At 59.1% G+C, this 102,682-nt stretch overlaps 3 protein-coding genes across 7 annotated transcripts; 1 reads left to right on the forward strand and 2 right to left on the reverse strand.

Moving 5' to 3' along the window:
* Positions 1 to 10,067: 10,067 nt before the first annotated feature.
* On the reverse strand, positions 10,068 to 46,868 carry LOC116870223 (probable palmitoyltransferase ZDHHC11). The gene is made up of 10 exons (XM_032861822.1): positions 46,643 to 46,868; positions 42,773 to 42,951; positions 42,259 to 42,360; positions 39,962 to 40,086; positions 37,397 to 37,552; positions 34,758 to 34,867; positions 26,017 to 26,132; positions 23,810 to 23,894; positions 13,293 to 13,389; positions 10,068 to 10,105 (listed from the first exon to the last, which is right to left on the reverse strand). The coding sequence occupies exons 1-10, from the start codon at positions 46,853 to 46,855 to the stop codon at positions 10,068 to 10,070; spliced, it is 1,221 nt and encodes a 406-aa protein (XP_032717713.1). The 5' UTR covers positions 46,856 to 46,868.
* A 5,942-nt stretch (positions 46,869 to 52,810) lies between these two features.
* On the reverse strand, positions 52,811 to 73,865 carry BRD9 (bromodomain containing 9). 4 transcript variants are annotated; one of them, XM_032861825.1, is made up of 16 exons: positions 73,732 to 73,865; positions 72,852 to 73,066; positions 72,450 to 72,582; positions 70,967 to 71,027; positions 70,447 to 70,591; positions 68,672 to 68,782; positions 67,838 to 67,950; positions 66,648 to 66,780; positions 65,071 to 65,146; positions 64,113 to 64,208; positions 63,233 to 63,362; positions 60,918 to 61,029; positions 58,067 to 58,105; positions 55,283 to 55,382; positions 54,326 to 54,499; positions 52,811 to 53,531 (listed from the first exon to the last, which is right to left on the reverse strand). In XM_032861825.1, the coding sequence occupies exons 1-16, from the start codon at positions 73,781 to 73,783 to the stop codon at positions 53,431 to 53,433; spliced, it is 1,791 nt and encodes a 596-aa protein (XP_032717716.1). In that variant the 5' UTR covers positions 73,784 to 73,865; the 3' UTR covers positions 52,811 to 53,430. The 4 variants fall into 4 exon arrangements, with proteins under 4 accessions (XP_032717716.1, XP_032717715.1, XP_032717714.1 ...); XM_032861824.1 differs by having other exon boundaries at positions 67,838 to 67,953; positions 73,732 to 73,783; XM_032861823.1 differs by having other exon boundaries at positions 67,838 to 68,013; positions 73,732 to 73,783.
* A 180-nt stretch (positions 73,866 to 74,045) lies between these two features.
* Positions 74,046 to 89,152, forward strand: TRIP13 (thyroid hormone receptor interactor 13). 2 transcript variants are annotated; one of them, XM_032861827.1, is made up of 14 exons: positions 74,046 to 74,062; positions 74,119 to 74,232; positions 74,787 to 74,952; positions 76,362 to 76,491; positions 77,732 to 77,787; positions 78,510 to 78,600; positions 79,653 to 79,725; positions 82,185 to 82,248; positions 83,014 to 83,100; positions 83,321 to 83,427; positions 85,305 to 85,458; positions 87,408 to 87,520; positions 88,581 to 88,650; positions 89,021 to 89,152. In XM_032861827.1, the coding sequence occupies exons 2-14, from the start codon at positions 74,141 to 74,143 to the stop codon at positions 89,114 to 89,116; spliced, it is 1,299 nt and encodes a 432-aa protein (XP_032717718.1). In that variant the 5' UTR covers positions 74,046 to 74,062; positions 74,119 to 74,140; the 3' UTR covers positions 89,117 to 89,152. The 2 variants fall into 2 exon arrangements, with proteins under 2 accessions (XP_032717718.1, XP_032717719.1); XM_032861828.1 differs by lacking the exon at positions 89,021 to 89,152 and having other exon boundaries at positions 87,408 to 87,522.
* The last annotated feature ends 13,530 nt before the right edge of the window (positions 89,153 to 102,682 follow it).

The following is a 102,682-nucleotide window of genomic DNA, read 5'->3' on the forward strand; positions in this document are numbered from 1 at the left end:
CACTGACAGGAGTGGCAGAGAAGGTCTTCGCAAGCTGGGAGCTCCCCACCGCATAGAATTGCACCCTGGTCCAGGGGCCACCAGGCCCCTCCTCCAGCCGTGGCTGCTGGGCCAGTGCGCCCTTTCTCGGGGATGCTGCTGCCCTGGGCTCCGGCCCACCAGTGACTCGGGCGGCCTCCGTCTGCCCTCCAGTTGTTAAAACCCGACTCTCAGCAGGAAAGTGTTCACACACCTGTGTGGTGGCCGCAAAGGCATAGTCCACAGCCCGGAGTCATATGCATTCGTGGGGTACTGTGCTTGTCCCCGGGGCTGCTGGAACAAAGAGCCACACACTGGCAGCCAAAATCCTCTCCATTCTGGGGCCAGAAGTCCAAAGTCCAGGTGTGGGCAGAGCTGTACCGCCTGCGGAAGGGGGCAAGGCCGTCCTGCTTCCTGCAGGGGCTGGGGCTCCTGGCCTCCAGTCTCGGCCTCTGTCTTCGCGCGGCCTTCTCCTTCATGGCTCACTGGCTTGGGGCCCACCTGGATAACCCCGCGTGCTCTCTAAATGTATCCGCACAGGCCCTTCCTCTCTCTGGGGGAGATGTGAGTTTCAAGGGGCCGTGATTTGCAGGGGCGGCCTCCCCCCCAGCACAGGGGCTCTTCCTAGCTCTCCTAGGGGTGGCCCAGCAGCCACAGCAGGTCATTGGGAGACCAGCTGTCCTGGATCCCCAGGGAAGTTTCACGGCATGCAGTCGGGAGAACGAAGGACGGGACTGCTGCCCCCACGTGGGCAGGCTGGGCTGGCGTGGGTTCTGCTGGGCTGGTGTCTCCTCGCCTCAGCCACCACAGTCCCATCTGGCTGTCATGGGCTCTGGGTCCTGGGTCTCTGCCCCTGAAGGAGGTCGAGGGCCACTGTGTGCAGGGAGAGGGACATCACAGTGTCCTTATTTCTGGAAGCCGAGCACATCCTCTTGATGAAAATGTGTCCTCGACCGCAGGCTGTCCGAGTCCCATCCCCACGGTCTCCCTGCTGTGGGAAGTCCGTGCGTGGAGTGAAGGCTGCACTCAGGTAGCAATGGGGGGAACTCATGGACCCCAAACCACGACTGGGATGCCGTGCGTCTCCCCCGCCCCGCAGGCCACCGAGCGCTGTGGGAGCTCTCCCTCACCGCCGGCTCCCTGGCCCCGCTCAGAGCACGTGCGGTCTCCCCGCAGACGAGCTTTGCCGGGCCTTCCCGTTCACGCCGCTCAACCGTGGGGAATGGCCCTTAACCCAAATGAGACCCAATGGAGCCTGCATGGCTGAGGCAGCTGGCACCCAGGGGCTGGGGGATGACCCCTGGCCAGTTCTGGGCATCTCGGGGCTGCCCAATGGGCCCCGCTTGGGCGGGGAGTCTTCCTCAGATGGGCGGCCCCTCCAGTCTCAGCTGCATCAGGCTCTGCTCACATGCTGGGGGCAGGCGTCCCGGTCAGGGCTGGCTGCACGTATGGGACCCTGTCAAAATTCAAATTCGGGCCCTCGTACAAAAATTAGTAAGGCTCTCAGGAGGGCAACAGTGCAGTGTCCAGCAGGGCTCGGGGCCTTCCGGCAGCCCCAAGTGCACACAGTCCAGACAGCTGTCCCGCTGTCAGCCGCTCTTGGGACGGAGGAGCTCACCCAGGGGTGCCCAGTGACATTGGGCAGGTACCCACAGCCGGTGTGTGAAGCTTACCTCAGAAACTTGTTTTGGCTTGGGAATTTATCCTTACGATCGTAAAACTGGGGATAAAGTCTTATTTATTCCCTAATTTTTATTCAAATGAGATTTTATTCAAATAAGATTTTTAGGACTTGAGGTCTGTCACTGATTTTGCTTGTAAGAAAACTCCAGAGGCACCAGCCCGCCAAGCAGGGGTGAAGACACGCCACGTCACCTTGGGCTGGGGTTCCTTGAGTCTGAACTCCCCACCCCCCACCCCTGCACTAGCCTACAGAGCTAACCCAGCGATGGGCCACATGGGCGGTGACAGATGCTGGGGTCTTCCTGGGGGCATGTAGTCACTGAAACTAGCTACCTGTGGCCGCGTGCTGTGCTCTGTATGTCCACCTGTGCCTGCCTTCTCTTCTTTCTCCCAGTCCTGCGGGCAGACATTCCGGCACCGAATGCGCCCAGCTCAAATGAGGGCAGGTCCCCGCAGGACAATCCCGCCCCCCAAGTCACCGTGAGAGGCAGCTATAATGGGTGCACCGAGGTGCCTGTGTGAAGGAGGCAGCTTTCTGTCAGGTCCCTCTGGGAGGTCATAGGGTTGCACGAGCAAGTGAAGGAAACAGCCCGTTCGCCACCGTGGAGGTCAGAGCCTGTTGGGGAGCTCCTTCCCTGCGCGTGTGAAAACCTGCGAGAAGACGCTGGTGGCAGCAGCTGTGGCTTCAGAGATTCCAGGACCAAGAGGGGCCGCAGGATCCCAGGACGCTGGCATCAGGGGCAGCTCCTACTTGGTCATAAAACCATCCCCTAGTACAGTCCAGATCTTCCCCAAATTAATCTAAGCGAGTGTTCCGTGGACACAGCGATCCCCGTGCAGGTTCCACAGTCTGCGCAAGACTGTGGCTGCTGTGCCCTCAGTTCTGAACACAGCTGTCCCCTCAAGAATGGTCATCACCTCCCCGCCACTCGCAGGGCGGGGTTCCTCACGTGCTTCTCCACCATCTGGTGACTCAGCGGCTGAGCCTTCGCAGGTCCATCCACTCTGCTCCCGCAACTGCATTTCCAACTCTGGGCAGCAGCATCAAACACGTCAGATTGTCACAGAACACATTTTTGTGTTGAGGTGAAGCGACAGGAATTAGGTGTGCTTTCACGTGGAGCAAGGCTTGCAAAACGCTGGGCATCAGGCAGCAGAGCCCAGGACCCTGAGGGGCGGGATCCCCACCAATCGCCTGGGTAGTGACCGAGCGCTGTGCGGGGAGGGGACCCAGGCAGAGCCTGGCGGTCGCCCCGGGCGAGCAAACAGAGTTGAGAGACTCTCTTTGCCTCTCCGGGAGAGAGAAATCACAGAACAGAGTCCAAAAGAGGACAGGACCCAGAGATCTGCAGAAGCCCCACAGCCCCGCGAGCATACAGCGGGGTCCAGTCAGTGCGCAGGTGGGGAGAACCGTGAGGCTGGACGGGAGCCACAACCCTGCCCGGGGATGTGCCCACGGTTACAGGGTATGCCTGTGGCCGCTGAGCAGAAGGCTCCGCCTCCGGGGGCACTGGGTGAGGCCACAGGGGAAGGAGGTGGGCTCAAGGCTGGTCATGAGCCCCAGCCAAGGCGCAGAGATCAAACTTCTAAAATAATTGCATCTCTGAATACATTTCAAGAACATTGAAGAATAGAGAAAAATTCAGCATCCCCAAAGGTAAATGTAAGGATTCCTGGCATCCACCGAGAACTATCAGGGTGCCAAGACACAGGAAAGTAAGACGCGTGTGACAAGCGGTCGGTCGTCTGGAACTGAGCCAGTCCTGCCCCAGGGCATGAGCACAACCTCATAACTGCCTCCCATGGGGTCTGAAAGTTACACGGAGACGGGAGTCACAGCAGCACCCCAGGTGGAGTCTGTAAGGTTGTGAACTCCAGCGTGTGAGATGGAAAATGCGCCAAGCGGGTCAACGGCAGACGAGACATGAATGGGGGGAAACAGCAGAAATTGTCCGGAGAGAAACAGGGAACAGAGACTGAACAATCAACCATCAGTGTCTGTGGGAAGAGCCCACCGTATGTTTAATGGGAGCCCCCCAAAAGAGGAGGAGATACTGGGGGCAGGGGTTCAGAAGAAGTGTTAGAAAAATAATGGCTAAGGCGTTCCCAAATTTGATGTAAACTCTAAGCCACAGAGGCAGGAGGCTCGAGGAGACTCAAGCACCAGGATCCCCGTGCAGACGGCGGCGGTAACAAGCGGGAACACGGCCGCAGCTGGGGGCCAGGCGCCGTGTGCGAGGGATGCGGGCCGGGCGCAGTGGCAGGCCGTGGGTGGCCCGAGGGTGACCGAGAGGTGGGATCTGCTGAGGCAGCATGGGATGGCACACACGGTGTTACGGGAATAGGTCCGCGTAACCAAGGACACCATGCGTGTCCTAGAAAGTGAGCCCAGGGCCCTGCAGACGTCCCACGAATCAGGCTTATCACTCGTCCAAATCTGTTTTCCCTCTGTGTAACCCAGCGGCCTACTAGGAAGCTGGGGAGGCGAGGGTGCGTTTTGCATTTCTCCCCACGGCTTCTGACCAGACGCTTCACACGCTGCGCTCCTTTCTTGTCCGACGTCGTGGTGCTGCAGGCTTGTCATCGAGAAACGTGGTTCTTGCTCTTTTTCCTACATACAGCATTGCGGGGCGTGTAAGTCTAGGAGGACAGCTGTTTATTTCCCGCCCTTCTGTCCTTAGCGCTGGGGAGTCTGCCCGAGTCCGCTGTCCCCGCCGGTTGTCTTTCATTCTGGTTGTATTTAAGGGCAAAGGCCGCAGGGGCGCTGCCTCCCCTGCAGGACGGCGAGTGTGGGTCTCCTCCTCTGAGCTTCTGCTCCCTTGCATCCACGTCTTTGTGCGTCCTGGGCGATCCTGGTACCAGAGTGTGTCCCTTCTCACATTCCTCGTCCCCCGAGCCCCAGCTGGACGCATCTGAGGTCTGTCTGTCGTGATGGGGACATGGGAGCAGAGGCAGGGGGGTTCCCGTAGGTCAGCTACTCGGCACGTGGCTGCCTGGAGACACGTCCCAGGTGGGCGGTCCTGGGGAGCAGGTTGAGTTAGCACGGGGCGCCTGTTGGAGGAAGCTGTTAGGGTCCGTGATCAAAGGAACGAGACTTATATAAAGCGAAAATCAAACAAAGCTTTATTTCACGCCAAGCATCAAAAATCAAACTGACTGGTAGGGGCCATCTCTTACGAAGAGACGACGACGATGACCCCGACCAGGTCACTCCCAGGCGGCCGCTCCGGACGAGGCCGCTCCGCAGATGAGGCCGCTGCTGATGAGGCCGCTCCCCGGACAAGGCTGCTCCCGACGACGAGGCGGCGATGACGACAGCGACGGTGACAAGGAGGACAACAACCCCGATGACACAGACTCTGCTCCCCATGACGCCACTCTGACAAGGCTGCTCCCCAGAGGCGGCCGCCGCTCCGGACGAGGCCACTCGACGACGAGGCCGCTCCCCGGAATGACGCCGCTCTGGCGAGGCCCCTCGCGGTGGGGCCGCGATTCCGGGTGGCGAGGCCGCTCAGGGCGGGGCCGAGGCTCAGGGCGGCAAGGCCGCTGGGGCCGCTGTGGCTGTTCGCGGCGGGGCCACTCCTCTGTGGTGGCGAAGCTGCTGGCGCGGGGCTGCCGGCGGCTCTCACGGCTCTGTCAGCTCTGACAACTCTCCTTCTTCTGCCTCCAACGGCCTCACAGACCAACCTTTATAGGGGTGGTTTAGCCCCGCCCACACACGGGTGGCCAATCGAATTTCAATTCACCCTAGTGGATATACACGCGCCCCACTGATTGGACGTCTTCATCCGGCCTGGCCTGCCCCTACATCGGGGGTTTACAAGTAAGTTCCTCTGGGAGGGGCAGGCCCTTACAGAACCAGGTGTGGAAGGTAAAGGAGCCTGCATGGGAGCAGGCCTCCTCCAGGAAGCCTGCCCGTCGTGGTGTGGCATGGGGCCCGCAGGTTCAGACTGGAGCCACAGCAAACTGCTCAGCAAAACAGGTGGCCGCCACGGGACCCACAGAGGGTCACCGCCCATGGCAGGCCTGACTCAGGCGAGCACCGCCCCCCCAGGGGGCGGGGATGGGCTTGGGAGCCGGTTCTGCAGCCCCAGACCCAGGCCTCATGCACACGGGCCTCGAGGGGCCAGCACCAGACTGCTCAGATTGGGGTGGGGGTGGGGGTTGGCCACAAATCCTCCCCATCCCCCCAAAAAGCCACCGGAAGCCCAAGAATGTAAAATTTACCAGGACTGACTTAAAGTTGATTGCCAATAAAATTAATTTCTATTATTTCCTATAATATAATTCCTAAATTCTGAAGAGTATCCTTAAAACCTGTTTAAGTTCCTGACAGTTAACTTTGCTCGTCATCCCAAGAGAAAACAGCACCCCAGGCCTGTTTCGAGTCCCAGCACAACCCGGGGGGCTTGTTGGGGAAACCATCACAGCCCTTGGACGTGGCTGCCCCGCCCAGCCAGATACAGGTCTCTGGGAAAGCTGCCCGTGTGGCTCTGCTTCCCCTCCCTGCCCTGACTCCCTTCCCGCCCTCTGCGGGAAGCCGGGCCACAGGCTCCCCTGGGGTCTGCGTGGACAGGGGGATACTCTGGCACCTTTGGGACCTCAGAGGATGTGCCGCTCTCTGAGTGCAGCAGTGAGTCCCTGCCGGGCTGTCAGGTGTCATGATCTCGGGCTTCCCCAGGAGGATGCAGGGAGACCCCAGCCTCTCCCTGAGCCACGGACAGGCCCTCAACCGGGCTGGATGGCGCCGTGCTGGCCTCTGCCACCTCCGGTGTCCCCTCCAGAGACTGGCAATCCTGGAGATGGTATGGGCCCGCTCCCAGCTCATCGGTGGACATGGCAGCCATTCCACCCTGGGCCTGGGGGCTCCCTGGGTGGGCGTCCCCCCAGGACAGCAGATTTTGGCCTCCGCACAGCAGTGAGTACGAGAGTATGAGGTTCTGCAGGTCTGACTCCCAGGCTGGGGTCTCCAACAAGGGGGGCTACTGGGTAGAGCCATCGGCCAGTGTGTGCTCCTGCGTGGGCTCCTGCGTGGGCTCCGGGGTTCCTGCAGAGCAAAGGAAGCCAAGCGAATGCCAGGGGCAGGTGCGTGGAGGGCCCGCCCAGCCGGTGCAGCAGGGAGCAGGCAGCCCTTCGCCAGGACAGCCGAGGTGGGGTAGCCAGTGCAGCGAGTCCTGACCGTCGCCGGGCAGCGGTGGGGGTGGGCTGCACAGGACACCTGCACACAGAGCTCATGAGTGCCCTCCTCCACAGCGAGGCTCCCTCCTGCTCACCCCCGCCGCACGAAGAGGGGCTGCCAGGGCTGGGCAGGACCGCAGACGCCCACACAGGGCATGTTCCGTGAGAAACATCCCGCCTGTGGGACCGTGTGGAGCGCACAGGTGCACATCCACAAGAATCCCAGACGAGGACCTCATAGGCCAGGGGCCCCTGTGTGTCCCACAGACAGACATGCGGGCGGCTTTCCCTCCATTCCCGCGGGAGCCGGGTGCTCCCCTCCCCCAAGCCTGCCCTCTCCAGTCGCTGCCTCGTGGGGGCGTCCCCAGAGGGCCTCCCGTGGGGGACATCTCAGCGGTGTGCACCAGCACCATCCTGGGCCCGGCCTTGCATTCCTGGCAGGACCGACTCCTGCGCCCCTGACGGGACATCAGGCCACCACGCGCGTTGCAGCCAAAGCTCCCCGACAACCGGACAGCTGTGCTCTCTTCCTGTTTGCGGCTTCCGGGCCCCCTTCCGTGCGCTGCCCCTTCAGCGTTGGTCATTTGTTTTTCTCATGGGGTCATTCTGGACGTTAGTCCTGTGTCAGTTATGGACACGACTTACAAACATGTCTCCGGCTTTGGGTGCGACCCTTCACTTTTCGATGGCTCCTGACTACCAGAAGTCCCTCATTTCCACGTGAACTTACGTCTTCCTGTGGGGTTGCTGCCTTCCAGAATATCTCACGTAACAAACCCTCAGACACCAGGAGAACATCGAGCTACTCCCCAATATCATCTTCCAGTGTTCACAGCTGTCCCTTCCCGCACACGTCTTCAGGCCACGTGAGATCCATTTGTGTAAACAGTAAGAGGAGGGGCTGGAACGCCCACCGTGCTCTCCCCACGTGGCACCAAACCTTCCAGCAGCATCTATGAGCGCCCCGCCCCCGCTCCTCCAGCCGCCTCTGCCAGGAGCTGAGCGTCTGCGCGGATGAGCTCGAGGCTTGGAGGCCTCCACGCTGACCCGGTGGGGACCCCAGGACGGCGGTCAGGCTGGCTTTCATCAACAAGCTTCCCAGAAGCGGCGCAGCTCGCCGACCTGAACGGCCCTTCTTCTCAGGGCTCTTGGCAATTCCCGACCCCTGGCAATTCCGTACACATTTCGGCAGCAGCATCTCAAGCGGGCGCCCGGCCCCACCGCGTCCACTCCGTGAGTGGGTCCGCGTCCGCCTGCCTTGGGGCTCCCCCGAGGGTCCTAAGTCGGGCCCGTCTCTCTGCAAGTCTTGCGTGTCTCCCGCTCGGTCTCTTCCTGGGGACCTCACTTCTGAAACACCGTTGAAAATGGCCCGTTCTCAGTCCCTAGCACTCCTTCCTGATGTAGAAACGCCTACTCCCCCTTCGCCGAAGATGCGCACCAGCGGGAGGACAGCCCCCCATGCGGAGGCTTCCTCGGGATGAGTGAGGTTGACGATCCCCCCTGGAAGGGGCTCTGTCTTGAGTCACCGGATGTTGGAAAACCCGCCTTCTCTTTGCCTCTGGTGTTTGCTGGTTGACTGACGACCTATCTAGAAGATGACCTGCCGCCCCGGGGCTCCCAGACTCTAAGAGCCGCACCTCCGTAAACACCCCCCCCCCCGCCCCAGGACCCCAGTCCCCGCGTGGACCCCAGCTCCGCCTTGCTCACGGTCGTCCACGTTCTGCTCCTGCCTTCGTGTGCCGGGTGACCCCCTGCTGTGGGCTGAAGGTCACAGGACCCAGCTGACGACCGACGGGCGGCGGACCCTCGGCCAACGGGTGAGCCTCAGTGGCCCTCAGTTTTCTTCCACTCGTTCTCAGATACGCTCGTCACTTAGACGACAGTTTTCTCTTCACGTGTTTCACTTTGCCTTTTGTCCCCAAAACTGACCACAGTTACTTTGCGATTGGCCCGCGAGCCGGGCACCCTCGTGTGTCTGGCTCTGCTGCGGCCTTGGCTTTCCCGAGGGCACCACCGTGTGTCGGGAGAAGGGCTCCTTTCTTCCTCGCTCCCGGCACCGGTGATGACAGGTCCAGAATCGCCCCAAGTGAACCCACAGCCTGAGGAGTTTGGGGGAGTCTGTCCTTCTAAGCCATTGGCAGAGGATTTTCTCAGCTCCTCTCACCCCGAGGTTTGAGATGGCTGATTACTCTGGCATCCCACGGGGACGGAGAACGGGGTTCCTTCTGGCTCACCACCATGATGCGGCTATAGCCATCATTACGGCTAAGTTCTAGGCCTCCCATTCTGGCTGTGCTCTGGGCTTGATCATCTCTGTCCCTCCTGGAAAGCTGTGAAAATCAAGCCCCCCAGGGAAGCGGTGCCCATGGGGTCTCCTCTGGGTTTCTCTTTGCCTCTGTCCCTGGCCTGAGGACCCCTGGCCTCTCCACTATCCCCGAGCCCCCACACCCCACTGTGCGGTGTGCGCACCCCCTACAGTATAGTCCGACCAGGTGTGGGACCTGAGGCCCAGGGAACCCGTCACACACAAAACCTGTTTGTAATTCATGATCCTTAAGTCCAACTTGAGTCCTTCTGGAATCACGTCGCGATCAAGCCATCCTCTCAGCCTCCTGTTCTGGAAACAGGAGCCGCTGACTCGCTGCCATGGGCGTGGTGAAGGGCGGACGGTCTCAGGCGAGGGGCTCTGAAGGGAGGCGTTGCCTGGGCGAGGGTTTCTTGGACGAGTAGACGCCATTTCGGGAGCACCATGCAAGGATCCCACATGCGAACGACGACACCCCCGGCAGACAGCGCGGGCGGCTGGGCTGGAGCCTCCACAGGTCGCGCAGGGCCTTCGGCTTCGACTGCCCATGAGCCTCGCTCTGCGTGCCTGTTAGCAGACGGGCGGCCGCTGCTCCTCCGGGCCACGGCTCAGACTGGTGGCCACGCGTCCACTGGGGCTCCGGCCCCACCGTGTGGCCTGCATCCTTGCGGCACGCGGGGCAGGTGGCGGGCGAGCGTGGGACCCTGTCTGCAGACCCTCTCCGTGAGCTCAAGCTTGTCCTCTGTGTCACTGACAACAGTGTCCCAGCTCCCCCACCGCTGATTTCTCCCTTTTTTTCTCCCCGTGGGAAATCTTTAACTCTAGAGCATGAACTGCGTAGACCCCCACACCCAGGCTGTGAGGTGTCTCACCTTCCTCCCACTCAGGCAGCCTTGGGTCTCGCTGCAGACCCTCTGAGACCTGCGGAGAGAGGAGTGACAGGGAATAAGGATGCAGCTCTTGTCACGCTGCCAGAGCTCTGCCCCACAGACAAAGAAATAGGAAAATATGGCCCATTCAAAGGAGAAAAAGAATTTGACAGAATTTGCCAGAAAAAGCCCAGACATTTAATAGTCAAGAATATTATATCAGCTGTCTTAAACATGCTCAATGAGCCAAGGCAAAGAATGAAAGGAAATCGGGAAAATATTGAATAAATAAAAAGTATATCAATAAAGAGATAGGAACTACAAAAAGGAACCAAACAGAAATTCTACCACTGATAAGTGTGAAATTAAAAATTCACTAGTGGAGATCACCACATTTGAGCAGAAGAAAGGATCAGTGAGCTTGAAGAGAACTGAAATTATCCAGTCTGGGGACCAGGGAGAGAATGGAATGAAGGAATATGAACAGTGCCTGGTTATTTAAGGTCCTGAAGGAGAAGAGAGGGGGCAGAGGGAAAAATATCTGAAGAAACGCTTGCTACACGCTTCCCAAATGTGATGGAAGGTATGGATCTACACATCCAAGATGCTCAACTAAGTCCAAGCAAGAAAAATTCAGAAGGGTTTGTCCAGAGGAGGTGCAGCACTGCTGGACTCTCAGAAACCCAAGAGAGAACTCTGGAAGCAGAGAGAGAGAAATGGTTTGTCTTGTAGAAGGAACCTCGATAAGATCAATGACTGTGTTCCCATCAGAAATCAGGGAAGCCAGAAGGCACATTTAAAGTCTTGTAAGGAAAACAAAATATGCCAACCAAGAATTCTAAATATAACAAAATGATCTTTTGAGGATAAAGGAGAAATTAAAACATTCTTAGATAAACAAAAGCGGAGAGAATTCAGGACCCACAGACCTTCCCTATTAGAAATACTAAAGGGAGCTTTTGGGGCTAAAATGGAGGCTTTAAATAGTAGAAGAGATAAAGAACTGGTAAAGACAACCACACAGGTTAATAAATGAGCCAGGATTGTTGTACTGGGAGTTTATAGCTCCTCCTCTTCTCTATGTGATTTAAAAGACATATGCATAGGACAATAATTATAAATCTCTCCTAATAGGCACACAATGTGTAAAGATGTAATCTGTGACATTAGCGATATGGAGGGAAAGGGATGGAGATGTATAGGACTGGAGTATTTGTATGGTATTGAAATTGAGTTGGTATGATTCAACCTGGACTCATAAATTTAAGATATTAATTATAATCCCCAAGATAACCAGTAAGAAGACAACTAAAAAATATAAGAAGGAAAGAAGACAGGTATAAAAATGAAACAGTATGCAAATTCAACTAAATACAACAAAGGCAGTAGTGAAAGCACTGTGGAATAAAAAAAAATGAGACATACAGAAAACAGATCACGGGGGAAAAGAGGGTCCACTCAATGTTTAGTGAATGGAGCTGGGATAACAGAAACCCACATGGAAGAGAGGAAGCTGGATCCCTACCTCACACCAACCATACCAGTGAACCATAGAGAACACACGTCTCAAAATTCAATGCTGAAAACTTGTAGTAGAAAGTACAGATGACTCTCTTAGATGCTTGGGTTAAAGGTCAATCAAGACCAGAAAGCGTTATCATAATGCATAATGTTACGCATAACGCATAACTCACATATACGTGTGAGTATATTGAAAGCTATGGCTCTGGCTCATCAAACGTCTGGTTAAACTAAGCATGGAGTCAAGTTGCTCTGTAACACTCTATCTGTAATGCAACCAGCTAATGAGGGGTTTGTATTAAGAATATATAAAGAATTCAAACAAATCTATAAGAAAAGCAAAAAGGGTTGGACAGAAAACTGGGCCAAGGACAAGAGCAAGCACTTCCCATGGGGGGGAACCTACATGGGAAACGCACATTCAGCACCGTCAGTCATGGGGGAAAGTCTGGGATGGACTGGAAGCCACTGGCCGGCACCACTGGATTTGTGGCCCCAGCTGTTGAGGAGGATATGGACCAACTGGGTTTCATATATGCTTCTGTGGGAGTGCAGACTGTGCACCCTGTTTAGGAAAGGCCCTGGCCTTATCACGCAGACTTGCTGCTGGTTACAGACCCAAGCAGGGGCATCCGTCCTGCATGCCCACAGCAGAGGGGATGAGCGAGTGTGGGGCGAGAAGCATCACAGAAGGAAGGCAAGTGGACCCAGCAGCACAGACACAGAACAACCATCTAGACTACTAAGCAGTGAATGAAAAGATGATTCCCCCAAATTCCAAACATCACAGACACACTGTGTCCCTTCTGTGAAAGAAAGAGCAGCCAATGAATTGCATGTGTGTATTTTCTAGGAACAGGAATGATCTTGAAACGCAGAAGTAAGCGGAAACACAAGAACAAAGAGCGTGGCTGCAGATACAGACCTGGTTGGTGCTTCATCTGACACCAAAGATAGAATACGGAGTAAATTTAGAAAGCAGGTCATGCAGAGATCAGCGATGAGTCTGTGTCCCAGACGAGATCGTGATTCATATGCACCAAGGTCTAAAGCAAGGCATTGGGGTGGGCTAGTGTTTACTGAGCACCAGGCCAGGCTGAGCACCGAGCAGCAGTGCTCCCTGCCCCTCACCGAGTCCTTGCACGTCTCGCTCTGGGAAGTGACAGCCATACGTCCTAACCTCCTGGAGACCCAGGGACTCGGGGTGGGAGGGTAAGAAACTTACTCTGGGGTGCGGAACCAGTAATGTCTCCACACCAGAAGGGCCCAAAGTCCAAGCTCACCTTAGGGGGCCCATTCCTTTGTAAGCACTCTGCTGAGAGCTACAGGACTGGGGTCACCCACAGAGAGGTAGGCCTGGCGTGAAGCAGGGCACACAGGGTGTCGGATCAGATGTGAGTTCTGGACCAAGCCTGACGTGAGGAGAAGGTCCCAGGCTGGACTGAGGTGTGGACTCATTGACCATGCATGGCCGTCTGAGGCCAGGGTCTGAGTTCCCTTGGTTGGGAGCGAGCTCTCTGAGCTCAAAGGCAAGGGTTCAAGAGCATTGTCCTGACCCTTGGGCCTCCCTGGCTGGGGGGCAACACCCTTGGTGCCTTGGAGCACGAGTGCAACCAGTCTTCAGAATACAATGCGGACCCCAGCTGTGGGGGACCCAAGCCCTGCGGCGGGCTCTCACCCCTATGTCTGAGCTGGGTCATCAGCAGCCCTGGGCTCACCTTCAGTGACAGGGCGCTCCCGGGGCCGGCGGTGGTGGTGGCGGAGCTCACACCTGAGGATCTGGACAGCGACAGGAGCACCTTCCGCCTGGGTCTGCTAGGGCGGGACAGGAAGGAGAAACACGTCACCAAGGAGGCCTTCACCCTGTGGGTGAGCGCACGGGGTGAGCAGGACGTCCCCCTGCTACGGTCCCCTGTTGTCTGTGGTCTCAAGAACAGGCAGAGCCTGGGAGGCTGCTGGAGGGCCTGAGGGAGTCAGGCCGGAGGCTCCTGTGGGGAGCACCCTACGCTTCCACCGCCAGCAGAAAAGGAAAACCGAGTCCCTGCGTGAAAAGCCTTTAACACCGGACAGAAGGAGCTTTGTCCGTGGGACAGGTACTCCTGACTCATGTTCATTCTGTCTGGCCGGTTTCCACACAGTCCAAGAACTGAGTATCCCCGACAGAGAAACAAACCCGCAGGTCCGTCAGACCATCAGGAGACTCTGCACGACCTTCTACCAACACGTGGCCACGATGGGTGCCCCCCAAGGCCCTGGGTGAGCGTGTTCTCCACCGGCCTGGCCTCTAGCCCCGAGACCACCCCGGCTATGGCCGATGAGGCCCAAGGAGCAGGGGTGGGGGTGGGGGGGGTCTCCAGTGCCGACTGGTCTCCTGGATCCAAACCATTAAGTCACCACAGAAACATTCGGCACAACAAGAAAGGACTAATAGTGTTCTAGTTGCCCCCGGAGTCAGGGCTGCCAGGTCGGGACACAGGAAGCCAGCTGGGTACAGGACGACGCCGGGCACCCTGACCATCCCGGGGGTCTCAGGGGCCCCCAGGGAACCTGGACCAGTTCCCATGGGCACCATGTGTGGGTCTGTCTTCCGAGCAAGAGGGCAGCCTCCCTCATGTCCCCTCCAGGATCCTGTCCTCATCCCTGTCCATGTCCCCAACATGGCCTGCTGACTCCATCAGCACCATGCCCCTCATGGTCCCAGCAAGGCCCCCCCACAGGAGGCAGGGCCAGGACCATAGCAGCAGGGGTGTGGGAGAGCAGGGGGCAGTGCAGGGGGAGGGGCGGGTGCTTCCCTGGGGGCTGCCTCTCCCACACCCTGCTCCGCAGGTGGGGGCCGGGCCAGGGTCAAGGGGGCCCAGAGCGAGGCCAGTGTGTCTCTGTGTTTGGTGGGTGAGAGTCAAGGAAATGCCTTGTCCTTTTTTATTTTATTTTAAATTGCATTCGATGGCGCTGGAGGAAGGACGCGAGATCTCCAGACCAGCCAGGATGGTGTTTCCCAGCGCTGTCCCCTCAAGGACAAAGGGAGCCCGTGCTCGAGGTGGGCTCGGGTGAGTGGTGTAGAGAGACCCAGCCCTCACTAACAGTCGCAGCGCGACCCTCTCCTGTTGCTCAGTATTGCAGGGGAGGGTGACCTGTCCTGCTGCAGTTGGTCAAGGGGACAGAAGTCCCCTGATCTCACCCTTTAAAACATGTGCTGGAAACCAGGCCACAATCTGTCCAGGGCCACTTTCCGCGCCTGCAGCACAGAAGGTCGAAAGGCCATGTGCCCCCGGGGGCCTGTGTGCGCAGCTGCGGGTGCCGACTTCGCAGCCCCGCAAAGACCAAGGGGCCAAAGGACAAGCCCTAACTCGGCCCAGCGCCGTGGCAACACGGCAAGGGCCTGCGCCCTCCACCCGCTGCCCCCGCTCACTCGGGAAGAACAGCGGACCCCACTGGGGCTTGCCACCAGCTCCCATCGCAGGGGACGACACCAAGGAGCGCCGCCCTAACTCTCCATGTGAAGCCAGTGCGATGAGTGGCCCGAGAGGCTGTCCACGCCCATGACCTCGGGGACACAGTGTTGTCCCCCAGTCCATGACCACGGCACCATGAGGTCTTCCACCAGAGCCTGTTGCCCTCAGGAACGGCGGGTCGGACGGGCACGCGGCTGTTTTTCAGTCAGAAGAAACCATCCGGGACGCTCGCACACTTACCCAAGGGCAGGGGACGTCAGCTTGCTGTCCGAGTCCTGTGAGGGTGTAAATGATAATTTGCGACATGAGAAACAGAGGAGTGCTTGGCGCAGAGCTCACTCTCAAAACCCAAGTCATCAGAAGCTCATTTTGGGTCCAGGGAAGGGGTCAGCCTCTCTCCCCGCCCTGGGCCCCCGCCTCACTCTGAGCCCTCCTGCTTCTCGCCCGGCGCCCCGACACCCGGGCACCCTGAGTGCGCCCACGTTGGCGATGGGGTTCGTACGGAGGGAACATGTTAAGTGAGGTCACCAGGCGGCCCTGGTGATGGGTCTGCGTGTGAGGCGACAGCGGCAGGGACGGAGGTGCACAGAGAAAGGGCTCTTCGGGGACGCGGGCGGGGCATGGAGGACAGAGGCATCAGAAGGACCCAACCTTCACAACACCTGGGTCTCTGGCTTCCAGCCTCCAGACTGGGAGATCTGCGCTTTGTCACTTAAGGCACCATCTGTGTCTGCGGCGACGGACACGACTCTGTTGGTCAGCGCTGACGGGCTCTGACAGCCTTGGGCCACCGTCACTCTAGTGGGGACAGGGCCCTCCTGCGGTGGCTGCCACCTGCTTTCCCGCACCTGCCATGATGCTGAACATCGTTTCACCTGGTTTGTTTAACTCTGAGCCAGGCTTTTGATGAAGTCCAATGCACCATGTTTCCTTTTCCTTCTTTTTAAATTGTAAAACAATTTTAAATATTATTTCACATATTTTCACTCTAAGAATCGGTGAATATACTTAACCCTTGGCAAAATAGAGAAAACTAAAACTTACCCAGAGTTCCATCATCTGAATGCATTTCTCAGCATTTCCTGTCAATCTTTATTTCCCCATTTGTAGGATTTGTTTTCGTTTTATACAATTGTAAATTTGCCATAAATGTAATTTCATACTGCTTTTCCCCACTTATTATATCATAAGCATTAAACAGTGTTATTAAAGAGGCGCCTGGGGGGCTCCATCGGTGGAACCTCTGCCTTCGGCTCAGGTCATGATCTCCTGCCCAGCGGCGAGTCGGCTTGGCCCTCTTCCCCTCCCCCCTTGCGAGCTCTCTCCCTCTCCCTCTCAAGTCAGCAATAAAATCTTTTTTATTTTATTTTTGGAGAACTCATTACATAGTTTCCACAGCCGGACTCTCCAGCGGCTGCAAGTCAGACATTTCCAAGTCAAACATTCAGCCTGTGCTGCTTAATGACTCACTTGATTTTGTATTTTTTGATTGTTACAGATTTTTTGTTATTATAAACAATGTGATAGTAAACACCTCTGCATAAAGCTTTGCCCACATTTATTTTTTTTTATTAACATATAATGTGTCATTTGTCCCAGGGGTACAGGTCTGTGATTCACCAGTCTTACACTTGCTATAGCACATACCCTCCTCAATGTCCATCACCCAGCCACCCCATCCCTAACCCCAGCCTCCAGCAACTCTCCGTTTGTTTCCTGAGATTAAGAGTCTCTTATGGTTTGTCTCTCTCTCTAGTTTCATCTTGTTTCATTTTCCTCTCCCTTCCCCTATGATCCTCTGTCTTCTCAAATTCCTCATATCAGTGACACTTGTCTTTCTCTGATTGACTTATTTCACTCAGCCTAATACCCTCTAGTTCTATCCACGTTGTTGCAAATGGCAAGATTTCATTCCTTTTGATGGCTGCATAGTATTCCACTGTGTATATACACCACATCTTTATCCATTCATCTGTGGATGGACATCTAGGTACTTTCCATAGTTTGGCGATTATGGACATTGCTGCTATAAACATTTGGGTGCACGTGCCCCTTCGGATCACTATGTTTGTATCTTTAGGGTAAATACCCAGTAGTGCGATTGCTGGGTCATAGGGCAGCTCTATTTTCAGCTTTTTGAGGAACCTCCATGCTGTTTTCCAGAGTGGCTGCACCAGCTTGCATTCCCACCAACAGTGTAGGAGGGTTCCCCTTTCTCCTCATCCTCGCCAGCATCTGTCATTTCCTGACTTGTTAATTTTAGCCATTCTGACTGGTGTGAGGTGGGATCTCATTGTGGTTTTGATTTGTATTTCCCTGATGCCGAGTGATGTGGAGCACTTTTTCATGTGTCTGTTGGCCATCTGGATGTCTTCTCTGTAGAAATGTCTGTTCATGTCCTCTGCCCATTTCTTGATTGGATTATTTGCTCTTTGGGTGTTGAGTTTGAGAAGTTCTTTATAGATTTTGGATATGAGCCCTTTATCTGATATGTCGTTTGCAAATATCTTCTTCCATTCTGTCAGTTGTCTTTTGGTTTTGTTAACTGTTTCCTTTGCTGTGCAAAACCTTTTGATCTTGATGAAGTCCCAATACTTCATTTTTGCGCTTGCTTCCCTTGCCTTTGGTGATGTTCCTAGGAAGATGTTGCTGCGGGTGAGGTCGAAGAGGTTGCTGCCTGTGTTCTCCTCAAGGATTTTAATGGATCCCTTTCTCACATTGAGGTCCTTCATCCATTTTGAGTTTATTTTTGTGTGTGGTATAAGGAAATGGCCCGGTTTCATTCTTCTTTGCATGTGGTCTTCCAATTTTCCCAACACCATTTGCTGAAGAGACTGTCTTTTTTCCATTAGACATTCTTTCCTGCTTTGTCGAAGATTAGTTGACCATAGAGTTGACGGTCCATTTCTGGGCTCTCTAATTCTGTTCCATTGATCTATGTGTCTGTTTTTGTGCCAGGACCACACTGTCTTGATGATGACAGCTTTGTAATAGAGCTTGAAGTCCGGAATTGTGATGCCACCAACTTTGCTTTTCTTTTTCAACATTTTTCTGGCTATTCAGGTCTTTTCTGGTTCCATACAAATTTTAGGATTATTTGTTCCATTTCTGTGACAAAAGTTGATTGTACTTTGATAGGGATTGCATTAAATGTGTAGATCTCTCTAGGTAGCATAGACATTTTCCCAATATATGTTCTTCCAATCCATAAGCATGGAATGTTTTTTCCATTTCTTTGTGTCTTCCTCGATTTCTTTCATAAGAGCATTATAGTTTTCTGAGTACAGATTCTTTGCCTTGTTGATTAGGTTTATTCCTAGGTATCTTATAGTTTTGGGTGTAATTGTAAATGGGATCGACTCCTTAATTTCTCTTTCTTCTGTCTTGTTGTTGGTGTATAGAAATGCAACCGATTTCTGTGCACTGATTTTATATCCTGACACTTTACTGAATTCCTGTATGAGTTCTAGCAGATTTGGAGTGGAGTCTTTTGGGTTTTCCACAGAAAGTATCATATCATCTGCAAAGAGTGAGGGTTTGACTTCTTCTTTGCCAATTTGGATGCCTATTATTTCTTTTTGTTGTCTGATTGCTGAGGCTAGGACTTCTAGTACTATGTTGAATAGCAGTGGTGATAATGGACATCCTTGCCATGTTCCTGACCTTAGGGGAAAAGCTCTCAGTTTTTCCCCATTGAGAATGATGTTCACAGTGGGTTTTTCATAGATGGCTTTGATAATATTGAGGTATGGTCCCTCTATCCCTACACTGTGAAGAGTTTTGATCAAGAAAGGAGGCTGTACTTTGTCAGGTGCTTTTCTGCATCTATTGAGAGTATCACATGGTTCTTGTTCTTTCTTTTATTAATGTGTTGTATCTCATTGATTTGTGGATGTTGAACCAAGCTTTCAGCCCTGGAATAAATCCCACTTGGTCGTGGTGAATAATCCTTTTAATGTACTGTTGGATCCTATTGGCTAGTGTTTTGGTGAGGATGTTTGCATCCATGTTCATCAGGGATATTGGTCTGTAATTCTTGTTTTTGATGGGATCTTTGTCTGCTTTTGGGATCAAGGTAATGCTGGACTCATAAAATGAGTTTGGAAGTTTTCCTCCCATTTCTATTTTTTGGAACAATTTCAGAAGAATAGGTATTAATTCTTCTTTAAATGTTTGGTAGAATTCCCCTGGGAAGCCATCTGGCCTGGGTTCTTGTTTTTTGGGAGATTTTTCATTACTGCTTCAATTTCCTTGCTGGATCTGTTCAGTTTTCTATTTCTTCCTGGTTCAGTTTATACGTTTCTAGGAATGTATCCATTTCTTCCAAATTGTCTAGTTTGTTGGCATATAGTTTCTTTTATGTTCTTATAATTGTTTGTAATTCTTTGATGTTGGTTCAATCTCTCCTCTTTCATTCATGATTTTATTAATTTGGATCCTTTCTCTTTTCTTTTGGATAAGTCTGGCCAGGGGTTTATCAACCTTATTAATTCTTTCAAAGAACCAGCTCCTAGTTTCATTGATTTGTTCTACTGTTTTTTTGGTTTCTATTTCATTGATTTCTGCTCTCATCTTTATGATTTCTCTTCTCTTACTGGGTTTAGGCTTTCTTTGGTGTCCTTTCTCCAGCTCCTTTAGGTGTAGGGTTAGGTTGTGTACTTGAGACCTTTCTTGTTTCTTGAGAAAGGCTTGTATCACTATATACTTTCCTCTCATGACCGCCTTTACTGTGTCCCAAAGATTTTGAACCATTGTGTTTTCATTAACATTTGTTCTCATGAATTTTTTCAATTCTTCTTTAATTTCCTGGTTGACCCATTCATTCCTTAGTAGGAGGCTCTTTAGCCTCCATGTATTTGGGTTCTTTCCAATTTTCCTCTTGTGATTAAGTTCAAGTTTCAAAGCATTGTGGTCCAAAAATATTCAGGGAATGATTCCAGTCTTTTGGTACCAGTTGAGACTTGATTTGTGACCCAAGATGTGACCTGTTCTGGAGAATGTTCCATGTGTGCTAGAGAAGAAGGTGTGTTCTGTTGCTTTGGGATGGAATGTTCTGAATATATCTGTGATGTCCGTCTGGTCTGCTTTGCCCACATTTATAATTGACTCCTTCAGGTAATAATATTAAACAACTGAGTGGTTCCTAAATTATCTTCATTTAATCCTTACAAAATCCTTATAGGGAGATAATTTTGTTGTCTCCTTTAGAGGAGGAAACCAGCACAGACAAATTAGGTTCCCTGCTTAAGGTTACAGGCAGAGCCAGGTTGAATCCAGGAAGGCTGCATTATCAGGAACACAATTCCTGGGTCAAAGCTCATTAACAGATTTACCCAAAGGAAGACTTTTAAAAATAAACCTATCATCATGTACATCATGGCAACTGCACATCAAATTTGCTAAGAGAGTAGATCTTAAGCATTCTCACACATACCTACAGGAAAGGTAACTATGTGAGACGATGATGTGTTAATTTGACATTTCACAATAATTACATATACCATATTTTTCTTTAGTAGATAGTGCTTTTTGTATCATATCAAAGAAAACTTTGCCTAACATAAAATCACAATTTATCATTTCTTCTAGAAGTTTTAAAGTTTTACCTCCTAAATTCAAGTGTATGATCAGTTTTGAGTTACTTATGTAGTTGAAGTATGGTATTAAGTTATTTTTATTTCAAGATGGCTATCCAGTTGTTTCAATACCATCTGTTGAAAGTATCATTTCTCCCTAATGAATTGTCTTGGCACCTTTGTTTAAAATCAATTGACCATAAACGTAAAGGCTTATTTCTAGAATTTTTATTCTATTCCACTGACTTGTCTATCCTTATGCTAGTACTACACTGTCCTGATTCCTGTAGGTTTTTAGTAATTTTGAAGTCAGTGTTGTACAATTCTTGTAATTTTGTTCTCTTTTCAACATTGTTCTGGCTACTGCAGGTCCTCTGAATTTCCATACACATTTCATGATCAACATGTTGGTTTCCTTTTTAAAAAATAGACCCTCTTGGATTTTTTACTCCAGTTTTGTTAAATTTATTATTTTTAATGTCACTGTTAATGGAATACTTAATATTGCCTTCAATTTAATTTTTGCCAAATATAGAACTATCATTGAACTTGCTATTTTTTTTTAATAAGACAAAGTCAAAAGAGATTTTTTGGAGCGGGAGAGAGAGAACGAGAGAGAGGAGGGCAAAGGGAGAGGGAGAGAGAGAATCTTAATCAGGCTGCACACCCAGTGAGGAGCCTGATTCAGGGCTAAATCTGACAACGCTGAGATCATGACCTGAGCCGAAATTGAGGGCAGATGCTTAACAGACTGACCCACCCAGGCACCCCAAAAGAGATTTATTTTTTAACAACTGTTTCCATTCCAGAAAACGGTAAATTACATACAACATTTCTAGGTCAACCAACGCAAGTGAAAAATTTCGACTTTGACCGCAGCTGAAACGATTTGCTGTAGAGGTGGCTGGAGGCACATGGAGGTTCCTAGAGCCAGGTGGGGACAGTAACGGATTTCAGATGTGTTCTGAATAACACTGAAGATAAACGTCCCAGAGCTTACTGGAGAGCTCTTCAACTGCTTCTTACAAAGCTATTTTATTACCAGTAGTTTCTTGCTTTGTTTTGTTTTAGAACCACGTTGTCTGTGATTAACACAGTTTAAGTTTCTATTCTTTATTCCTTTTTTCATTTTATTTCACTGGTTGGAACTTTAGTACGATGTTAGATAAAAGTAGTGAGTGTGGACATCCTTGCCTTGTTCCCAGCCATAAGACGGATAGTATTCAGTCTTTCTCTAGGAAGTGCATTGTATTTCAGAGCTGTTCATTGTCAGAATGAAAATCTTTTCACTTCATTCCTAATTTGCTGAGAATATTTTTTTTACCATGAACGAGAGTTTCTTTCTTTCTTTTTTTTTTTTTTTTTAGATTTTTATTTGTTTATTTGACAGAGAAGACACAGAGAGAGGGAACATAAGCAGGGAGAGTAGGAGAGGGAGAATCAGACTTCCCACCAAGCAGGGAGCCTGATGCAGGGCCGATCCTAAGACCCTGGGATCATGACCTGAGCCAAAGGCAGACACCTAATGACTGAGCCACCCAGGTGCTCCCGAACGAGAGTTTCTTACTGGCAACTCCTTTTTCTGAATTGACATCATTATATTATTGTTGTCCTTCACTGTTAATATTTTGTTTAAGATCTACTGGTCTTCACATAGTCATGGTACTTAACCGTGTTGCTAGATCTGGTTTGCTAATATTTACTCAATGGTTTCTGTCTATATTTTCTTGAAGGATCTTGCTTCATTGTATTCTTTTGTGAAGACATTGTCTTGTTTTGGTATCAGGTTGAAACTGGCCTCACAGAACGGGTTTCCCTTCCTCTGTTTTTGAGAGAGCTTGTGTACAACTGTTGTTATTTTTTAATTAGAATAAAAATTTAGAATTCAACAGTGTAGCCACCAGGGCTGGGGATTCTCTATTTTTATTTGTTTAGGTTTGCTAATCTGTACAAACTGACTGGAAAGGGAACTACCTTTCTTAAGTGAGAATGCATTTTTCAACTTTGGAAGATTTAGAATTAAGTGTACAAATGTTTAAGAAACTCAAGCCCATGCTGTCACTACTGTTGTATTAGAAAGCCCTATATGCATATTTGGTATTTAACTTCTTGGATGACAAAGAGAAAGTGTCCTCCTGGGTGTGAGGGGGTAGGGTTTAAGCTATTGAGGTCTCAAAGCTCTGCCCACAGTTAGGAGGTGAGCCCAGCCTTATCCAATCTTTGACATCAAAGTGGGAATGACGGTCTGTCTCAGATAATCCGCAAAGGGGTTAAATGTGATGAGGGATGACAAGTGTCCAGCAGGGTGGCCGTGAATGGTCAGGGCTGACCTGGATACCTGAGACAGGATGGGGATAAGATGTCCCTGAGACTGCTCTACCATGCATTCTGGAGGGGAGCTCGAGAGCCAGAATTAGGAGAAGAGGGCTTGAGCACATTCATCTGGACACACACTACAGCTAGGTGGGCCATGCTATCAGTACCTGCCTGGTCATCGTGACTTTGCTTCTTGAACACTGTCCTTCCTGCCACTCAGAAGAAGCTGTGTGGCACCCACCACCCAAGAAGGGATGGTAGGGTGGGGTGCCAATGGAATGGAACGGAGTGCCACCATGGTCTCCAGGTATGGCAGGAGGCTGGATGGGAGTGAGTGGCGGGGAGGGTTCGTGCCACATTGTGTTGGCCATGGTTTAAGCTGAGACTTGGCCAGTCACACCCAGTCCCCACTGAAGACCGGCCTCCAGCATCTCCCACATGGAACTCTGAGTCCCGGCTACTAACGAACAGAGCGGGCTGCGTATATTGACCTGGGAAAGCAGCAGGGGAGCCCTCGCTGTGGGAGTAAGTGGATTGCTGGGATCCTCGGGGACAGGCCAGAAGTCTGCCAGGAGCTGGCTGAAATGCTGGTTGGAGATGTCCACACTCATCATAGCACACGTGATGCTTCTGTTCCAGTCACACCCACGTTTCGATCATGTTTCTCTACTCAAACACGTGCCCCACAATTTAGAACTTTTATGTCTTCACCTTACTTCCCTTATACTCCCCTCCCACCACTGTCCCTGTCGGAGCTGCATCCCTAAGAACGCTGTAAATACTTTAAACCAGCCAACCCTGCCCTCCCCTCAGTTCTTGTGCGGAGGCTTAGACCCACCGTTGGCTCTCCCCCCTGTATTTGAGGCTCATGCATGGCCGCCCCTCACCTACCGTTGGCCACAAGTTCTCTGGGAACACGGTACTGGACAGCTGATGGGAGAGCGTATCCGACAGCAGGAGCTCCTTGGACGTCACTCTGGTGGGATGGGGCAGGAGAAAGGGGAGACACACGTCAGCAAGAAAGGGAAGGCAGACAGCTGCTGACAGCCGCAGGCCACAGCATGCCGCGGGCCCCTTACTGTGGTTTCCCCTTCTTCCACAGCCCGCAGGCCTGCTGTGCGCTGGGAGACCCCCGCCCCCTGAGAGGAGGGGCTGCACCAGCAGCAGGGACTCTGTACGAGGACGGGCAGGTGGTGCTGTGTGTCCTGGACCTCCACCACCACGCCAGGAGGATGCGGAACTACATAGGAGGGCCCGCTGAGGGGCCCCCGAGACACGAGGAAGAATGATTTGGAGACATCCAGCCCGGCACCATGACTTGCAGGCTGAAGGGGACAGTGTGACTTCTCACAAATTCTGTCAGTGTCCCAAAGGAGCCTACAAGTGCATTCCTCTCCAGCACCTCCCGGCATGAACGCAACCGCGGCCACACATTGACTGTTGTCCCACGAGACTCAGGGCCCCAGTGTCACTGTCCTGGGCCTATGATGTGGAACAGGCGTCTGGAGCCCCTACTCGGGCTCACTGGCTGGGCGGCTACAGGACAGGCCCCAGCGAGGGCCGGTGGGATGGAGGTCCCGCACAGTTCTGGAAGCTTAGCTTCAAATGTGTGGCCCCCTCCCCTCTCTATTTCTCCGTCTGGTCAGTCTGTGGGGCCGCCTGTGGAATGTGCTCTGGCAGGCCCGTGGCCCAGAAGGAATTGTGCGAATGAGACAGGCCGATGGCTACCCCCAGAGAGTGAAGCTTCGGCAAGCCCGACCCCGAGCCTGCGATTAACGTCGGTTATGGAGTTATGACTCCATCAGCACCCACAGCTGCTTACACACAGCTCTGAGCATCAAGAGGTGTAGACAGCCGGGGTCTGCAGGCGCGGGCTCTGGTCTGCGCAGTGGGCGTGACCCGAAGGCTGCGGGGACACCCAGACCCCCACCGGCCCCGCCCAGCACGAAGTCCCAGTTACCCCAGAAATGCTTCGGCTGCCCAGGTGTTAGCACTTGCCACCTCCAGGGGTGTGTAAGGCCACCTGTGCTCCCTGACACGTTAGTGCTCCCCTCCCCCAAGTTGCCCAGCTTTCGGGGCAGAGAGGCCAAACTGTGTCCAAACAAGAAGATCCCAGTGGTGAGAAGCAGGGTACACCTTCCAGATGGGACAGTGAATTCGGGGTGCTTTCTTTTAACACGACAAACCTCACAATACACAGAATTTTAAAGCAGGCCCCTAAGGAGGTAAACAACAGGTTTATAATTTTTTAAAAGAAAAAGTTATGTGTGTGATGCACACGGAGACACTCTATGTGGGAGACTCGAAATACACCAGTCAAAATGCCAGCAGCACACACTGGCGGGCAGAGGGAAGAAAGACTTCCATCTGTACACTGGGCATATTTATAAGTTCCAAATATTCTAAAATAAATACTCAATAATGTGGCAATCTGAAAAAATTTTAAGGTGGAAATTTATGATCCTGGTGCACTAATTTTCAATTATTCTTGCTGGAAAGGGACAAAATAGGAAATGTGGAGAGACAGAAGAAAATCGCCATCCGCAAGCCAAGGAGAGAGCCCGACAGGCCCCGGACCCTGTCCACCCCGTGATTTCAGGCTCCGGCCCCCAGAACAGTGAGACCACACAGTCTGGTGGCTTATGCCCCTGACTTTGTGGCCCTTTGGGGCAACAGCCCTGTGAACTAAGACACTCACTGGAATGGGAGCACATTTCCTGTGTCTCAGTGACTTTTCATAGCAGCACAGTCCCGTGTGCAGACAGTGCGTGTTCTACAATGAGTAGTAGCCTCGACTGTGACCTTCACCATGGGCCACTTTCTGCCTCTGCGATTTCATGTGTGCATGTGTGCATGCGTGCGGCGCTCCAGGGCTCTCGGGAGCAACGTGAAACCAGGTATTACGCCGTCCTAAGGAGGCTCGGACTCAACTCCCCACGTGTCCTCTCACCCACACAATCAGTGAGCTCTGACTTCCTCCTGTCGGTTCAGAAGTTAACGGTGTGGACGGACTGGAGAACACGGGGGTAAATCCGGGTTAGTGTTGAGTGCGACGATGTTACACATTATTTAAAAATATCCCATCAGAGATGAATTACCTTCCAAAGTCATTTGAGTTACGAAGAGCAGGCAGCCCACATTCACACACATCAAACGACTCTGGCGAGTGTACAACGTACCTCTGTGCGGACGGGCTCTGGCCGCCGTCTGTGCGCTGCGTGAATGAAAACGAACAAAAGGGGGATGTTGTTGATACTCACGTTCTTTCAGAAAATCCAGTCCGTTTTTAGTCAGTGTGGAGTGACCCTGTGTCAGAGACTAGGACGGGGTCCCCCAGAGGTACAGCACCCCTCCTCCCACACCCACCCCGTGAGCACAGGCAGCCGCGGTCCTCTTCAGTGAGAGCCTGGGAGCGGGACCGCTGGTCAAACGGTAAGAGCAGAGTCCAAGTCTTAAGAAACGGCCAAGCTGCTCTCTGAAGTGGCATCACTTTCCGGTTCCCTTGTGTCTTCCAACTGCTGCCCCTCGGCTTCTGCTTCTCAGCGTCCCACCGGCGCTCAGCGCCGTCAGCCTTTCCCACCGGGTCCTGCTAACTGGCAGGGCTGTGGTGTGGATTCGCATTTTCCGAATGGTAAACGACGTGGAACTCCTTTTCGGGTGTTTATTTGCCTCCCATATATCCTGTTTGGTGGAGTGTATTAAAATCTCTTCCCCATTTTAAAAGTGGGGCTGTTTTAAGGAAGACATCCAGTTGGCCAACAGACACATGAGAAAGTGCTCCACATCACTGGGCATCAGGAAGTACAAATCAAAACCACCATGAGGTCCCACCTCACGCCAGACAGAATGGCTAAAATTAACAAGTCAGGAAATGACAGATGCTGGTGAGGATGCAGAGAAAGGGGAACCCTCCTACCCTGTTGGTGGGAATGCAAGCTGGTGCTGCCACTCTGGAAAACAGCATGGAGGTTCCTCAAAAAGTTGAAAATAGGGGTACCTGGTGGTTAAGCATCAGCCTTCAGCACAGGTCATGATCCCAGGGTCCCAGGATGGAGCCCCTCAATGGGCTCCCTGATCAGCAGAGAGCCTGCTTCTCCCTCTCCCACTCCCCCTGCTTGTGTCCCCTCTCTCAGTGTGTCTCTCTCTGTCAAATAAATAAATAAAATCTTTTTTTTTTTAGTTGAAAATAGGGTGCCTCGGTGGCTCAGTGGGTTAAAACCTCTGCCTTCGGTTCAGGTCATGATCTCAGGGTCCTGGGATCAAGCCCTGTATTGGGCTCTCTGCTCAGTGGGGAGCCTGCTTCCCCCTCTCTCTCTGCCTGCCTCTCTGCCTACTTGTGATCTCTGTCCTTCAAATAAATAAATAAAATATTTTTTTAAGTTGAAAATAGAGCTATCTTATGACCCAGCAATTGTACTACTGGGTACTTACCCCAAAGATACAAACGTAGTGATCCCAAGGGACCCATGCACCTCAATGTTTTTAGCAGCAGTGTCCACAATAGCCAAACTATGGAAAGAGCCAAGATGTCCATCCACAGTGAATGGATAAAGAAGATGTGGTGTATATATATACAATGGAATACTGTGCAGCCATCAAAAGAAATGGAATCTTGCCATTTGCGACAACATGGATGGAACTAGAGGGTATTAGACTGAGTGAAATAAGTCAATCAGAGAAAGACAATTATCATATGATCTCTCTGACATGAGGAATTTGAGAGGCAGGGCAGAAGGTTTGGGGGCAAGGGAGGGAAAAAATAAAACAAGATGGGATGGGGAGGAGACAAACCATAAGATACTCTTAATCGCAGGAAACAAACTGAGGGTTACTGAGGGGGTTAGGGACAAGGTGGCTGGGTGATGGACATGGGGGAAGTTATGTGCTATGGTGAGTGCTGTGAATTGTGTAAGCCTGACGATTCACAGACCTGTACCCCTGGGGCAAATAATGCATTAGATGTCAATTTTAAAAATGGGGCTGTTTTCCTTACTCAGTTTTGAGAGTTCTTTATATATATTCTGGATGTAAGTACGTGGCTGGCAAATATTTATTCCGCCTGTGACTTACGTTTTCTGTTTTTGTATTGGTGACTTTCAAAGAGCAAATGCTTTATTTTTTATGAAGTCCAATTTTTCATTTTTTTGCTGAGTAGTGTTTTGGTATCCTATTAAAGAAAACTTTGCCTCACTCAAGGTCACAAAGAGCTTACTCTGTTTTCTTCCTAAAGTGTTAAAGTTTACCTCTTAAATTCAGGTCTATGACTGATTTTGAGTTGTGTGTGTGTGTGTTATGAAATAGGGTATTGTGCTCTTTTTTTGCATCTGGTTATCCAGTTGTTCCAGCACTGTTTATCAAAAATACTCTCATTTCTCCCTCCATTGAATTGCCCTTCTCCCTCTGTTCAACATCTGCTGCTCAGGTTTTATTTTGGGAGTTTCTACTCTGTTCCACTGGTTAATACATCTATCTTCATGCCAGTCCCACACTGTCCTGATTCCTGTAGCTTGGTCATAGATTTTTTTTTAATAAAATGTTCTGGTTTTTTTTTAAGATTTTATTTATTTATTTGACAGACAGAGATCACAAGTAGGCAGAGAGGCAGGCAGAGAGAGAAGGGGAAGCAGGCTCCCGGCTGAGCAGAGAGCCCGATGCAGGGTTTGATCCCAGGACCCTGGGATCATGACCTGAGCTGAAGGCAGAGGCTTTAACCCACTGAGCCACTTGGGCATCCCCGGTCATAAATTTTTAAGGCAAGTTGTGTGAGTCCTCCGATTTGCTGCTTCTTTTTCCAAATTATCTTGGCCACTCTAAGTCCTCTGAATTTCGATATATATTTTAGGATTGGCTTGATATTTCCTTAAAAAAAGCTTGCTAGAAATTCAGTAGGGATCACAGTAAATCTGTAGGTCAGTTTAGGGGAAATTTGCTCTCATGATAATGTTCTGTTCTCCAGTCCATGAGTATTCTAAATCTTTCCATTTATGTAGATTGTGTTCGATCTCCCTCAATAGTTTGTAGCTCTAAGTATACAGATTTGGCTCTTGTTTTATTACCTTATTTTTATTATTTTCAATGTTATTTCACATGGAATGGTTTTCTTATTATCATTTTCAGATTCTTCATTGCTAGTTTACAGAAATATAATTGAGATTTTTGTATCTATTTTGTATCCTACCACCTTACGGAGCGATCTTATTTCTTTTTTTCTCATCATCTTATTTCCACCAGACTTTTTTTTACAGATTTGCTAGAAGCATGTTCCATGCAAATAAATATGTTTCATTTTGAAATCTATGTCTTTCATTTATATTTCTTGCTGTGTTGTATTGGCTGGAACTTCAGTGAAACGTCAAATAGAAGTTTGAAGTGGACATTCTTGCTTTTGTCCCAATCTTAAGGGGAAAATATTCAGAATGAATGAAGTGTGAATTAGTTACAAGATTCATTAGGCGCTCTTTACCAGATTACAGGCATTTCCCACGCCCCCGGGTGTGGAATCGTTTTTGTCAAATATAGATGTGTTATCACGTCAAATAGATTTTTCTGGTTGACCAATATGCTCACATGTTTAAAGTTCTTTGTTTTATTAATATGCTTATTACATTCATTTATTTTCAGATGTTAAACCAGCCTTGCATTCCTGGAATAAACTTCGATTAGTAATGGTATACAATCCTGTTTCTCTGTAACTACATTTGGTTTGATAATACTTCATTAAAGATATTTGCCTCTATATTCACGAATGCTTCCATCTCATGCTATTCCTCCTCTCTGGGAATGACACTGTCTGACACTGGTGTCACTCACTGACACCACAGAGAACTGGGAAGTGCTGCTTCCTTCTCTGGTCCTGGTCCTGAGGGTCCGTGCATGACTGCTGTTATTTTCTTCTTAAAATATCAGGTAGAATTTATCAATTTATTAGGACCTGGGATCTTCATGAGAAACTTAAATTAACGGTTGTCTTTGTTATATGTCTATTCAAAATTTTCTATTTCTTTTTGAATGTCAACTAAGCAGAATGATAACTCCCTTTCTTAAGAAGGCATGTTTCAACCTTGGGATGTTTTAAGTATAGAAAAATTTAAGAGACCCAAGCCTATTATGTTACCGTTTGTGTAGTAAAAAGTCATTGTGCATATTTGATATTCTATGTTCTTGAATGCTGACAAGAAATTGTCCTGCTAGGAGTGGGACAGAACAAGATATCGGCTCTCCGAGTCTTAAATGTCTATGTGCATCTGGGAGGTGAGGTTGGCCTGATTCTATCTTGTTGGATGCCAAATAGAAATAAGGAAGCTGTGTCTGGGAGAATCTTTTGTGGGATTTAACATAATGATCAATGGCAAGTGGCTGTCACCATGGCAGCCACATGGTCAGGGCTGGAAGCCAGTGTTACATGGGACAGTCCCAGGCAAATTGGGACAGAGGGTCATCCTGGTTTTAATGGCAGCAAAGAAAAGTCTATAGCCATCTGCTCATGGCTTGGAGTGAGGGTCGCCTCTTAGTGGCTGAGTCCAGGGTGGGAGAGAGGCTGGGCACGTGATAGTTTCCACTAAATGTGTTTCCAAACTTCCAGCAGATGAGCAACAAGGAAAATGACTTCATTGACAATATCACTGTTACTAAAGGTGGGTTTCAACACCTTCCTACTTCGAAATTATTACAAGGAGCCCTCCCTCTGATGCCCTGCAGGGACTGTGGTGAGACGGAACTCCTCCCACAGAGAATGTAAAGTCACCTGTGACCTACAAAAGTCAGCATAGTCACAAATCCTGTTTTTAAAAAACCCACCAGAAACTCCCAGACAGCTGTAGAAAGTGGATCCAAAAGGAGGTGGCCCTGCTGCCCTGATCCTGTGAAGAGCAGATGCTCCCCCACCCCTTACTCCATGTCTCTTTCCTACAGTGACTCCCTAACATTTTTCAATGAAAAATTTCAAAGATCTATAAAAGTTGAAAGGATTGTGCAAGAATGCCCAAATACTCAACACGAGGTTCTACCACTGTTAAAGTTTTGCTGTATATTTTTTTTACCCTATGATTATCCATCCATCAATGTACATCCCGTGTGCTCCAAAGCCTGTCAGATGCAGACAGCAGCACCTTCATTAAAGCGCAGTAGATGGCACAGTTTTAGCAAACCCATTTTTGTACTGCGTTTCTCTCTCTCTCTCTCTCTCTCTCACACACACAAACACACACACACACACACACACACAATACAAGCCCCACACTTAAGAACATTTTCTGTCCTTGGCTTTTTCTTCTCCTCCCCTCCCCACCTTTGCTCCCATGCGAGCTGCACCCCTGGGGACCAAGCAAATGCTTCAAATCAGTCGAACAAGCCATTCCAAGCACTTTCTGTCCGCATTCCCGGGGAAGCCAGAGACCCTCCTTTTGGCTCTCCTCCTTGATTCAGACCCCTGCCCTGTGGCTCTGAGCTCAACTTTAGCATCAGGGAGCCCTCTGGGTGGATGGCAGTGGTGAACAGGGACTCGGGCACTTTTGGAGTAGCTGGGGATCCTTGTGTTCTTCTCTGCAGGGATGAGGCAAAAGGAAGGAGAGACTCCTCTCAGCAAAGAAGGGCCCTGCATTGGGCAGTGAGCTCAGAGAGCGCCCCTGAGGCTGCCCAATGCCATTCACTCGCCATCATTGTGACACCCTCATCTGCAAAGCCTCTGAGCCAGCAGCTCTTGGGAGGTTGTCTGTGTGCTCTGGGGTCGACTACACAATGTGAGGAACCCTGCAGCAGCTCCACCGGTAGAGGTCTATAAGCACTTGCCAGCGAGAGGCCACAGAGTCACTCCTCTTGTTGTGGTGCCCCACCCTGGACCCCTGCGTTCATGAGCCTGGGGGGGCAGCAGGGCTGAGTTATGAGTGGACAAAGGATGGGCCTTGGAGCCCACAGCATTCCAGGCTCCTTTGTTGCAGCAGCTCTAGAAAACGAATGCAGGAGATGGTCCTTGGTTATCCAAGTATGTCCAGTGTAATCTCATGAACCCTTACAAGTAGAGAAATGAGGAAAAGGAGGAAGTCCAAGAGATCTGAAGTGTGAGAAGAGCAGACCCCTGTTACCAACTAGAGACCGAGGGGCAATGTGGAAACTGTGGGAAAACAACAAATCTGCATTTAGAATCAGCCTAGAAGAAATTCTTCCCCATTCCCTCCAGAAAGGAAAGCTGACCTGGTGAACCTTGACGGCGCCTCGAGAGGCACCAGGCATGGACCCCACTACACTTGCCCAGGCACGTGATCCATGCACACATGGAGATAATGAGTCTTGCTTCAAGCCACTGGATTTGTAGATATTCGTCATGCAGCAACAGAACATTGATACAAACCACTTGATGGACATTAGCTGAGTGGAACACCCGAGAAATTAGGCAAGAGAGGTCTTTATGCATACGATCCTACCTCCATAGCAGATAAACAATCCAGAAGAAATACTCCCAATAAATTGATCTGATAAGGACTATTAGAGAAAAGCACTTGAGAAAGTCCTTCACAAAGTTCTAGAAGCCCCCAAATATACCAGCGATCAACATCATGTCACGCCGCTAGCGTTCTCTGAGTGAAGGTTTCATTTTGGATTGGCATCAGGTCAAGGGATTTAAACACACTCCTTGATCTCCAGGAACTGACTCCCTGACACACGACAGCAGGCTTTGTCCGGAAGATAAGGCCAGTGGGGTCCGGGCAGGGAATCCTCGAGGTCAGGTTCCCCTAGGGACACTTCTTCGGTAGAGAAAGGCCGCTGCTCCACGCGGCCCGGCGCCCAGAAGTCCGCCCGGCACTTCTGCAGCAAGGGGCCGCGCAGCAGGAACGTTGGCTCCTTCTCCAGCGGGAGAGGACGACACTGGCTGGGAAGTAAATGTTCCGGAAACGAGGAATATGGTTCCTCCCAATGACAGAAGAACTTCTATTCCTAAAACCCGTTTCTTTTCCTCTTAAGCGTGTGGATGGTACATGGAATTTCTTTAACGGGCTTTTGAAGAGTTGCGCAATACGGTTACGACTTATAAAGGCAAATCAGCGTGTGCGGGACTCACGAGAATGCCACCCGGAAGACCCTGCGCAGGGCGCCAGCAGCGGCTGCAGCGCGAGGCGCGGCGAGAAACTGCAGGTCCCCAGCCCCTGCCTGGCTCGCCGCACCCCGACTTCTGCGGGTCCCCGGCCGCCGCCCCTCCGGGACGCGAGCGCCTCTCCGCACCGGCTTCCGCGCGCACCTCGGAGCGCGCGGCGGCACTTCCGGCCCGCTCCCCCGGGGGAGACCGACTTCCGGCTCGGGGCGCCGCGCTGGGACCCCGAGACCCCGGGGCCTCGTGCCTGCTCCCGTCCGGGGAACGCCTCGGGTTGCCCCACTTCGACCTCCGCGTGTCTCGGAAGCGCACGAAGCGGTTCTAGGGTTCGTGCGGGAAAGTAAAGCGGGAACGAGTCGTCCAGAGCCACGGAGAGCGAACGGCAGGGGGCGGGGGCGCGGCGGGCGGGGGTCGCGGAGCGGCCGGAAGCGGGTCTCCCCGGGGAGCGGCCGGAAGCGGGTCTCCCCGGGGAGCGGCCGGAAGCGGGTCTCCCCGGGGAGCTGGGCCGCCGCGCCCTCGCTCGGTGGTGAACCCGCAGCGCCCCGCCCTCGGGAGCACGGACGCGCAGCGAGGGTCGCGGGAGCTCAGCCGAGGGCGCGGCTCAGCACGGCGGAGACTCCGCCAGCGCGCGGAGGGCGTCCGTGGAGCTCCGAGGAAGGTAGTTTTCCAGCCGGTGGGTCGGCCCCGGCGCCTGCGGGCTCACCTGCGTGCGGACCGACGCCTCTGCTCGCTGCGGGCGACAAACCACAGAGTGAACAAAACGGCAGAGGAGCGGACGCTCGTACAGAATTCGAGTCGGTTACTAGTTAATTCTGAGCGGTGGGACCTCGGAGGCTCCTGGTCCCGGGAAGTGTCGCACTGGGGACGGCACTGTCGTTACTCGAGGACCGTGTTTTCCCTTCTGTTAGGTCAGAAACTGGGGGTGGGGCGGCTGACGTCGATGGTAAGTGTGGGTTTTACTTTTTCAGAGAGATTTTATTTGACACCGAGAATGAGCAAAAGCAGGGGAGCAGCAGAGACAGAGCAGCAGACTCCCCACTGAGCAGGGAGCACCATGGGGGACTCGATCCCAGGACCCCTAGATCATGACGTGAGCCGAGGCTGCTGCTTAATGGACGGAGCCACCCAGACACCCCTAGATTCTACTTTTTAAGAAAATGATAAGCTGCTTCTCAGAGCGACCTAATTGGACTCCCCACCAGCGATGTGTGATCTCGGCAGCCTCCCCGCCCTGGCTCCCGTTCGTCCTGGGCACAGCCGGTCTAGTGTTGTAATGGTCCCTGCGCACCATCTTTTCGTGGGCTTATTTGCCACCCATCGGCCCTCCTCAGTGAAGAGTTGGTTCAAATCTTTTGCCCATTTAAAAAATTAAAGCACTAGATCGTTATCAAAAGTTCTTTATATATTCTGGACACAGTTACATGATTTATAAGTATTTCATTTATGTCTGTGGCTTATATTTTCATTTTCTGAATGGTGACCTTTAGAAAAGCAAATGTTTTTAACTTTTATGAGAAGCAGGTGCAGAAATATGTGGGCCTCAAAGAAGTCAGCCCTGCTGGCTTGATTCTATAGATAGTGAATGTGGAGATGATAGGACACACACACGCACACTGCATCGCACACCATGCAGACTCACATATACAGACACACACACAGAGGACTGTGCTTGAGAAGTCCCAGCTACAAGGTGACCCTGGGCATTCTCCCAGGCCTGCATAATAGGAGTGGTGAAGAAGAGGGGCACCTCGGTACCTGTGGGAGTCTCCTTTGGACGGACAGCTCTTCCTTCTCTGCTGCAGCTCTTGGAGTCTGTTGCTGGCGGCCCTGTGTCATGTAGTCAAACGTGCTCAGCTTCTTGGCCACTAGAGAGGAGTGTGAAGGAAACACACAGTTATGACGACACAAGCAAGCAGAGTGGCCCATGTGCCACAACCTGGCCTTCCAGGGCTCCCCCAGGGTGCTGGGAGCTGCTGCTTAACCTGGAACACTGGGAGGTGGGGGGGCTGCTGGATGGCCACTCCAGAGCTCATCTCGCCTGTGGGCAGCAGACAGCAGTTCCTTATACCCCCAAGGCCTGGGCCCCCCCACCCTGGGAGCAGCTGCCCTGCCTCCCTCCCAGGCCTCCGAAGTCCATGTGGACTGACGCTGAGGGCTATGCCCAGCACAGCTGGGCCGGGCCACTGGCTCCAGTATCGTGGCAGTGGCACCCGAGGTTGCTGAAAGAACATCTGGTTCGTGAATGGGCCCTGTGCCCTTCAGCCACTCACCTCAGGGGAGGTGCCCAACTCCCCATTACCCTTTTCCTGAAACCAACAAGCATGAGGACAGATGGTTTCTATTTATTTCCGGAAAGTGAGAAAGGCCACCCACAGAAGCCTATTTGCAGCTCGAGGAGCAGACGGAGGGCGGGCCGCTCCCCACGCCCTGTGGAGCCCCCAGAGGCTGCTTCCCAGGTGGGGTGAGTGCGGGCAGAGCACAGCCCATCCCCTTCCCTGGTGGTTTGTGCAAGCACTTCTGCTTTTGTTTGCTTTGGCTTCTCTTTCTCAATTAACTCCTCCTGGCTCTCACTGCACTCTTCACATCCCTCAGAACCTGTGTGGGTTTGAGGGTACAGAGCTGCACCTGGTTACATGCTAATGAAAACTCCCATCCCTTACCCAGATTTGCCCGGCCACCATCACCGTCGGAGGGTAAGCACACGCTGCGTGTCTCCCAGAGCTCACACTCCTGAGTTTTGTGGCACACTTCCATCTGACAGTAACGAGAGGAGAGGCAGTCGAGGAAGCGAGGCCAGAGCACAGTGTGCACCGAGTGTCCCCCGTGTTCGCTCTGGCCTTAGTAGGCTCTAGCATGGGAGCTCAGAGCCACTGTCCTTCGGGAGGCTATCCCCCACCTGTGTGAAGGTGGCTTTCCCTAACCCCTGCCGCTGGCACTCCCGCATCTGCGCCTCTTTCCGGGACAGCTTGCCCTCACCAGCATTCCCACTCCTCCTCCTGTGCTGCAGACTCATCTGGGTGTCCTTTTCCCAAGCTCCAGAGTGGAGCATCTAGCTGCCAGCCCCCAGTCCCCCCACCTCAGGGCATTCACGTGGTCCCACCCTCTGGCGAGCAGGCTGACCCCAGTGCCTTGCAGAAGAGGTGATGGGGTGTCACTCCCATGACTGCGCTACAAAAGACTGGCTCTGCCTTGCTCCCTCTTGCCTGCTCCGGTGAAGCCCACTGCCCTGTCGGACGCTCTGTCGAGCTGGAGCGTCCGCACAACAAGGAATGGCAGGAGGCACTGGCTACCAACTCACAAGGAGCCAAGGTCAGGATCTGACCTGCCACTGCCCTGGTGATGACCCTAGAAGTGGATCGTCCCCTGTCAGATGAGACCACAGCCCCTCCTGGCACATGATGGGACAAGGGACCCACAGAAACTGCCAGGCACTAAGACTGTTGTCTCAAGTGCCTACATTTTGGGGTAATTTTACTGTGACTAACAAGAGCTAATATCCCCACTTTGTTCTGGAGGTCTCTTCTCTGATGTCCAAATCCCCTATCCGCAACACCTTGAGCCCTAAGCTCAGTGTGCTTCTCCCTTCCGGGGGTCTCCTGTGCACGCCCATAGTGAGTATGGCACCACCACACTCCGGGTGCCTGAGCTAGAGCCTGTTGCTCCCTGTCCCCAGATTGCAGGTGACCAGGAGCCCTGTGGACTTGTCCTTCAGTCTTGCATCTGTCCATCCTGATTGGCTGCAGCAGGCTTCTGGACCTGCCCAACTAGCCACCTGCTGGCTATCACGTATGCTGTGACTGTGTCCCCAAATGCACCCCGTCCCCTTGGCCAGTGTGTGGATGCTTTAAGAAGGGCCTGGGTCGATCTGGCCCTGGCTCCACAGAGGACACAAGGATATTCCCTGCACTAGACTGGCTCCAGCAGCTGCACAGGGCCCACCGGTGCTGGCCTCTCCCACATCCAGACCACAGAGCGTCATCTACGTTCAAGGAAGGGCTTCATGGGGTGCAGATGTCCTGTCCCTGTGCCAGGGAGCGGTGGAGCCACAGCATGCAGTGCCATGTGGACACCAGAAAACCACCCGTCTCCCTGCGGCGAGGTTGGCCAGCAGAGACTCCGGCCCTGGTTGGCGGTTTCTCATTGTTAGGATTTGGTGCTTTTCTAAATCCCCTGTTCTTTTTTCAAAGTGCCCTGTTCCTGCCTCAGATTCCACTCCTTTATCTCTGAACCTTCTAACTCGAGGTCTCTGCAGGTCTCAGGACACAACCAGCCCTGCTGTCCCTCGAGGGGTGTCTCTTCTCATCTTGACTTGTCTTTTGTGCTCCTCTCTGGCAGCGGCCAGCTGAGCCATCATCTGCCTTGGCACAGGCAGACATACAGGCTGGGACACGTACTTAGATACAGATGGAAGACAAGCAGGTGCCCCAGCAGCAGGAGGCCGATGACGTCCAACAGCAGCACCAACACCCCAATGCCCAGGACCACGGGGGTCTTCACCTTTACAGGGAAAAGGGGGAGGAACAGCAGCCAGGTGTTCTTGTTGGAGACCTCTGTGGAGGCAAGGGAGACACGCACGATGTCTGGCACCCATGGCATGGCTGCGCCTCTCCTCAGGAGACAGAGCGCGGCGGCAGGAGGAGGAAACCAGCCCCAGGGAGCCCCTCTTCCTCACCCGGGTGTGTGCCCTGCCTTACCTAAGTGCCATTGCAGCTCTCTTCCATCCCACTTTCTGGGGCTGGAGGAGGGGGACCAAGTGTCCAGGTCCCAGAGCCTGGCCCCATGCCCGGCCCCCACACCCAACCTGCCCATCAGCCAGATCCTCGTCGGTCCTTGCCAGACTGTCCCCACCCTCAACCAGCCAGGCTCACTCTCCCAGAGACCCTGAAGGCCGTGGCCAGCACCTCGGGGCATTTCCAGAGCGTGGCCGCCTGCACTGCAAAATTAAGTGTAAGGAAAGCGCTGAGGAACGTGCAGGCCCGAGACGGAATTCTGGCTGAAATGCCCCGACCCCAGGCCCTTGTGTGGAGCCCCAAAATGTGGCAGCCAGGCCCGCTGTGCTGCGTCACTGCAGGCCTCGGGGGCTGCAGAGCCATGTGCGTGGAGCTGGCCGACCCCACGCTTGTCCCCTCAGCTGGTGAGGTTTCGATGACTTCCCACCAATGACAGCAAAGTGTCGCAGGAAACTGGCGGTTATGCAGCCCCCTGGAATCTTCCGGAACAGCACACCCAGATCATCGCCTCGTTCCTCAGGCATTCTCACATGTAGCTGGTCCCATTGTGGTTCCAGAGCCAGCAGGTCCCAGAGAAAAGCCAAGGTCACTTGGCCTCTGTGCACCTGCTGCGGCCAGAGGCTGCTGGGCTCCAGCAGTCACCCCACCGTCTGTCCCCACAGCTCACTGCAGCACGGCCCGGCTGATGCCCAGGACGGGAGGCCATAAGGAAACGCGCCAAGGTGCTAATGGGGGCACTTGGCTGCACAGAGGTCACCGCTCTCCAGGTGCGAGCCACGTTTTGGAGCAGGGAGGGGCACTGAGAGACCCCGTGGTGGGGAGGGCCTTCACGTGGAACCCCCGTGCCCAGCCCTGACTGCTCTGGAGGCTGTGCGTGGAGACTATTGGGAAGGATGGCAGGCGGGGGGCTCCCGCCGGCTGCGCACAGAGCCTGAGCAGCCGGTCCGCTGAGTGGGGACCAGCCTCGCCGAGGCCCCACTGCTCCGCTGTTCCACAGAAAGGACCCAGACGCGTTTCCAGGCAGGGGCAGATCAGACAGTCCATGCCGCAAGGGCTCGGCTCTGCCAGGGGCTGTGTGGGCCTCGGGGCGAGGGTGCACGGGGCACAGCGCCCCCAGGAAGAGGCGCAGGGCAGCCGGGCTCTGGGCTGGACGGCAGCGGGAGCCCTCCAACAGCACAGGCTCTGGAGAAGGGGGATGTGGGGTCATCACTGGCCCCGTGGGCCGGCTGGCCGCTCACTTCCCCGGGAGGAGGGCGCTGTCCAGACCTGCTCCGGAACCCGAGGCTGGGCCTTGCAGAGATGTTAGAGCCTGGGCAGAGTGGGGGGTCCTGGAATGTTCTGAGCTGAGCGACAAGGTCCTCTGTTCTGCTCTACGTGCTGGGCCATGATGCGCTCTGGAGAGGGGCCTGGGCTGAGACAGGCGGCCTTGGTCTGCGCCCTAAAGGCTTAGGTCCCCCAACACTCCAGACAGATGCAGGTGGTCCACTGGGGGACCTTCATCAGTATCCGGGCCGCTGTGGCCCATGGCCACACACTGGCCATTTAAGAACTGAGATGCTGTGTGGAGGTCAGGGTGTGGTGGGTCCCAGCTCCCTCCAAGGCTGTGGGGGACAATCTGTCCTGAATCCTCCAGCTGCTGGGGCTCCAGCCACCCCTGGGCTGTGGCTGTGTCCCTCCAGTCTCATAAAGATGTTCTCAACGGACCCAGTGCCCCTCCACACACACTCCTGGGTACTCAGTGATCATTTCAAGATCCTTTCCCCAAGTAAGGTCACAGTCATGGGTCCGGGGGTGAGATCATGGACGTATCTTTGAGGCCACATCCAACCTCACATCTGTTCCTAAGGCTGGGCTCCTGCCCCCACTTAGCAGAGACCTGCAGCCATATATCACCCAGAACCCATCCCTGGGCAGCCCTGCCCTCCCCAACCCTACCCTGCTCCCCACCCAGACCAACTGCAGGGCACCGGGGAAGAGGGCTCCCCTCCAATGCCTGGGGCGACCTGGGAGCACAGCCCCCAAGCAGCCGGCACCCACGGGTCCCGCACCTCCTCCTGGTGTCGGGGGCCGCTGCCCTCCTACCCGGCCACGCCGCTCACCCAGCTGGGGGCAGGCCAGGCTGGCGTCCCCCCGGAAGGAAGGCTTTTACCCCAAAGATGGCTGGAGGTACAAGCTAACACTTGCGAGTGACCCAAGAGGGAGCAACGTCACAGAGGAGATGCTGTGTACTTTTGTAGCAGGGGTGCGTGCGGAGCTCTGCCGGGTTGATGAAGAACTGGATGGAGACGTAGAGCAGGACGGCCATGAGGCAGAGCAGCCCGGCCAAGGCGGAGGCCACGGAGAGGAAGAAGTACCTGCGGGAGAGGCAGGGTCAGTGCCGGGCTCAGGGCCGGAAGACCCGCAGCCAGGAAGCGCAGCAAGCGGTACGGGGTGGCCTGGCCCTGAACCCAGGACCCTGCCTTCTCCCGTCTCCTGCCCCTGAGCCTCATGGGAGCTCTCTGGGGGACACCGCCACTTTGCGGCCGTCCTGACGGCACCTCCATTTCCTGTGCCTTGGGATCCTCACACGTGCCCCCTTGAGCCCCTGCAAGGCGGAGAGGAGGGGCCGCCTGGCTCACAGCAGGGACACAGAGGCTCTGGGCCCGGTGGGGCGGGCACCGGATCCCACCACAGCACGGCCACCACTCCCGGCAGTCACAGAACTGCGTAAAGTGAGCCTCGTGGCCTCAGCCTGGAGTTGGGGTAGTGACGGCTGCTGCTGAACGGAACTGGGTATGGACACACGGTGGGGTCCTAGCACTGTCCTCCATCAAGGCCATCCGTTGGTTCAGGAGGCCGGGGGGGTGCACAAGACAGGTGCCTGGCCGGGTCTGGTTCGTGGTGGCTGAGCTCCACGCGCCCTCCCTGGGCCTGGCTTTGTGCTTTGCCATCAGACTGAAATCACTCCTGCCCCCCTTGCCTGTGCTCAAAAGACCCCGAGAATGGTCCGTCCGTCCAGAACATAAACTGTGGTGGGCATTCTTGGAATTTGCTCCCACAGTCTTCCCGAGGGCTTTCTGCTCTCGTGACCTTAGAGGAAACCACTCCTTTAACGTTTTCTTCAGCTGAAATTCTGTTGATCCCATGAAGCTTTTCCAGAACTTCTGGAGGGCTTTTTACACACATCTTTAGGTGGAGAGCTAAAACGTGGGCACTCCCACAGGGTCGGCTAGATGTGGAGCACGGCCCAGGGGTCCAGGGGAGATGCCGTCACATTGTGGCCCCTCACTCAGTTCCCTGAGGGGCGTCTCCTGTGCGATCCCACGCAGGCCCAGCCTCCTGGGTGTCCCTAAGCTGCAGGGGACACAGGCCTGGCCCCACACCTGGTTCTGGTCTCCAGGGAGTCCCGGCAGGCGGTGGGTTTGCCCCACACAGGAAGCCCCTGGGCCGTCCTATCGAGCCGTCAGCTGGCAAGCTGCAGCCCTCCCACCCGGCTGGGGGCCAGAGCCCGTCCCGCCAATGTTCAGGACACGAAACATGGCTTCCTCGCCTGACTCCCGCGTCTGCAGAGCCCCGGCCCCCAACCCAGCACTTTCTCTGTGAGGACCTGCCGGGTTGGCTTCCACGGCTCCCCCATGGTCAAGAGGCTTCTCGGCCCACAGGGAACCCCCTCAGCCTGTTGTGCCCGGGCCCCGTCAGGACCCCTGAGCTCCAGCCTGTGTGCTGTGGGGCCTGGCCCCCTCGGTCCTCCTCCGTGGCAGGGCCTCCCTCTCCCAACGGCTGAACCTCAGGGGGACCAGCTCACGGCCGCAAGGCCTTAAGGATGTGTGTCCAGGGCGAGAAGAGAGCCCTGCTAGTGTGAACAGGGCGCCTGCCCTACCCTGGAGGGCCAGGGGCTCCTCTTCTGCAGGGAGGCGGCGGGACGGGGGCTCCCAGGCACCCCTAGTCACCGGATGCTGATTGGGCGTCTCTAATTAGGAGAGCTTTCCAGTTCCTTCTGCTCAAAGCTGCAGTGCTCCTCTGGCCTGAGCCAGCCGCGCACTTCTCACGTGGTCCTCCCGCTCGGCGACGGGTGCACACGGCTCATCGGCAGGGGGTGGTGGGTACGCAGGGGACCCCCTTGGCAGCTGCATCACCAGCCAGCGGAGGCCAGTGTGAACGAGCATGGGGAGCGCCGCTCCTCTCCTGGCCACGCAGAGCCCAGGCTCCAGCCGCGGGCTCCTGCTGACGCTCACAGGCCCTGGCCCTGAGCCCGACCGGGCCTGGACGCTTGCTCCCAGGGCAGCCCAGTCCCGTGCTCTGTGCTCGGATGGCATCCCTGGGAGGAGGTGGCCGTGCCCAGGCCAGCACCTCAAAACCCTGCAGCTCCGCCCCTGCCCCTCTGCAGGGCTGGGACCTCTCACGGCCCCCAGTGGGGGACAGAGGGGCAGCGCGTGAGCCCCTGCAGCCAGCCTGCGGCCCGCGTGCTCATCCTGTGAGGCCCCCCCAGCCTGCAGGAGGGCCCTCCTGGGGCCCTGCCCACCCCACAAGCCCCCGCGGCCGCTCACCAATAGTTCCTGCCCCCGACACAGTTGTTGAGCCACTTGCAGTGGTGGTCGAAGCCCGAGACGCACTTGTTGCACGCGCTGCAGTGCTTGGCCTTTGGGCTCCTGAGAGGGGGAACGTGGGAGCATCAGCCTGCCGGCAGCACCTACGGGAAGAAGGTGCGGTCCGCGCCCCCATCCGCCTGCAGGGGAGAGGCAGGGAGCACGGAGGACGGGACTCCAGAGGGGTGGCGTCCCCTCACCACGCCCACTACAGGTGCCAGGGCTCCAGCTTGGAGGCTGGGTTCGGACCCCACCCTGAGCCACGGGCCTCCCGCCCAGGCTGCCCACAGAAGCCACGACTAGCCCGGGCAGAGATCTGCTGGGCGAGGGGCCCGGCGCATCTGAGAGCCACTGCTTCTCGTTCAAGGACAGCGCGCCAGCCAGCAGCCTGGGAACAGGCGTGTCCTCCGCAGGCCAGCCACCACGCTGGGCAGGGGACCGTTGGCCCCGCCCACGCCCACACCCGGGCACGCACACGGTGACCTCACACAGGTGGCAGTACTGGTCGTGGATCACATGTGCATGTTTGGACCGGTCGAAGGTCGGCACAGGCTCCGAGTAGTTCTTCTTGCGCCGGACGTTGGGCTCGGCCGGGTCGATCGAAACTGCAAGCAGGTGGACGGAGAAGTGCAGAAAGAAGAGTCCGCCGGTCACCTGGGGCAGGAGCGTCAAGGAACTCGCGGCTGGGCCTGGTCCCCACCCAGGGCGGCTGCTGGCCAGCGCCATGGGAGCAGAGTGCCGGGCTGAGAGCCGGGTTCCAGCACTGGCCCAACTCACAGCCGCCGCGGTCAACGGAGTGCGCCCTGTTCCTTCCTCCACGACGGACACTCGCACTGGAGAGGGGATTTCCGGCAGAAGCGGGCCCTGGGGGCACCTGCCGGTGACCTGAACGTGCAACGCGGGGGGGGGTGCCCATGCTGGGTGCTAAAGGAGGCGTGGGGGCTTTTCAGGCAGCTGGGAGAGCACGTGTGGGGTCATCCAGAAACAAGGGTGGGGAGGGAGGGCTCCCACACCCAGTGCCCGTGGGACGCGGGGTTGCCCTGTCTGCCTCCGTCTGCTCTCGGCTTCCCCGCCCCAGCCCCTCGGGCTCTCCAGCACCCACTCCCTCCATGGCGCCCAGGGTGAAACCAGGCCCTGGGATCTCATCCTCTCCTCCTCCTCCACCTCGGGACCAACACACTGTCCCCATGGAAACCAAACAGAAGCGGGGGAGGCCGCCTCCCTGTCCGCCCTGCCCTGCTTCCCTGGCCGGCTCTTGGCTCAGGGCTCCAGGCCGGGATCCAGGGTGTGGTGCGGGAAATGGCCGGCCGTGGGCACCCGGCTCTGCCATGATTTGGAGGGGAGGAGCGGGGGCTCTGAGCAGGGGGCTGAGGTCATAACTCTGTCCTGCAAAGCCCCCGTGGGATCCTTCTCAGGCTCTGCCCCTCTTGTGATCTGGGGTCAGCCACCCAGCTGGCAGCGGTTCCGACCTGCGCGTGGGCCTGTGGCCGCAAAGGCTGCTGCACCACAACCCCGGGCAGGAGGCTGCTTCTGGCCAGACCTGCTCATTGCCCCTTTTCCTCTAGCCTCAGTGCCAGTGTAGACACGGGACTCTGGTGCCCGCTGTGGGCACGGAGGCGAAGGGGAGCCAGGCCTGCTGGGCGAGCATCGCTGTCAGGGGGATGGGTAAGGATGAGCGGAGGGCGGGCAGTCAGACCAGGAAGCTGGTTCCCAGGCCGGGGGCAGGTGGAGGGGCGGCTGAGAACTTTCCCTAGTGGGGAAGGGACTGACCAGATCCCTCAGGGACGTGGAGAGGAGGCAGTGACACTGGGACACTTCATGTAGCCACCGACCCTGCAGGGCTGGCTAGGGCGTGGGCCTCCCCTGCTCCAAGTCTGAGCCGACCACGGCCTGTTCCATGCAGGGCGTGAATCAGCGAGGGCGGGGTAGGGGGGGCAGTGGCGGGGCCGGACTTCATGGTCACAGTTGGAGACAACTGCTGGCGTGCCTGCCCCCTGCACCTGCTCCCTGAAGCCCGAGGCGCTGGCCAGACCCTAGGCATGTTCGTGTGGTTACCGGGGCAACAGGAGGCTGCAGGAGCAGCGGGCGCAGGACAGTCTGACGCTGCAGGGGGTCCAGCTGCTGGCCCAGGTGCGGGCCCCTTCCTCCGCCTGCCTCAGAAACGGGCGGGCAAGGTGCCGGGGAGGGAGCACAGGAGGGCAGCAGGCAAGGCCAGGGCTGGGATGTGTGCTTGAAGTCCTTTGCCCCCACAGCTACACAGGGCTTGCACGAGACCACCACCGGGGACACAGTGTGGGGACAGCACGACTCATACTCTGACCCTCAAAGTGCAGGTGCCTGAGGCCCCTGACCCGAGCCACTGGGCCAGCCACATGGAGCCGCCTGCCGCTGATTCCCCCAGATGTCCCAACCCCGCAGGTGCTCCCAGAACCTGCCCATCAGGAGCCAAGGGGTGCGGCTTCCAGCCCCCCCATGCGGTAGGCTAAGTCCCCCCACAGCCCCCTAAACACGAGGCTTTCCAAGCAAAAACACAGCCCACCAGCTTGTCTGACCTACTGCCTCCCAGTGCTCAAGCCGGTGACCCCAGGTAAATCATGGGAATGACACGGACCAGCAGAAGGCGACAGCAGTCTGCCTGGCCACTCGCTGGGTCAGCTCCTCACTCCCGGTGTCAGCGAGCACGGGCTGAGCACCGAGAGTGTCATGGGCGGTGCCACGCCAAGCTGCCACGCTCACTTTCAAGTGCCATCGCCTGAGTGTCTGGGGCTCCCGTGAGTGACAAGTCATAAGAGCGGGGTAGGAGGTCCCACTGTTGGCGAGCGGGAGGCCCTGGCCCGGAGGCCTCAGTCCCCTAGCAACAGCCTGTGTTTGGTAAAGTGGCGGCGGCGCCAGCCCGGACACACGCCCTCCCGTCCTTCCGGTTCTGCTGCAGGAAGTGAGGCGCACCCCTGAGCCCCCGCTGCCCCAGGCACGTCCGCCTCACGCCGGCACTGGACTCAGAGCAGGATGTCACCGCACGGTCCCAGCCACAACACAGGCCCCTGGACCGCGTGGAGTGCCGTCCGACGCCCGGCCCTCTGCACAGCGGACCCTATGGGTGGCGCTGCTTCCCTCTGCGGTATGGGGGGAGCTCAGACCCCCAGGGTCAGCCAAGGCCTGCTAGGGCTGGGCTGTCTTCCGGAAGCTGCGACCCCACCCAGCCTCCTCCATGGGGCCAGGCCCGTCCCTGCAGACACGAAGGACCGCGGCGCCCCCCAGTGGCCAGAGCACAGGCCCCTACCGCAGGCCTGGGGCGGGGCCCGTGTTGCCGGCTCCACTCCTGTGGACCAGACACGCTGGGGGCCCCGCAGGCGGAGGTCAGCCCGGTCAGGGCCCCCGACACGGAGACATGGGTGGCACTGGGATCCGCAACCCACAGAGTAAGGTGTGAGGAGGGATCAAGGCCGGTGTTGCTGGTGGCTGGGGGTAGGGCGAGCACAGCACTGGCAGCTCCCGGACCCTCCCCGTCTGTGTGACAGCCCCGTGTGCATCCACGTCCCCAGTGTCTGCCCACCCAGCCTGGAGCTGCTCTGGTGACACACTGGCAGCCTCCTCTCAGGGCCACCATGGGACTGCCGGCCTCCACCATGGCCTGTGTGGTGGGTCCTAGTGGCCAGCAGCCTCCCTATCTGCAGGTCCAGCCACTGCCCACCGGCAGGTTTTTAGGCCACAAGAAGGGGCCAAACAAGAAAGCAGGGGGACGAGCAGCTGAAAACGGGCCACTGTCACCATGAGTGTCCCCTGAAAACACCCCTTGGGTCCCTGGCGTGCCTCTCCCACCCAGCCACCGGGATCCAGCCCACAGCGGACATGCGGACGTCCCCGGGAGACAGGCTGCGGTCCCTGAGCTGGGTGGGCTGCTCAAATGCGAGCCAGAAAGCCTTCTTCCCAAGCATCTGCTTGCGCGACCCCATGCGTGGCTGATGCGGGACCGTGCCCGTTTGTGTTAGCACGTCTGTCCTGGCCGTGTGACTCCTTCATGTCCTCAGGGCTCTCCGCCCCACTCCAGGGTCCCTCTGCACCTCGCCACCAGGAGCGTTCTCCCTGAACAGACGGAGGGCAAGTCTTGCTTTTAGCTGGGACCCCGCTCCCGTGAGCCACACGGGAACACACGTAGGGATCCATCGGTGCTGTGGCCACAGGGCCTATCTGGGGTGAAGGGGGGCGGGGTCAGAGGGCAAGATGCCGCACCCGTGGGCGACTGGGTGCACAGGATGGAGTGGCAGGGGGCCCAGAGGGCACGTGTGGCCTGAGCCAGCTCTAGTGGAGGCCCCTGGGAGCCCCCCTTGGACACATTAAAGGATACACCGTAGGCGACGTCCTTCCAGTCCCGTGGCAGGAAGGGGATGAAGATGCCAAAGTTGGCGACGGCCAGGATGAGGACCGTGACCCAGGCCACCGCCTGGAAGGAATGCAGGGGCCTCGACCAGCCATTCACTCGGGACCTGTTGGGGGGCGAGGGCCGCTTGCCCCCTGCTTCTGGGACGACCCGTCTCCAGCTCCTGCCACACAAATCCATCTACAAGACGGGAGGAGGGCCAGACAGGCGAGCATGGACGCCTCCCGCAGCTGTATGGCAAGGGGGCCCCGGGTGGTCCACCTCTGGGGGCAGGTGGGGGCTGGAGGGCCCTCCAGGGTCCCAGGGGATCCTGTGTCTGTCCGGCCCACAGCAGAGAGACAACTGCACTAACACGCTTGAGCGTGCGTGGCCCACACGGCAGAGGACCCAGGAGAGGCATCCGCCCCCACCCCAGTGTGGCTGTGGCCGTGGTCGCCTCCAGGGATGGGCACGGGCTTTGTTTACAGAGAGACTCGGACTCAGGAGGAGACCCATCACAGGCAGGAAGGAGACCCCCATCAGGAGGCCCTCGTCACCAGGGAAACACAGGAAAAGTCTGCAGGAAAAGCAGACCTTTGCTTCGGTGACCAGGTGACGCTTCTATGTGCCTGAAATCCTCCGAGAATCTTTCTACGATTTTCCCTTAAGGACAGAACAAGATCCCACATTCCCAGAGAACCGCGCTGCTCTCACTGCAGGGTGAAGACCTACGGGCCAGCGGGATTCCGGGGCCTCCAGGCGCTCCAGGCCACCAGGGTTGAGGGGAGGGGCTGGGAGGGAGTGGCGGCCACTTCTGGCCAGGCGGAAGGCGGAGGGAATGGGCGAGAGACCCATCACAGCCACGGGAGGCGGAGCCCTGAGGGTCCTGGGGGCATCGCCGCATGAGGGCAGATTTCGGCTGCTCTCCACAGGCTGGCCACTCCTTTCTCAGGATGTGAGGCCAGGAGGGGCTTCCCTAGTCAGTGAGACCCCCGGGGGCCCACAGAGAGCATCCCCCATGGACAGCAAGACCAGCACACTGGGACTGGGGCAGGGACCTGCTCTGCCACGTGATTCCCATATCGTCCCCAAAGCAACACTTAGATGCGAGGGAGAACCAACAGAAAGGGAGGGGGAGTCAGATCCAGGGCACACGTGGACCTTGGGAGGGGGAGGCAAACCAGTGACACCAAGGAAGGAATCCTAAGTGATGGGACAACAGAGATGGGGAACTTATCTTGGGGAAGGAGCAAGACATGAGGACGGAGGTCAGTCCCAGGGCCACCTGCACTGGCCAGGATGAGCACAGCCCCCCATCCTGCAGGGGGTCCCAGGACGGAAATGTCACCATGACCTCGTGGGGAAGCCCCAAATTCAACAGCCACAGGAATTTGTGAAATTTAAACAAGCGGCTCCTGAGGTTCTGAGAAGTCTCAAGCGAGACAGCTCCAGCCAAGGGTCTCGAGAGCGCGGGGGCCAGGCGTGAGGCCTCCCGGGACATGGGTCCCCGCTCCTCAGAGGGCTCCGAGAAGCTCCCCGCATCACACCCGCAAGTGCCCCAGAGAAGCCGGGAGGTGCCGAGGGCCAAACCCCACGGCAGACACACGCATCCGGGTTATGGCACAGGCGTGAGGACGGCGCGCGTGGAGCATCACCCCCGGGCCCTGCGCGGGGCACCCACTTCCTCACAGTCACAGAGCCGCAGGCCAGGCGGGGCGGATGGGGGTCCTGGGGAGAGACCACGTCGGGGCCACGGGGCAGCTTCACCCTGGCCCCTCCCATGGCAGGCCTTGGCTCACACACCCCCCTTCACGGACACCGCGTGGTCCCTCACCCGCTCTGCAGTGCGAACCTTCTTAGCTCCTGGGGGTCACGTCAGTTCTAACCCACAACCAAACCCCGGCTCCCGACAAACGTGACGCTTCCGGTCTCCTGGGGCGGAACGGGCATGGTTCACACGGGCTCCGCGTATGCAGACACCACCGTGCCGACACGCACACGCCACACGTGTGACAGCACACGTGACACCACCGCACGCACAGAAGCGTGCACAGCACAGCGCAGCCTGCAGGCACACGGGGGTTCTGGACTTCACCTCCTTGGCCTTCCCTGGGCTCTTCCCTGGGCTCTTCCCTGGGCTTGGAGCTGCGTCCCCTACGCCCGCTCGCAGCCCTTTCTTGCCTTCTGCACCTGTCCCAGTGTCACCCTCTGGGTGACCTCCCTAACGCCCCCGTCCAGTCTGAGCCGGGCCCTCACCGACTCCTTCTGTAAATGCCATTAACGAGCCCCTCGCCCTGCTCTGCAGGAAGCGAACGCCGTCCTCCCCTACTGTGCAGACGTGGCCGTGGGCTCGGGCAGGCCTGGGTCCCCTTTCAGCCCCAGCGGGGGCCCTGGCGTTTGTTTTGGGTCATGCCTAAGGGTTCTAGCAAGACGTGTGGGTGCCTCGATGCTCCTGGACAGCACGGCCACCGCTACATGTCCAGCGCAAGCAGGGCCAACCTGTAGGAGCTACATGCGGGCGCCGCTATCCCCAACGATGGAGGCAGGAGGCAGGGGCTGGAACCACCACCCCTCCACATCCTGCCTGTCCCCCTGCGCTCCCTAGAACACAGAGTCCTGGGTGCCCCCACCTGGGCACACGTGACCCCCTGAACCCCGTCACCCGACACAGGTCCTCACAGCTCCCCAGTCACTGTTTTGCTCTCCCATTTGGGATGCGCCGAGGTTATGCCTGCAGGTTCCCTGGTCACGGCACAAGCAGGAGGCACCTACCTCCCTGGTTGCCACGGCAGCAATGGAACCCACGAAGGTGCCTCACAAAGCTAGGGCTGGCCTCCCAGAGCCCCGCTGCCTGCTGGGGGGAGGGGAGGGGGTGCAGAGAAGGCACGGGGGCCCCCGACAGGCCAGGCCACCAGCCAGGAGTCCGTCTACACGGTCCCAAGCTCTGACTACACTGCCACCCACGGCAGGCCCTCGGTAGCCAGCGGAAGGCTCCTGGCCCCCCAACCTCCTACTTCAGCGGCCGGGCCATCGATCTCACAGGTCCTCATGACACCTGACCTGTTGGCCTGTCTGCTCTGGGGACCCAGGCTGGCACGCTCCATCCAGGTCAGGAGGGATGGCAGCATCCGGAGTCTGCCCCTCAGTGGCCAGAGGACCAGAGTGGGAGATGAGGAGGGGGTGAGGGGCATGTGGACAGGGTGCCGGAGGGGGTCTCTCCCGAGGATGGCTCAGCAACCCCCTTCCCTGCCTCTCCCTCGGTCTCAACGGTCCAGCGCAGGAGATCTCCAGGCCCATTTAGGTCCAAGGACCCCCCACGTGGCCTTCTCAGATCCCGATACCCTCCTTGGGTGGGGGAACAGCAGGGCTCCCCTGTCCCCAGAATCACACGCCTCCCTGGGGAAGCCAGCCCAGCCGGATGGGCTGAGCCACCTCCCAGGCGCACCGTGTGTGGCACCTGTGGTGGCCGGGGATGTGCCTCTCATGGGGCAGCTGGGCCAGGCCCAAGAGAAACCAGTGGGCGGGAGTTCGGGGCCGGTTTGGAGGGAAGCTTGACCACGTAACACGCAGCCAGGAGAGCCCTCCCAGGGAGCCTGAGGACCTCTGTGCGGGGCAGGGAGCTGGGCCACGAGGCTGGCGCCAAGGCTACTTCTGGTCTGGGTCTGCTCACCGGTTCCTCCTGCCCAACACGTCCCAGGAGACCTCAAGAAGCAAAGCCTCCATTGGGGGTGACAGGGACCCTTGTCCTGGCAGCCTTGTCTGACCACAGGAGCACCGGAGGAGATGGGGCCCGACATGGGGGCCCCGCGGAGCGAGGGGGCCAGAGGCCGGGAGCCAGCAGTGGGAAGTGTGTCGGCAACGAGGCCGCAGGTCCTGCTCCTGGTGCACCGCTCAAGCCGCGAGGTACGGTCTTACACCCCGGAGAGCTTTTCGGGAAACGATGATGAGCGACCTGACTCCCGCCCAGAACTCGCTTCTCCAGACACCCCTGCGCACAGGCTGCCCCATGGGGGGGCCTGTGTGCCCCCCAGCTCAGCAGACCCTGAACCAGGCCGCTGTGGGGCGGGGCTAGGAGGTGCTAGCCCAGGGCACCCCGAGACTACAGGCAGCGGGGGCCTCCTGTTCAACCCAGGGCCGTGACCACCGCAGCCACTCACATCTCTGAGAAACGACCTTCCCTCAGAGACCCTCTGCTCCGTGAAAATAACTTCAGAACCTGCAAACGTCGGCACCTGTTTGCCACAAAAACACTGAGAAGACAAAACCAGAGCCTGCAGAGCCGCAGCCCCCTGCCCGGGGCAACCAGGACCTGCCCCGCGCACAGTGGTGTGTCCAGAAAGTCAGGACACGTGTGCCACGGGGCTTCCTGAAGCCCGTGATCCCACGTGCACACGCCAGAGACGCCGCCTCCTGGAAGGCCAAGCCTGCGAGCGAGGCAGAGTGCAGGACAGGTGGGCGCAGGCACTCACACGCACTGATACGTGCACACACGCTCACACGCGCACACACACGCACGGACATAAAACGTGCCTGCTCGTGCTCACAGGAGGACCCGCGTGCATGAACAAAGGCACCTATGCGCCCGCACGAGCACACACCCCCACACGTGTGTAAACTCCCCCCGTCGCTGGTCTTGCTTTGTGTGTAGCTTTCAGCGGAGAAAGAGCAGGACAGCAAGCCCCAGCATATGGCGCCAACCCCACAGACTGCCTCCCCCCGGCGCGGCAACAGTGTGGGTGAGGGGCTGGGGTCCTGCTGTGCGATCTGTGGCTAATGCCTGGCCAGTGTGGCTCTCGGGGACGCTCCTGCTACCCTGGGCATCTGCTCAGTATTCTGACCTCCGTGCGCATCCGTGGTTCTGACTGCGATCCCGCCGGCTTCCTGGAGCAGAGAGCTCAGTGACAGGACCCAAGCCCCAGGACCCCTTTCATGGCTCTGACATAGCCAGCAGCAGCCTGAGCCCAGGCGGGGTCCATGGCAAGGGCAGGGGTCCCTGGGCCCATAACGACACACTCCGCATATAAGAACTTCAAAACCGCTGTGCTGCGGGGAGGAGGCCGCGGAGCGGGAGAGCCTACCACGAGGGGTTCCGGGCAGGAAGTTCACGGGAAACAGAAATGCAGCGTTTACTGGGGGCTGCTGGGGGCTGCTCTCGGGGACAGGCTTTGCTTTCGGGCCGACAGAAATACTCCCCAGTTAACAGAAGTGCCGGCTGCGCAACACTGCCAGGGCACCAAACCACTCGGGTGCGCACCTGAAGGCGGCTGGTGGCTAATTTTACGTCTCGTGAAGTTTCCTGAGATCCTCAGCCAGAGGGTCCTCCTGTCCTGAGACGCCGCCCTGGTCCTCCCTTCCGCGGGCTCGTGTCTTCTGAGCGGCAGCCGCTGGCTCTCCGGAGGCCGTGCCCAGGGTGCAAGCGTCCCCAGCCTCCCAGGCCCAACTGCCCGTCTGCGGCTCCGGCCTATGGGCAGGAGGCAGCGGCGTCTCCGGCTGCGGACACAACTGCTGAGGCCCTCGAGGCAGAGAGCACTCCCTTCGGGTGGGTCTGGGGCTCTGGGCCTCCTCCTGTCTCAGCAGGTCCCGCAAACAGGTGCTGTGCCCACGTCGGAGGCATGGTCGGGAACCGCAGCAGAGGACCACGGAGAGGCAGGGGTTCAGCAGGGCAAGTCCAGCCCCAGAAATCGGGGCCATGCCCTGCCCACAACCTCACCTTAGAGAAGTCCACGCCAAGGTGGGGAAGAGAGAACCCCCCTCCTAACGTCCTGGCAGCCGGGGTGCTGAGGGCAGGCCTGCAGCCTGCCGGGGTGTAGGCTCCGTCCCCCCTCGTTCCTCGGCCAGCCCTGCCACGGCTGCTGCCCGACACTCGCTTGTGCGATGCTGCACTCCCTCCCACCGACGGCCACGAGGGGCCCTGCTCACCCAGCAGGCAGCGGTGCCGTGGGCTGGGGCACGTCTCAGGCACACACACGCCCTCTCTCCCAGGACGGACTCCGCCCCAGGACGGAACAGAGCCCCCAGTCTGGTTTTCAAAAAAGGGACACAAGCAGAAGTAATGCGGGGTGGGTGAGGTCAGACGTTGTGGGGGCAGGCCCAGGCCAGACGCAGAGGAAAGGGGGGATGTCAGCATCACAAACGGACATGGTCGGACTCTTGTGACAAAGGCTTCGCTACAAGGCCACCCAGAGACGATACTCAGGGCGCTACTGGCAATTACACGCAAACCCTCGGTCCTTTATTGAGTTCTCTGTGTTCTGCAAATGTGAACACGCATCCAGTAAACACAACCGGAATAAAACGGTCTCCGACACAGCCCGTGGCCGTGTGGCCTTCCAGCAGAAGGCAGCCCTTGCCCAGCACAGGAACCAGCAGCGCGGGGCCTGTCCCAGGCCAGGAGGGCGCTGCCCTCCATGACCTCCTTCGGAGACGCAGCGGTGTGGGGGGCAGGGCAGAGAACACGCAGGAACCCTGCCACAGGCGCATCTGTTTCCCAAGGGGCTTCTGGGAAGGGCGCTGGGGCAGACGTGCCCCATGGGCGGGCCAACAGCTCAAAGCTCGGACACACACGGGCTCGGCCCCACCGGGCCGCGCACTGTGTGACCTCCACTGTTCAGGACTCCCGGGGCGATGCAGACACACTGGGTCCGTGCGCGGCCGACATGATACCGGAGATGACCCCCCACACGCCAAAAGGGACAAAATCAAAGTCTTTGTCTCAAGACAAAAACTCAGTTACATGCAAATAAAAGAATTTAAAAAACGGAAGACTATCTACAAGGCTAGCTCTTCGCGGAAGCCGCAGCTTCTGGAGACTGAAGGAATTCGTACGGGTCGTGGGTCACCTCCGGCTGCTCCCCGACACTGAGGCGAGAAGGACTTCCTGCAAGTGTGGGAAAGACGGGGCTCACGAGGGGTCCGCACGCATGCTTCAGACACGGCTGAAAACGTGTCCTCGCTACTGCGGTCAGCCCGAGCCGCCTCCTCCCAGGGTCCGGGCCACCCCCTCACCTCCCCGACCTGTCAGCTACGTCTGTAGCTGATAAGCACCCCTTAACCGCCCAAAGTCAAGAGGGGCTCTGCACAGTCAGTGCCAGAATCAGAAAACCGGAACCGTAGCACAGGCTGCTCACTGAGCAAATTCAAAATGTCAGGGAGCAACACCTGGTCCCCTTCCTGGAGGGGCCGAAATCCCGCAGGGTCCGTGCACCGACCACCCTGTCACTCATGGAAGAGAGAGAGCCCCAGGCCAGGGAAGGTCACCTGCTCTCCCCAAATCAGGGTCCTAGAACAAAACACTTCTCAACATCCTATTTTAGGACTAAAAACGGGAACAGCAGGAAAAAACATCTCCAAACTTGAATTCAAGCATCTGGGGCCTAGTTCTGCCCCAAGGGCCTTGGGATGTGGCCAGCTGGGGCGGCTCCTGACACGGGGATGGCCAGCATCTTATGGCTAAGACCGGCAACGCCTAACAGAGTAATCCCCATGCAGCCGCCTGGCGAGGGAGACGTTATTTCAGAACCCCAGGGACCAGGGGGCGTCCTGGAGAAGAAGCAGGGCCCAGAGTCCTGGGGGCTGGACACGCAGCCCGCGTCAGCTCTGAAGTGCCAGGATTGCTGGCGGCCTGCCCTTCTCCCAGGTGCCACCGGATGCTGGGGCCTGGGGCCACCTTACCCAGGTGGTGCTGGTCCCTGTCGGAGGGGGAGGTGTTGGACAGGGAGCTGAGGTTGGAGGACGGCCGGGAGCCCCCACGCTCTGCCTGTGCCTCGTGCAGATCCTGCAGAAGCTTTGCTGTCTCGTCCAAGTTCAGATGGCCGTCATCGGCGTCCAGCTCCTTCTTCACCTTCCCTGCGCAAACAGGCAAACGGACATCAGGCACCCAGTGGCCTGGCCAGCGCTGCATGCCGGCCCGGTCTCTCTCTCACGGCTCTGCACACACAGGAGCACAGACGACATGCGCAAAGATGGGGAATACAAGGAAGCTCGGAGGACGGGGCAAGACGCCCGGAGTGGACAAGAATCCAGAGAGCTGTTTCACAGAGCTGTCGTCCCACCATGTAAACAAGCAGGGAGCAGGACAGTGTGTGCTCGAGGCCAGGACAGGGCACAGGCCAGAGCCAGCGGGGACCAGGCTGTGGCAGGCTGAGTGAAGATGGTGAAGATGGGCTGCCTGGCGAGCTCCCAGGTCCAGGCCGAGACGGACCTGTGTGTAGATGGTGGGGCACAACCTGGCCCAGGAGTTCACACGTGTCTGCAACAATCCACAGGCTAAGTCTGCAGGAAGCTGCGGCCCAGTGGGGAGACTACGTCCCCCCGCACTGAATGTGGCTCGGGACCACCTTAAGAACACTCAAGCAAAACACGGACAAGGTCCGACGGCTCCATGCTGCAGACGGGCTGTCAGACGAGACCCAGCACACTCCAAGGCGTGCGAGCCAACACCGTGCTGACAGCTGAGCTCTGGTCTGGGGGGAGGGGGACGTCCCGAGGATGGCAGCCAGGCTCCTGGAAGCAAGGGCATCAGCCCCGTGCCCCCGGGGACCGCCCTGCAGACCAGGGTAGCACCAAGGACAAGAACACAGGATGCGCTTCCTCCCGCCCGACGACGTGAGCACACCCAACGCAACGTACCCAGGGAGCCGAGCGCGGAGATGTCCAGAGAGGCGTCCGAGTAGGACTTCATCGACATGAAGTCCAGGACGGAGCCGCCGTCACCCAGCGAGTCCCCAGCCTGCGGGAGACAGGTGAACCAAGCAGAAGAGCAGAAACGTCACCGAGCAGGAGTTAACAGCAGCCACGGAGCCACGGGAGCGCCTGGAGCTCCTGTGTCTGCAGCCGAGTGTGGGACAGGTCTGCTCTGCCATATCCACGCCAGGAGGCCAGCCAGACCACGCTGTCCAGTCCACACTGCAGCCCACGACCACTGGGGGTGAGCTCAGGACTGGGTGCCACTGAGGGACCGTGTGGCAGGCCCCTACGACAGGGAGGTGCCCGCGGCTACTTCTTGGGACCACACCTGACGGCATGGCGGCCGCCCAGCCAGCATGTCCTTTGTCCTCCTGCGGCCACCCTAGGCCCTCCCGACCCTGTCCTGTGTCGAGTCCCTGCTCTGCACCATCACAGAAACAGCACGTGCTGCCTGAGACCTACTCCCCAGCACGCGCAGACCGTCCGTGCCCATCTGCTGCTCAAGGTACTGGGACGTGACAGCCACCCTACGGCTGCTTTTAAAATGAACACATTTCATTGGCATCTGCCAAGTCACACTCTGACCTTGGTGCCGGACCCTGTCATTGCTGGAGTTACTGTGCAGCGACAGCATGCTCCCCACCACAGCCCAGGGGACAGTTTTTTCACCACACGGTTACACAGCAGGAAGCCCGCATCACGGCAGAGGCAGACATCTGTAGGCCTGGCTCGTGCAGGCCCGTTTCCCACGCCCCCCACTCACCCTCCACTCCCTAGAACTTGAAGGCTCACACGGGGTCCCCACAAGCCTGGACAGCAGGGACAGGTGTCCACCTCCACCCAGCACCTCACAGGGACACGGGGAAGGAGGAAGCTGCGGTTCCTGCTACTGAGCAAGGAAGGGGTCACCAGACCTGAGAGCCCTCTCCCGTCAGACTGTCTGGGGCTGATGTGAGCCCTCTCCCGTCAGACTGCCTTCTCTGGGCATGAGCCCCCTCTTCTGCTGGGCTGTCTTGTCCAGGTGACCCAGTAATTCGCTGCTTTCTCCTGACTTTCACAAGAGCCACTCCCTCTGTGCTCTGACACTAACTTCTCTCACCAGCAAGCGTTACAGTGACGACCCGGCACCAACACAGAGCATGGCGGCGGCCAGACACTAGCGGTGAGCACTACCATCCCGCCACCGTCCCACCGATGCCACCCCGCTCGGCAAGCACACACGGGGGCTTGGCGCTGTTTGCCCTCCTGCTCAGGGCCCGGCACACGGCCCTTGTTCCATGGCAAGGACAACCACCCCACGGCTACGACTTTCAAGGTTATCACGGGTTGACCTGATGACCCTAAAACACAAGGCAACTTAGAACTTTAAAAACAACCTGAAAAAAGCTGGTTTGCTCACAACTTATTTCTCTAGAAACCACACAAAGCCACAGCCCCCCACACAGCCCAAGAGGCATGCTGGAGGCCAGAGGCCAGAGGCCCGTGGCTGCCCCACAGGAAATACCCGGGGCCCAGCTCCCCATCAGCTGGCTCTGCGTCCTTGCTACGTGCGGAGGTCTGCGCTCCGAGGTGGCGTCGGAAAGGACGAGGGCGCCGGAATTGGTCTCCGTGTAGAGGTGTAAGCAGGGAGAGCAGCACACATGTGCGCTTGCAGAGCCGGCCGGGGCCCCGCGGGGACGGCAGCGCCGCCACAGGTGCCGTGAGGGCTGCGGGTGCCGGGGGAGTGCAGGGAGAGGAGGTGGAGGCCGCCCACCACCGGGAGAGCCGCCCAGCAGCAGGCTGCTACCTGAGGCTTGGCGGTGGGGGGGGACCGGGGCTTGGAGCTCCCGGCACAAGGGACAGCCTCGGGGGCGGGAGGCCCCTGCTGAATGCTCCCGGGGTGGCGTGCGGAGGCGCCGCTGGGACGACAGAGGGAGGGAGTGCTGGGCTCCCGGCTCCAGATGGCCTAGAGCACAGACACCACACGGGACCCGGGCTCCCAGCTGCAGCACATCCGCCTGACCCACAGACCCTGAGCGGGGAGCTCTGCTGCCCTCAGGTAAGGCCACACTGAGGGATGCGCCTGCAGGGGAGACAGCATGCCGCCCTCACCACCCTGTCACTCAGTGAGCCCTGCCTGCTAAGCACCTGCCGCACCTCCCGAGAGCAGGCCCTCCGTCCCCCAGGCCAGAGAGCCTCTGTGACCCAGGCCCCACAGCCCGTCCAGAGGCCCGGCGCGCCAGCTCTGACACAGGGGCTGCGTTCAGAGCCCACTGTCAACGGGCTCGCTCCCAGTCCCTCCCAAAGGAAAGGCAAAATGGGGAAACCGAGGCCGGAGCACAATGAAGTTCCCTCAGATCCTCGAGTCCTGGGGGTGCCCTGAGGACGCGCATCCGCCAGGCTGGCCTCACTGCTGCGTGTGCGGAGCACAGGCACGCGGCTGACAGCCCCCAGGACGCGCCGCACTGGAAACGAAGCCTGCTGCCCGCGCGACAGGCCCCGGTGGAGACAGAGCCCCCAGCGCAGCCACAGCTCCGTGGCGACTGTGTGGCCTGGAGAAGTGCCGCGGCTTTCCACCTGTCACCCGAGCCACTAAGAACCGAGGGCAGAGCAGACTACCACCTAATGAGTTTCTTAGGAAACGCCACACACTCTCTTCTCAGCTGCCCCCCGTGTCAGGGGCTGACCGTGACCGCTGACCAGAGACACTCACGCTTGGGTTCTCACTCACCTGTCCGTACAACCCACCTTCACGTCGTCTAGAGGCTTCGCCGGAACATTCCGCCTCTGTAAGTCAAAACAGGTTAGCAGTCAGTTTTTCCAAAACGTCTTATAAAGAACAATTCATCTGTGTCAGGTACACACACGTGAACTACAGTTTATTTGCTGCTGCTGCCGGGGCTGTCCCTGTGGCGCTCCCGCCGTGCCGCGAATCGGAGCTGGGCCGCACCCGCGTCCGTGGAGCAGAGACGGAGCGAGGCAGCAACCGTGCGCCGTGGGAGGCCGATGCACACAGCCCCCGCTGAGACCCCCGGTGGGCTGAGGGCCCCGGGCATACCCTGCACGGACGGAGAGCATGGGAGAGCGCAGCCCACCTGCTCCTGCGGCGCCGGACAGCTTCCAACAGTCAAACCCAACACCGTACCCTGTGTCTCTGGGACAACGCGGGAGACACGGCAGGCCTGGCGGTCTGAGCAGTACCACCTCCGACGGCTGGGCTACGGGGCTGCACACCCTTCTCCTCAGGTGCACAACACCGAGAGGTTGACGCTGGAACCCAACTGTGCGACCACAGCCTGAGCGGGACCCAAAGTCACCTGGGGCCACAATCTGTGGGGGCACCCGGCCACATGTGACCCTGTGTGGCAAGCACAAGCGCAACCTCACTGTCCTACAATCTGGCAGGAGCATCACCTTCTAAACGGCCTGGCTGCGTGCACCGGCGACGCAAGGGTTCGGCGGGCGGACTTGCACATCCGAGACCTCGGCTTCGAGCCGATGCTTTGGAAGCTGGCACGGCACTGTTTGTGACTTCAGCAGGACAGTAAGTGTCGCCAGTATCCGAGTGTCCCGCTCCAAGCAGCACAGAGCACAAAGACAGCTCAGACACCGTGCCCAGGGCCAGCCCCGGGACCAGCTTCCAGACCGCAGTGCAGGACAGCCCCCGAGCACTGAGGCCGCACCGTGGAGAACAGCATTCACCGGCCGGCGGGGCCGAGTCTGGACGGGGGACACGGCTCCCAGCAGGAGCTCCACAAATCCGGGGGGATAAACCTAACGGACCCTAACCCGTGCACACGCAGACGGGACCCCGCGGGGCCGGGCACACATGGGGACGCACGGCCCAACTCCACCCGCCAGAGCAAAGCCCTCACTGAAGCTGGGGGAGACCCCAGAAGGGCCATTCCTTAGCATCAGGGCCAAACTCACCCAACTGCAAGGCCACCGAAACCCGCCCTGACAAAGCTTAAAAACAAACCCCGAGAGATGAGGTGACTCACAAGGACTCCGCCAAAACGAGCACCGATGGTCTTTAACGGACCACGACAAAGCCAGCACCAGCCTTGCCCAGCGGCAACGGGACGTGATCCCAGGCCCAAGTGTAAGTCTGCAGCCAACGAAAGCTCACGTCCGCACACACCGGACGGTAACGTACCTCGGACTACAACAGTTTTTACTTTGACGTATGACCCGAATAAACCAAAGAAGTACTTTCCCGTTTCATCTTCTGCTCTGGCCGCTACAGCTCTGCTCGTGGCTCACGTTCCCAGCACATCCGCGTTCCGACGAGCCGCGGTAAGGCTCGCACCAGCCGCTCCTGGCTGCCGGCTGCTTGGTCGGCACAGCCCACGCCGCACGTTCAACAGCGCGGCCCCCGGGACCCGGCCGCCGCCTGCAAGCAGAGGGAAACCCGCTGCCGCGAACGCAGAAGTGACAGAGGGGAGAGCGGACGACCTGAGGGGCCGCCGTGGGAAGCATTAGAAATCGGTCCGAAGACCGAGAGGAGATCAGGAGCACAGAGCCAAGCGCGGACGCAAGAAAGTCCCAGGCAGGGCGAAGACGAATGCAGCCCCGGAGGAGAGGTTCCGGGGCAACAGGAGATGTGGACGTGGCCCTTACCACGTCACGTGACTGGAACCACGCTCCGGAACCTAACTCCAAAGGAGGGAGAAGAGTGACAAGGAACAGAGTGTTCCAGACGCAGAATGGGTCAGGACCGCCAGCACCTGTGCAGACGTCCTGGACAGACGATGGACGCGGGCTGTGGGCAGAAACGGCGTTTGAGGAAATAACGGACAAACGTCTCCCGATGTGACGGAAACCGCACGCAGACGGGCGCGAGAAGCTGGGCAGCCGGTGGGCGGAGTGCGCGGCACGGCACGAGCCAGGAGCCGCCGCACGGCACGGCACGGGCTCCAGTCGAGAAGCATCCACGACAGGTCCGTCAGCTTCCCCCCGAGGCCCGAAGAGCAAACACGCGGGGCCTCGCGGGCCACGTAAGGTCTGTAGCACCCCCTCTTCTGTTTACAGCCTTTAAGGAAAGTAGAGCGCGCGTAGCTCACCGGCCCACGTCTGCCGACCCCCGATGGGCCCAGAGGACGGGGGACAAGCGCAGAGCAGATGAAAAGGCCACAGACACTTCGGACACCGCGCTCAGGCGCCGTCTCAAGCGGCCGGGAAGATGCCCCGTGATGCCAGACCAGGGAAGACGGGCTCCAAAGATACAGGAAGAGTAAAGACGTTTTCCGGACAAGAAGCTGAGCGAGTTCACCGTCAGCCACGCCTACAGCAGAAGACACGGTGCTAAAGAAGGTTCTCAGAACGAAGGAAAATGACAGCCGACGGAGAAAACTCGGGCACATGTCACATTCTCACAGCTGCCAGAAACCACGAACGCGTGGTCAACAGAGGCAACTTTTTTTGTTTTGAAGTTTTTCTGAAAAAAAGTTAAATGCTTACACCAAAAACCATGAAAATAAAGAACGAGCAAGGGCAGGATGGCGTCAGTCCGGATGGGATCCTGCGACGGCAGCGGCGCCAAGGACGAGCGCCAAGGGCACGTGTGTGCCCAGCACGGGGGCCGGCGTGGCACACCCACCTGCCTCAGCTGGAAAAGCAGTCGCGAGTGGTCCCCACCGGTGATCTGGTCCAGCAGGTCGTCCACCAGTTTCCTGCTGTAGCTCCCAGCGTCCTTCACAAACTCCTGCAGGCTGGAAGGGCCGGGAGGGGACACCGTCAAACGGGCACTACGTGCTGCAGCCTCCCGCTCCTCTCACCAGCGTTGGTGGTCCTGGGCCCAGTGCCTGCCCGGGCAGCCCAGCCCTCAGACGCGGCCCCGCGGCGAGCCTGACCGGGAGCGGCACCCTCCCGGACACAGTTTCGGGCAGGGGTCGGGAGTCTTCATCAGACCTTTAAAGTGGCCCATGACCCAAAAAAGTTTAAAACATCTCAAAAGAAGATTATTTCTGAACACCGTGAACAACTTTGTACACACATCCAGTGGACCCTTAAGCGCATGGGGCTCGGGGTACGGGCCCCACAGCTGAACTCCGTGCGCTAACTCCCGAGCCCCAGGTTACCCGGAGCAGCCAACTGCTGACGCGGACATGGACAGACCCGGACTCCGGCCTCCTGAGCGCCGCGGCCGCGCTCCCACAACGAAGCCGAGGGCCACGAGAGCAGGACGAGAGAGAAAGCAGCTTACGGTGCCGCAGCAGGGTAACGAGAGGAAACGCCCCGCACGGAAGCGGACTCGCACCACTGAGAGCTGCTCGAGGGTCAACAGGTGTCTTGTGCTATTTCCTGGAAAAAGCATAACTTTATCTTTTTTTTTTGTTTGGATTTAAAACCCTAAGTTGCTTGAGGAGAGGTGCTCACAGCGGGGAAGGAGGACAGGCGTGGGGGCGGGTCCCTGCTCGTACGGCCTGGAGCTCGTTTCAAGGTTTCCGTCGCGTGAATGAGGAAGAAAATAAGTAAATAAAACCAAAATGTCTCAAAAGGAGGCAGAGAACAAACGCCGAAGTCCTAGCATCCAAGCCTGGGCAACGGCTGCGCAGGGCTCCCAGCTGCCTGAGCGTCACGCCGCCAGAGTCTCCACCAGCAGCGTCTGAGAAGGAACATCGAGCCGAGGAGTGCAGGGCTGGGACGCAGCTGGAACCCTCAGGCGTGGTCTGCACGTGCCCGGGAACAGCGCCCATGGGGAGGCGACATGGGGACGCCAGCAGGAGTGTGGTCTGCCCGCCTCCCCGCACTGCCCACATGACTGTGACTGTCGCCATCTGGCACCCAGAGTCCAGATGTGTTCCGGGAGCAGGCGCTGGAGAAGGCCACCACGGTCTGGGCACCCTGTGCCACCCGAACGGAAGGCGGCTGTCGTCCCCAGAGGGCTGTGACAGGGCAGTGGCGTGAAGGAGAGGACCACCACTCAGGACGCTGTCCTCAACTCCAACACATGCCCTCCTGCGTTTTCCACTTCTACTCTGATCTCACAAAAACCTGGTCAGGCACTCCCTGTGGTGAGGACCAGCGATTTTTAAAATAGACTCTGTATTGTTTTAGATCAAACAAAAACCTAACGTGGAAAAAAACCATTTCTTAGAGGTCGGCAGAACTTTACCTTCCTCCTGCACAATCACAAAAATTCTGTAAGCGTAACCCACTTCTCCCTGGCACGCAGAGCAGCCAGTACACACGAGAACGGTCCTACAAACACAGTCCTGTGTCTCCGGTCTGAAAAGCACATCTCAGCCACTGTGAGGGACCGACGGTGGCCCATTCTCCTTACGCTGGACTCCGGCCCCAGAACCTCAGAACGTGACTGTGTCCAGACCCAGCGCCTTGAGGAGGTGATAAGTCAGAGTGAGGTCTTCAAGGAGAGCCCTGACCCATCCTGACTGGTGTCTTTAAAGGAAGCGGACAGCAGGACACAGACTCACCCAGAAGGATGGCCACATGAGGACTCAGGAAACCATGGCGTCCACACACCAAGGACAGGCCTTAGGAGAACCCAGCCTGCCCGCGCTTGGCTCTCAGACCGCCAGCGCCCAGGGCCACCGCACGGTAGTCCCTGGCCTTCCAGCCATCAGGCCCGCGGGGCTCTGTTCCGGTGGCCCAAGCAGACCCACGCAGCACGTAGCTGCATCATAACAAAGTCACGAAATCCATGTGACATGCACAGCACAGGTCACGCGGACTCTCGTCCTCCTCTACGCTACAGCCCCAGTCGTCACCAGCTTCCGGCGCCGGCCGTCACCTGAGTTTCAGGGTCAGCCTGCCACGGCCCCGAGGTGTGTGGGAGACCGCTCAGAAAGCTCGGCTGCTCAGACCTGCTGCTGGCGGCCGTGACCCGCCACGCGCAGGGAGACTGCCCGCCTGGCACTGGGGGGCCACCCCTGCCATGCCAGCCCTGCTCACCTCAGCGCACACTGCACGCCCGTCTCGTCTCCGTAGGCAGAGTAAAGCAGCTCGGTTTCATCCGATTTCAAGTCTCCGAATACTGAATTGTGCGTCGACAGTGCGGTGGTGGCACTGGACAAAAACGTCACTGAGAGCACAAGAGGGAGAGCACAGCACGTGAGATGCCCCCAGCATGAGAGGCGCCCCAAGGCTGTGCACCCCCTGCCCTGCCGTCCCGTGCTGCCTCCTGCACGCGGCTGCCAAGCCCTGCCACACCCTCACGTCACAGCGCAGGAAGCCGTCTGCGTTCTGCAGGGGCGTGGGCACCAGGCTCCCATGCCACCGCAGACAGCGCTGGGGACGGAGCCTGCAGAGGGATGCAGGCACCCACCGAGGGCACGTCAAGGGGGTCAGAAGGTCCACGTGCCCTGAGGGAGGCATCGCTGGCACACGTGAAGTCAGGGCTCGGGAAGGGTGCTGTGGGGGAGCACTCCCGGCCTCTCCCCACTCAGGGCCAGGAGGGTCACAGCATCACCAGGAAACACCCCGGACACGGCCAGCTGTCCCCGGGGAACGAAATGGCTGCTTGCCCCGACACACCCCAACCAGTGTGCTGGCCACCACCGTCTGCCAGACAGAGGCAGACGCCTGCACGCCAGTGCCGTGTCCCTCCCCAACTGTGCCCCCCCATGCCCACCGTCACTGCCTACGCGCCCCCAGGTGCCCCTACCCAGTGCCAGCACGGCAGCCCCCGCTCGCTTCCTCTCCCCTCCCTGCAGGTGACCTGCACTTAGCCACTCCCTCAGAGCCGGCGTGCGGCCCTAAGCACAGCGGAGGGGGAAGGTCTCGGGGGAGGACTCTGGGCGCACACCCACCCCTACCTGCCCACCGCACTCACCTTTGCCCCTTCTCTCGTCTTTGAAGCCCAGCGTGGTGAAACCGGGGAGCAGCTTGCTGGAGAGTGAGCTCAGGTCCACGGGGTGGGTCTCCTCCTCTGCAAAGGGGACCAGGCTGTGAACGGGCAGCTCGGGGCAGCTCCCGGCCCCCAAAGTGCCACACAAGGGCACGTGACAGGGAGCACGGGGACTCTCCACCAAGACTCGCTAAAATCAAAATTACAGAAGCCACTACAAGTCTCAAACCTTCACTTCCTCTCTCTACGCCAGGAGTGACCGGCCCATCTGTCCTCTTACAAAGAATAATGGCACTCGTGTCACCAGAGGCGGCAGGTGGCCAGCGGGCACACGGGGTACCCGTCGGAGAAGGCTAAGCGAACGGGCCTCCCCAGCGCCGCACGAAAGGACGCCACCAGGAGCCCCAGGTCGGGGGAGAGGTCCCACCCCCAGGAGGCTGGGAATAATGGAGAGTATTTCGTTCTCCTTTGTGTATGAAAAACGTGTCCCTGTGCAAGTGAGCTTGGCTTTAATTCAAAGCACAAGCCTTCGAGGCACTTTCCTGAGACGGAGGAATGTGTCGGCGCTGCTTGCACCGCACAGAGAGGCCCGCACCGCTGAACGGGTCCATCTGTGTCTCCTTCAAGGTCTGCCTTAACACGACTACCGAAGGCGCTATTCCTTCTAGAGCTCCCTCATGCCGGGGACCGCGGGGCAGAAGAGCTCCGACCAGGGCTTCTGCCCCCATGGACGATGGCCTGCTGTCCATCTATCACGCACGGGCCGCGTCAAGGGGCATGAACAGGAGCATGAAACCAGATGGGGCCCGTCCTCTCGCTTTACCACCGGGGCCACACTCTGCCGGGAAGACGCTCAGGCCACGAGGCTCTAAAACCCCCAGCGGTGCAGAGACCAAGAGCAGCGCGCAGCTCGGAGACGCCCAGCCACGCAGGGGACACGCACCGTCGGCGTCCGGCTCGGCCGTGTTGACCACGCTGTAGAGCAGGCCACCGTCCCCGTTCTTCCTCAGGTAGCCCATCTGCAAGAAAGCGCAGCTGAGCGCCGCCCCAGCAGCAGCCCGCGGCTGTGGCTGCCACGGAAACGCCAACCAAATGAAGGCCCAACCGGGAGGATGCCCGAAGGCTGCGAAGGTCCTGGCCTCCCCGCGGAAAGGCTCCAGAGGCCCATCTCCTCCCACCCAAACGTCCTGTCAGACCCGACCCGTGTGCAGGATGAACTCAGGCTTCCTGGGACCCTTCTAAAGGCGCCTCTGCAACCGGAGGCTGGACCCAGAGACAAGGGCTTTACGGGACATCACAACCGGAACCAGAGGAGCGGGAACGAGACCCTGGTCACCCGGGTCGCCAAGGGCCGTGTCAGGGCACAGCCTGGAGGCTCTCTAAACCACGAGGGGCTCAGTTCCACTTCAAGACCATGCACCGAGCAAGAGCACTTCTCCTCCGCAGGCCCCCAGGGAGATGCAGGAAGAGGGGCCCCTGCGTGTCCGTGTGGGAAATGAGGGGAGGGCAGCCTTCGGGCTGGCGTGAGTGCAGGGCTGGGAGGGGAAGGGAGGCGGGACAGGGGTCTGGCGCCACTGACCAAGTAACTGGCCAGGTTTCTCGCTGTGCCATTCCAACAGTGAAAGGGAGCAGAGCGAGGTGGACGCAGTGCCAGGGGCACTGGCGGTGTGGGTGTGGACACACACTTCTAGCCAGTACACACAGATCAGCACGGGGTCTCCCCGACCCCCCAGAGGGCCCCACCTGGGGCCCAGGGCTCCCTGGAGACCCCAGGGCTGGGCACTACAGGGGTGCAGACCGGCGGGCCCAGCAGCACAGCACCATGAGCTACACACAGAACTCCAACCTCCGCACCAGAAAGCCTTAAAGGCAGTACAGAAAAACCGACCTCAACAGGTCTTATGTAACCTCAGCGCTCCGAGTTCTTTGTGTACCACTCAACGTGCATTTTAAAAACTCTGAGTGGGAAAAAGGACGTGCACCTAACGGTTTTCACATAGATACGTGCTGACGTAAGACTGGACGTGCCGGCTCAAGCAAGAGGCACCAGGATTAACGTCCCCTCTGGCCTTGGTATCACAACTACCCGGTTTGAAACCTCACTCAGCGCCGTCGCCGTCTCTACTGGGCCTGCGGGTCTGTTGCTGCAGCAGAGGGCGCTCAGAGGACGGTGGGACCCCGCCCTGAGGCCCAGCAGCTGCTAGGATGGCTCCCACGGCCCAGGCCTGGGGCACACGGAACCCTGGGCACTGCAGCGACGGGAGCAACCGGGACAAGGTCCCTGCTGCAACGCAGAAGCCTGGCGGGCCCAGCCTCCATCAGCGGCGACCATCCCTCCAAAGGGTGAGGCCATCCACGGTGTCCACGCACGAAACACGGCTTCTGAGAGGGTCCTGCCTTTGAGGTGCCCCTGGAGGCCCCCTCCCCCGAGGAGATGAAGCCAGGGCCTGGAGCCAACACGACCCCGTAACGCCCGCCGCATCAGCAGGACGCAGCCCCACCCGGCCCTCCTGCCACTACCTTGCCCCCTGGGAGGAGCCGGCTGACCCTGTCCCGAGCCTCGTCGGCCGCGTGTTCTGCCAAGGCCAGCACGTGCTCCTCCGCGGTGCTGTCGGTCAGGCTGCAGGCATTTCCTTCCGGCTCGAACATGCAGCTGCGAGGCAGGAACAGCGCACGCGTCACCAGGAGGCCGGGGTACGCACTGCTCCCACCTCCCTGGGGCCAGTCCCTCAGCCTCAAGGCCACCAGGGGCTGGCGGCACAAAGCACATCTTAGCCCTGTCCTGGCACACAGACGCGTCCGCTAAGAGCAAGACGAATCCAAACGGTCACGAGACGCGCCTCACCTGCAGTCACTCTAAGACCCACTGGATGGGAGTCTTACTACCTGCCCGAAGCTCGCAGACCTACAGTGTCGCTTGAGGCACCGTCAGAAAAAGGGGCAGAACTGCGTGGAGGGCAGAGCACCCACACCCAGTGTGAGCGAGGGACATAGGCCGTGAGTCCCAGGAACACCCCAGGCCTCCAGCACGTGGCCACGAGCCCCACGTGAGGGAGTTCTGTACTGCCGTCAAGAGTTGCTGGGTGTAGCACACAAGAGAGTGGCCTCTCCTGTGGAAGATTCTAGAAGCGAATGGAGAGACCCCTTCTCTGGCGCGGTGGGAGCAAACCCTGCCTGGGGACCTCGAGCCTACAGGAAGGCCCTCCCTCCGGCCTGGGTGTACAGCTGCAGGCACAGAGGCTGGGGGTACGATGAGAAAGCGGCTCCAATGCCACACTCAGCCTGCCCGACGCAGCACAGCTAAGTCCCAGGCCAGGGACAGCCGGGCCAGGCCACCAGCATGCATCCCGCACGGGAGCGAGCCTCTTGGGAGTGAAGGGCCAACAGTTATTCACAGATGACACGCACGTGGGAAGAGCTGTGGCCAGACAGGCTCCCGTGACACACCTAGGACAGAGACCGTGTGGGGCGGCAGGGCCATCCCGCCTCCGGCATGTTACGTCCAGCAGCCTGACGGTCCAAGCTGGTCCAGGCTGCTTACCGACCGCCTGCGAGCACCTGAGGCGAGAGCCGGCCCCAGGCCCCGGGGGACTGTGCACTCCCCAGAGGCCGTGCCCGCTGTCCAAGGCCACGGGCTGGGCACGGGCTGCCCCTCGCCGGCCGTCCCGAGGCACGTGTCCCACGCACCACGCAGACACACTTCTCTTTACCTGATGACCTCTCTACTCGGCCTTTTGGATTTCCTGGCAGTTTCTACTTGCACGGGCGCCACCTCGGGAACGGGCTCCTCAACGGCGGGGTCTTCGCTGCCCAGAAGAGCTGCCTGCTGAGAGAAATCCACGTCCTGCATAAACGGCATGCTGCGCTTCAAAGCTAGCAGCCGCTCCTGCAATCAGAAAGGACAGAGCGGCAGGGCTTTAGCTCTCCCTGCCGGCCAGGGCGCTATGACGATGGGTGGGGTGGGGGGCCGCAGCCTCACCTGGCCTGACAGCTGACTCCGCCGCACTACTGTGGGGGGCGGGGGGGCGGGGTCACACCACGGGTGCAGCCGACGGGGCCGGGAGCGCCTGAGGCTGGCCAAGGGCACGGGCCTGAGGGCACAGGGGCCGCGCCTCACCTACAGGCTCATCAGGCACAAGGCACTGGTCCTAGACACGTGACGCATGCAACTGGCTGGTGGGACAGATCTGGGAAGCCACGCCGGACAGCCAACGTCCCGTCTGGATTCAGCGGGCAGCCACGTGAAACAAATCACGGGCCGGCTGCAATCCAGAGACAGGATGCCCAGGCTCAGGCCGACAGATCCAGAACTTTCCACCAACCCTACAGGAGAGCTCACAGCTGGATCGTGAGCAGGAGCAGAGGGGGAGTGCCTGGAGGGGAGGTGGCCTGGGACGTCTACGCTAGAGCAGAGGGGTCCACGCCGCGGCCGGGGACGGACGGATGGAAGTGGGTCGTTGACTGGGGGTGAGGTTCTGTTCAAGCATAAGAACACAGAGGAGAACGCTCGTTTCTGTGGCTCCGCGCCTTCAAGGGCTTCTTACTTTGCTCATCATCTTAAAGCCCGCATGAAGGATCTTCTTGGCTAACTTGTAGTACACGGTGTCAGGTCTGTTGTAGGTCATGGCGTTATCACACATCAGCTTAAAATCTGCCTGAGAGGAAAAATAATCGTATCCATCCAGTTCGAAACGCCACCAAGACGTACACTGGATTCCTGTCAAGAGGCTAAAAGTGAGGGCAGGGCACCTGGGGGCTCGGGGGTTAAGCCTCTGCCTTCAGCTCAGGTCATGATCTCGGGGTCCTGGGATCCAGCCCCGTGTCGGGCTCTCTGCTCAGTGGGGAGCCTGCTTCCCCCTCTCTCCCTCCCTCTCTCCCTCTCTCTCTCTCTCTGCTTCTCTGCCTGCTTGTGATCTGTCAAATGAATAAATAAAATCTTAACAGGAAAGAAAAAAGAGGCTAAAAACGAGGGCGAAACAACTAGATCAGGCTCTTCGGTTTAACAAACGGTTTCTACACCTTCAAAACCGTTCCTAATCACTCACTGGTCTTTCCCCGCACACACTGAGGAGCCCCCAAGCCCCGCATCCTCCTGAGCGCGACACAAGCATGCCGCGAGGGCAGGGCCGCCCCCGCTCTCCCCCGTTGGGAGGAACTCGGATGCAAACGGGAACGAGAACGGCAGCCGCGTTCTTCCAGTTAAGGCCAAGGGACGAGCTGAGACCCGAGCGCAGTCGTGTCCTCCATCTCTGGGAGTTCTGCGCGGAGTCCGGCATCTTGCCTCCGGGAACTGCTCCAGAGGCGCCCGAGCAAACACTTCCGCCCCAACAAGGCGACTCTTACTGAACACCCGATACTAGAAGTGGAGTCTGGGAACTTCAGGGTTTTGTCACCAAACTACACTCGGCATGCACCTGTCACAGACGAGTCCGCCGTCGGGCCAGGGGATACAGTGCGAACTCTCCTGGCACTTCCCGAGCCCTAGCACCAGCCCCACGCCAAGGTCTCCAGGGCTGGGCCTGAGGCCGTGAAGCCCCCGTCCTTCGCTGGCCCCGAGATACCAGTCATGAGAACACAGGGGAGGGAGGGGGACGCTGCTCACATCCAGGACGGTCAGTGGGCAGCAGACCGAACTGGGACCCGAGCTAGTGAAGTGGAAGGCTTGTGGGCTGCTGCGAGCCATCTGCCCTGGGGGCAGCGCCGGGCGCTCTGGAGGAAGCCGCACCCCACGCAACACCCGAGTGTGGGCTGCTGCCACAGCTCGCCAAACCCTGTCACGACAGCAGGACGTGAACGTAAAGAGCCAAGCCTTCCAAATTTAACCAAAACTCGGAAACCTGACGCCCGTTCCTCAATGACGACCGCCAAAGCGGTCAAGCGCTCACGTGATCCACCCGCTCCACGTTTCAAAGCCAAGACGCCTTTGTACATCAGAGGTGGTAGCAAGAAACAGGTTTAAGAACTACATACTCAGCTGCTGTGAGAATCTATTATTCAAAAACAAATTAAACTCCCACTACCGCAAGATAAAACTAAAAATTAGGAAACCGTGTTTCTAGAAACGCCCAGTCTGATCCAGACCAAATCGACACACTCCGGCCTGACCCAACGTGTTCCCGTGGCCGCATACGGTCGGGCTTCCGGAAAACACACAGAGGACACCTCAGCCAGCCCATTCCCCCAGTGCCGCGCGGGTGACCTCAGCCCAAATGCGCCGGCGCCCGCAGAACCTCTGACCACAGAGAGCGAAGGCGGACGTTCACCGGGCGTCGGCGCGCACAGCCTCACCGCAGCGGTTTGGGGAACTGAGACTGTTTACCTTAAATTCTGTGACCGACTTGTACTCGTTGGCTACAATCTTGTCCTTCATCGTGCCGAAATCCATGGGGTGTTTTATTATCATGGAGTAACCAGGCGCAATCGCATCCGTGACCGGAAAAGCAAAAAATCCGTGAGGATCTTTCCTGAGAACACAAACAGCTTGATTCAAATTGCGGAAACCATAAATCTCGACTTCCAAAAGATACGAAACCCCGCACAGCAGACGTCCCACGCCTCTCCGGAGTTTAACCTGCATCTTAAAGATAAAAAGCAAAACCTACGCGCCCTAGAGCTGTGGAATTTTGGAGAACTGACAACTCCCCAGCCGCCGTCCTGCCTGCAGCTAGGACACCCGCATCGTGGCAGCCTTGACCCGCCCGCGCTGACCGGCCGCCGGGGCTCTCCCTGCGCACCTCCCGCGCGTGCCTGCCCGCCCCCCACACTGGGCGAGCATCCGCTTCACAGCCACGGGGGCAGCAGCACGGCTCAGGGGAAGACGGCCTCGAGCGACGCTTTACCTCTGGAGCTGGCGCAGGAAGTGCTCGAGCAGCTGCTGGATAGGCGTGCTCTCGTGCTCCGCTGGCAACACAAAAATAGAGAGACGAGTCGGGAGACCGCGGCGTCCCGTCCCTGGAGAGCGCCACCCCCACGGTGTGTCTCCAGCAGCTCCACATCTCACAGTGTTTCATGTTCCAACAAGAACTGGCAACAAGGATGGACCAGACCCAGGCCCGGCCCCAGGAAGCCCAGCGGGGTGGGAAAGGACCTCCTCGTCAGCATCCGTCCCAGAAACCCCTCGGAGCACCGGCACCCTCGGCACGACAACAGGGGGTGACCGCTCATCGGCCTGGACCGTCCAGGCCGCTGCCGGGCCCGGCACGTTGCAGAGAAAAACTAAGGCCTGGGACACCGGGGGAGCTCCACCCGTTATCCTCTGGAGAGTCCTAACGCTCTGGTCATGCGGCTGCTCACCTGTGAACCAGGCACAGCAGCACACACGGCCCTGGGGTTCCCGGGAGCGCAGGTGCTAACCGCGCCGCTGCGCCCACCGGGTGAAAACGCGGATTCCAGTGAACGCAGTGAACCCCGAAGCCCGCGCAGGTTTTGTTCTCTCGGCTGGGGCTACGCGTGCGACCTTTCTGCCTGCCACCTACCGAGGGCCACACCCAGCCCCTGACAGGCCGGTGCTCGAAGGAACCAGGGCTCCGTGGGGAGACGGCTGGTCCCAGGCCTGAAGCACAGAAGTGCGGACCTCAAGTGGGTCCTCGACGCAACAGTGACCAGAACAGATGTGAACATCCGCTGTTCAGACACGCGGGAGGGAAGCACTACACGTGACCTCAAACGAGGGGTCACTCAGACTAAGCTCACGGGGCCCAGCGACTGTCCACATCCTACAGACGCGTTCATCCAGCGAACGGTTTCACGCCTGACCTTCTCTGTGCCCCACCGTGCCTAGAGGCCCCGAGTCCACCACGGCAATGACCTGCACAGGGGACGGGGCCTGCCAGAACGCAGCAGCCCCCACAATGACTGCAGCACACGCCCCCCCCAATCCTCGGTAGTCAACCCCAAAGTCGAGGAAAGAAACGCCTCAGAAACTACCTCCCGTCGGCACCTCCTGTGTGGGAGCCCCAGAGAAGTGACCGCACAGACCACAGGGTCCCAAGCATTTCGGACCCCTTCCTTTGGTGGAGCTGCCGCAGCCCTCGCAACCTCTGACACCCCCATGAGCGCCACTGTCCTCCCCTCCACACTGAGCCCCGGACTTTAAAGAGGAGCGCAACGGGGAGCGGGAGGTGGAGCCGGCCAGGCCCTGCTCCAGGAGCCCGAAGGGAACAGCGAGAACTCAGGCCCCGCTCCGCTTCACGCTGAAGACACGGCACCCCCTCCTCCCCGTGCTCCTCCCCGAGCTCCACCCCAGAGACCGCAGGACTGCGCCAGCCCCGTGGCACGGAGGTAAGCGGAGGCTCGGGAAAGCCTCCCCGGCGCCACACTCACCCGCCTGGGTCCGGCAGGCGCGCACGGGCCGGTCAGGGGGCGGCTCCACCTCCACCTTCTTCCCCGGATCAAAGTCATCGGCCTCGCCCTCCGTGTCCCCGTGCTCCTTCTCCCGCTTCCGCTTCTTCTCCTCCTGTGAGGCAGGGTCAGGGGCGAGAGCCACGCCAGCAGCTGGAGACGCGTCCCCCCGTAACTGATGAGGCGCGCTTCTCACCGCAGGCTCCCCCTTCAGCGGCCACCCCCAGGGCTCAGGCCAGAGCCGAGGCCCAGAGAACGGGAAACAAAGCACAGGACCTTCCGGGTCTGCCTCCCGCTCCAAGAGAAGCCCCTCCCGCGCCCGCAGCACTTGCCACCTGCCCTGCAGGGCCTGGGGCCGGCACGAGCCCACGACCCCCACCCCACCTTCCTCTTTCTTCTCTCTTCGTCATCGAGGTGCTTCTCCTTCTCCGCTTTCTTCTTCTTCTTCTTCTTCTTTTCTCTGTGCCGCTCGCGCTCATGGTCTGACCTGTCGTCGTAGTAACTGGAGTCGTGCCCGGACCCCGAGAGCTCGGTCACCTCACTTCCTCCGACCTTGAGGACCAGCTTCAGGGGCTTCTCCAGGGGCTTGTCTGTGTAATCTGCCGACAGAGACGTCCCTGCGTGCTCGGGCTGCGCATGCCCGCTACCTCCCCCGAGTTGGCAGCAGGGCCGGCCCCCCACGCAGGTGTGACCAGGAGAAGTCCAGGCCCCGGGAGGTGGACGGACTGGCCGGGCTAGGCCAGCAGGCAGGGGGAGGGCGGAAGCGTCCAGGAGAGAGGACGGGAGGACAACCCGGCAGGCCTAAGTGCTCTCCCCGCTCCACGCGGCATCCGCCTCAGGGAGGCCTAGAGGAAAGCAGCGGGAAGGACCAAAGCGGGACCGGGACCCAGGAGCCCGATGCCCCATCCCTAAGCTGCCGGTGGGCTCACCCTGCAGCAGCCGCAGGCGTCCCCCCCATGAGCCCGCGGCTGCAGGGGCGCGCGGGCAGCAGGCGAGCAGAGAGGCCACTACCGAACCCTCCAAGTCCCGACAAGCCGCGGAGCTGCTCAGCTCCTTCCTTCCGGACACAAGACACAGCGGACGCCGCGGAGCCCTGCACCCCGGCCCGGGGCCCCAGCCGCGGATCTCGGGACCCTGGTGCCCGGGACACCACCGCCCCCGCAAGCCCGGGACCCTCCCCCGACCCCCCCACCCGCGAGCCCCCGACCCTCCCCCGGGCCCCCCGCCTGCCGGCCGGCGTCACAAAGCGCGCCCGCCGCCTCACCCTCGTAGGACGAGCGCCACTCGGTCTTGTGCTTCTTGTGCTTCTTGCCCATGGCGGCGCGAGGCCGGGGCCGGAGCGCGGGGCCGAGGGCAGCAGCGGGCCGGGCCGGAGCGTGGCCGCCGCCCCCGCGGCCCTGGTTCGCCGCCCGCCTTGCCGGGCGGAGGTCGCCGCACCGCGCCGGAAGCAGGCGCCGCGGCCGGAAGTCGCCCCGCCCGGAAGTCGTCTCGCCCCGCCGCGCCGGCGCGCAGCGCTTCCGGGTCAGGGGGCGGTGCGCGGCACTTTCAAGCGCGGGCCGGCGAGCGGGAGCGGAAGGCGGGATCGGCCCGGGCGGCGGCAGCGGCGGCGGCAGCGGCGGCGGCCACGCTCCGGCCGGGTCCCCGCGGCTCCCGGCGGCGGCGGCGGCGGCGCCATGGACGAGGCCGTGGGCGACCTGAAGCAGGCGCTGCCGTGCGTGGCCGAGGCGCCGACCGTGCACGTGGAGGTGCACCAGCGCGGCGGCAGGTGAGCGCCGGGGCGGGGGCCGGTGGCCGCGGCGGCTCGCTACGCCAGACGGGAGCCGCGGGGAGAGACCCTCCCGGAGCTGCCTGCCCCCGGGGCACGGTCCGGGTCGCCAAGGGTCGCAGGGAGGAGGGAGCCGGGGTCCCAGGGCCAGCGGGGGTCCTGGAAGCCTCCGTGCCGCCCTGAGAGCCCCAGGGTTTCCCCAGGGGCGTCCCAGGCCTCGGGCTCCTGCGTCAGGACCTCCCGGGCTCTGGGGGGCGGGGGGGTTGTCCTTCCGCTCAGGGTCGTCAGAGTCCGGGTGCCGGCCCACTGTCCCCGCCCCGTCCCCGGTGCCGAGTCCACGCCCGGTCCTGAGTGTCCGTCTGCCGTCCCCATGTCCCCACCGGGTCCCGGCCCCGTGGGTGCTGACTCAGCCTCCAGGCCTGGTCCTGGGCACTGGGAGTGCTGACCCACCTTCTGGTCAGCTGGCGGAGCGTGAGCCGTTGCTGCAGCGTGGGAGCAGCTCGGGCTGCAGTCCCGCGCCCAGCTGAGCGTAGGTCTTCCGTCCGCTGTCCCAGCACCGCGAAGAAGGAAGACATAAAGCAGAGCGTCCGCAAGCTGCTCAACAGACATAACATCGTGTTTGGAGACTACACGTGGACCGAGTTCGACGAGCCTTTTCTGACCAGGAACGTGCAGTCCGTGGCCATCGTTGACACGGAGTTGAAGGCGAAAGACCCACAGGTACTGGTCACCGTGCGGAGGGCTCCTGGCTGGCTCCGTCCGTGGTGTGCGGGGTCTTGGTCTCGGGTTCCTGGGTGCGCTCGCGCCGCACGTTGGGAGCCGACTTTACCTCCGAGAACGCACGGAAGCAGAGACGCATCTTGGACGTGTACCTGCTGCTTTGCTGGTCTGTGGTCGGAAACGGGCCTGCTTACCTGTTGGCTTGTCAGACGGGCAGCGGCTCTGGGAAAGGCCAGGGGCTGCGAGTAGACGCGCCCCCACGTCAGGGCGCCCGCGGCACAGTCGGGGGACGGAGGGAAGCAGAGGCCGTCTGCAGACGGTGGGGTGGTGGGCTCTGCTGCTGAGAGCCTCCTGACCACTCCCCGCTCTTGAGGTCGGTGACTGTCTGGCGTGCTCCGGGAGCAGAGGGCCATGGAGGCAGGGGGTGCGGCTGCAGAGAGGGGCTTCCCTTCTGGAGGTCCTCCTCTGGGCCACCCTGTGGACTGCCTCGCCACCAGCTCTGTGTGACAGGGTGGGTACGTCGGGGTGTTTCTGTCCCGTTGAGAACAGCCCCAGTGTCTGTCTCGGGACATCATCACCGGTGTCTCCGTGGTTCGTGTCTCATAAAGAGTCCGTCTGGAAGAATTGCTCCGGCACTGGAATTGTGCGTGCAAGGTGGGCCCCTCCGTTCATACGCAGGGACTAGCGCCGGTGGCCTGGTCCGCTTTGTCCGTCCCACCTGGTTTTGGCCAGCCTGAAGGGAGCAGAGCTTTCCGCAGACGGAGGCAGCAGGGGTTAAGCAGAGCCATTAGACACCTTAAGGCTCTCAGCTCGGACTCTGCAGGTTCACCTGGGAGAATGCGAACCGCAACTACGTAATTTTATGAAGTTATGTCAGTGGCGGTTTATGTGCGTCGTTACCAGCCAGCGGTTTGGGACAGCTCAGTTACCCGTCAGTCAGGCTTTGGCTGAGGGAGCGCTCCGTCCGCCCATGCGGCAGGGCTGTGGGAACGCGCGCGAGAGGTCCCTGTCTGCGGGCGGAGAACGCTTCCCAGCCCTGCGGACGGGACGACGCGCTCAGAGACCTCGCGGGCCAATACAGGCGGCACGTCCTCGACCAAAACGTGGGTGAGGTCGGACGTGGGGGCTTTGGCGTTCTTCATTCTGTGTTTCCTGTATTTTTCAACAAGCATGTGACTTCCGTGATTGCAAATGAGAAAGTCCTTTCTTGGGTAGAGAGGGGGAGTGTTTAAGAAGCTGCTGACACTAAACCTGGGCACCATAGGTTTTTGTACCTGATCTAGGAACTGGTTTCTGACGTGCGTGTTTGATCGTTGTTTTTGGACGTTACCATCTAACTCTGTTGGCTAGAGTCAGGGCGAGTGGTTTGCAGTTTGTGGGGATCTATTTGGTGTCCCTTCTCGCCACAGCCCATCGATCTGGGGGCCTGCACAGTCGCGCTGCACGTCTTCCAGCTGAACGAGGGCGGCCCCAGCAGTGAGACTCTGGAGGAGGAGACGGAGAACATCACTGCGGCAAGCCACTGGGTCCTGCCTGCAGGTGTGTGACAGCGAGGGTGGGCGGGCCACACCCGAGACACAAGGGCAGACATGGGCATGCGGCCCGGGCTCTCCACGTCCGTTAGCTGAGGACTTTGTGTTGGTCCATCGGTCTGGAGGCTTTCAGCCTGTCTCATTTCTTGTGAGATGGAAAGCGGATCGCAAAAGAGGGACGTGGAGATCCCACTGTAAGACTGCGTTCCTTCAGGCAGGGCCCTCTGAGATGGTGCTAACTGAGAAAAAGAAGAAGGTGTTCTTTTCCTGCCCAGCTGATCAGCTGCTGGGCCACTCCTTCCTCCTGCCTTTTCTTTGCTTCTCCAAGGACTTGGCCATGTTCTAGCAGGCAGAGTTCTGGGGTGAAGCCAGTCCTTGGGGCTACGTCTGAGTTCCTGACAACTGGTCTAGACCTTTCGCTGCCCTGCCCAAGTGCTGGCCGGCGGGGTGAGTGGTGGGTCTGGGTCTGTGCTCGTGGCAGAAGCGTGGGTCCACAAAAGGTAATCATGTGTGGTAGCATGACAAGAAACTGTCTCTGTACCCCGTTTAATTATCTGTCGAAAGTTAGGTGACTGGCAATTACTCAGCATCTTTAATTTTAAGAACTCAAATCCAGGATGCCTGGGGGGCTCAGTGGGTTAAGCCTCTGCCTTCGGCTCAGGTCATGATCTCAGGTCCTGGGGTGGAGTCCTGCATCGGGCTCTCTGCTCAGGGAGCCTGCTTCCCCCTCTGACCCTCCGCCCCCCCATGCTCCATTTTTCTCTTTCATTCTCTTTCTCAAGTTAAGTGAATAAAATCTTAAAAAGTAGTAATTAAAAGAATATGAAAAGATCTTCAGCATCATGAGTCATCAGGGAAATGCAAATCAAAACCACAATTATAGGGGCGCCTGGGTGGCTCAGTGTGTTAAAGACTCTGCCTTCGGCTCAGGTCATGATCTCAGGGTCCTGGGATCAAGCCCCACATCGGGCTCTCCGCTCAGCGGGGAGCCTGCTTCCCCCTCTCTCTCTGCCTGCCTTTCTGCCTACTTGTGACCTCTGTCAAATAAATTTAAAAAAACTAAAAAAAAAAAGAAGAAGAAGAATTCCAACATTAAGAAGAAATTTAAAAATTTAGCTTGCCTGTAATGAGAGTCTAAACCAGCCACATGTGGAGCTGTGGACAGTGTCAGTGTCTCAGAGCAGACCTCCGGGGCCAGTGTAATGCCTGTGTTCCTAAAATCAAGTTTGTGTTTTATTCTCTCCCAGCTGAATTCCACGGGCTTTGGGACAGCCTGGTATATGATGTGGAAGTCAAATCTCATGTAAGTTGTTTGTGCCGTTTTCTAAGAGGGCCGCTTGTTGGAGGTGGGACCCACCCGTACTGTCTTCTCCAGCATCTCGGAGCCCTCGGACTCAAATCGGCTTTGGGAACTCGGGCCCAGCAGCAGCCCGTGTCCTGCATACCTGTCCTCTAGGGTTGCTCACCAGCAGAGCTGGTCCCTGGGGGTAGAAAGGTGCCTGGTGTGAGACAAGTGTGATTGGACTGTGCTCTTAGGAACCCATCAGGCCTGGAGAGGCAGGGCCGGGGGGCAGATGGAGCAGGCGGGCATGTCTGAGCAAGCACCAGCTCATCGGAACCCTCTTCGAGGGGAAGGGTCCTGCGTGCTGCGGGGGACCCTGGAGGCCCACCCCACAGCCCCCCAGGCTGCGAGAACAGTCATGGCCGCTGTCCGGGGCCCCAGTGTTGCCACTTGCCTCTCGCTGTGTTGTCCCCGAGGCACGAGACACTTAGCACATGCCAAGTCTCGTCCTTTTGTATGATCTTGACACTTTTAGGGAGAGGCCCTCGTGTCGCCCTTTTTTTTTTGATTAAATGGTAGTAGCGGCCAGCCTGTCCTCACGCCGTGAGTTTCTTAGGCTGCCCGCAGCTTCTGAGGGGCGGCCCGGTGCCAATGCCCCCCTCGGGCACGAGCTCCAGCGGCACCTCCGCGGGGGGCCGCTGCCCCGTCAGCACCAGTGACTACATCCGCCTGTTTTCACGCAGCTCCTGGATTACGTGACGACGACTCTGCTGTTCTCAGACAAGAATGTCGACAGCAACCTCATCGCCTGGAACCGGGTGGTGCTGCTGCACGGTAAGGCGCAGGGGGTCATTCCTTAAACAAGACAGACGTGAACGGGGGCCTCTGTACGTGTCCCGCCGGCCTTCGAGGACACACCGTTGTGTTCTGATGCAGCCGGGGCTGTCCTAGAGGGTCCCTCCCTGGGAAGCCGGTACAGCTCACCTTGCGCTTGGCCCTTCACTTGGCCACCCCCATTCGCCGCCCGGTGACTTCTCTACATTATCCTCCAGCTTGTCAAGTAACTGCCTAATGCCCACGGGTTCCTACAAGCCTTGGGGCGGAAACCACCTCGCGCTTCTCTGTAGCATCTTTGGAGCAAAGCGCGACAACTGTGCTCCGTTGAATCGTCTCCAAAGAAAGCCTGGGCTTGTCCTTAATGTCACCGGTCAGAAGGCAGTCGAGAGAGCCCCGCAGCGAAGCGGGGTGCGAAGTAGTTAGCTCCTTGCCTGGTTCTGCTGCAGGCCGCCGCGCCCCCGAGCAGCAGCAGACCTGCTCCGCCGCGGTTACGTGCTGCGGTTGTTTTCATTATCGAGAGCGTGCACAGAAAGTCGGAGCGAAGGCGCCTGCGTGTCCGGACAGACGCGGGAGGTCTGCGCGTTGGTGAAGTCAGCCGCCGCCAGGCCCTGTGGCAAATGGCCCACGGGGCAGGGGCCCCCACCTGCTGCCGTTCTGGTGTAGCGTGGGCCGCGGGGATGTGACTGTCGTGAGAGGTGTTGGACCTCTCGCAAGGTCCCAATGGGTTTTGTAGAGGACATGTGGGGACGGCGAGGGTGTCGGTGCCGACCAGGAGATAGAGCGCTCGCTCGGGATGCCGAGGGGACCCCTGTGTCGGGGGCGTGGGAGCGGAGACCAGACAAGGAGGAAAAGGGAAAGACCCGCGAAGCGTGTTGCTCGTGGTGGCCGGCATTCGCACCGCGGGGGGACCTCGTCAGTCCACAGCGCTCGGGGACCAGCGTCTGTCGCGCCAAGTCCTGCTGCCTGCCTTGTGTGCTGGCCGGAGCATGCGGCCCGCTTGGAGACACCTGTTAGCACGCCGGCTTAACACGTTCTCGGTTCTGTTGCAGGTCCTCCGGGAACTGGGAAGACCTCCCTGTGTAAAGCCTTAGCCCAGAAGCTGACCATTAGGCTCTCAAGCAGGTAACGTCTGATAATCCGAGGAGGGAGAGCGGCAGGACCGATGGCTTCTCGCTTGCGGCCCAGAGGTGTTTTACTTTCTCGCGATTTCCCTTGGCTCCGTACGGAGTCGCTGCCTCCGACTCAGGTGGCGCACCGGCTCCGTGCCCGGCCGTGCGGAGTTAGGGGCTCCGTCTTCCTGAGATGGTGGTGCTTGCTTCACAGCGAGCACGCGGTCCTTCTGGTGATGCGTTTCTGCTCTTGGGGACGGGGCGCTTGGATGCTGCTCGTGCTTCTCTCCCGGAGCTCGGGCGGCTCCTCGCGTTGGACGCCACGTGGCTGGTGCTCCAGCCCCCCGCCCCCACTTTCTGAGGACCCGTTTACGGGCACATTCAATTGCCTGATGCTCCACAGGCCACTGATTGTGCTTTTTGGTCCTTCCAGGTCTAGAACCTGAATTCTAAAAATTTTCTGTTCCATTTTGAGCCGTTTTCCGAAATATCTAATCTTTTTTTTTTTAAGATTGTGTTTATTTGGCGGAGAGACACAGCGAGAGAGAACATGAGCGGGGGGGGGGGGGGGGGGGGGAGCCTCGCATGGGGCTCGACTGAGCCACCCAGGCGCCCCTCTAATCTGCTTTTAATTCTGTCCGGGAACGTCTTCTTTCCCAGAGTTTACTTTTCTCCTCTGGAGGTTCCGCCTTCTTCCTTTTATCCTTTCCCATTCTCCGACGCCTCACGCTTGCTGAAGCGCTGCAGCCGGCAAGCAGCGCGGTGACTCCTCCTTCCCGGCTAGTCCCCTCGCTGTCGTCCGTTGCGAGTCTCTGCGGCTGGCGGCTCTCCTGCCTCGGGGTCCGCTTCGGCTTCTGGTCCGGTCAGCAAAGCTCCGATTGGACGCAGACCTTGTTCCTGTTGGCTGCCTTCTGCTGGGCCTTCCCGCGACCCGGCGCGGTTTCAAGCCCTGCTGGAGAGGAGTCCACACTGAAGGCGGAAGTGAGGCCGCTCCGGGATCGCCGTGGAGTGCCCCAGTCAGAGCGGGTCCCGTCCAGCTTGGCCGTTGGGAACGTGAACATCCCAGCTGCAAACACCCGGAACTGTGCGGCTCACGGCTCCCCAGCCTCATGGGATTTCTGTTTTGTCCCATGCCTGAGTGTTCAGGAAAGACCCAGAAGGACCCTGAGATGGTGGCCGGAGTTTTCTTCCTGCGTCTCCGCGTCCGCTCGAGCTTACCTGCAGCCTCCACTGCCTCAGGCTCCTCGAACTCGGGCCTCTGGGTCCAAGTTGGCGTAGTGGCTGCACATGTGTTGGGAGTCGTGGTTGGCAGGGACCGCAGGCAGAGAGCACAAGCAGCTGTAGGGCTCTGTCACATCCCATGTGGGGTGACAGTCGTCCATGCCTGCCGGCCAGTCCCTTCCAAACACCGTTGTGATTTTTGTCTCATTTTCTGGCCGATGCGGAGGGGTACCCGCGCTCGTGGCTCAGTGCGACTTCAGAGGAGAGACTCCGTGAGGCCCACGTTACTCTGTCGCGCTGCTTCTCAGACGCGTCCCCTGGGGGCTTTTACGTTGGGAAATTGCGGTGTGTCTGCGCCCTCGTCCGCGCTTGGCAGGGGGCTTGTCCGGACCTCCTGAGTGCACCGCGTTTTAAAGATCTCGGGGTGGTTTCCTAAGACAGTGGAGGCTGAACGTGTTACTACAAGAAGCGCCACTCTCTGAAGCACGTCTGAAAACGCGCGTCGAGTTTTTGGCTTAGAAGTTGCGGAAAGAAACCTTGGCGAGCCTTCGGTGCTCATCTCGTCAGAAGGCTTTAGAATTAAACTAATATTCGACCCGATCTTGATTTCGTTACGTTGTCTCTCCCCTTCCCTCTTTGGGAAAAAGAATTAGCGAGTGTAATGCTTTGAGCGTGATGATTTTCCTCGTGTGGATCCGTTGTGCCGAGGACCTGGCTCGGCTTCCCTTCTGCCCCCGCCGCCTCCCGTGCGCGCAGGTTTCCGGCCGCGTGTGCTGAGCTTGCCTCGGGGGCGTCTGGGCAGCTTGCCTCGGGGGCTCAGGACGCCGCGGTGCGCTGGGAAACATTGTCCCGCTCATGGCGGTTTTAGAGAAGGAGGAGAGCATGTTTGGCTCCATCCAAGACTCACGACGAGTACGATTTGTCTTGCCTGCCCCGTGGCTGCTGGTGATTCTTCCCACCGCGTTAGGGCTGTGGATTACGGGTAGAAGTGAGGGAGTTTACTCTCGCTCTGATCCAAATGAAGAGGTTATCCAGAAGCCTGCGTTCGCTTCGCTCGGGACCCCCGGCTGCACGCCAGTAGGTTTTCATAATTACTTGAGCCCTCGCGTCGTCTCGAGGGGACTCAGGATTACCAGGAGCCCCGCTAGGTAGCGCGACTTAACCAGTGAGCGGGCCGTGCTGAAGAAGGAGCGGCTGCCCGGGGTACACGATTTGTGAACCGACCGTCCTAACTCTGTCTTCTCCTCCCAGGTACCGGTACGGCCAGCTGATTGAAATAAACAGCCACAGTCTCTTTTCCAAGTGGTTCTCGGAAGTAAGTGTCGGCGTCACTTCTGCCGCGCACGCTCGCCAGCCGTGCGGGTGGACAGGGCCCCCTGTACGGGCCAACTTTCTCCTCCGAGAACGTGGGAAATAGGTACCACGTGACAGCGTGGCTGACTTCAGGGTCAGAGGGAAGTTCTGGAGCTAAGCGGTCCCCTGGGAATGGTGTGAGGCTGAGAGGGTCCTCGGCTGGTCACAGCCATACTTTGAGGTGGGACAGACACTCAGCTCTAGCGAGGGCCACAGCCTCCACTGAGCACGCCCTCAGGGCCCTGAGCCTCTTTGCTGTCTTAGAATCGCGCTGCTCAGCCCAGGTGACGTTGTAGGTGCCCCTCCGCACGGAACGCCGCCCGGGCCGCTGTGTCAGGAGATCCGTCTGGCGGGCAGTGAGCCAGGATAGGGAGCACTCGTAAGGCGCGTGTCTGCTGGCTGTGTGTTTGCATCTGACCCGTCTTGTTCCCGGTCATGGGACGGCAGGGAAGGGGAAGGAGGAAGTACGCCAAGTGGGAGATGCCAGGCGGCCCGGAGCAGAGCCGGTGCGGGCTCAGGCGTGCTGTCCCTGCGCGTGGAGCAGGGCAAGGTGGCATGTGGGTCAGCCTCTTTCCATGTGGCCCTGGCTTCCTGGGTTCAGGGTTTCTCCTGGGGCCGTCTGGAGACGGTGGGCCCAGACCGTGGCTGGGCGGGGACCGCGGGTGCGTGTGAGCACCGGGCGGCCTGAGGAGCTCAAGCCGCCACCAGAGGGGTGTTCTGCTTCCAGAGTGGCAAGCTGGTAACAAAGATGTTCCAGAAGATTCAGGACTTGATTGACGACAAGGACGCCCTGGTGTTTGTGCTGATTGACGAGGTACGTGCATCTGGCCGTCACACCTGTGACTGAAGCAGATCCCAGCCCTGGCTCAGCCCCGCCTCCGCCCAGCCCAGCCTCGGCCTCCCGCGCGACCGGCTCCTGGCTCCGCGGCTCACACACACCCCTGCACTTGCTCCCCATGGCTCGGTCGGTGCGGCTGCTGGCGGCCCGTGGGGCCAGGCGCTGCCCTGTGCCACCTGTTGTCCCACCCCCACAGGTGGAGAGCCTCACGGCCGCCCGCAATGCCTGCAGGGCCGGTACCGAGCCTTCAGACGCCATACGCGTGGTCAACGCCGTCCTGACCCAGATCGACCGGATCAAGAGGTAATGCTGACCCGGGGGCCTCACGTGAGAAGCCGCGCGGGCGCGGGAGGCGCCTGCGCACGAGACCTTCCTTCCGGCTCCTCTGACTGGAAGCTCGGCTGCCGCCGCGACCCAGCGCGGTTCAGGACTTTGAATGACTGAAGTCATAGCACAGAACCTGCTTGTGCCAGAGACTCGTGTGCCGCGGAGAAGCGCGGGACGGAGTGAAACTCGCCCGCGCAAGCTCGTGGGCGCTGAGGGGCTGCGACGGGCGGGTAGGCGTCGCCTGACACCCTTCGTGGGGCCGGACTCCCTGTGGCACAGCCCAGCCTTGCAGGACCGGAGCCTGTGGCCGGTGTAGCCTAAGCTGGTCCCGCCTGGAGGACTGACTCCTAGTAAGCGGCCTCCCAAGGAAGCTGCGCAGACCAGAGCCCCTCTGCGTCCTCCACAGCATTGGGCCGGCTGCCCCGCGCTCACAGCTCCCACAGTCCTGGGGTGCTGGACCCCAGCGCAGCGCTCGGAAGGGAGCTTGCTGCATACGGACTCACGGGGAACTGAATCCGCTAAGGGCCGTTCCCCCGAGCCTTTGGTGTAGTTCCACCACCGAGAGGCTCTGACTTCGCCGGACACGGCTCTCGGGGCTGGCTGTGGGGGCCGCGTGCCCCCACCCTGCTGCCGGCCCTGCCTGTGCTCCTCCTCCCGGCTTCTGCTCCTGCGCGTTCACCGGCGGGCCGGGCTTTCTCCGGAGTTTTCTACAGCACCTGACCCCTGGCTGTTCCTCCCCTGCCTCCACGCCCGGACCACCTCAGTTTCTGCCGCTGGCCTCTCCTCTCATCTCTTCAGGCAGCCTGGGCAGCCCGTGCCTGGCCTTCTCCCCTCCTCTGTTGCTCACCCATCCGAGGCCTGCGGGGCCACCTGGACCAGGTGTCCAGCACCCCCCAGAGCAGTCGCTCAGCTCCGAAGCCCCCATTTCCAGGGTTCCTGCTGCAAGGACGGCTTTGTCATACAACCATTGCTCGAGCCCAACCTCTTCCTGTTGCCAGCAGCTGTGGGCTCAGGAGGGGAGGGAGACATGTGGGCCTCTGGTTTCCCTCGTGCTTTCCTGTCCCCCTTCACGCTCCTTGTCCAGGCTCCTCAAGATGGCCTTTCTAGGCCTGCCTTTATGTGGTTCTGACGCCCTGGGCTCCTAAGACCCCTGCATTCCCCACCCCTCCCTGGCTCACTCCTGCTCACCCTGTGCTGTGCACCTATTGCCAAACACCAGGTAAAACCTGGTCCTTCCAGGGGCTCCCCCGGCCAGGTAAGGTCCTGCAGCCTGTGTATGCGCCCACCACGGGCCCCGGGGGAGCCCTGCTGCATCCCCACCCCTGAGGCCCCTGGCCTGGGAAGTGTGCTCCCCAGGGTGCCTTGGGCCTGCTCTGTACTGGTGCACGTCAGTGAGCGATGAGGCAGCCGCGTGGTCTCGCACAGGCTTAGAAGCTAAAGGGGAGAGCAGCTGGTGACGGGGACCAGCAGTTTAGCTCCGCAGCACACGGGGGTGCGAGAGCCGCGTGCAGAGTGGTCACCGGGGCCGCCCCGGCAGGCTGATGCAGCCATCGGGACTCTGCACGCGAGTCAGAGTTACACCGCGCCACGGTAGAGGGAGGGGAGGGAACAAGGAGGTGGGAGTCTAGGAGAACTTCCTGGAAGGCTGAGGAGCACAGGGTCTGCTTGGTGCACCGTGTCACAGCCAGGAGAGCCTGGTGGGAGTTGGGGATCCCACAGGCTCTCAGGTGCGAGCTTCGGAAGACCCTGTAGCCGGCTAGGGCGCTGGCCGAACGCCAGAAGCTTCACGGGACGGAGAGCGCGAGGGAGTCTCGGAGGCAGCTGGGGGCTGACCCGCGCTCTCCTGTTTTTAGGCACTGCAACGTGGTGATTCTGACCACTTCCAACATCACGGAGCGGATCGACGTGGCCTTCGTGGACAGGGCTGACATCAGGCAGTACATCGGGCCGCCCTCTGCGGCAGCCATCTTCAAAATCTACCTCTCCTGCTTGGAGGAGCTGATGAAGGTGCTGGGTGTCTCCTCACGCCTCTCGCCGCCGAGTTTTCTTGGCTTTGCCCTCCCTGACGCAGCTCAGGGTCGCTCACTGTGGCCTGGAGGGCCCCGAGTGTGGCGCTGCGGTCTCTGGCCGGAAGCTGCAGCTGTTGCTGGCGGGCGGAGCTGTTAGTTCAAACTGTGGCCGCCGACTCAGTGCTCTTGTGCTTTTGGCACAACACGATAATCATGACCGTTTGGTCTACCGACCTGCAAGCGATGAGTGGCGGGGGTACGGCTGCAGTGGCCTGCCGGCATGTGCTGGTCCACAGGGAGACCTCCTGACTGGAGGCCGCAGCTCACGGGAGGTCATCCGGGCCGGAGGCCGCAGCTCACGGGGAGACCTGACGGGTGGTCGTCGTTTGCAGGGAGGTCATCGGGGCCGGAGGTCCTAGTTGCCGGGAAGTTCATCCTGAGGAGGTGGCCGTTTACAGGCTGGCATTGGCTGCAGTGGTAATGTCCCTTCGGTCCTGTTTTCTGAGAGCAGCCGTGAGCACGATAACACCAGTCGATCTCGTGTGAACGAGTTCAGCAGGGATGGGCCACGTGCCCGGGTGCTAGGAGCTCTGGCATGGGCACGGCGGGCTCAAGGCAGACGGTACCTGCTGCGGGGTTCACACTCCTCACACGGTGGAGCCTGGGAATTGTGCAGGGAGCGAGCCGGCCGGCAGGCGGGACATGCGTGGTGGTGGTGCTGGTGTCTCTGCAACCGGGAGGTGAGGGTGGGCTTTCCCGCTGCCTGGCCTCGCCGAGGATGCCCTGATGCCCTCAGCGAGGATGCCACAGCTTGTGACGGGGGTGGGAGAGCTGGTCGTGGCGCCTGCGGCCCATCCTGCTGTTTGGTGGCGTGGCGAGAGGGAGGGCCCCGTGGAGCTTTGACGCGGGGTTCCGAGAGAACTCCCGAAAGCGTCACTGCTGCGAAGTCAGGGTGATGGGATCCTGCCAGTGGTTGTGCTCGCACTGGGCCTTGCCTCCAGGAGACGTTCTCACGTTTAGCCAAACGTAACACACTTTCTGGGAGCTCGGCGTGTGGGTGGGGGTGTTTCTTAGGTGGTTTACGGGAAATTCAGATGTCTGATGACGTAGCGGAGATCTGGCCAGTCCTGACGGCTGTCGCTCGTGACTAGCCCGTTCCCTGTCAGGACCTGGCAGTTCTGGCGTGTGCCTGGGTGGCCTGTGTCGCTGGGAGGGGTTGGGGGCAGTCGCAGGGAGTCTGAGGGAGTGCCCCTAGAAAGCTGAGAATCCTCCCACCCAAACCCTGTATTTTAAATTTACCCACAGCCTTCACCACTCCTCCAGAATGTACAGAGAAGGCCCGTTGTCGTTTGTGTTCTTTCCTGGTTTCTGAGTCGAAAGAGTTCATGTTCAAAGTCATTTGGTAGTGGTCACTGAGCACCCTGACCTGGGAACGCGGCCCCTTGGCAGAGTGTCCCGCGTGCAGACACGGGGCCTGGGCAGGAACTCAGGGCTCAGATCCAGCCTCGGGCTGTGCCGTTGCCCCACACGACAGCCTGATCTTAAAGACATCCAGCGGAGACTGTCCTTGAGAGGCAGGCCGAGTCCCGGTTCCTGGGCCCGACTCTGCTCCGCGGGGCTGTGCTGAACCACTGAAACCCCTCACCAGCCTCAGCCCCTCCACGGCCCTCCCTTTCCTGACACGTGAAGACACACCCTGACTGAGAACACGGAGGGGCTGGGTCACGGCCCGTCTCTGAGATGTGTTTTGCCATTTGCGTTCTCACCTGCGTTGGAGGGCGCAGGGCGCGCGTGTGAGCGAGAGGGAGCGGCCTGTGTCGGGGCCCTCTGTGCCTGCGTTTCTGTGAGCGGGGATTTGGCTGCCCGCCCTCTGGGGACTGTCGCCGGGGCTGACCGCGTGCACTGGGCCCCGTGGGCCCGGCGCTGACGCCCTGTCTCCGTCCCCAGTGCCAGATCATTTACCCTCGCCAGCAGCTGCTGACCCTCCGGGAGCTGGAGATGATCGGCTTCATCGAAAACAACGTGTCAAAGTTGAGCCTCCTTTTGAGTGAAATTTCAAGGTGTGAGTTGACTTCATGTCTGTAACCAGAGAAGCGCATCTGTCGCGGTGATGGGCGGTTGTAGCCGACTGTGCGGCCTGGGCTAGCGGTGCGGGGTCGCAGGCAGGGAATTGGTTCCGGAGGCGTGTGTCGCATACGTGCCGGAGGGCTTCGAGGGCCCTCCGCCACCCCGGCCCCGGGTTCCTGGCCAGAGGGTGGGGGGCAGCTGCCCTCCCAGAGGCGGCTTTAGAAAACAGAAACCCATCCTGTGCTTCTCTCTGAAAAGACAAGACGTTCGCATTAAGGCTGTCTTGACACACTGGTGATTCCTTAAACGGTCTTTGTTCACGTTGCACAAACGTGCAGGAAGAGCACAGTGGAAGCTTCTGTCCGAGTGCCGACCTCGGAGCGCTATGCTTGGGGCTCCGGGGAGTAACGCAGAGCACAGGGCTCCTGGCCCCGGGCGGCAGGAGGGCAGCCCCTGGCACCGTGGGGACAGCTGCTGGCGTGCAGGGGCCACAGCCCGCAGCACCGTCACCTCTCAGATGGCATGGGTGCCCAGGAGCGTGAGGAGGGAGGTGGGGAGATGGAACAGAGCCTCCAAGGTCAGAATTTGGACAACTGGGAGAGAGACGGGGATCGCCACAGTGCCGTGTGTGCAGGGGTCCCCGGCCGGGTCTGACCACAGAGGCCAGCGGGTGGCAGGCCGTCTCCAGGGGGCGTTCTGACCAGAGGCTTTGAACCTCATTCTGCAGCTGTGAGGCTCGTGGAAGGTCTTGAACCTTTGGGATAGCCTGAAGAACAGGTTATTTTTTGGATAATCTGTTGAAGAGATTTAAACTGGTTGAGATGGGCAGGGAGGGCAGCTCAGACACTGACACGGAAACTGACGCGGTCCAGCCCGGTCCCTGGGGGAGCCGTGCTGCAGGCCACGTGCCCGCCGTGTCGTGTGTGCGCTCCGAGGCCGGGGTTGCACTAGGACGGCCACTGAAGACTGGGGGAGACCAGCCGCAAGGGAAGGGACTTTCAGAGATGAGGGAAACTGGCCTGAAACTGTCCCCAAATGCGGCTCCGTTCACAGGAAGAGTGAGGGTCTCAGCGGCCGCGTCCTAAGAAAACTCCCTTTTCTGGCTCACGCACTGTTTGTCCAGGTGAGTCCCCGCAGCTTCCCCGCCTCCCGCACTCCGCTGTCCCCACCACCTCTCTGTGGGACAGACTGTGGCCTCACTGGGAGCCACACGGAATGTGGCTGGGAACCCGATTTATCTCCGTGCCTAAGCAGTGGGCTCCTGGGTAGGAGGAGGACTCGGCCCGCTGGGGCCTCACACAGCCCCCAGGGTCACGGAGAGCCCACCCCAGGCCCTCCCTGGCCCCCCCGAGGCTGCTCGCACACAGCAGCCCCTCATCGGCGCCCCGCTTGCCCTGTGCTGGGGCCACACCCCTGCTGCCGTCCGCGTGCGGGGGTGCTGCCAGTGGCCCCACCGAAGCCAGGACAGCCCACGTGCCCGTGTCTCATTCCAGGCCCCCACTGTCACCATCGAGGGCTTCCTGCAGGCCCTGTCCCTGGCGGTGGACAAGCAGTTTGAAGAGAGGAAGAAGCTCTCATCTTGCATTTGAGCTGAGCCCTCCGCCCGCGGCTTTCTGAGCACGACCAGCGAGATACGCGTCCACTCAGAGCAGCAGCACTGGCCCCGGTCTAAGGGCCAGAAGCCCGCGAGGCTAAGTTGTGTTCCAAGAAGTGTGCTGTGTTTACGTGTCACTTCCACGGTTGGGAAGGGTGGTAATTGGCGTTCTGTCCGGTAAAGAACTGTCCCGATGTGCTCATTCCGTCCTGTGTCTGGTCCGTTGGGCAGAAAATGCCGACAAACGTTTGAAAAGGGCATTTACCATAGGTAATTAAGAAACAAAAGGGAAACCTTATCGCCTTAAATAACAATGTAACCCTGGCATTAAGAACGTCGGCCTCGCTGAAGACAGAGGCAGCTTTCTGACCTGACCGTGTTTTGCGGGGCACTGCACACGTTTCCGAGGCCAATGACTAAAGAAATCCTGTCCCTATGTGCTAGAAACTGAGAAAGCAGTTCCAGTTAGAACACTTTTCCCAATAATCGGCCATGGTGCTATTTGTGAGAAAGGTGCAGCCTCAGCATCCAGGTGACCGCGGGCCACCGCCCTGGCATCCGCCATAGGCCCCAGCACGTGGCCCTCATACCTGTCACTTTGTTCCTTCAACGAGGTTCCTGCGGCGCGAGTGTGGTCACGGTGGCCACGGACCCTGGCTGATCGCTGGGTCTCGTGGGTTGTATTTGGGGCTGTCTGTTGCTAAGCTTTGATGTTCGTGGTTTATATACGTTTTTCAGGAACGTGTTCTCTTTTGTTACAGAACTTCTTAAGTATTAAAACTTCTCCCCGAGAATTTTCTCGTTCTCATTCTCTTAGCCCTCCCCAGTGCTCTGAATTTGATTGAAACTTTATTCATAGGATTATTTGGCTTTTAGCCTGTTGCAGGCTCTGGTGTAAGAACGACTGTCCTGTTGGGTGGGAATGACACCAAGAGCCGGATTCGGAACCTGGACCCACTGCTGTTGGAGACCAGAGCCTGAGTCTGTGGTTTCCCTGAAAACCTGCAGTGGGGGTAGAAGTGGAGTCTGCGGCCACCAGGGTCGGGAGAAGAGGGGAGCACCACTCCCGGGACTGGGGGACCCTGAGACAACTTCATCTCGTGAGTTTGCTACTGAAATGCCTGATATCCAGGTGCCCAGATGGAAGGAAGGGGCAGGGACCAGGCTGGTGCCGACGGGTGGAAAAACAGGGTGAGGGAGACAGGCGGGGGAGGAGAAGCCTAGAGGGACAGACTAGGTGGGGTGCGGCCCTAGAGCCAGGCCCTGCGGGCAGAGGACAAGCTCTAAGGGTGGGGAAGTCCACCGGACCAACACCCATTTCCCAGGAAGTGGGGTTGCTGGGGGCCTCTGCTGTGTTGCCCGTGGGCCACTAGAGGGCAGCACTGCCCCGTGCGGAGGGACAGGCGGGCCCCCCCCCCCCCCACAGGGCAGACCTAGTGCTTAGCAGAGGCCGTCAACCCTGCCAGGCCCGGTGGCCCCTCCCTCGACCTCCCCGTGCGCCCTGTACAGCCCGAGGCACAGACATGCCCCTGGACACACGGGGCATGTCTGTGCCTCAGGGTGTGCGTGGGGAAGGGCCACGGGAGCCCGGGTGCTCTCAGCCTGTCGCGCCTCCTCGGGGCCTAGTTCACCCGGCGCGCATACGAGAAGGGCCGTGGGCCCACCCACCTGGCCATCCCGAGGGCCCCGCTGGAGATGGGTGGCCAGGGTGTGAGGAGGGGTCACACCTGGCCCCCTCACAGGGGACACAGGCCCTGGGCTCCTCCCCAGCACAGGCTCTCATGGGCACTTGTGAGCGGTGGCCAACCACCCCCCCAGGGTGCTTCTCGCTGAGCGTGACTAGGTGCTCCCGTGGGCGCGGGCGCGGGGCAGGCTGGGAGAGGGCTGACCTGCCAGGCAGCCCACTCTTCACGGGTGAAACAGGCCGAGTGCTGTCCCCAGGAGCCCACGGGGGCTGTGACATTGAACGTGGAAGGGGGCCACCACACCGGCAAGGCAGCGTGTGTGTGACCACCTTCCGGGGCTTCTTCAGAGTCCTCCAAGTCAGGGGACATGACCTGTGGACCTGAGGCACCACGGACCACTGTAGGCATGACACCATGCCTGACACAGCTGTGGGGACCAGGCCAGCGGGGCCACCACTTGGCCAAGCCCGAGGGAGTCCACAGTCACCACAGGGTTCTGGCCTTGAAAGGACCAGGCAGTGAATGGACAGAGGGGACGGTCACTCCGCTGTGCCCTTCCCTACCACATGCTGTTGGTTTCAGTAAACTGTTGGGGTGGGGGGTCAATTCTGAGGTTTTCTCCAGCCTCCCCGCTGCGCAGGGGCCCCACGTAGAACGTGCTGTTTCCTTCCCAACGACACACACAGCTGGGAGATGCCGGTGGCTCCTGTGAGCGCTCGGCCCCTCCCGGCACAGGCCTGGGGCCCCCTACCCCTTCCCTGGCTGCCGTGGCTCTAAGTGGCCCCGCTCGGCCTCTCCAGGCCTCTAAGGGCTCCGGCGCAGTGGGTTTGCTCATCCCTGGCTCTTTGCTGGGAGATGCAGCCCCGGGTCCCGAGGACGCACCGGGAAGTCCTGAGTCACAGACCTGTCCTTGCCTCCTGCCCTCCAGTGATATCCCGGAGTCCGGCCCACCGGCTCCCTCAGCAGGGTGTGATGTCTGCCCTCCCCCGGGGGCCCGGCAGTTCTCCAGCTGGCTTGTGCCGTTTCACCCTAGTTCCGGGGCCACTGCTGCTGGCTCAGAAGGCCCGACGAGCCTGGGGAGTTTCAGCCGGGGCCGTTCACGCAGATGCGCTGTCCCGGGTCACGGTCTGGGACGCCCCCCCGGGCCCCGAGCGTTGTTGTCTCAACAGAACACTCAGCTGTGTGGAGTCCAGCTGCTTGACCACAGGATTCTGCGCTCTGCCGCGCGAGCTGTGCTTTCCTGAGCGTCCGGACACTCTCCGGGCCTCGGGCTCCTCCGCAGTTGCTGTCGGCGCTCTGAGCTCTCCCTTCTGCATGCAGGACACCCCCACACCTTAGTAATGACCCCCCCATGCCCCTGTCCTTGCGTTTGTCCTTCCTCCAAGCACTTCACGGATGGCTCTGGCCGGTGCCTCCCGCGGCGCAAGTGCAGGTGACACGGCCGCCTCTGTCCCTGCCGGCTGAGCGCCGTCCCCCACAGGCAGGGGCACCCCATCGGGGAGGAAGCAGGACTGGGCATGGATGCCTTCCGATGCCAAGAAGACTCCATGGTTTGGGCTTTGTCAGCCAACGGGGCCGCTGGGGTGAGGAGCCCATTGGCAGAGCCGCTGTCAGGAGAAAGGCCTGGTCCCTTCAACCACTCCGGGGTCAGTTAAGAGCAGACACGTTTCGTGGATGCTGGCGGGAAACTCAAGACTCCTGGGTGGGAGAGGGAGGTCTCTGGCTCTCGAGGCACAGCAAGCAGCCTGAGTGCCATGCTCCCTTGTCCCTCTTGTCCCCGCAGCCCACAGGGCCGAGACCTATGACTTAGCACAGATGTGACCTCTCTCCTGTGAGTTCTCACTTAGGACCAGAAAGCTTCTCTGTCGAGTGAGGTCCCATTCGTGATTGGAAACCCGTGTTCTCTGTCACGGGCCACCATTTGGCCAGGATTCTTCCGTCCGTCGGCGAGTCGCCCGTGAGCGGACAGCTCTGTGGCTATAGGCCATCACTTAGGGCAGCCGGCCCCCCGCTCCCATCCTCCAAGTTCGCCCGGACCTACGACCCGCGACGGGAGACTGTGGCCAGTCACGAGAGCTGCCGCTTCTCCCGGAGCCTTTCTTCAGACTCGTCCTTGCTGCCACCTGGGTCTGGAGAACCCTCCGTGACCTTCGTTGTCCTCTTCCGGGGAATTCCTTCTTTTCTGCCTCCTGACTGTCGTCTACGAGGAGCTCCACTGCCCTTTCCGCGCGGGTCTTTCCCTCAGTGGCAGCTGGAGACTGGAACCGCCCTTCTGTCCAGTCACCGACCGCACACTCCCTTCCTTACCAGCTTACTGACGGTTCCTTTCTGGAAACTTTCTTCCCCTCTTTTCCAGAGTCATCATTTTTGGCTGAACGTGTCCCCTCGGGATTGCGGGTCAGAGTCCACGACTGGCTCCTTTCTGTCTCTCCCCCCTGACTTACCGCCCGTGGTCAGACGCCCTCCTTCCTCCGTGATTTCTCACTTGTGCCCGGGAACCTTCCTTCTCTGTCACCTCCATGAGGCCAGGTCACTTGGTCAACGCCGCAGAGTCCCCTGGTTCCCGGAGCACAGACTCGGTCTGCCCGCGACCCTAAAGAAAAGGAGGCTCGCTCTCAGCCCCTCGGGTCGGGGTTCGCCAGTGGCCCGGCACAGTTGGTGTTTTGTTTTCATTCTGAGATTTTCGGAGACTCGCGCCGTTTCCTGGTTGTTGTCAGTTTGCCGGGTGGCGGTGCCCACAGCTGGCTCCTGGCACGTGGGAGCCCCACGCTCTCCCGGTGCCGGGGGCGGGGGGACAGGAGCCCAGCCTCACATGTGCCCCATTGCCAGGCTGCCTGCTCCCGGAGAGGCTGTGTCAGCCCCCGTAGGGACAGAGACGCACGATCGTAACTCCACGGACCCCTGGGGCTGACCTCTCTGCTCCCAGTTGCCCAGAGCAGCAGAGCAGTCCTGAGAATGGCCAACCGGTCTGCTGGCCCCTTTACGCTGGATTCAGTTTCCTAAGACGGCCGTGGGCTGTGCCCTTCGCCTAGCTGTAGGGTCGCCCGTGCGCCCAGCTGCTGAAGGCTTGGGACGGGACGCACCTGAGCCCGTGCTGCCCCCGTCTCTGACCTTTGCTGCTGCACCTGAGCCCCAGGACTAGAAGTGACGAGGGTGAAGGACGTCTGGACGGAGCACCAGCCACTGATCCTGCCCCCATGTACTCCCTCCCAGCCCTCCCCCTGGGCACCTCACAGAGCCTGGGGAACCTGGGACGGCAGATCCTCAGGCACAGAGACCCTCTCCCTGTAGCGCAGGTGGTGCTGCCAGCATCTGTCCCTCCCCCACTTCTGTCTGCGCCGTGTCCCCTACCCCAGGTTCCTTTCCCAGGTGGCTGCAATGGGTTCACTTCTCTGGGGTCCGGGCTGGGTTAGCTGTCATTGGCGAGTCTAACAATGTTATTTTACAATGATTTGGGAGCTTTAAAGACCCGAGCTTAAGACAGGCACTTGTTGTGAACCATCTCCATTTCTCCTTCTGCCTCAGCCCAACTAGACCCATATAACGTACACCCCAAATAAACAGAACCAGCTGCGTTTGGAGCCAAAGAGGACTAGCCCATGAGAGTGGTGTACTGGGTCCCTCTCTGTGTGATGTCTGAGGTGGGGGTTTTTCCATCCACAGATGTTACCTTCATTAAGCCAGTGCCAACGTAGTGTTTGCATGTCAGACTTCCTGCAGGCGCCCAGGGAGCAGACGCCACGAACCTTCCCCGTGGGAGCACCTTCCCCCGGGAGCACCTTCCCCCGGGAGCACTTCCCCTGTGATGGGAAGAACCACAGTCTGAGTTGTTAAGGCGAAGTGAGCTGGAGCAGAGCACCTGGCAGGCTTGTTTCACTCTGTGCTTTGGGGACCTGCTGCTAACACTGGGTACATCAGGGGGACGAGTGAGGGGTGATCTCCGGGTGTGCTGGGCAGAGCTGAGTGCTGGCGGGACCTGGCCACCCCCAGTCGATAGCGGGTTGTTGTATTTTCGGCCGCCACACAGCTTCCTCTATTTCCTGTTTAGAGAACACCTGGCAGACGGTCTGGTTAGTTTTTATAGCGCTTTTGGAACAAAAGGGAAGGACAACCTGTTGTTTAAGTCAGCCGCGCAGATGGGGAGACTGCCCACATCCTGATTGAGAAGACCGACTTCCAGCAGGAACAGTGACACAGGACAAGGGGTCAGCCCCTCTCCTTGTTCTGAAATCAACCCAGAGCCAGTGAACGCTCCAGTGTCCTCCTCTGGGGCATGAATGGCTGCCTGTTTGCTTGGTGAAGTGTGGTCACCAGAGCGTCCCCTCCCAGCCAGCAGGGGACGAGCCGTCGGCTTAAAATGGGCAAAGACTTTGATCTCCGGACGTGTGCGAGTAACGGCCATGCAGGAGCCCGATCCCCGCGTCTGCCGACCCCAGACGCCCTCACGTTCACATCCTCTGCTCCGACAGCTGGGCGTGGCTCAGCCCTGCTCGCGGAGAGGTGTCTGGTGTCAAGACGGGGTCTCCGCCGTGTGGGACACGAGGGCCGTTTGGCCCCCAGCTGCAGTTGGCCCCCTCTGGGTCAGTTTCCGTGTTCTTCCGTGGCCGGCCTGGGAGAGAGGGCGGCTGGCAGCGGCCCCTCCCACGGAGCCCCTCAGAAGCGGGACCGTGACGCGGTGGCCTCGCACCGGGAACAGTTGTGACGAGCTCGGGACCAGGGCACTGAGTTATCCGGCTGGACAGGAGGAGCGTTCGGAGTGTCCTGCAGACACCAGGGGAGCCCCTGCACCGGGCAGAGCATCAGCCGTACACGCCAGTGTGCCCAGATGCCCACCCTGACCGCCCTGCGGGACGGACGCTCGCCCGCTTCTCCACGTTAGCGTCAAGCCCTCTGTCCCCTGCCTGTCCCTCAAACATCCCCTTCCTGGGGAAGCCACTCCACGGGGTGGGGGGTTCTTGATGCTGCTGGCCCGATTCAGCACTTCCACCCCCTCCACCGCGGGGCACTCCCACTCCCTCCCCTCCCACCAGTCCTCCTCCCCACTCCTCCCCGACCTCGGAGCCGAGGGGGCCTTTGGGACGCAGGGCTGATGCCAGCACCTCCTCGGTGAAGGTCTGGGAGGCTGGCACCCGTCACCTGTGTCTCATCTCAGAACCTGCTCAGTGAGAGCCACTCTGCTCCTGCCTCCTTGGTGCTGCCCCAAGGCCTGTGCGGGCTGCCCTCTGCCTGGAAGCCCGTCCCACGGCGCGGCCGGCTGCCTCCCCCCTGCAGGTGTCGTCTACTCACACGTCACCTCTCTGGAGGCCGTTGAGACCCCTGCCTGGACCTGCAGGCCCTGCCCACTCATCTCCCTCCCAGGTGCTGGGCTGGTGCTCGGGCTGGTGCTCGGGCTGCCTTCTGCCTAATCCGTGCGGCTGGACGGCAGGCGCGGCTCCATGCCTGGCAGGCGGGTTGCTCTGAGTCTACCTTGGGGAACTTCTGCTCCGGGGAGAGCCGGCCCTCCTCGCTCGGGACGCTGCTCCTCGCATGACGTGACCTGCTCGAACAGAGCGCTGGCTTTTGTCAGGACCCTGGCCGGGGCTGCCTCTATGCAGAGACGCCTCCGTGAGTCGGGGTGCAGGGCCTTGCGGGGACCCCACCTGCACTCCCGCAACCTCGGGGCCCCTCCGGGCTCTGCAATGACGGAGTCCCTTCCGTCTGTGCTGTGCTTGCTGGAGTTGGCCGGGGCCACAGGCAGCCTGCGGCAGCCAGAGCAGGAAGGATTTGCTCTCCTTTCCCTCCGCAGCATCTTCCAGGGAAAGCATAACTAGCGCTGAGCTCCCACATCCGAGAAGGGAGAGAGCACACGGTGTGCTAACCGCGGGAACTGAACCCGGAGAGGACGTCGGCGTCACCAGGCGCCCTCAAGAGGCCAGGCATCCTCTTGGAGGGCGTGACTTAAGAGCGCAGCCAGGACTCAGCGGCCCTCCCTGCCCTCAGGGCTCGGGAAGGGGAGGCAGTCTGCCTTTGTCCGGGCACCCCCATCACTGCGGCAGGATCCCTCCCCAGGCCTCGGCCTTGCTGTAACCCTGGGTCTCAGGTCCCAAGTCTGTATGCTTCTTGGACTTGGCCTTTTGCAGGAGCTCAGGGACAGGGGAGGCCTGGTGCGGCTCTCTTTACCTTCTCCCTCCCTCACCCTGACTCTCCAGAAGGACCCCCTGAAGCCGCATATCATACCGTCCTTCCTTCCCTGTCCTCCAGGGCCTGGGCCACCTGGCCCTCCTCCCGGCACCGCCCCACCATCCGGCTCCACAGAGAAGCTCCTCTCCACATGCTCTGGTCTGTAGCCTGCAGTCTCCCTTGAAGGCACCCCAGCCCCCACCTGCTCCCAACCCCCAAATTTCTCCCCCATCCCCACGCCTGCTCCCAACCCTCCACCTGCCCGACCCCCACCTGCGCCCCCTTACCTGCTCCCCCCAACCTGCTCCCAGCCCTCCACCTGCTCCCCCGACCTGCTCCCCCCTCCCCGCTCCCCCTCCCCCGCTGGACCGACAGCCTCGGTACCCCCAGTGCCTGGGGTAGGCCGGCCCAGGTGTCGTGAGAAAGTTTCAGGTAGCACTGACCTCTCTTCCAGACCAACAAGATGCTGCCCATAGGCTTACACTTGGCACATTCTAGCACATTCTTTGTCTCCTACAGGTGAGGTCAGGGTTTCATGCTCAGTGTTGGGGAGCAGGATCGTGCCCCTAGTTCTATCCTGGGCACCTGGCCTGTCTGACCAGCACCCTGTCCCCAGTCCCCATGCACTCCTTGGAGAATTCTTCTGGCCCCCTCGGTAGCCACACCAGGCTCAGTGTCAGCCTCACACGACCCAGGAGCGTCTTTCCAGCTGCCTTCTGGTCTTATCCACCACAGTCATGCAGGACTAAGCTCCTGAGCTGTCTCCTCAAGCCTGTGCCCACACCCTCGTTTGCCCAGGACAACAGTCTGGCCTCCCTGCTGCACACCCATCACTCAGCAGTTCCACCGGCCCCTCAGACCATCCAAGGTGGAGAACCTCTTGTCCTTGGCCAAGCCATGCCCGTTGCCCCAGGTGCCAGCTTCTCACTGGGCCTCTGCCCCTTTGCTGCCCGCATGGCCAGGAGAGTGCCTCCCTCCACCTGGAACCGCCCCACTGCCCCAGGAGTCCAGGTATAGCCATCGACACCCACAACCTGGCCTCCCTCTCCCTCCTGTCCCACTCTGTGGGTTTCAGTTGTGGTTCTGGCCCAGCCCTGCCTGTGGGTGTCAGCTGTCAAGGGGGTTTCAGGCTGCTGCCCGGACGGTCTCCCCGTCTGTTTCAAACCTATGCCCTCCCACCCACTCATTTAATCCATCTTCCCAACACTGAACTGGCTACCTGCCCAACCCCCACCCAGCCAGAGCGGGATGTCTGAGGTTCCGTGGCCTCCGCGTAGCTCCGGGTCCTTCACCCCCTGGCCTGCTCTGTGCTCACCAGGGGCCCCTCCTGGCGAGACGGGACCCCCACCATTTATCCCGGGCCTCCTCAGACCTCCTCCTCTGCTCTTGGCCACAAGCCCCTGCGGGCGGGCTGGACGGCAGAACCTTCCAGGCCCCGCCCACTGCAGAGCCTTGCCCGGTGGAAGCACACCAGCACGGAGTGACCCTCTTTGCCCTGGGGGGCACTTCAGGCTGGCCCTCCTTTGCGCAGGAATCCTGGAGCCTGGTTTTCCAGAAATGGAATAGGGTTTTCAGAAACATCTTGATACAGATGCTGGTTTTGAGAAACTTCCTGGAAACAGGGTAAACCTCAGGTAGCCAACCTCCAGCCAGCCGAAGCCTTCCTGTGTGAGCTCCGGTGGGGTGTCGTGACCTCCTGCCCCCGCCCCCCCGCACCCTGTCCCTGCTCCGTGTAAGGGGGCGGGTGAAAGCCACCTCTCCACAAGGCAGGGCCTTGACCGCCCAGGTTGTGCCCCGGCCAGCCTGTGTCCCTCCAGCATGTCATCCACACACTTCCTGTGAACAGCAGGACATCCCCCGGAGGGCAGTGTCCAGACGGCGACCGCAAGCCCCAGACCGGTCTCGTCCTGCTGCGGGGCAGCCAAGGGCCGGGAGCATCGTTCCTCTCTGTCATGTGGGGACACGGCTGTGACAGGGACCATGGCAGTCCACTGTTCCATGTCCCCCGAAGGCGACACGCATGGCCCACGGGAGGTTTCCGGGCATTTCAGTAGCTGTGTGTACATCACCAGAGCTGACTCTTTGGCAATCTTGTGTGTTGTTCGCAGGTGAAACCTCTTTCCCCCGTGGGGGACGGGTGTGAGGCTCTGCCGTGGGGCGGCCCGTGCGGCAGTCAGGCCTGCAGCACAGCATTCCGCTCGTGTACAGTGTACAGTGTCCATGGACGGGCAGCCTGGGCGGGCAGCGCAGGGGGCCGCCCCGTGGACGCCCTCCCTACCCTCTGCGGCCCATGTACTGGCCTTCCCGGGGGCACCTGAGGTCCCTCTGTCCCTGGCACCTGCTGGCCCCTGCTTTGCTCAGGACACACGGCCCGTACCACGGTGTGATTTGAAAACTCCAACGCTGTGGACCCAGGGTGGGCAGCACAGCTCAGGAGAGGTGTGGGCTAGGCGCCTGCGTCCCGGACAGCTGCCCTGCCAAGGGCACCGAGGTCGGGGTTAGTGTGCCACGGCCCATTGCAGTGGACTCCCAGCTACGTGACAGGTCAGACATCAGGACCTCTCGGTGTAGAAGCATCCTGGGACTCACTATCCGTGTGGCCGGGAGCTGGGGAGGTGGGGGCCACCCTGGACCCAGCCTGGAGGAACTCACTGCCACGCACCATCCCGTGGGCTGGAGTCCGACTCGCTCTCCCTGTGGCCCTGGCAAGTCAGGGCATGGTTGAGGCCTCGCTTCCCCATCTGTAGCTGGGGGCATGGGACCAGATGCCGTCCAGTAGAACGGGACATGCTGCCCAGGGGTCATTGCTGGCCACATCTGCGCTTGAAACGTGGCCGATGCAACAGAGAAGCATATTTCTAGTTTAAATTTAAATAGTGGCACGTGGTCGTGGCGGCCTCGTGGACCGCTCGGGTCCATCTGAAGTGTAGCGAACCCGTGTGTCCTTCCTGAGTTTCAGGAAACTGTCCACCAAGTCCACTCCAAGAACATGTCGCCGGCGTCGACGAACCCTCCTCGCCTCCGACTGTGCGGGAAGCTTTGCTTTTTAAACTGTCGGGAATCCCTGCAGACGTGCGGCGATCTGACCGTTCACACCGGCGTTTCCTCTGCTCCTTCTCAGAGCCGTCGGGACCACGCGCACCTTGTCTCCCAGAAGGAAAAGCCTCAGGCAGGAGCGTGAACTAAGAGCGGAGCACGGCTGTCCTCTGTCCCCAGCCAGCACCACGCTTCGCCCGTCGACAGCGGCAAAGGGGACACAGCGGTTCCGTGCGGCCCCGTCCAGAGAGAAATCCATCTCACGCCACAGGTGAAAGCGGGGGGGGACCCCTGGCCATGGGCCACAGAGGAGCCCACCCGCGGGAACACGGAGGGAATCTGGATCAACCTTTTGGGGTCAGGGCTCTTTCTTACAACACCCTCGTGAAAACGTCCCTCAGAGAGTGAGAAGGGCCTGAGCTTGTGGACGAGGAGGAGAGACTGTGCCCCAGTCTGCTGGCAGGAGACCCCCAGGTCCGGACCCGCAGGCATCGGGGTGGAGGGCCGCGTGTGCCTGCGAACTGGGCCAGCCAGAGCGACTAATCTGGCCAAGATGGCGGGATGGGGTCTGCCCCCTGGTCTGGACAGTGTGGGGACGATGGTGTTCAGACGATGATCCCTGAGAGGTCGAAGCCGGTTCCCAGGCCACAGCACGGAAGGAGGGACACCCCTTGGTCTCAGGAGCCACTGGAGGGGAGGGGCTGCCTAGAGAGTCGGGGGCAGTCCCCACAGGTCCACAGCGGGGCTGAGCTGCAGGCAGGTGTGAAGCTGGGAAGGAGCCGCTCGAAACGCGTAGACACCCCAAGCCCTGGGGTCCAGACGGGGGTGGGCACCGTGCACCCATCGGCCTGCACGACCCAGTGGCGTCCTCAGGGGGCGTCACTGAGGGACCCGGCTGACTGCCTGAGCCAGAGCGGCCCAGCCCTGTCCTCACGAAGCTTCAGGGCAGCCCCAGTGCAAACAACCACCATCACAAAACACTCGCTGTGTAGAATGAAATCAGCCGGACACCGGAAGACCAACATGTGCAGCGTCCGGGCAGAACTGCAGGCGTGTGCGGAGGAATCGTGACGTGTGACCAGAGGAAACCTGTCAAAGCAGAACGTGGACGGGGAGGGTGGGACAAGCCCGCAGAGACGTCAAAACCGTGGTTAGAAACACGCTGCACACGCTCGAGCAGGGAGGTGAAGTCACAGGGAGACAGGAAGCGCGAGAAGACGGAAGACAACGTAAACGCAAGTTCTAGACGTGAAAACCAGCGTCGGGACGAGCAGCACACAGCGGGGCTGCAGGCAGGTGGACGCGGCAGGAGAGAGGTTAGGGACCTGGGAGCTGGCCGCGCAGGGGGCCCGGAGCGGAGCCTGGAGAGGACAAGAACCTGACAGCGTGCACAGGACAGCACCAGCACCTGTCGGCGTCCGAGAGGGTGGGGGCGGCGAGCCAACAAGTATGCGGGGAAATCTGGTCCCACGTTTTCAATTGCGAATAAAGAGTCTACACCACAGCCCAGACTCTCCGTGCATTCCGAGCACATACAGAAAAGCACGTCTGGGTGTGTGGACGACAATCAGATGGCTGGAACCTGTGTAAGAAGAGCGGCTCCAAGGCAGCCCAAGGAAGAAGACGGTCCAGCCTCGTGCTGGGGGAGCGGGGCAGGAGGGCGCCGGAGCAGCCGCTGTCCAGCGAGCGGGGCACCGGGCCAGCCAGGCGGATCAGCCCCGGGTCGGGGGGCATGTGACCTGGCGGGATCCACGGTCTTCACCCTGGAGTCACCGTCCTGTGTCATCTCCCAAATGACTGGGAGAGGCTACACGTGTGGGGGTCCTACCCTCCGGGCTCGTCCTGGGCACCTGCCGTCTCTTTTCAGAGTCAAGATCTTTGCTTCAGGAAGACGTGTTGGGTGTCCTCCAAGTGTGGGAGGGGTGGGAAGGAGCAGGGGGGCGGGGGGCGGGGGAGCACGGTCTGGCGGGGCCACCCCTGGGGTGGGCTGTAAGCCGCTGTCTCCCGGGACACTAGGAAGGTGCTTTCATAGGAGGGAACAGTCTTGTTGCCTGTCCCAGGGCAGTGCAGTCCTCGGGGTCTTGGAGCTGTGACGGGAGCGAGCCCCTCCTCCTCTCCACTCTGCGCAGGCATCGTGCCCGACACGTGGAGCCTTCTGAATGAGGACAAACAAACAAAAAACCCCAACACACGGACTTAAAATGCATGGGTTCTTCATCAACTTCGGAATTTGTCCTCCTCTGCCGTGGAAGCAGAGATGTACCTGATACAAACGAGAGGAAAGAGAAGCCCAGGGGCTCGGCGGGAAATTCGGAGGGAGGGGCTGGACTCTGGGTCTGCGCGTGACACCTGGTGGTTAAACCTTGTCTGCACAGGGCGGGGCGGGGCGCGGGGTCGGCGAGGGGGGGGGGGTGGCAACGGCCCAGGCCGTTGGGGGACTGGAGCCCTGTTTGTGTTCTGGGCCCTCTGCGGCCAGCAAGGTGAGAGGACAGCAGCGGGGTTGGGAAGGTCGGGCAGGTCGAGCACCTGTCTCCAGGTGTGTGGGGGGTCCTGGCCCCCGGGTCTCTGTGCCGGCTTCTCACCGAAGGCTGGTGAGGACGTCTTCCCTGACGTCTCGGGGAGCGCACGCACTGATTCGGTACGGTGCACGTGGGAGGGCTGCCGGGCTGAGTCTCCCACGG

The sequence above is a fragment of the Lontra canadensis genome, unplaced genomic scaffold (assembly GCF_010015895.1).
Source record: "Lontra canadensis isolate GAN:19392208 unplaced genomic scaffold, GSC_riverotter_1.0 scaffold22, whole genome shotgun sequence".
Classification (NCBI taxonomy): Eukaryota; Metazoa; Chordata; class Mammalia; order Carnivora; family Mustelidae; genus Lontra; species Lontra canadensis.

Coding starts and splice junctions, on each gene's coding strand:
- LOC116870223 (XM_032861822.1), bottom strand. CDS start 46,855: ATGGATTTGTGTGGCAGGAGCTGGAGACGGGTCGTCCCAGAAGCAGGG. Junction 34,868..37,396: donor TGTCTTCCATCTGTATCTAA/GTACGTGTCCCA, acceptor ACTCCTCTCTAG/TGGCCAAGAAGCTGAGCACG. Junction 23,895..26,016: donor AACTCAAATGACTTTGGAAG/GTAATTCATCTC, acceptor CCATCCCACCAG/AGTGACGTCCAAGGAGCTCC.
- BRD9 (XM_032861823.1), bottom strand. CDS start 73,783: ATGGGCAAGAAGCACAAGAAGCACAAGACCGAGTGGCGCTCGTCCTAC. Junction 71,028..72,449: donor CGCCTGCCGGACCCAGGCGG/GTGAGTGTGGCG, acceptor TTGTGTTGCCAG/CGGAGCACGAGAGCACGCCT. Junction 65,147..66,647: donor GGCTCCTCCCAGGGGGCAAG/GTAGTGGCAGGA, acceptor GCTTTCTTGCAG/ATGGGCTACCTGAGGAAGAA.
- TRIP13 (XM_032861827.1), top strand. CDS start 74,141: ATGGACGAGGCCGTGGGCGACCTGAAGCAGGCGCTGCCGTGCGTGGCC. Junction 76,492..77,731: donor CCACTGGGTCCTGCCTGCAG/GTGTGTGACAGC, acceptor ATTCTCTCCCAG/CTGAATTCCACGGGCTTTGG. Junction 82,249..83,013: donor TTTCCAAGTGGTTCTCGGAA/GTAAGTGTCGGC, acceptor TTCTGCTTCCAG/AGTGGCAAGCTGGTAACAAA.